Source organism: Prunus dulcis, chromosome 1 (assembly GCF_902201215.1).
Source record: "Prunus dulcis chromosome 1, ALMONDv2, whole genome shotgun sequence".
NCBI classification, from domain to species: Eukaryota; Viridiplantae; Streptophyta; class Magnoliopsida; order Rosales; family Rosaceae; genus Prunus; species Prunus dulcis.
The window spans coordinates 23,441,363-23,581,170 of record NC_047650.1 but is presented as its reverse complement, the minus strand read 5'-3'; the positions used below and the strand labels follow the sequence as shown (position 1 = coordinate 23,581,170).

Here is a 139,808-nt window from a genome sequence, read left to right as displayed (position 1 = left end):
TGCAGTTAATTCGGAGTTTTATAAAATCAAAACGACCGGGTCCAGAGCCTCAATTGGGAAGATCTCAGTCTATACGACGTTTGAGCCTCTAACATTGCTGGATAATTTTTGGGTTCTCAATCTTAAGGGGAAGCACCTCTTAAGGTCATTTCCCAACCCTTTTAACTTCACAAGACTCCAAATCATTTTCCTCTCCCACAACTAGTTATTCTGCGACTTTCCCTTCATCATAACAAAACTTTTCAATCTTCACTAACTTGATCTGCCCTACAACAAGTTCTCGGGCGAGATTCCGTGAAGGCTTAATCATTTGATCAATCTGCTCACTCTTCAGCTCTATGTTAACCGTTTATCTGGTTCCATTTCCTTCTTGAGGCTTTCTAATCTGAATGTGTTCAATGCCTCATTTAATCTATTGAGCGGTAAAGTACCCAGTTCTTTGTTGGGTTTCCTAGAATCGTGCTTCACTCAAAGCAACTGTCTGTCTGAAGAACTGCGATTCAATAATTGGTCATGCCCTCATCAATTAGGAAAGACAAGAGTCTACAATGTCCATTGTCTTCAATGTAATTGGGGTTGTTATCTTTTTTTGTTGTTGTTGCTAGTATTATACTATTACAGCTTCAAGAATATATGTACCAAATCTTTATGACTCAATAGACATATAAGTTTTTTGGTTCTTATGATTATTAGAACTTGTGCAGAGGAATAATTGTAAATCCTTATGAAAATTTTATGACTCAATAGACATATCAAGCATTTTGGTTCTTATGGTTATTAGAACTTATGTAGAGGAAAGTAATTATCTTATTAGTTTTCATGAAATGTTAAAATAAAATTAGCACTTATTAGCTCAAATCCAAAAACATATTTATAACAAAAGATAAAAGAAGAATTAGGAAAAAAAAAGGCCCGACCATGACCGGGCCCGACAAGCCCATATAGGTCCGGTAAATGACCTTTGATATTCATGAAGCATTTAATTTGATTAATGCCCACACCAATACCTCATTTACAAGTTTTAAAAGCTCAATGCCTCACTAACTCATCTCTGAGTGACCCTTCACTTCTCTCCCTCACTCTCTCTACACGGGTCATTCGAGGTCATAACCTCACTGGCTCATCTCTAAGTTCTCAGTCTATAGCGAAACCACCTCTCACTCCCTATTTATGACTTCTTCAACCTCACTGCTCTCCAACTCATCTTCCTTTCCTACAACAACTTCTCCCGCAACTTTCCCGTCTCCGTAACCACGATTGTTTGACTTTAACTACACACTAGGTCAAGTGATATATATATATATATATTCTCTCTGTGTACAAAATTTAATCAACCTCTTTTTATTTTTGTTCTCTCATCTTCATCACCATCACTCAACCTTCATTTCGTACTAGGCTCAGTCAAGCCATGACCACATTTGTGGCCACTTTTGCATTGAAGGTAAATCCTCCGGCTTATTACTTTGAGTGCTTTAAAGAGAAATGCAAACTCTGCAACTATATGATAGCGATTTAATGTGAGAGCTAATTATATCGGTAACGCTTATAACATGTCTGCTTGTTACTAAATTTCTCGTGAGCATGTATCAAGTGAGACAATTTATTTATCTCCTCCTTCTTTGTCTTATGATTGGATTTTAGTGTGTACTCAACACATTCCTTCTTTTATATGTCTCGGCTATAATTGTTAGTATATGTTGTATTATTGTCATTATTGCCTTCTTTATAAGGAAGAAGATAGACAGAGATAAAGAGAAAACTGGAGTGGTTGAAACAAACGGAGACGAACATAAAGTCACCACGTCCGATTGAGGCGCTAGAGTTAGGATTTTTTTTGGGCATGAAGAGATTACATATGACTTGTTGTAGAATAGCCACAACGACTGCGAAAACATCGAGAAATGGTGGCTAAGGTTGATGAGGGGGTATAGGGCGTCTGGGGTGGGTTGGGTTGGGAAGGGGGAGAGAGAATGAGGGAGTTTTTTTTTTAATTTTTTTATTAATGTTATTTTGTTTTATTTTATGGTTTTAAATACTTTTTTTTTAAAATAAAGATTTAAAAGTATGTTGTTAACTATGGTTTTACACATGGACATGTGTCAAGTTTTTAAAATGGTGGTGAGGGTACACCTTGAGTTAAATTGGTGAGCAAAAATGCTCCCCTCAACAAGAGGACAAAGCTATAATCTAATCGTGAATTTGATTTAAGTGTATATTGAAGAAGAAGAAAAAGGCATATAAGGCCCTTAGATGATGCCTTATATCTTAACCGTTGGATCAAATTAACCAATTTGAACTAACGGACCAATTTGATCCAACGGTTAAGAGATAAGACCTCATCTAAGGGCCTTAGATAGGCCCTATTATAGAATTCTTGTTAGTAAGTAGTGCATTTTCTTTAATGGGCTTTTGCAATTTGCAAACCGAAAGTCCATGGACTAACTTCGTAAGATTATAAATAAAAAAAAGAGGAAATCTTACAATCTCATCGACCAATTAGGAGTGGGCACAGTTTCACTTATAAGTGCTTAAAAATTTATTAAATATTCAATTTGAAGTACATACGAGTAAAACGTGACTTCTAAATTTCGCTACCGTAAAACAATCATGTATGCTTTTCCTTATGGTATGGCTTTCTGTGGTCAATGAATTTCATGCGATATGCAGCCTCTACTTATTCCATATAAAATTTATACAGGCCAAGTCGAGTATAAAAAATTGCATGTCTGCTTTTTAAACTTTTCAGGATTATTTTTCAGAGACTTCATTACATCATACATATATATATGCCTGCCTGCCTTGTAAAGCAACAAGAATCCCCATCAATCCACACAAATATATAATAAGCTCATTGATAGATATACGGCACTTGATAGGCCAACAGAATGGTACCCCATTACCCATGCTACCCCAACTGGTGTTGCTTGCTTGAGATGCTCTTAGATATTCAAATATCAAAATAAGGCCTGACGCTGAGATCAAAATCAGGCTTACCAGTCCTAAGTACTTATTTAAGTCTCAATTAAGTTCAAGGACTAACATCATTTTATCCTCGAAAATTTGGTCTCAATTAAATTTAAGACGTGGGTTTACACCTTAATTAGTGTATTATTTGCAAGCAATATAATGGATAGCCTGCGGACGAATATATATGCTAAAGAAGTCATCCTTGTACTACTCTTGAAGCAGATTTAAAATTACATATTTAATTTATGGAAAATATTGTACCCCTAAAGAAAATACATCTTTCGACCAAAACATCCACAGCTTGTTGCGAAGTTTCTTGTCTAATTATCATTTCTGACTTTACAGCTTCCAAGTAAAATCCAACACAACTTTACTAGGATTGTGCAATGAATATAGTTGAAAATTATTAAGGCATGTGTTTTATTGTTCGGGCTCCACTAAATATGTGCAGATAAGTTTAATTTCCCACACTGCCTCTTTCCTCGAAATTACTAAGCCGGCATCAAATTGGACTAAACATTGTTAATTACTTCCCATTCTTTTCACTTAATTATGGGGTGACAAACTTTCTAACCACTATTATCTCTTTAATCTTGTATGTTAATTGGTTAATTTTGTAGAGCAGGTAGCCACGCAGATTATTTTGTAGTAATTAATTCCGAAGGCCTTGGATTCAAAGTAAAAAAGAAAACCAACCATCTCAGCTATATGCATAAAAGGAACAGAAGCTACCATATGCATAATGCATGCATCTGTACTTTGCTATATATCATTATACAAAGACTCAGATAGTACATATGAATGTCCTTCTCTCATTTAACTTTTGTAGTTATAATCTTAAATTAAACTAGTGGTAATGATGGTTTGCTGCCTCAGTCAAATTTGGCTTTCTCTTGTGGATTGATAAAATATTGAGATTAGTTTGGAGATTAGTCCAGAAGGGAAGCAAAGATGGAGTGGATTGGAAATAGGGTTTTCTTTTTGGGAAGGTTGCTTGTGGTAGGGGCCACCATTTTATGATCCTATGTCAAGCTATCAACCCTTACAGGGGATAAATGAAATGGAATTAGATAAAATCAATCAATCAAACCAACCCACCATATGTATATATATATATAATCAAATCCAATTATATCTTCTTCCCTCCCTCATGGCCTCATTTTATTCCACATGTTAAGATATTGAAAATGGTTGATGACAGCATGCCTAGTTGGAATTCTTCTCCTAAAAGCAGGAAAAAGCAATTGGGAAATTTGGAATGAGAGAGAGAGAGTGGGAATTTGATGAGCATGAGAGAGATTTATTGGTGGAAGAAGTCCACCACCACATACAAAATCCAAGGAAAGACAATGGAATAACAACACAATCTAATAGTTTCTACAATGTGTAACCCAAAGCTACAAAATGTGGGGTCCAACCAGAACAACTGTCCATCCCAAATTGACAAATTTGGGTGCTTTTCTCTTGTTCATACAATAATATTAGATGATGACTTGATTCACCTGAAAACATATGCTTTTGGGTATATTAAAATATTAGGCTTTGCCCTGCTCTCAGAAGATATGCCCAGATCTCATTGAAGACCCTTATTAGTATATATGCTTACATCATTGCCCACTTCTCATATTCCTTTGTTTAGCAACTACTCTGCCTTACTATAACTGCATTTATATTTGTTCTTCTCACAACAAGCATATGGTCAAGCTAAACACATATTTAAATTGTGGTTTAATTGTGGGGGTTTAAGATAATCATCCTAATTAGTATTACCAAGAAGCTTCATTAGTTCAAGTGCTGATTAATCACAAACCTACGCATCTCATCTCAGAATTTAATATTAAAACATTATTGATTTTCTGTAGTGGTGGATGGGACTCGGCACCAACACCTGTAAATTGTATACTTAATTATTTCATATATTTTAAGGCTTTCTTGGTAGATGACAACACATGAATCCACTGAGTCACACAGTTTCGTTGTAACATAATCTAAAGTTATGCAGTGAAAGATTTGTTGCTATTTGCAAAGTTCATCCCTTGTTTCCTTCTCCCCTTTTAAAAAATTCCCATCTTTCTTTGACTTTTGTTTATTTGCAGTTAATTTATGTACGCAGCTGTAACTTTACTTTAGTTTTTCATCATCTCTTTAACTAAGCATGGAATATATAATGTTTTTTATATGGCTCAAGTGGCATTATAATTGCTTGTTTATCCCTATATTATTCTAAACAAAGTGCTTAAGTATATACAATTAATTTAACCTTAGATTAATGGTTTTGTTCCTTGACAATGGAAACGTACAGTCTGAATCCTTTATGATGATGCTCAAGTTTTCTTTCAACGTGTATCTAATCTAATCTACTACATCTTACTTAATATGAAAAGGGGGTTTTTTTTTAATTTTAAAAAAAATTAAAAAGAAAAAAAAAACTCCCAATAATATCGCATGAGACGGCTTCTCTGTTGATCTGACTTTTCTTTTCTGTCTTTTTTATTGGCGCTTGGTATGCTTATGCCATTCACCAATATAAAAATCCCAAAACAAATTGAGATGCAATGCATCGTTGGAAGCCATAGAGTTTACTATAAAAGGAAGAGAAGCCAAACAACTAATTTGTGTGCAAACCAGACCAATCTTTCAATTCCCTTTTACTCTTTCCCACATTACAAAAACTTAGAGATATGGAAAAGGGTCATGATCAGGATCTTGACCAAAACCATGCCCATTCTGCTGGATCTTGCGTTGAGAAGAAGCTCAGGCTTTTTGGGTTTGAGCTGAGCCCAAGCAAGAATGAGGACAGCTCCATCAAAGGCTTTGCAGAAGGAGATGAGAGTGTAAATTCATCGAACTCCATTTCGTATGGAAGGGAGGTTCATATGAACAAACCTGCCAGCAATGAGAAAAGCTCAACCAGTGAAGCAGATGAAAAGAAGTTTGAGTGCCAATATTGCTTCAAGGAATTTGCAAACTCACAGGCATTGGGAGGTCATCAGAATGCGCACAAGAAGGAGAGGATGAAGAAGAAGAGGCTTCAGCTTCAAGCCAGGAAGGCCAGCATCAACTATTACCTCCAGCCTTTCCAAACCAACAACCTTGGCAATGGCCTTGCTTTTCACCATGGCTCTTCACCATCTTCGTGGTTTTATGACCCTTCCTCATATGTTATAAACCCAGATCAGTTTACACTCCATGAAGAATCCCAGATCAGTTTCAACCCGTTTGATCAAAATGGATCAAGTGGGTCCCAGGTATCCAATTGGTATGCTCTGCCACCTCAGTTCTCTTCCCAAACAGATGAACAAGATGCATCTAATAACAAGTTCACTTTAACACAAACAGACAGATCAGGAGAAAGCAGGCCTGTCGTCTTTAAGCCTTCCCCTTTATCTGCTTCAACTCAAAGCTGTAAACCTTTGGATCTTCAGTTAGGCCTAGGCTTGCCATCAAAGATACGAAGATCCTCTAGAAGTGAAGTTTAACTGGATCCAGTAAACACTGCAAATTCTTCTCCAGTAGTTTAAGAATTTTTTTTTCCATATTCCAAAATCAAAAAGAAAAAAAAGAAAAAACAAGAAGAAACTGAATCACATTATATTGTGTTATAGGTAGAAACAGATTTATATGCTTTGTTATATATAGTAGCAGATCAGGCAGATAGTCAAACAGAAATGCTAGATCAAATACCTTTAAATGTGAGGAGCACTATTTTGGCTGCAAAGCCAGGGATTTGATGTCGTTTGCTGACAATTATTGTTTGTATTGTAGGCTAACTGAGGATTGCGCATTATTGCAACATAGATTTCAGGGTTTTTCTTATTATCTTTGTACATATGACATGCTCCTTTGAATGATAATTACAAAATTCCAAAGCCCAGCCAAAGCTTTTGGAAATCAGTGAGGGTGGGTGGGAAATAAGTTATGATTAGGCTAGATCAAGAGCTCGATTTCCCTTATTTCTGTAATTGAACAATTACAAGTTTCAAAATGAAGATAAATTGAATATTATGTTGCATAGGGGTTGAGTAAGGTTATCATATTCATGAACCTCATTTCTCTAATACAAATAGGTCACATGATTCAAATAGTATGTTCTACAAGTAGGTTTTTTTGGTTGTTGCCAAAATTAGGAGGGGGAGAAACTAACACATACGGATATGAGGATTTGAACTCACGACCACATCAAAAGTCTAGGCCAATCCAACTAACACCCTATTGATGTTTTGTTGATAATTGTTTAATGAACAGTTTTCGCACCACTTATAATGTTTCGAATGTAAATTTCTTTCTTCCTTTTAAAGTAGATTTATATTAGTTTTGACCTCTTCCAGCAGAATCATTAGTATTCTAGAACAGGATCTTAAATTTTGGTCATAGAACATGGATGTTAAAATATATAAAGAATACTATTAGTCGACTAATTAGTTAACAATAAATATGTATCAGTTGTTAACAGAGGTGTTTGTTTGTTTGAATAACCTGTAATTAATAATAGAATACTTGTTTGAATTATTCTTCTCACTCAAATCAGGGTGGTGGCTTTTTTTAGTGACAAACAAAAGGCTTTGATTCGATGGCTTTTCTATCATATATATATATATATATATATATATATGGAGTTGGATTGAAGATTACGATGAAGCTGGCAGCTTCATATGTTCATAAATTAATAATAAAATCAAAAAAATCATGCATTGTTAATATTAAAACTGGTAGTGGTAGTCGAACGGTCCAATAAGATCCTCTCACCTAATTGATTTTTAATTGCAAAGATGCTTAAAATATTAGTTAAAAGCATAAAATTATCTATAAATTGACTTATTTGCCTTGCAAAACTTAAGAAATGGATTAAGTTTGAGTTACGTACAATTAGAAACTAGCTAGTACGCGTTCATGCACATTGCATATAAAAACATCCACGTGACGTGAGGTGTGTGACTAGCCTTTTCTTTCTCTCTTTACTTCATCTTCCCTAGTCTATAGGAGCCCAAATTATTTTAAAAAAAAAACTCTATATGAAGTAGATTTTAGATTCACAACCAAAACTCATTTACAACATAACAAAAAGGCTTTTAACTTCTTTTAAATTACAAAACTGCCATTGATTTTTTAAAACAAACCCAACCCAAAAACCTCATAAAAAAAAGCCCAAAACACTCAATAGGACATCAAAATAATTTACTAATTAAAATTAAATTTAATATGGTCAGCTATTATTTTTTGAGTTTTTTTTGGGTTTTCTTATAAAAATTAAATAGTGTAGAGTTTATTTATAATTTTAGTACTAAGAATGGATACATAACTAAATATCTCTTACAATTTTATATATTCAGCATTTATAAGTTGTAAATTTAATAGGCATTTATGGATGGTTACGAAAGAATGGTTGCTGGTATTGACCCACGAATTTTGTAGTATAAAATTAGTTGAAGATAGCAAGATGATCACTAGGTCTACAATATTAGAAGTTAGTGTTTTTTATTTTCTTATTTTTAAACCTCATCATGATGGTAGATAGGGATTAGACAAGTTAGTCAAAACAGTGAGTCTGCTTCCTTGCACTCAAGTTTAATTCTCCTTTATTTTAAATTAGAGTAATTTAAATTATCATTTGCATTAAAATTAAAAAAAATATATCATAATGGAGTTGGGTTTTGACAAGTTAAACAACCCTCTAATTGGGCCCAAGTCTTAGTAAAAAGTTGGTAGAGCTCTCCATTTGTGGGCTTTCAAATTGAGCTTAGGCCCAGCTCAAAACAAATAATGGTTGCGGTCTAGCTAAGGATGAGAGGTTTTATTTGTTACACAAGACTGTCTTAGCATGGACTATGCTTAAGTACTGTCTTGACTTGACTTGGTCTTATTGGATAACACTTATCTTGCGTTTGATGTATGCTTGGACTAGGACTAGAATTTTTTTTTTTTTCAAATTATATATATATATATATATATATATAGGGTATACTAGTGATTTGCCCCCTGAACTTGTACTTAGCTTTCGATTAACCCCTTATCTTTTTTTATTAAATAGAAAATTAAGGATATGAACTCTTTTTTTTTTTTTTTGCCAATTTCAACCCTACCGTCTAAATTCTCAACATTTCATCCAATTTTTAGTTAAATCATTTTAAAAAATTATTTTTTTGGAAAAAATTGAAGAAAAATAGTAAACCTAATGCCAACCCCTTTCATCTCCTCCCTTCCTCCTCCCATTCCCCCATGACCACCATCCTTTATTCCAAACCAATCCCCCACCCCTACACCCTTTAACCCACAGACCCCTCCCTCCTCCTCTCCCTTTTTGTTCATTCACCACAAACTCATCACCACCATCCCCCAACAGACCTTCCTCCCTTTTTGCCGTCGCTGCCTCCCCTTTCTCCATTTCTTCATCTCTCTCTCCCATTTGCTCCCCTCCCCACACACTCCCTCAATTTCTTTTCTCCCCCCACCTCCTTTGTCAATTTCAATACCTCCACACTCGAAAAGCTCACAGTCGATCCAAGCCTTTTAAAAATAATTGAAAGGTAAAATTCTTGATCATAAGGCATAAGTGGCTCTCCTATAAGTGCCTTACAGCCTCCCATCTCAAACTTTTTCCAAATTCACACAAAACCCATCAACCAAAACATCAAAAAATTCAATCTTAAACACTTGAATTTGCAAAAAAGATCAAAATCAAATGAAATCTAATAGAATTTACCTCCATGCCATCGGATAGCATTTGGGGTGGGAGGTAGTGGGGAAGAAGAAAAAACAGAGGGAAGGGTTGGGGTGGGGTGGAGGGGCCATTGGAAGTCATATGGAGAGAGGGAGAGTAGAGGGGTGAGAGAAAAAATAGATGGAGAGGGTGGGTGTGAGGGAGAGAGTGATTGGTTGGATGGGCCCCTCTCTTATTAAAATATTTTTTCTTTCATATTATTTTATTTGTGTATTTAATTATTTTAACATATAAAATGACCATTTTGCCCTCATACTTAATGGCAAATTGGATGAAATGTTGCAGATTTAGACAACAAGAGGGAAATTAGCGGAAAAAAAAGAAGTTCATATCCTTAATTTTCTAAAAAAAAGGATAGGAGTCAATCAAAAGTTATGTACAAATTTAGGGGGCAAATCACTAGTATACCTATAGCTTCTATTAAGGGATCCCTCAAATTAGCTTATTTGAGGTACACTCTTATAAGGAGTGGTGGACATAGGATTGTGAGCTGACGGGGTCTTAGTGTAAAAGTGTTGAAATTTTTTGAAGAATATATGCTCTTCGGATCTCATCTCGATGAGTAGGACTACAATCTGTCATTTGAGTTCTTAGTCCACGGTCTACCTGAAGATTAGCCAATATTTCATCTAATTCAATAGGTCTTGCTCTTACACTTGAACTACCTGGATTAGACTCACTATCCATAGGCACTCTTCTCTTAAAGTATCGTTCAATGATTATTTTTTTCTACACAATCAATCAATTATAAAGACTACTCTAATCTAATCCAAATAATAATATCAATAAATATAAACTCTAATACAATTATCCAAATAACAAAATCATTCAATATCAAAATATCAAAAAATTCTAATTCATAAAGAAAATCAATCTATTAATATAAATTCTAATCCAAAAAAAAAAAAAATCAATATAACCATATACCAATAAATTATAATTCATGAAAGATATATTAATTTCATTAAAATTATCCAAAGCTCAAAATAATATATGTAAAATTATCACTCACTTGACTTTATGAGAAGCGATGGCAGCGCCTTGTATTGGTTGGTGGTGGTGTGGTGAAGGTTGGGGATTAGTTAGGGTTTTGAGAGGAGAGGGGATTTTGAAAAAAAAATTAGGTTTTGGCAATGAAGGAGCTGCTAGAATCGGGAGAAGAGATAAGCTAGTGTTGTTGGCGGTTTTTTTATAAAAAAAACTTGGCTTCAAAACGACGTCGTTTTGAGGCTAGGTTTAACAAAAAAATTTCACATGCCTGGAACGAAATTTCGTCATTTTGGCCATGCGGTTTATAAAAAAAAACAAAACACACAGCTCGTGTGTGCACCGCAAGGCATGTGCTGTGCGCAAGCTTCTTCCTTCTCTGCTGGGCATTTTGTCGAGCACTTGGTGTGCGCCTTGGGGTCACATCAGAGCTTTACCACTACTTTTCCCAGCTGCCATAGGGTCGCATAACCCCATTTGTCCCTCTATGCGTCTCAGGTCTAAGGGCTAATTTACATTATCACAACTTAGAATTACTTGTTTGACACTTGTGAGTAAAACTTTCACACAAGAATTCTTAGTTTGATCGCGTTCAGTGAACTCCATCTCTATTGAGCACCTACACACTTGTCTCAATGTCTTATACACAAATGACTTTAGACTAGTCATCCTCCCACTTGAGCAGATATAATGTGTACCAATCTTTGTAGATCACTGTTGTCCAATTGGTGATCCTATGACCCGGACCATTTTAGGATACAATGTACATATGATGGAAGGGTCTCATTTATATCATTATCCATGGACTTGTTACTTTGTAGTTTGCATATATTAGTTTCCTAAATTAACATTCATGCTCTATTAATTATAGTTATTTAATATTATATTCTTAGAATTTTCAATTTTATATTGGCTTTTAGGACATATATCTAACACTCCCACCCCGACCTAAATGGCAATTCACCTTCGCCACTGCTAGAAAGTTGCCGCTTCCGTCTCTGTTTTTATTCCTCCCTCTATCTCTCTCACATTCAAATTTTACCCTTTTCTTCCTTAACATTAGCATCGTTATCCAGATCTCAATCTTTCAATTTCTTCATATGGGTTGTTTTCATCTTCCTCAAAATTAAAAGAACAAAAAAATTGGAAAATTATGGGATATGGACCGCATGTCCAATTGAACTCTAATCAACTTATGGGTGATACCATTGTCAACTTATATTCTTTGTTTTCTATGGAGAGAAATAGATGGAGGGAAGAAGACAAACAAAGAGGAAGAGAAAAAGAGGGAGGGAGTGGTGGCAGTGGTGGATTCAGGAATTTTTCAGAAGAGAGGTAATAATGATTTTAGTACTGCCCAAAGACTGAATAAAAAACATATTTTGAAATGAACTAGACCTTTAGATAATTTTAAGGTTAACTAGCACGGTAAAATAAATACAAAAATAATAATAATAATAATAACATATTATCACAGTAAAAAAAGATTAGATCAACAAACAAGTTGTGTCAATCAAGTCCTAATTAAACAAAAACTGTAATATTCAAATTGTGATGTGAGAGCATCGTGCAAGGATTCTTCTTCTTTGTTGTTTATTTTTTTTTTGGACAGATGGGCTTCTTCAAATTGGGACCGTAAGGCCTTTGGTATCACATTATTATAATCAAATATTTATTATAACAACCAACTAATTGAAGCAAAATAATGAATCCTAAAACTGCTGTTATCTAGGTTGCACCAAAATCAAAGAGTTTAATTTTTAAACAACAACCTCATTGAAACACGCGTTTCATTAAACATAAACGAAGGACGACGTCGTTTATGAAAATTAAAAAAAGGGTTTTCTTCTTCATTCGTGAACCAGAGCCTCCAGAAGCGACACGCCTCTGCAACTCCTTCTACAACACAGACCGTGCCTCAATCATGTAACTTGCCAAAAGAATGGTGCCTTGATGCGATTTCAGGCGGCCTCAGATCGACGGACTCCATGAGGTGCGCCTTGATACACCTTTTAAAACGCTAGAGAGCAAAAGGGCAAATCCAGCACCTCCATGGTTTTTTCCGGCAACCGGACGTGCAATTGCACCTCCTTGAGCCTTTGTAGGTCTGCCACTGGGTGGTGGGAGGGGAGGCAATGCTGAGTTTGGGTGGGCGGTGGTTGACCTTTTTTTTTAATTTTTTTATGCTTTAAATGGGTAACATTATAATTTCAATTCGACTGTAAAAGAGATGGACATGTGGCAAATTTTGAATGAGAGTATTACTAGCTGATGTCATGGTACAATATTATTCTATAATTTCTCCTTTTAAAAAGGTGTTTTTGGTGAGTCCGATATTAGCAATTTAAGCCAAACCTGTATACCAAACAACCTCAAAAGGTGTTGCATTACATCTCTCTTTCTCTTTATGTGTCACATGAGACACACTTGGTTCTCCTTCAAGTCTCTTTGATGTTAAAAGACGAGTTGTTTGCCTTTGTTTTGGGTGACAGAATTGATTATTTAGTGCTTGATTAGGCAACAGGTCACCCTCTTGACAAAGAAGAAAACCTACCTTCATATATCAAAGCTCAATGCAGACTCATAAAAAGAAAAGAAGCAAAATTTGACAGTCGAATTTAAGAACAATTTTTTTTTTCCTCCCCAACCCATCTTCTTCTTTTCCTTGTTGCATAGTCTTCAATGGCACTGTTTTGACGAATTATCTCAAGTGCTCAACCTAATAGAGAATTGTAGCTAAACCAAACCCACTCATTATGATATTCCATTTAATTAGACCAGCGTAGAAATAAACAAAGATAGCATATTTAAAGAATTTAGAAGAAGTATAAAATTAAAATCATAAAATGTGGACATATGTAGGATTATGGCAGTTAGTCAGAACAATGAACCTACCCGACTCTTTCTTTCCTTATATTATATTAATTTAAAATAATCAAGATTATCGCTTTCTATATAAATAAAAGAAATCATAAAATGGGGTGCAAGCAAGTAGAAAGTATGAGGACTAAGAAGTAAGAAGCAAGAAGTTGCTGCAAAAGCAAGGGCAAAGGATATGTATATACGCAATATCATCAAGTTGGCTGATGGTGTGGGTGTGGCCATACATATAGATTTACTTAAACCTTATTCTGCGTCACCACACACATTATGGAATTGAGGTGCCATCAGAAATAAATTATTATTTTTACCCAGCTTTCAAGCTCAATTAATTTAAATTCGCAGAGAAAAGCATGTGGCATCTCAAATTTGGGAAGAATATCATATATCTGGACCTTGTCACATTGACACCTAAAACTTTGTTTTTATGTTATTGTCTTTATGTTTTTAGAAACAATTTAATCAAATAAACAACAAAGGTTACAGTCACACCATTCCTATAATATTTTCTTAATATTTGACTCAAAATTTGGTTGCAGCCAACATGCATCTAGCCTGTCATATTTATTTATAATAAATATTGTAGATTTCAATCAATATTTGGCATTTCTAATTAAGAAAATACTATATTTGAAAATAAAAATGCTAGTCATATCATATTTGTATACCATCTCATGTACCACCTTTTTATTAGAAATGTGATACATAAAATTGAAGGTGGGTATGCCTAACATTGCCCATTCGAAAAAATAGAGAGGAAAAGTGTTTTACACACTCTCAATTTGTTTGCCCAAAAAGTAATTAATTTTGTTCTTTTTCCAGATAGGAAGCAAGCGTATGATATGATGGCATGTCACACCATAATAAGCTGGACCATGATTTCATGCTTTTATTTTAAGGGTCCATAAATCATAGTATTAATCATTTTCCCATAAAATAAAAGCAAATAAATAAATAATACAACTCTCAACGCTAATTACAATAAATAAATAATACATAAAAAAATCCATCAAAGTTTTGAGGTCAAGTTTCTAACTCAATCCACCCCACTGATTGCGAGTTCAATACTTAGCTTTTTAGCATTGATTATGGCCAAATCATCCAACCCAGCCCCCTGCGAGCCATTTTCGAAAAAGCAAGAGCTACAGCTAACGTGCGCACATGTGCGCAGTGCACATACGTCTTTTGATTTTATGCGCCACACACGCACGTGCAAGTCGCGTGCAAGGCCCTACCCGGCTAGGTAAGGGCGTCAACTTTCCCGATGCGTATTGCGCACCCGGCGTACATTATCAGTAACCCACTCGTTTTCAAATTTCTCACAAGTTAATTATAATAACAATAACAACAACATGACACCTAATTTCCCCCTCCAATTTCTCGTCCTCTCTTGTCTCTTTCTCTCTGTCTCTCTGTCTCTCTCTCTCTCTTCCCGTCTGTCTCCCAGCTTGGATGTGCATGGAGTCTTTCTCCCTCCTGGTTCTCTAGGGTTTTCCCATGTTCCAGTGCTGTGTGACAGCTGATTTCCCGATAAATTTCTCCAAAATGAGGGAAAATTCCACTTCAGAATCGTGAATTTCGGTTTTTCAGAGGTATCTGTAGGCATTTCTAGGGTTTTGTGAACAAATCGGCCGTTAATTCGAAAATGCCGACTAACCGATCGAAATCGGAGAAGCATGAAGCTACGAAGCAGCTCCGGCGAGACCCTTACGAGGTCCTTGGTGTCACTAGGAATTCCACCGACCAGGAAATCAAAAGCGCTTACCGAAAAATGGCTCTCAAGTATGTTAATTTTCATTTGAATTCATTTTTTTCTCAGCTCCTGAGTTCCAAGGCACTGTTGGACTTGATTTTTTCTATGAGTTTGAGCTTATGTTTTCTGTGTGTTTGTAACTATTTCTATTTATTGTTTAAAATTTGAGTTGTAGCTGTTCTAATTGAGTATATCAGTGTGTGAAATTGGCTGCTTAGATTTTTTAAATATCAATTTGTTGTTTGGGGATACCTTATTGTTGCAATAAATGCTGATAATTTGCCTAATTCCAAGTTCAACTTCAAACGTGACTTAGATGAGCACAAAGACGAAGGCATAAATTACATAATAAACGTTAAGGTTTTTCTGGAATTATTACTAGCTGGAAGTGGAGGTTTCTTGGTGTACTGATGATTGGTTGCGGAGAGCATCTTAGGTTTCCTGATATTCTGGTGAAGGCTTAGGTCAAAATTAAAGGTTTTCTGATATTTGCATAGATGTGTTAATTACTATCTTCTAAGCTTTGCAAAGATTCTTTAAGGTAATAATTTGATAGTCTCAGATTTCTTAAGTGAAATCTGTTTGTAGGCGTGTGGGACAAATTCGCAGGGTTCATATTGCCTTCTCTATGTTAGATAAATAGTTCTGACAATGGAATTTCAGATGTTTTGGTGTTCAATTTAACAGTAGAAAAATAAAATTTTCTTAGATACCTTGTTCGTTCAGTTTAATGCTTTTTTTGGTCAAAATGTGATTTTAAATTGACTATTCTTTTTATCCAAAGGGATAAAGTACTGCATAAAAATTCCACATTCTTATATGTTTTGCCTTGATAATCTTTTTGCTATGTTCTTGTATAATGTCGAGGATTTTGAAAATGTGCTGGACCTTAGTCCAGGTGGTAGTTGGGTGTCTTGAGTGGGTTCAAATCTTGTAGCGTAAAAGAGAAAAGAATATTGATAATGCTAACAATGTATCATTCAGGTACCATCCCGATAAAAATGCAAATGACCCTAAAGCAGCTGATATGTTTAAGGAGGTCACCTTTTCTTATAATATCTTGTCTGATCCAGACAAACGGCGCCAGTATGACACAGCTGGCTTTCAGGTGAGATATTTTTGGGGTGCTTAATATTGTGAACTATTGAAGATTCAGTCACCTTTGTTTAATGTTCATCCCACACTTTAGGACTGTTGAGATTGCAGTTGTTCCCTCTCTGTTAGCATGCATTTCATTAGGATTACATAGATGCATTTTATCCTCAGGTAGTATTTGTTGCTGAACATGATTGCTTTGTTGGTTTCCTAGGCTGTTGAATCTGAAAGTCAAGACTTGGAGCTAGATCTTTCAAGTTTGGGTGCTGTAAATACCATGTTTGCTGCCCTTTTTAGGTTTGGTTTATTTATATTTTGCTTTTTTTCTTCTTGTCTGAACTTGTGAAAAAATTCCTGATGAGGTATATGGATTAATGTTTTACACATCAGTAAACTTGGGGTGCCAATAAAGACCACCGTATCAGCTACTGTCTTGGAGGAGGCACTAAATGGCGTAGTCACAATCCGTCCACTTCCATTGGGGCAGGCTATAACAAAAAAGGTAAGTTTTCCATTGTATTTTGCCTGGTTATTCAGTTAATTATAGTGTGCAATTCATTTATTTGTTTATTTTTCCGTATTTTAACAGGTTGAAAAGCAATGTGCTCACTTCTATGCTGTTACAATAACGGAAGCGGACGCTAGGGCTGGATTTGTGTGCCAAGTGCAGTCGTCTGACAAAAGCAAGTTCAAGGTTAAAACTTAGATCTCTTTGCACACTGTTTCCCTGGAAACTACCCTCTTAAGTAACTATTTCCTTTATGTTCTGTTCTTATAAATTATAATTGTCATTTTGCAGTTATTGTATTTTGATCAGGAAGAGACTGGTGGATTGAGCCTTTGCCTACAGGTACCAAGACTTTTTTTTCTTAAATTCTGTTGTGTTGTGGATCACTAATGTAGCAAGGAACCATAATGTGATCCTTCCTATGACTCTGAACGAAAGATATAGAGCTGACTGTCAGATAGGAATAAATTAAGATGGGACAAAGTTATTATCTTATAAGAGCATGGTATTGCTTTCAGTTACAGTCATGAAGTTAATCAAGGTTGCATGTTCATACCATCTTCTTCCATAATTTATTTTACTTTGGAGTTGGAGGTGTGGAAGGGAGAATAAAAATGGGGCTAGGGTTGATGGTTTTTTGTTATGGACTGCTATATGCGTAAGAATTACTTTTTTGTATCAGCTGCAATATAATGATTGGGATCTTTGGTGATGCTTCCTATGCATAAATTGTTCCTCTCATGCCCCAAATAACGCGAGATATGTAAAAAACAGGTCTCCTATTCCTAATGGCCGGGGCATATGCCTGTTTTGTCGTGTTTGTTTAAGTTGCTCATTCATATATACTTCTGGTGTAGGAGGACAGTGCAAAAACAGGGAAGGTTACATCTGCTGGGATGTATTTTCTCGGTTTCCCTGTATATCGGTTGGATCAAACATTGAACTCGGTGAGCTGTTTGAATTTCATTTTTCTAATCATTGTTGATATGGTTTCAGCTTTGTTTTTCTAATTGTTTCTACTATGGTTTCTGGAAATCTTTTGGCTATAGATGGCTGCTGCAAAGGATCCTGATGCTGCATTTTTCAAAAAGCTGGATGGGTTTCAGCCATGTGAATTGACTGAACTGAAAGCAGGCACTCATGTGTTTGCTGTTTATGGTTTGTGACTTCTGTTTACTGACTTGTATGTCGACTTTGGTATGTTATGATTCTCGGTTATGCTGTACTTGGTTACACCTTACTACCACCTCTGTATTGGCAAATTATTCTAGGTGACAATTTTTTCAAAAGTGCAAGCTACACAATAGAAGCTCTTTCCTGTGGACCTTTTACAGAAGAGAAGGAAAATTTGAGAGCCGTGGAAGCTCAAATACTAACAAAAAGAGTGGAGTTGTCGAAATTTGAAACCGAGTACAGAGAGGTCTGGACATGACATGAGCACTGCATATACCTTTATAAATTGTATATACCTTTATCTTAGTTTTCACATGGTTTGTTGACAGGTTCTGGCACAATTTACAGAGATGACCTCTAGATACACACAAGAAATGCAAGAGGTGACGTTCCTTAAAACTTTTTCCATGAACTACAGCATTTGAAAAATGATGTTCTTGTACACATTGATAGTTTTGAAGTACACTCAGTTTCTGCTTCTTTCCCCCCCTCTATATTGGGTTATTCTCAGATTGATGAGCTTCTCAGGCAGAGGAATGAAATTTATGCCTCATATACAATTGCTCCACCAATGAAGCGGAGTTCAAGTAGGAGTAGGAATAAGGGTCAGTCTAAGGAGGTCAACGAAGAAGGTCAAGTGAGAGATAAGAAATCTACATTTAGAGATCGTTCTAAGAGGAAAAAATGGTTCAACATTCACTTAAAGGTCGACAAAAGAAAACCTTGCTGACCAGGGTGAGAGTCATAACCTTTACTGTTAACATTGCCGTCTTCCATGTTGACGATATCTTGATTTTATTTTAAAGATAACCTCTATATGCTGCAGGGAACCAGACAGTCTCTTTCCAGTTTTTGGTTGTGGTTGTTTAGCATCCATCGAAGCGAAGTACAAGGCTAAGCTTTTGGTAGACCAGAGTGTGTTAAATAATAATGCAAGTGGAAATGTTTGGCTCCATTACTCTGGCATGGCAAGACGACAGCAACTCATCGTCATTGTAAAATTCTTTAATTTTTCTTGATTCCCTTGTTATTCTTTTACGCCGGCATTGTTATCAATCACACATGTAAATTGGCATAGTTTATTCGTCAACTCATTGCAGGGGTGGTTATTTTGGATTATGGAATTAAAAGCATGGCAGAGGATGTATTTGCTCCTGCACAAGTACCCAATTGTTTGGCTGGTTTCTTTTGTTCCATGAATGTAAGGGCCTAATTCGCCGTACTAAACAGGCATCATACTAGAAGCAGTTTCCTTTTTATAAATTCTCAAGGATCCATGTTTGTGATTGATTATGAATTTGCAAGTTTATACCTTTAATAAGCTGCACAATTGCTTGCAAAATTTGCAGCTATGTATCTTGAAGATACAACAGTTTCGTCTTTCTAAACTTTACAAAAGAAATCAAAAAATCAAAAATCAAAAATCAAAAAATGAGTTTTTAAGTCGACAAAATATTCTTCTTAATTTCTTGTTTTAAATCTTGAGATTGTTGAAGGCATCGCATCTGCGGCGCACCTCTCCGTGTTTCCCTGTCTTCACGTTCATAAGGCTAACCTTGATCATAGACTGAGCAAAATCCTCAAAAAACTTTTTCTCGTTCGACGCGTAGAGATCCACAAGCGGCTTCGTCCTCTCGTCCGCCATCAGAGCCTGGTCCGTGCTCAACAAGCCCAGCCCTCTCTGCAAGTTGCGGAAATACATGTTGTCGAATTTGCCCGGGGTCATGACGTCGTTGAAGGCCGACATGCCGGGGTTACTTGTGTAATTTGCGCAGAGGTTCTTCAACCCCTTCGCGAAATTGGCGTTGAGGGTCGGGTCGATGTCGGAGGTCTTGCTGAAATTGAAGATCCGGTTGCTGAACTCCTTGCAGTGGGAGAAGCCTATGGTGTGGGCCCCGGAGAGGACGACCATGTCCTGTACGGAGAGCTTCTTGGAGGCGAAGAGGTTGATGATCTCGGAGATGGTCATGTTGGTCTTGGCGTAGTGGCCGTCGACGCGGTCGGCTCGGGACACGAGGCCGTCCTTGCGGCCGAAGCTGACCCGGTAGTGGGGCCCGCCGACCATGTTGATGAGGTTACGGGTGGCCGCGGAGATGATGTCTGCGCAGGAGACGACGCCGGGGCACTGGAGCTCGAGGGAGGTCTTGATGCGGGAAATGGTGTCGAAGCCGTCGCCGGGGAGGTTGACGTTGGTGTCATGGTCGCGCTCCGCCTTGTTGAAGGAGTTGGAGGCGATGAGGAGGGAGGCGTCGCAGCCTTCCAGCACGCAGTCGTGGAAGAAGAGGCGGAGGACTGCGGCGGCCGTTGTCGGGGTCGCAATTTGCTTGTCGGTCACGACTTGCTGGACGATGTCGTTGAATTTGGGGCATGTTTTTTCGTAGTAGTTTTCGGTGAGATGGGGTTCTGCTGTGGAGGGGAAGAGTAGAGCTAGCCCTGCTGTGAGAAAAAAGAAGAAAAGGAAATGGGAATGGGAATGAAAAGCCATGGTTGTTTTCTGTGAGAGAAGGTAAGGAGGTTGCTAGGTGGTGATGGAGATGTGCATGATCAATGTAATGTGTCTTCTTCTTCTTCTTGTTTGTGGCCTGTGGGTGAATGGAGGGTAGGGAGAAAGATAGGAGAGAATGTTGCGGCATGTGTTCTGTGGAAGAGAGGATTTGCAGGAGGGAAGGGAAGGGGAGGGCTGTGCATGTGTTTGACTCTCTAATTTGCATGGCTTTGGGTTGGACTGGGGCAAGTCCCCACTGCAAGACTCTAACCAGGGGTCATAACGAGAGGTTATAATGAGAGAATTCTTAACAACCATAAGATCATTTGCAAATCTATCATCTGACGTCCAGATTAAACCCCTCAATACACTTCCTCACCATAACCCTCTTATTGAAGAAGCTCCTTGTCTAAGATACCATAATTTGGGCCTAAAGAATATGATTCGATAAAAAGAGTGATGTTTTTTTTAACCGCATTTACTGTCCCTCCAATAAAGGTAAAATTTAGGAGACTTAAAAGAACCACGTGTTATTATCTCTTCAATAAAAATAAGGTTTTTTGTGGTTTTGTCCCCAGAATTATTCGTATATTGTCAATTTAACCCTTTAATAATTTTTTCGGTATTAAATTAAAGATAAAAATCGCCAATTGAGGGCCTACCGCCAGATTCTTAAGACTCCCATCCACTTTGCCGTCAGTTTTTATACGTGAGAGGCACATGACACATTTTAAAGGATAAATTCGTCATTTCACGAACCAACTCTTACTTTCCTCCTAATTTCAGGTAAGGTGGAGTATTAAAAGCCCCATCTACTTAGAAAACAACCATGAGCTTGTCAGTTCCCTCCTTAGCTTCCCTCCTCCTGTTCTTATAAAAGAGAAAGATCAATTGGTGTAGAAATCTAAGGAAATGAGTTGGAAAATCGGTGAATCTAAGGAAATGAAGAAATTGTGCAAATGTCGAAAAGAGGCTTGAATAAGAACATTTTGAACCGATTCAAACCCTGGAAGGAGGTTTTATGTTTGTGCAATAGAATGGGTGAGTTTGATTATGTGAGTTTGATGAATTTTTTGTTGCTTTTTGTTGTTTATTTTCTGATATGAACAATGATGCAGAGAAGTGGTGGCTGTGATTTGTGGGAGTGGCGGACACATAAATGTGTGAACATTCGAAGCAAATCATTCATAGGCTCTTGCGAAACATGAGAGCATGGAAGAGGAACTGAAGTTGCAGAGAGCGGGAAAGAAAAAGCTTCAGTTATGGGTTGGAATCTGTTTAAGTGTAATGTTATTTGTGTTTGTTTATGGGTTTTGGAAACCAAAAAATAGGGTGGGAAAAAACCCAAATTGGAATTAATGTAATGAAAATGCTTCAATGTACTTGGCTTTTGAGTGTGTAAGGTCTGTTAGTGTATGTGAAGAACTATGTTCTTGGCTTTTGAATTTGTAAGGTTTGTTTGTGTATGTGAACAACTATGTTATTGGCTTTTGAGTCTATAAGGTCTGTTTGTGTCTGCTAGTTATGTACTTAGCTTTTAATTGAAATGTAGTTGAAGTTAAAGTATGTTTGTGTTTGCACATTGATATCCATTTTGCACACGTGAACAATTATGTCAAATGTGAAGCATAACGAAATTAGTGTGATAAAAAATTTGTAGGAATTGAGTGCAAAGTTTCACAATTCCCTTATCCAAACACAAAGGTAAACAAGAGTTGTAACAAAGTTTAGATAATTCATGCATAAAATTTGTACAAACTTGCACACCAAACAAGAGCTTTAACCAAATAGGTGCATAACCATTCCCCTGCATTACACAATACATAATCATTCTCAAATAAGTCTAATCCTAACCAACCAAATAGGTCCATAACCATTCCCACACATTATACAATACATAATAATTCCCAAAATAAGTCTAATCCTAACCAACCAAATATTTTATTACATCAAAGAAGCCATCCACAAACTCAAAAGTCATCCACCAAAATCAAAAGTTATCCATCAATTAAAAGGTAAAGACTTCCACACTTGCAAAAGTTCATGAGGACTGCATGTGATGAGTTTTTGCCTTTTTTGCTGGAGATTTATACTTTATAGATGTAGTTGTTATAACTTACTCATCCTATAAACCCCTAGCATAGAAAAACACAGTAGGAGTTCCTCTCCCTTGACCAGTTTGAGTAGTTCCTCCCTCCCCATAGCATTTTGAAGATTGCCTCTCCCTCCACCACCATTTGGAGGAGTTCCAAGCCCTCCCCCAACATTGAGAGCAGTTTCTCTCCCCATATTGTTAGTATCTAGATTGACTTATTCCTCTTTGAGCAGTTTGAGTAATGGTGAATTTGCCCCTAGATTGACTTTTGCCTTGGCTTCTGAATCCTCCTCTAATATCCGGCATTAAATAATCAATCATAGACAACCACAAATAATCAATTAGCATGAATTCAACACAAGTTCAAATAGATGCATTCACTACTACAATGGGTAATATATTCTTTATTCTCAGTTTTTTTGTTATTTTTTGGTTTTGCTTGTAAATTGAAGTAGATGATGATGAGTGATGAGGGTCACCCAATGGGTAATAAATTGAAGTAGATGGTGATGAGGGTCATCCAATTGAAAAGTTGTGGAGAAGTTTCAAGAGTAATGTGAAGAAAGCTTATTATAAACCTTTCACAGGAAATAAAAGACAGTGGCAATGTAGAGATTATCTATTTTTAGGGGGATTCAGACCCTACTGAGACTGACTTTTAGAATCAGATCAAGGTACTCATGGACTTGAATAGATGCAGTTAGTGTTGTGCATTTTTGATATAGCGGCTGACTGTATTTTGGACCCTAATGATGTATGCATATTTTTGTAGTGTACTTATTGAATATTTGGCATTGCATATTTTTGTATAGTAAGGGCAACTAAAGTTATTGAACTCTACTGATGTACATTGGTACTTTATATTTTATAAGGATGGTGATTGTATGGTTCAATCTTTGACTATTTATAATATTGTATTTATACTTCTTGTTCCATTTTAGTATCAATGAAATTTTTTAAGAAAATAAAAAAAATGTCCAAATTATATTACAAAACAAGACATTTGAAAGAAGTATATTTTAATAGGGCATGAGCTCACAAATAAATTGACAAATAATCCTGGCAAATTTTTTTTTTTTTGAAGTAAAAACAATCTTGACAAATCTTTGCCCTATAATTCTCAATCCTAAAATAACAATCCTGAGGAAAGCTTACTTAATACTGGCTATTTATTGTGCCAGTAATAATCTAGAGTCACTTAATCACTTGTGTCAGAGACAAATTTTAAGTGATGAAACAGTTGCAAAAGTTGGTCAGTAATAGTAGTATGACAGAATTTTTACTAACGACCCTTATTTTCGCAGCTACACTCACTAGGAAGCCATTAGTGACGAATTTTGGCCAGTATTGACCACAAAGGGTTGTCAGGACAAGAAAAAATTGTAGTATTGATTTCACATAGTTTGTTTTAAAATCACAATATTTACGTGTAGCTTTGCCCTTCTCAGTGGCCTATTTGTAGCATGAAAGCTTGGAGCTTAGCTTGTTTCACCTTGAGAGTTTGCATGTTGGCTATTTACAAGTTGTGACCTTCTTTTGCCACGTCTTACCCCTGTTGCATTCCTTGGTGTATTGTTACTAGTTCCTTCCCCATTAGCTTGGCAATTAGTAGCATTGTGACCTTGTTGGCCATATCTTCTGCAGTGTATGATTCTATCATACCTCCTCAATCTAGTTGCACCTCTTCGGATCTTGTCTGGCTCTCTCACTTTGCATTTCTTTGGCCTCCTAGCTTGTTTGTGGTACACGGGAGGTTTGATTGGCTTATGATGAGTTTTGATCCACAAATATTAACTTGGCATTGGGGAAATGAAATTCTCATAAACTCTCTCATATGCTTCTCTCTTGTATGAAGAGTTCACATATTGCATTGGACTCCTTTGTTAACTTGAAATGGTAGCAAGAGCATGGATACAAGGTAGTCCACATAAATCCCATTTATGGCAAAAACATGTTTGTCTGTTCAAATTCATTGCAAACTGTGCTCCATACATAGTGCAACTTGAAACTTTCCCCCACCGACATTTTGAGCAATGCATTGCCCACTGTCAACTAGATTTTTTTTCCCTTATGGTAAAAATTCTTGGTCCATCCTTCTATGTCCATTTCACTTCTCTTTGCCTAGCCATTCTCAACATCAAATAATATATGATTCTCTCTAACATTGTCAATATGGGTTTGTCCCTTGCCTTTAAAATTGCCGCATTGAAAGACTCACATAAATTATTAAGCAGAACATCACACTTTGAACCAATTTTGAAGTGTGACATGCTCTAATAGCTTGGAGGCCTTTCTTCCAACTATTTATATGTCTTACTAAACAATCCCATTGTCCTTTCCATTTCTACATCCCACCATGGAATGGTTGTGGCACTATATGCAGCCCATAACTTTTGTTCTAGACCCAAACTACTGTAACTAGCTAATTTGAAATTATTATGCATGTGCCTCACACAATGCCTGTGCTTTGAAGCTGACATTAAATTTGTTATTGCTTTTCCTAGCCCCTTTTGCTTGTTTATGATGAAAACCCAACCATTTCCATTCACAAACTGAAGAAGATCTCTAAAAACTAAGTCCATGTCTCTGTATTCTCAATCTTCACCACCCCATAGGCTATTGGGAATATGCCATTGTTAGCATCAATTTCTACAGCACTCAAAAGTTGACCTAGATGAGGTCCTTTAATAAAACAAACATCCTTCTAGAATCCAACTAGAAGCATCAAAACAAACAAACATCCTCTAGAAATCCTATGCCCTTCTAGAAATCCCTTCCTACAAGCATAAAAACAAACAAACATCCTCTCAAAAATTGGATCATCACCCCTCAATCTTGTCTTAATTAGGACTATGCTACCTGGATTTTGTCTCTTAAGATCCTCACTGTAGTCCCAAAGCTTTGCATATTGTTCCTCAATAGTTCCTTGTATCTTTTCAGCCGATATTTACTTGCATTTATACACATGATCTTTAGTCACATCAACACTATAATTCTTCCTCACCAATGTCATGAAATCTGCGACTGTCATCTTAGGATTAGTTCTAAGGTCTTCTTTAAATCTTGCAGATAGCCAACTTGATGTTGCAAATCTACTTGTTTCCACTATGCCACAAGTGTGATTAGGCACCAATGTCTTCACCCTAACAACTTGATGTTGCAAATCTACTTGTTTCCACTATGCCACAAGTGTGATTAGGCACCAATGTCTTCACCCTAACAGTAGGACCTCCACCAATATGTGAAGCATAAAACATCCAAGGACAAAAGCCATCTTCACTTTCACCTTCACATTTAACTCTTAACCTATGAAGTTCATTCTTTAGAAATCTTAAAGGCCTAGCACAACTAGTTGCATAATACCTCATAGATTCTCTGCACTCTTTCATGGTTGAAAATTCAAGCCCCAAAGTAAATTTAGGCTTTCTCAAGTCATAATTCCTATTATATTGCTTGAATTTTGGAGCTCTCCTTCTAGTCTTGCCTCTCACTTCATAACTCTCTTCTCCATGTACACTTCTAAGGTCATATGTATCATACTCATCAGTTAGCTCTTCCCTTAGTTCCTTATGCTGGTCTTCATTAAGATCTTTAGTTATAACAAATCCCTCAAACTTGTTGTCATCTTCTTCACTTTGCTTAAAGTCAATTTCTCTAAACTTTTCATCTTCCACATTATTACCACTGACTTCCTCAGCCATATCTTCATCATCCTCTAATTCATCTTTAGATTCATCACCACTAGAAACATATGCAGTGTTCTGAACTTCAACATCAAACTCTTTACCATTATCCCCTTCATAACCCTTATCAACTACATCAACATCCATAAACTTGTCAATATTGCTATCACCAGTCAAATCTACATGTACTTCTCCAAAATCCCCAAACATATCAGCATCTATATGCCCAAAATCTCCAAACAAGTTAGCATTTCTCTCACCTTCTTGTTCCTCAGTAGTTTCTACCTGCAAATGCTCATTTTCAGATGCTTCACTGCCTAAACCCTCTGGTTGTTGTGATATATCAATCAAGTAAATGACAACTACATGCTTTATCTGGTTGTTAACATACTCAAGATAATCTTTATCAACTACAATTGGAACCCAACTCTTTCTTTTCCTCTTATAAAAGAACTTAGTGGTCTTTTTTTGGTAGCCAAGTTTCACTGCCAAGTCATATAAGGCCAACATTGACACATAATCCCTGACAAAGTTGTCAATCCACTGAATCCCTGACAAAGTTATCAATCCACTGCACAATACCACCCTATGTATAACCTATCCATAAAATAACTTCCATAGTGAATTTCCAATGTAAATAGGTCAGGATCCACTAATATCATTAAATAATGAGAGTTACTTCCTATCTACCACATTTATCACATATACCAGTTAACTAAAGTACAAACACAACCACTCTATCAATGCAATATAAAACATAACATAAACAATTGCACTTCAAAATTGCATAGGGGGCCACAAAAGACGAAGTATAGGAATCTAAGTCAGACCAAAATCAACAGTTTAGGGACCACTGAAGATAACTTTTTCGTGTATTAATAGTACAATATTTGTCAAACCCAGCTCCAGTAAGGGAAAGTGAGACAAAGTCAGAGAAAGTAAAGGAAAAGTGACAGAAAGTGATAGAAAGTGAGAGAAAGTGGACACTTACAATAGATGAGATGCTCTCCACAATCTCTTAGCACAAAACCCATTTCGTCGATCAGTCACACCTTAATGTCAGAGAGATTCGCTCTCGATTCCCCCCAAATTTGCCAACACCCTTCACTCTGCCCAACCTAATTTGAATTACAGAAAACGATAACCTCCCAATTTGAAATGTAAAACACGATCTCTCCTAACTAAGGGAAGTAAGAGTTGGATCGTGAAATGACGAATTTATCCTTCAAAATGGGTCACATCCAAAAACTGATAGCAAAGTGGATGGGAGTCTTAAGAATCTGACGGTAGGCCCTCAATTGACGATTTTTACAAAGTTCGAGTCCTTAATTTACCCAATAAATTATTAAAGGGCTAAATTAACAATATGTGAATAGTTCAAGGAGCAAAACCATAGAAAACCCATAAAAATATGCAAGTCTCACTCAATGGCGGATCTAACAAGAAGCTCCCATGGTCTGTAGTCTGGGGCTAAGTTTTCAGTTTAAGTTTCAGTGTATAAGCAAATATACTATAATTCAATATTAGCCCATTAACATCACACAATACTTCTGTTTTTTCTTAGCCCACACAAAAGAATAACGTAAGACAAAAACACCTTTACAACAAGATTTTATAAAAAAGGAAAGGAATATAATAGCATATCATTAAAATAAGGACCACATGCTGCTCTGCCCTTGTTCGGTGGTTCTTGAATTAGGGCAACAATAATAATCATTAAAATATTAGCATAATAGCATATCATTGAAGCCTAAAAAAACCAGAGATTTGAAACAGTAAAAAAATCACCACAACAACAGACAGTAAACCCCAAAAAGAAGAGGGCTTCAAAACAAAGTAAAAGAGAAAAGTACATTGAAACATCTACTCTCTACTCTTCTTTTTCAAAATCATTCAGTGGATTCTTCAATATTGGTAGGTTTATCTCTTTCTTCCTATTTAATTCTAAATTTGAATTGTTATTGTTAGATTTTTAAGGTTTGAGCATTAAATTTTGGGGATTCTTAAGAATATATATATAATTGTTGGTGTATGATATTTTTTTGTTAGGATATAATGTCACATGATGATAATAGACCGACGAAGAGAGGAAAGACTATTCATTCGTTCTTTAGAAAGAAAAAAAGTGGTAATGATAATGAGAATACACCTTCTGCATCTAATGTTGATACTGAGAATACATCTTCTGCATCTAACGTTAATACTGAGAATACACCTTCTACAACTAACGTTAATACTGAAAATACACCTTCTGCATCTAATGTTAATACTTCAGTTTAGTTTCACACTAGTTCTTTATTACAAGATCTAGGGAAACGTATTCTAATTTGTGAACAACCCATTAATCAGTGTGATGAGATTTGAAGGGCTTATATCAAATTAGGGCCTTATCGACCTAAACATTTTGAGTATCCAAGGACTTTGTTCGGGCAACAAAGACGTTGATTTCAATATTCTTGGTTCTCACAATTTTCATGGTTAGAGTATTCTCCTACAACATATGAGGCATATTGTTTACCATGCTTTGTGTTTGAAAAGAATCCAGCAAATGGGTCTTCACTAATTACTAATAGATTCAATAATTGGAAAAGAGTGAATGATGGAAAGAAATGTGCATTTTTGCAACATGTTGGAGGTCAATCTTCACCACATAATACTTGTGTAAGATATGTTGATGATTTAATGAAATCATCTCAACATATTGAGAAAGTTATTCACAAATAACCAAAAGAGCAAATTTGGAAGAATCGGTTACGGCTAAAGGCAACAATTGAGAGTGTTCGGTGGCTTACATTTCAAGCATGTACTTTTAGAGGCCATGATGAATCCATAGACTCAATGCATCGAGGAAATTTCATTGAATTGATAAAATATACAGCACATTGGAATGATAAAGTTGTTGAAGTTGTTTTAGAGAATGCCCCGAGAAATGCTAAATATACCTCACTATTGATTCAAAATGAGATTTTGCATATTCTCGCTGACAAAGTGAGAGCTAAAATTCATGAGGAAGTTGGGGAATCGACTTATTGTATTCTTATTGATGAAGCAAAAGATGCATCTAATAGAGAGCAAATGGCCATTGTTTTAAGATTTGTTGATAAGGATGGTTTTGTACGAGAAAGTTTTTTATTTTATTTTTTATAATAGATTGTGAGGGTTGAAGACACTAGTTCTTCAACACTTAAAAAAGAGATATCTCGAGTCCTAATTAATTGTGATCTCCAAATTGATAAAATGCAAGGTCAAGGATAAGATTGTGCTAGCAATATGCGAGGTGCATGGAATGGAATACAAGCATTATTTCTTAGAGATTGCCCTTATGCATATTATGTACATTGTTTTGCTTACATACTACAATTAGCATTAGTTGCAGCAGCAAAAGATGTGGCTCATATTTGGCTATTCATTTCGACCTTGAATTCCGTTATCAATCTTATTACTGCTGCTCCTAAGCGCCATGGTGAGTTTACAATCTACTCAAGCAACTGATATTGCACATATGCTGGATATTGGTGAACGTGAGACAGGTAGATGGGCTAATCAAATTGGTACCTTGCATCGGCCTGGAGCTACTCGTTGGGGTTCTCATTATGATTCTATTTTGGACTTGATAGATATGTATAATGCATATTGTTCAGTGGTTGAGAACTTAATTAAGGATGGAGCCACTAACTTTATACGTGGGGAAGCTACTGGTACTTTCAAAGCGATGACATCTTTTGTGTTCATATTTGTCTTGCATTTGTTGGAAAACATGATGGGAGTTACTGATGGCATTTGCCAAGCATTACAAAATAAATCTCAAGATATCTTGATTGCTATGAATTTAGTTGGTAGTACAAAAGATGTTCTTAAGAAATTAAGATTTGATGGTTGGGATATTTTCTTTGAGGAAGTAGAATCATTTTGCAAAAAAACATGACATTTATAAGCCAGATATGAATGCTCTTTACAAAATTAGTACGTCGTTCTTGTCAACAACGTGATGATATTACAGTTGAGCATCACTACCAGGTTGATTTATTCAATGATACCATAGATTATCAATTGGAAGTTAAACACTAGATTCAGTGAAGGAACAATAGAACTTCTTACTCTTAGCTCTGCTTTGGACCCTGTTGAAGGAAATTGAGATCCTCCCAACATAATTTCACCACCACTAATTAATTAATGGGATTTTATTATTTTAGGTTTGACCCATTCGAGACGTAGTGTCTCTTAATTACAATCCATTGCTTCAAGGGAACACCCTTTTATTCCATCACAAAGAAACAGAACGTGTGTCTTTGGTTTTGCAGCTGCCCCTAAGTCGAACCGCAGGGTGCCTACGTATCCTCTGAGAGAATCAAGCCACTCGTAGTTCAAAGAATCGCAATGAATAAATGACTATTGCAAGGGAAATTTGATTTGAATTGTATTGAGAAGTGTTTGAGTGAATTTAGTTTTAAAAAAACTAGGGATTCGATATGGAATTGTGTTTTGGACGGTTGCATCTAGATTGAATCTCTAGATTGCCTACATACCCTTTCAAATGGATCAAACCAACGTAGTTCGGAATTGATTTGTGTGGAGATTTGATTGATGAGAATTTTGTTGCGGTTGCGTCTATTGGGATGCTAGACTGCCTACGTACCCTTGATGAGATCAAATCGGCGTAGTTCCAAAATTTGGAAATTAATGAGTAAGTGTGGCCTAAATTATGGCCCAATAATTTAGAATTGGTGTCTTTGAGACGATTTGAAGATTTTCATAGGTAGATGACCTATGAGAAAAATTACAAATTAATGGGTAATTGTAGCCCAATAATTTAGAATTTGTGTCTTTGAGACCATTTGGGGATTTTCGTAGGTAGATGACCTACGGAAAAAATTGGAAATTAGTAGGTAAGTGTGGCCTACTAATTGAGAATTTCTGTTTGAGAGATTTGAATTTAATCTCAATGAAATTTGCATGGGTAGATGACCCCTGAAAAATTGGATGGTTTTGTACCACTTTTCTTGTTGTCAATATCCAAGAAAAATAATGAGTAATTTTAATTATCCCATTAATTTTTCCTAAAAATTGACAATTGCACTGGGGAAAGTGTTTTGGCAAAATTTGGTTAAGATAAACCAAGGATTTAAATTTGGTTGTGATTGCGTCTATTAGGATGTTAGACTGTCTACGTACCCTTGACGGGATCAAACCGACGTAGTTCTAGAATTTGGGAATTAATAGGTAAGTGTGGCCCACTAATTGAGAATTTGTGTTTTTGGAACAATTTGGAGATTTTCATAAGTAGATGACTTATCGGAAAAATTAGAAATTAATGGGTGAGTATGGCCCACTAATTGAGAATTTGTGTTTAAGAGATTTGAAGTTAATCCTATTGGAATTTTCATGGGTAGATGACCCATGAGAAAAAAATTGAAAATTAATGGGTAAATGTGGCCCACTAATTGAGAATTTGTATTTGAGATATTGAAATTTGCTGTCTTGGGAATTAATGGGCGCTTTGGATTTGGGCTCGCTAATCCATGATTTGTGAGTTTAAGAACTCAGACCAATTGTTTGCCGATCGGATTTCTTAATGGACCACTCCATTGAGCTTGAGACTTGTAATGGAATAAGCCCATCGTATTTAACACTATCAAATCTTGAGATGCGGATTGAAGACATAAGGTCTTGAGATATTTGCTTTCACTTGACAGCCTAATATTTTAATAGGCATAACTTAGACTTTGTGTTTTGGGCTCTTAGACTTGTTGCATAACCTTTGTGACTTTGTACAACAAACCCATGAAGCCCACCTCAATTGATTTAGCAGTACCTGATTGACTCAGCTTTGAATTTGAGCGGAACTACCCTATCGCAAACGGACTTAAGATGGAGATCCTTACAGGAGTGAAGACCATGTTTGGTATGCCTCATTATGCCTCATTGGACTGAACTGTGCTATATAATACTTAAAACTCATGTTTGGTAAAGAAGGGGATTAAGTTAAATGGGATTGTATAGTCCATCAGTGTGAAAAACCTCGGACTCGCTTGTCTAACATAACGATGCCGAAATGTGGTTCGCAAAATACGAGAGCGCTATTTTGAACACGCGAGTCCGAACTGCTTGAATCAAATTCAAAACCCCACCACCACAGTTCCAATCGAAACTTGTTGATGAGTCTCAATTAGCTATAGTTGCCATTCCAAGTTGGCTTGGGCTAGTCAAAAGGCAGATTGATATATAGACATAAACTCAGGAAACCAAAAAGTTCAATATCCAATAATATGATTGAACCATTGGCCAAATTGAAAGGGAAGGAGGAAAAGTTTTCCTGGTGGAATTCAAGAGATAGAGAAAGAGCTCAAATCAATGAGTTGGCTCTGTCATCTAGCAAGCCTCTGCCAATAAAGACCTCCAACAATAGAAGGGGATGCGGAAGCAGATCTAGCTAGGCCAAAGGCCAATTGAAAGACCCGAAATCAAAACTAGGGAGGCCAAGGAAGCAAGCTTCCTTATTTTTTCTGCAGCAAGGAGATGAAGGTTTTGGGTTAGTTTGGAGAAATATGGTGGTTTCGAGAGATAAAGAAAGAAAAAGTGTTTTTGAATGGTTTGGGGGCTTTTTTGTTGGAAAAAGAGAGGTTTTTTTTGTTTTTTTTGGGGTGGTCACAGTGGAAAAAGAAAGGTAAGTAGAAAAAATATATATGAGAGAGAGAAGAAGAAGAAAAGGCTGGAAAAAAAAAACTAAAAACAGAAAAAGAGATAAATTATAATCCAACTCTTTAGTCCGACGCAGCACCAAACGTAATTCAATACTTAATCCAGCTTAGGTTAATTCGAACTAATTCAAGACAGTCCTAAAATTTAGTCCAGTCCATAACAATCCGCCGTACCAAATGACCCTTAGTGTTTTGCTTTTCCGAACCTGTCTTGAGTAAGTAGGCCTGTGAAGCTTTGAGCCGTGAAGCCGTGAACTTCTCTCGAACTTGTCTTGAGTAAATATGGAGCCGTAAAGTTCTAAGACTCCACCCTCTTGTTTATCTCTTGCATGCAAAATGAAAACAAAACAATATTGCTACTTTCTTGTTTTGGCCCTTCACGTGGTGGCATCTCCTCCACAACAATATTATTTCCTCCCTTTTGTTTTCTTTCTTTTTGCTTTGGTGCAGCTTTATTGTCACTGAATTTGCTGACCACTTTGTTGGTAGAGACCCAATTGTTGACCTCTTAAACATCAACGAGTCGGCACGTCTCATGTCTTGGAGCCCTTTAACAATTCATGAGCTGTTTTTTCTTCTTTTTGGCTGACACTCACGAAAAGAAAGGGTGATCTCTCTTGTTTGCTGGAGGGGCAATCCAAGATCAAAGCATGTGATTCACACAAACATTGCTCATTTTGGATTATGATGAAGATCCTTAGTTGGCTGTTTTTGACAGTGGGTTGAACAACCCAGCCTTGATTTATTATTTTTACTCTGCCAGCAAATAGATATTTTCTGTGGTTGCAATTAGAGCGTGCCAAAACGGTGCTTTGGTCTTGCGGCACTTTTTTTTTCCCTTATTGCATAGCATATCATGGCTCCACAATTTGTACAGAAGCTTTTATACCCAAACATGGGGGACTTCGGAGGAGCATGGAGATTCGCTCGGCAGAGCATTATTGACTTACGGGTTTTATACCCAAGCATGGATTGCCATCCGTTTGTTTGATTGTGGGTTGCCACCCATGATGGATTGATAATCCATATAATTTGGTTTATGGGTTTCATAAACAAGCTAAGAGACTTCCAGGGAGGAACTTTGTTGAAGATGCAAAAAATATAAAGGTGTTGAATCGAAGTTGCTCACATTCTTGAATTGAAACTGCCAGTTTCATTGATTTGGAGCATTTGGTTTGCTCTGTTTCAGCAGCCTCCCTCCTCAAGGCTATGCCCTCATCACTGCCTCCCTCCTCAAGGCTATGCCCACTGTGGTGCCTTCTCCATGTTTGTCCAAGCCTTATGGCTTTATTTATTTTTCTTGGTGTCTCTCCACAGCCTGCTGGCTGCCCCTTTTCTTCGTTGTCTTTGTTTGTTCTTGCTGTATGCAACAACACCAAGCCGCCAAAGAAAAGCGTGACTGTCTTCAGCTTCCTTTTTTTCAGTTCATCGCCTCTGTATGCACCAGACCCCATGGTTTTGTTTGTGGGTTTTGCACCCAGATTGGATCGGTCATCCAGAGAACTCAGTGAATGAGCTTTATGCCCCAAAATTCATATAGAATTTCTTTATCTCGTACTTTTCTGCTCTTGGTAGAAATCCGTCAGCAAATTCATTTGCTCTTGTATGCTCTCCTCCCCTTCCCAGTGGCTGTTCTCTTCTCTGCCTTTGTGGCCTTGCGAGCCCTCCTCTTTTATTTTTGTCTCTGCAACCTCACGGCTGCCTCCCCCAAATATTTTCACAGCCGATGCTTTTTGTAGGCTAGCTATCAGAGCTCACTTTTGTGTAGGACTCTTCATGCAGTAATCACCCCATCAAAACAGGAACCACCAAACTTTCTTGAGAGTTTTCATTGGTTGGTCAAATTTCTACTTTTTTTTAGAACTCCTTTAGGATATTTTCATGTGGTATTGAATTGCTTTATACTTTGGCTTTGAAACTTGTTCAGCCTATTGGATAATTGGCTTTATTTTTATTTTTTTGAAACCCTTATCATCTACATTAGATAAGCTTGCTGGACGTGGGCTTAGGCAAATGCAATCCAATTTTTTTTTGTGAATTTTTTTTGTGAATTTTTTTTGTGAATTTTTTTTGATTCAACGGACCCTAGCAATGATTTTAAAGTATTTAAGATTGATGATATTTGCAAGCTTGCAGAGGAAATTTATCCAAGAGATTTCACTTCTAAAGACTTATGTTTATTGAGGTATTAGCTAGAACTTTTTGAGTCGGAAGTACATATTGATATCTTTCAAAATATGTCTACTCTTTCTGAACTATGTCAACGATTAACCCAAACAAACAGAGTGCATACATATTATTTGATTGATAGGATGATTCGTTTAGTGTTAATTCTTCCAGTTTTTACGGCGACTACAGAACGAGCATTTTCAGCTATAAAACATATTAAAAATGTACTTTCGCAACAAGATGGAGGATGAGTATTTGACAGATTCCCTTATTGTCTACATTGAGAAAGAACTTTCTATGAATATTGATTCAGATTCAATAATCATAGATTTTGAGAAACTCAAGAGGCGTAGGGTTCTACTTCACTAGGATGTTTGGCAATATGTGTTTAATTTAATGTTTGACAATGTATTTAATTTGATGAGTGACCATGTATTTAATTTAATATTTTACATATATTATGTACTTCTTTGCATTATATTTGTTTGGTATGTGAATGAACTTGATTGTTTTAAAAAAAAAAAAAAAAAGTCATATAACATATATTTCATAAATTAATTAAATAAATAAAAATTTAGCCCACTCCTATAAAAATTCCTCATTCCACTATTGTTCTCACTCCAGTTAAAAAGATGCCACAATGATTCATTGGTTGTGGACAGTAGGAATATGAAGATGAAAAGACTTGGCTTGGTCAACAGATATTTTTCTTCCACAATCACAAGGATCATTTTCTTCACATTAATCACATGCAAATTTGAAAAAGGTCCAGATTTAAGACTTGAGACTTAAACAGTGACGGATGACAGTGGAAAATATGACCTTTCAATTGCAACTTAACTTATTTATGCACGTTTTTTGTGATTGAAAATAAAAAAGTGCAACTAGAAATGACAATTAGGCTAAATGTTTTTCCAGGTAACCAGGGTAAGGAGGGGTCGTTGCGATTTTCCAAATTCACACAACACACGTCTCTTGCTATTCCAAATTTCAACACGTGACTTTTTGTTATTTTTCCTTTTATTTCCATACATCTTGTTGCTGTTCCAATCTGCTCCACATAATTTGGTGGGGTCCAATCCAAGTCCGGCATCACTCAAATCCACATAGAAGTTGATCTACAATCAGAAAGAACTCTGATAATGACACGTGGTTCTTTAACTCTAATGAATTTTACGTTTATTTGGCAGCATGTACAGTGAATTTTATTGAAATGTTTTTAGACCACGTATTTTGACCAATTTTGATTCAAACAGTCAAAAAGCAAAATCCTAAATAGAATCATGCATACATAATCTCTCTCTTATTGACTACCATGCTTAGGTTTCAGATTTTCTTTGCTCCCCTACCTTGGAGAAATTTAATTTCCAAGTAGAAAAGTCTTTCCTATCATTATATATATATATATATATATATAATTTTCTTGTATATATAACTACACATTTCTAGCTACTTGTTAGAAATATTGAATCTACCATTTGGCAGCATGGACCTTCTGCAACTTTTGTTCCTAATCTCCATTGCCACAACCACAACCTTGTGCTTGTCTACCACATATCAGGATTATTCATTGAAAAAGCAGATAGTTGGGCTGGCCAATGAGTTTCACACAGTAAATTGGATGAAGAATGTGAGGAGAGAAATCCATGAAAACCCAGAACTTGCATATGAAGAATTCAAAACAAGCGCACTCATTAGGCGCGAGCTTGACAAGATTGGTGTTGCATATACATGGCCTGTGGCGCATACTGGTGTGGTGGCCACTATTGGCTCTGGCTCTCCTCCCTTTGTTGCTCTGAGAGCAGATATGGATGCTTTGCCCATTCAGGTTAGCTAAGTCAATTTAGTTTAAATTCGTTGACCTTAATTGTTGGGTTTGATCAGATTGATATACTCTGTTGCTTTGATCCTTATATTATATACTTGTGTCAAGGAAATCACATATAAATGTTTTACCCTTGGTTTTGCAAGGGCAATTCAATTGTTGGGTTTTAATCACATAGATGTATATATTTCTGCTCTGTATTCGTTTTCTTTAGCTTTTAATCAAAGTTCTTGTGACAAGTAATTGTGGTAAAACGACTAAGACATAAATGGTACAGCAGGCTACTTTTCCTTGATCCATAGAACCGTAGCCTTTCGAGCTTTTGTTGATGAGCATGTGAAGTGAAACAGAGAACCCTTTTATCTCCCCCGCAATGTCATACAGAACATGACAAAAGCTAAGCTTTATATAGCTCAAAATCATAATGTAGGAAAAGAGAGAAATAATCAAAATCATCAACTGTAGTGTTCAATTTGATGTTCTTAATCAAAAAGCACTTTGTATTGACAACATTGCATCTGCATATGAGTATAGGAATTGGTGGAATGGGAGCATAAGAGCAAAGTGGACGGAAAAATGCATGCTTGTGGCCACGACGCACATGTTGCCATGCTTCTTGGTGCTGCTAAAGTACTTCAACAATTGAAAGACACATTACAGGTGAAGTTATGATCATTCTTTGATATTATATATATATATAAGATTTTCATCTTTTTTCGGTCACCTTATAAATCTACTATCACATTGTTACAGGGAACTGTTGTTCTTATATTTCAACCAGCTGAGGAACGCGGCATAGGTGCGAAGGACATGATCAAAGAAGGGGTGCTTGATAATGTGGAGGCCATCTTTGGGTTGCACTTAGTGCATAGATATCCAAGTGGTGTTGTTGCATCAAGGCCTGGAGAATTTCTAGCTGGTTGTGGGAGCTTCAAAGCAAAGATTCATGGAAAAGGGGGTCATGCAGCAATTCCTCAACAATCCATTGATCCAATTGTGGCAGCATCAGCATCAGTGATTAGCTTGCAAAACATCGTCTCGAGAGAGGCAGACCCTTTAGATTCCCAGGTATATTGCTTATTTGTGTAATTTGGTCTGCAATTATTTAGAAAAATGCAGGATTTTGTAAGACAGTGCTGAGCAATGCATTGACCATTAATGCAGGTGGTTTCTGTAGCTATGATTCAAGCAGGGACTTCATTTAACATCATCCCAGAATCAGCTACAATTTCCGGTACTTTTAGAGCTTTTAGCAAGAAAAGCTTCAATGCAATCAGGGAAAGAATAGAAGAGGTAACAAATTTCCCATATAGATAAAAATATATTAGTTCCAAATTGGGTATTTAACATCAAAGACATTTCTTTTTTGAATGTTTATTCAAACCACTTTCTTCCTGTCAGGTTGTAAAAGGGCAGGTAGCTGTGCATAGGTGCTCTGCTGAGATTGAATTCTTAGGAAATGAACACCCTAGCATCCCCCCTACTATAAACGATGAGAGAATTTACGAACAAGCAAGACGCATCTCAACCGAAATAGTAGGAAAAGAAAACACAAAATTAGCTCCTACCTTCATGGGGAGTGAGGATTTTGCTTTCTACTTGGATAAGGTACCTGGGTCAATGCTATTTTTAGGCACAGGAAATGAAAAGAAAGGAGCCATATATGCGCCACATAGTCCTTACTTTTTCATTGATGAGGATGTGCTTCCTATTGGTGCTGCAATACATGCAGCTTTTGCCAATTCTTACCTATCAGATTCAACTGGGAAGTTGCACCTTCATATCTGAAAGTCCCTTCTTCTTAGTTACTCCAATTATTTCATTAAATGTCAAGTATACAACTTACTTGTTCTTCCATTGGTGCTTCTTCAAGCTGGATGGTGGGAGTTCTACAGAGACTTGCCGGTTTTGTATATATTTATGATTTAAATTCATATCACAAGTTCAGTCTGTTTCACAAATCCAGCTCACTTATACGTTCATCTCAATTGGTCTAGTTAACCAAATCCTTGATATCTCCACCAGATGGTAAATGAAGTTTTTCCTTAAATGAAGTTTTTCCTTCTTTCTTTTATGTTTGTGCCTTTGAGTATGTGTGTTTTGAGTGTGCATACGGATGTGTTTTCATATATTTGTAACAGCCATCCCCTTTCAGATTTTTTATTTAGAGACCTTTTATTCCATATTAAAGGATTCAATCAATGCTTGAATAAGCTTATAGCACAGATTATTACAAAATTTCAACCAACATCACAAAAACAAATTAAACAGAAACTATGACATGTGAAATTCCAAACATACCATGCTGACAATTACATAATCCAGATTACAAACGAAACCATAAGCTGAGACGAACTGTAAGATTAACAGAGGCAGCGATCAGAGCTTCTTCCTCCTCTAGGCAACAAAAGCAGCAACCAAAGCAAAGAAGGCAACAGCCATTGATGGACATGTGAAGCCACTGCCAGAGGGTGGCGCTGCAGGGGTAGCCGCCCCCATACCGGGCATGCCTGGCATGTCAGCTGCAGAACCAAGCATAACTAGTAAGGCAAAACACAAAGCAAACATTGCCAATGTGATCTGAGAAGCCATGACAAGCCCTTCACTTTTGATAGCAGAGAGATTTACCCTTTTTTTGCTTACAGCCATTAACCATACAGATTAGACTATATATACAAGATGATGGGGGTGCCTTGTTCGGTCGGTCCTATGACTTCGTTAATCGTTATGGAGAAATGTACAAGGCTACAAGCTGTCAGCTTCTGTACTATCTCCTCTCTGAGCTTTAAAACTTGTTCTGCCTACTTGGTTTGTCTATTTTATCTAGGAAAAAATGAATAGTTAATTGGCTTTTCATTCTTGCCTACAAATTAAAATTGGGAATTAAAAAAGACAAGTCAACAACAAGAAAAACAAACATAACCTTTGGTCTCAATGATGAGTATTTTAACATCGAAAGCTAAAAGCCCTTCCACATAAAGATATAACACCACATTTTAGAATTTCAGAGTTTTTGGTAAAAATGTCGTCGTGCTCCTAATAAAAAAGCTTATAGCAAAAGTAGTTATGAACATAAGGGTTTCTTTACATAAACACTCCCAAAATGGCGTTAATGTTTTGGTTGACGTTGACACCACGTGGAGCTTCTATAACGCTAGGGCTACGTTGAGAAGGTGTGTTGAGAGTTTCAATCCAGCTAGTCGTCCGATAATATGAAGAAATTATTGAACTTAATTATTTTCATTGATCGTCTCTATAAATAAAATGAAAAATAAAATAAAAAAGGAAACATTTTCATTGATCGGCGAATATTAAAGATTCCTTCATTATAACCCCTCATTGTAGTATCATTTGACAAGTGTCATCTATACATTGTTTTGGAAAATAACATAAAATGATAAAAATCAGCAAGGCCCAATTCGAGACTGTTGGTTTTGGGCTTCAAAGGCAAACAGTCCAACAAAATTCAGATAAGCCCTACAATGTATGTATCCAATAATAGCAAGGCCCAAGAGAGCTGTGAAGCGTCCACTGAACAGGGGAAGCAAATTTTGGACAGTGTCTCGGTAGTTGATAGACTGATCGCCTGCTGCTGGTTTGTTCGATAACAATCTCAGAGACCCCGCCGCTGCAGAATACTATTAACTCTGCAACACAAACCTCCATAGCCATATCCGTACATACGTCGCCAAGAACAACCCTCTCTATGCCCTTCTAACTTCTATCTCACTCACCCTATGGGCTCCGCTTCCGCCATCTCTCTCTGCTCTCATCCTAAGGTACTCTCTCTCTCTCTCTCTCTCTCTCTCTCTGTTATCCTCTTTTACTTGAATAATGAAATTACTGTTGGGTTCTCAGATTCTGCTGCGGTCCCTCACGAACAAGCAGAGGCTGCAATCTCAATGCCAATCCCAAGGTTCGGGGAGTGCTTGGCTGGGCTATCGTACGCAGGTTGTGTTTTTACCTCCTATCCTTCCGCGAAGGAGGAGATGCTTGGTGGTAAAGGCGGCTTCTGCGGCTGAGGGAGGTCCTAGAAGGCCCGCCAGTGCTCGGAGAGTGTATAGAGAATCACAGAGCGCGAGCTCATTGCCTGTTGCTCCAGTAAAGCAGCTCGCTTCCTTCGTCGTTCCCGCCGCCTCATTCTTTGCCGTCACTTTCGGTACTGAATTTGCTTTCAATTCCTCTTTTCTTTTTTTTGTTCTTTTTTTCTTTTGTGTGTGTGTGTGTGTGTGTGTTGCTTCTTGAAAAACTCTAACTTGGTTGAAATGTGGGTTAGAAATCAGGAAGTAGAAGCCTTTATAATTGATTATTAGCAAATTTCAACTGGCAAAAAGCATTGTTCTTTTTCTGTTTCTGTCTTAATCTGGTCCATATATAAATGCCGAATGTAGATGAGGATGACACTCCCCCTATCTGTCGATAAATACCCTTTATTGCGCTTGAGATAATCAAAGTCATTTTTTTGTTCCGCCATTATAATTTCATCTTTATGTTTACCATGCCTCCCAAATTGGTGCACTAATTTATGTCTTCAGCTGACAGTTTTGTGGAAATTGGTGGAGAAAATCCTTGTTCCAAAGCGGCAGAGGACTTCATCTGTTGAAAACAAAACGCCTGCCGAAGGAATGAAGTGGTCTTTTGCCGCCGGTTCAAATTTGCTTACAGGTTTTGGTGCAAAGATTGAGAGAGAGTCCAAGCTGAAGCTCAATGACTTCGCCAAGGAACTTAGGTCATTCAGAAGTGTCGACTTGTCAGGTAGTTCTAGATGCTTTAGTGCTCGTGCATGCAGCTTCTCTATTTTTACAGACTTTTAGGAAAAATACTGGCTAAAAATTATATTCTACTTTACGTTCTTATTTTCCATTATTCATATCAATTTCATTTAGATGCCAATTTCATTCGTGTTAATTTCAGTAACAATTCATATTTCAAGTTATATGTTTTCATAAGAGGTTTATTATTGTTTGTTAACTTTCTCACTTGATTGTATCTTTCTTTCTTCTTTTGAATACAAACTGGGTTTATTATTCAATTAATGTAATGATTGTACTATACTTCCAAACAAAATGTAAAAAACTAATGTATATTTTTGGCAACACTTTATTTTGACAGGGCGTAATTTTGGAGATGAAGGATTATTTTTTCTTTCTGAGAGTTTGGGTTACAATCAGGTTTGAGTTCTTTAGTCAAATATTTCCACTATCTGTTTTCATTATATATATAATAAAAAATTCATCTTATTAATTTATGAAATATTGTGACTTTGGGAAATTATTGTGTGCTTTTATTGTGTTTCAGACTGCTGAAGAAGTGAGTTTTGCTGCAAATGGAATAACTGGAACTGGAATAAAAGCCTTTGATGGTGTTCTTCAAGCTAACATTATGTTAAAGACTCTTAATCTTTCTGGAAACCCCATTGGAGATGAAGGCATTAAGGTCAGTCCAAATTCCATCTGTTTATGATAAAGTTATTTTGTTAGTTTGCTTGCAAGATTGAGTGTCGGAAATTTTTTCTTTTGAACATCAAATGCTCCCTGCTCCCTACGCAAAATAACATTTTTCAACCATGGGAGTGCAAAGAAAAAGTTTGCAGCTCAGTTGCATGTGTATATTATTGCTTATTCTTGAATCTGAGAGCTTAATGTTGTGTGATGTACTCTTCTTCACAGTGCCTATGTGACATATTGGTGAATAATAATGGTATTCAAAAGCTCCAGCTCAACAGTACTGACTTAGGGGATGAGGTTAGCTTACTTCTTTCTATCAAAGCTAGTGCCCTGATGAGTACAGACAGGTGCCTTCAAAATCTGCTAGAGGAAAGGATTGTCCATGAATGATATGCCTAACAAGCTGATGGCTTCACTGTGCAGGGTGCAAAGGCTATTGCAGAAATGTTGAAGAATAATTCAAGCTTGCGTGCTCTCGAACTTAACAACAATATGATCGACTACTCTGTAAGGAGTTGCCTCCAGATATTCTAAGATTGTAGGTTTTAATGACTTCAATCACAGTTGAATAACTGGTTCTATTTGTGATTTGCTCTTTGCAAAATGGAGGTAGGGATTTACAAGTCTTGCTGGAGCTCTTGTTGAGAACAACACAATACGGAATATACATCTGAAGTTAGTGCACCCTCCCCCTTTTTCTTATATAATACAATTTCTGGTTTATATATGTCACGTTTGTTTGTTTGTATTGCTTGGCTATGGCTATTCTTGAGCACACTAAGTTAAAAATTCTATTGTAGCGGTACTTAACTTTTATTCTTTTTAATAATTCTGATGTCATTTTATTATTTTTTATAGTGGCAATTATGGTGGTGCCCTGGGGGCCAATGCTTTAGCGAAAGGACTTGAGGGGAACAAGTCTTTAAGGGTACATGTTTTGTCACTTCCACTTTTTTTCTGTTTTGCATTGAGACATATTAATTTACCACTCTATGTTGATGATCCCTCAGAATTTTGTATAAATTTCGAAGGTATTTTACATCCTCTGTTAACTGGAAAATACAAGTAGTTAGATAGCTGAACTGACTATGTAATAAGAAGCCTTAAACAGACATTCGGTCACAATGGATTGACAAAATCTGCTCTTCATCAACACTTTTGGAGATTGACAAAACCCTATTTAGTGTTGCCAAGAAATGGTGATCATTATTCTTCTTTGATATGTCACAATATTGTTGCATATAAATAGATGAGTTCACAACAGAATGGATTAAGTTCTTCATTGTAAGGGATCTGAGGTTATAGCTATGTTATATATGCAGGAACTTCATTTGCATGGAAATTCTATTGGAGATGAAGGAGTGGCTGCTTTGATGTCAGGTTTATCATTACATAAAGGTTTGCATTTCACTATATCAATTGCCAACGTTAGTGATGCAGAATGCATATGAATAGTTTTCCTAGTTCTACATCAGTTATTGAGCTATTTTATTTTATTTTTTCAGCAATTGATCTGATATGCATATTTGCTCAGGTAAACTTACACTTCTAGATATTGGCAACAACTCTTTTAGTGCAAAAGGCGCCTTTCATGTTGGTGGATATGTCAAAAAGACCAAGAGCTTGTTATGGTTGAACGTTTACATGAATGATATAGGTGATGAGGTATAGTATTTTCAAGTTGTTAACCATTTTTGCCGCACACTTATGCGAACTCGTACTTTTATTTGGTTCCCTGTTCATTGGTTAAAATCACTTAACATAGAATATTTAGGATTTTTGTATGTGAAATTAGATTGATGGATCAAGTCCTCCATTAAGTGTCGTTTCAAGGTTGTCAGCTTGCTTTGAACTACTGCTACTGCGACAGCTATCACTGTTTGGATGTTTCTGGCATTTGACAAGCTTAAGACATAAAAGAGAATTGAAAACTAATTTTGATCTACTTACTTATTTTGGAACTTAGTTCATTGTTTGTGCTAAAACTTAGTTCATCCTTGCTGATGTGTAAATCCTGTTCATGTTTAGGGAGCTGAAAACATTGCAGATGCTTTGAAGCAAAACCGGACAATAACAACCATAGACCTGGTGAGAAGAGCATGCTTCTTTGTTAGCATAACTTTTTATGTACATGTTGTATTCTATTTTATTTAAAAACGAAAAAAGAGAGGTCCTGAACATACTAATTTAAAAAACATTGGGTCGCTCTCAAAGGGAGGAAATAACATCCATGCCAAGGGAGTCACTGCCATAGCTGAAGCGTTGAAAGATAATTCTGTCATTACATTTGTAAGTCTCTAATCTGTTCCTTTTTTTTCCTTTTTCATTTCTATTCATGAATGTAATGGCAGAAACTTCTCTCTTCTCTCAGTTGGAGCTTGGTTATAATCCCATGGGACCTGATGGGGTGAAGGCTTTATCCGAAGTTCTCAAGTTTCACGGAAACATAGAAACCCTTAAACTTGGCTGGTGCCAGGTGATCTATAGTTTTTCACATATGCTTATCTATTTCTAGATCTTCGATCTGGGTTTTCTGTATCCGTTTGAGAGGATCTTGTAACAATGTAATATAAAAATATTTTGCAGATTGGTGCAAAGGGTGCAGAGTTCCTCGCGGATATGTTAAAATATAATACTACAATACGCGTTCTGGACTTGCGGGCAAATGGACTTCGAAATGAAGTTAGTTCCTGTAGATAAGCAATGTCTTTATACTCCATTTGGGTCGTTTTGATCACTCCAATCTAATGTTATTTTCCTTTTTATGCATTGGAAAATGCAGGGTGCATCCTGCCTGGCTCGTAGCTTAAAAGTGGTTAATGAAGCTTTAAGTTCGTTAGATTTAGGGTTCAATGAAATCAGGGTATGTATTGACTTTGTGTTTTCCGTGTGCTTTTTTCACATTTTAGCAGTATTTTGCACAATTTGAAAATGGTTTTGTATTCAGGATGACGGGGCGTTTGCAATTGCTCAAGCACTGAAGGCCAATGAAGATGTGACAATCACATCTCTGAACCTTGCGAGTAATTTCCTCACCAAATTTGGGCAGGTAACCTTCTCATCCTCTTTAAGGGTTTTTTTACTCTCTCTTTCACTATTTTGGCATTTTATTTTGTGCTGCTTGTTTTCACATGCGTCTTAATGAACTTTTGCATGATGCAGAGTGCTCTGACAGATGCAAGAGACCATGTATATGAGATGAGTGAAAAAGAAATCAACATTTTTTTCTAGAAGGCTTACTTATTAGATTAGAAATGTGGGTGGTATGTGGGAAACAAATCAACATCTTTTGGTTTATTCTTTTTCCCAGGAAGCATGGGTAAGAACTCCAATATCCAAACCTGTGGTTGAAAATTTTGAGTTCTTATCGACTTCCACTTACTGAGGAACAAATTGGAAATTTTGACATTGAGAGATCATAGTTAGCCCTTCAGTGATAGATAGGTACTGTTCGTAAGGCTTTTCTTTTTCTTTTCATGGGTTGTGGGTGGGGGTGGTGTTATTCACTAAAGAGTTGAGTATAAGTCTACAAAGCTTTGTATCTTTCAATGTACTGATAAATTCAGAGAAGTTTTTGTAATGTATTTAGTACCAAGACCAACCAAGAAGTGAGTTTTGAGGGTGCCGATGCAATGCCATATAGCCTTGGATGGATGATTCTGTTGAACTGTTAAGCGGTGTAGCGTGTGCGTGGCTCACTTTGGAAACAGCATTCATGTCGTGGCTGGGACCATGGACTGTTGTGTCACCGCACCACCGCCTCATCGTCTAGTGAGCTAGCTGGTCCTCTTGGAAATTTAAGTGCAGGAAACACCCACCGTTTCAATTTCTGTGCCGAGGCCAATTTTTTTTATTTTTGTTATGCACTCGTGGTTAGTACAGTTGGCTAAAGCAGTGCGTTCATTTTCTGCATTCGAGTTTCATCACTTTCTTCGTACATTAGATGCATTCGAGTTTCATCACTTTCTTCGTACATTAGAGTAATTTAAAATGTCGCTTTGTTTGAAAAAAAAAAAAAAAACACAATAATTCAGATATGTTCGACATTATTTATTCGAAAAGAACACAATAATTAAGACATGTTCGGCATTATTGATTCAAAATCCGTCTGGTAACAAAAGATTGATTCAAAACTCATCCTGGAGCAAAATATGGATCATGACGTCTCATTCTCTTATATGATACATACATGCATTATGCATACAATACAACTAGAGCAGAGCTGTCTCCTGTATACATGCATACTTCCAATCCATGCATCCAGCCAGCTCGTAGCCTGCCTCCTGCATCCTGCTGCCCATCACCATATTTATTTCAAATTCATTTTTTATGATCTTATCTTGTCCTAAAATAGTTATGTTATGCATGCATACTATTACTGGTTCACATCCAAAAAGGAAAGAAGAGAGAGAGAGAGAGAGAGAGAGAGAGAGAGAGAGTATATCTACTTCTTGTAAGATATCATATGTTTGTATTACAAAACAAAGTCAGCTACTGCCAAAATGGGGTCTGTCATGGTTTCAGACCCCGATGGCGTCGTACTTAGTTGAAAACAAAATCACAAAATAAAACGGCACTGTTGTGTTCATCATCTAATTAAACGCAGAAGAGTAGAAGACAAGACATGCGCAATATGGGAGAAGATACATGGGCAATAAGGTAACTGTAATATTAAGAGGCAACTGCTATGCTATATATATCAAGAGCTCTGCCTTTCAGTTTCGGATATATACAACACCGCTTCTGCTTGTGTTTAAATTAAATGGCTTTACGCTTGCTTCTTGTTATGGCGGTTTTGCTCTTCTGCTTGGCGACGCAGGTGATAATAAAAGCCTTCAAGTTCCACTCCCTTCTCTTTATTACTCACTCTTTTCCTCTGGAGATCATGCCTTCACCAAAATATCTACATGTTTTTCAATACATACAGGTCTCATCTGATTCGAATATACAATACCATGAAACCCAGGTTTAGACTAATCACCACGACCTTTCTTTATCATTTCTATTTTGGGTTTGTTTTGTGTGCTGGATATTTAATTACTTCATTCTTACCGATTACTCTAGGTGGTGAAAGGAGCAAACAGAAGGCTTTTACCCTACCTGAGTATGCCTTTTCTCAATCCCTTGCCCTTGTTGATGATGCATGCATGTAGTTCATTTTAACATACAGCGGTGTGTGTTAATTAAATGTGTTTTGTTTTGTATTAATTTGATAATTAATAATAATGCAGATTGTGATGAGTTATGCAACTCGAGGTGCAGGTTGCACTCAAGGCCAAACGTGTGCACAAGGGCATGCGGTACCTGCTGCGTGAGGTGCAAGTGTGTTCCTCCGGGTACCTCCGGCAACCGGGAGGCCTGTGGAAGGTGCTACACTGATATGACCACCCATGGCAATCGCCTCAAGTGCCCTTAATTACTACTATATTTCCAATCAAGGCCAATTACTGAAAAAACCAAAAATAAATAAATCGCACTAGGAAATAAATTTCAGATATTTAATCAGTGAGTGTTGTATTTTCTTTCTTTATATCAATGTTGAGTTCAGTTAATGAGTCTTGTGTTATTTGTTGTAAGTTGTAGCGAACAATAATAAATATTGCAGACTTGTGTATCTGTATGATTGTATCTCCTCCTCTCACGTCCAATGCTCTTAAAACCCAACTCTTTTTGTTCTTTTTGAAATCATAAAACCCAACCTCTTTGGCCCATTTTATTACTGGACAGAACAACCGATACACCTAGGAAGTAGATTTATTTCGGGTTTTATCCACCGTGGGTCAAAAATATAAAATTATTCTAATTTCAACTTGTGGAGGAAAATAAAATATTTATAGCTCAATTGGTTAAAAAGTATTTATTTTTGTACTCGAAATCTTAGTATTCAATCCGATGCTCCTCTCCTCTACCCCGATAGTGCTTGTAACAATAAATAAATAAAAACTTGTGCAGGGAAATTCTTCATACCAATCGTATCCCTTCCTTTCAAGTTCATGAGAACGGCTTTACATCTTTGGTTAAAGGCCACTCAAAGTTGATCTGACGTATTCTTTCCAAAGGAGCAGAACCTGTCCATCAACGCCCCCCCATTGTTTTTGCTGCTGCACAATCTCTACCGCCCAATTTGCTCACGTTATACACATCCATATTTCCATGGCAGTCCTGTCATGTGAACCCAGGAGAAGAACAAATAATAGTTGATCTTAGTGCTGTGCAGGATTCAAATCAATTTGCTAAAATCAACCAATCCAATCCAATTCAATTCAATTTTCACTGATTTTGACTACATTGGCATATTTGATTAGATCAGAAAAATAAAAATCCAATTGAATCAGTTCGAATGAAGGATCAAAAGTTGAAAATCTAACCTAAATTGAACCAATCCAATATACACATTAATACACATTCATATTGTATAATATCTACACTTTCATTTTGTTTCTCACTAATATATTAATCTTATTTTTGAAAAAATTAAAACATTAATATATTAATGTCATATCTTTGATCATATTTTGTATTATATGATAATGAAAGATTATGAAATTTTTTTGTGATGATTATTTTTTCATACAAGCCAATCATTCAACTTAATCTCATTCAATATACATTAGATCAGATTAGATTGGATCCTGACATCCGACCATATTAAATTGAATTGTAAATTTTGTAATCCAATAAAAATTTAGATTGAATTGAATTGGTAAAAAAGCATTGGTGTCGGACCCATAGGGGTTGATCTCAACTACTCCTTTTAAGTTCCTTTCACCTTTCGTGTTTTACGTGTATCTTTATGAAACCGCAATAATATGGATGGCCTGCTGAGTGTTTTCATGCGTCAGCAGCTACTAGCTTCTTTAATAATTATATGGCACCTTTCTCCTGTCGATGACCCCATGGGCAATCATGGAGTTTTCATTTGAAAATACAGCCTTTATAATACATGCAATTGCAATAACATTTTATCGTTTTAGAGCATTTTCACTCCTCCTCTTTTGAAATTGCAAGAACACCACCCGCAAAAGAATAGTCCATGATAAAAAGTGAGCCACGAAATTGAATAAGCCCAAAGGTAAGGATAAATTATAGAATAGTACAGATGTACCACCTCAGCATATGATGCTCTCATTCAAATATTGTCATGTGTCCATTTTAAAATAGAAATTAAACTTTTTTTTCAGCTGGATTTATTTCTTAATTTTTATCTTATGAAATAAAATTAGAAAATTGAAAAACATAAGAAAAAGGAAAAAGAAAAAGAGAATTCCCAATAGCAACCCCTCCCGAACTCAACACCTCTAATCCCAAAAACATGCCATGACCGCCACCCATCTCCTCACTACCTGCCATGATTGCCACCCATATCCCTACCTCTCTTTAAAATAGAAATTTTTTTTTTTTTTTTTACAGCTGGATTTATTTCTTAATTTTTATCTTATGAAATAAAATTAGAAAATTGAAAAACTTAAGAAAAAGAGAATTCCAACAGCAACCCTTCTCGAACTTAACACCTCTAATCCTAAAAACATGCCATGACTACCACCCCTCTCCACACTACCTGCCATGACTGCCACCCATATACCTGCCATGCTAACATTAAATACATATTTTTATGACCATTTTATCCCCAATAACCATTTAGAATTACAATATATCATTAAATGTATTCTTTTTTTATTTGATTTAATATGGGTATAATTGAAAATTTATACAAACTTTGTTTTCCAATCCTACTCAAAACAAATATGGGAAAGGAAATAAAGTGATATTTCCCGGTTACTTTCTCAGTATTACCAAACGTGGGAAAGGAATTTTCAATTCCCATTCCTTGGGAAATGACATAGGAAATGATTTCCCCTCAAATTCATTTGAACCAAACGGGACCTAGGTAATGGAGTTTAAAGAGAGGTAGAGAAAACTAGTATTGATGATTATGATGATGATGAAATGGAATAGTGGAAGCGTTGGTGTTTGTGTTAATGGTTGGGAAATGTTAGAGTGAATACAAAACAGAGAGACCCTTTGAGAGAATTTTGTATTTATTATAAAAATAAAAAATAGAGTATGAAAAGTACCATTGAATATTGGGAGTAGAATTGTATTTACTCTTGTGATGTTTACACTAACAGAACATATGGAAACTCACTTTCTTTTGTTTCCTCTCACTCTTCATTTCTTCTCTTCCTTTCTTTCCTCTCTTCTCCTTTGGTGTGTTCTACAATTGAATGAGCAAGCCTATTTATAGGCAAATTGGATGGCTTCATTACCCAACATTATCATTAAGCTTCCAACATCATCATTAAGCTTTTGACTAAGCTTCCAACATCATCATTAAGCTTTTGACTAATACATCCTTCATGTGGGCTTCATCTCTCACTTTACAACACTCCCCTTTGGAAATCACATGTCTCTAGATTGGTTGCCTTATTAAAACCTTGCTTGAAAAAACCCAGTGGGAAAAAACCTAAGCGAAGGAAAAAGAGGACAACTTTATTTGGGACATAAGGATAATGTTAAATGCGCTCATGTTGCCTCGTTAAAACCTTGCTAGGAAAAACCCTAATCGAAGGAAAAAGAGTACATAACCATGTGTAACATAAAATTTTGTGTATTTTGACACGCGTGCGACACTGCCTCGTTAAAACCTTGCTAGGAATAACTCAGTGGGATAAAAACCTGGATGAAGGAAAAAGAGTACAGTGTGTGAAGGTCTTTATTGATAGCACGCTTCCCTTAATGCTTGGCAAAATATCCTTAAGCCATACTATTGATCATATGTTGACACTGCTTCTGTAAGTCAATCTTGTAATATTGTTGGATGCTTGCCCTGAAAAATCTCCCCTTGAAATCTTCATGACTAACTTTTTCCAGTAAGCAACCATAGAAATTTCCAGAGTCCGCGTATTTAACAAAATCTAGGCTGTTTGTAAGTTCACTTGAAAAGAATATGCCTATATATGGTGTTTTGCGGAGATAGCATCAAATATGCCTCACATCATTCCAAAGTGGTGGTGATGGAGCTGAGCCCAATATAGAAAATATAATATCCGGTCCAATATACTTCTGGAAAATTATTTAAGTGCCCAATGGATAATCCATATAAAAATACTTCAATATCTTCTTAGTATAAGCAAGAATCTCGTTGGCATAATGCTCGATCTTCAGGCTGAGACAAATATTTCTTGAACTCTTCAGGAGTTTTAATGTGTTGCAAACATATTATAATCAATGTACTCACTGAGGGAATTTATGCACATTAGTATTGAGTACAGATTTTGTGCTTCAAGCACATGTCCTTCAAGGACTTGCTTCATGCAATTGCAATCCTTTCAGGGATTTTGTTTAAGGGATTAAACTTTATGACACATTATATAGCTTTAACCCAGCTATTTATACATCTTTAGGGAATCGCTTCTGGTGATATGCTCCGTGCATTTAATAACCCTTAAAGATAACATGTTGGTCTCCGTAAATGTGCAATAAGGGGGCACAATTGAATCTGTAAATATGGAGAAAACCCAACATTCCTTGTTTCTGCCAGAAACATTGTGTCATACAAAGTAGGTATATTCCCTTTTTATTCCGAACACCCAAGTATAACTTTCAGTATTAACATCTTTTGGGGTTCGTACTGTGGGTTTGTTCTTTCACGTTCATTCTCATCTATAATGGAATTGCCTCTTTCCATTTTGGCCAATGATATTGTCGACATTTAATAATAGAACGTGGTTCCAATCAACACAGCCCATTGATGATTTGAGTAGCTACTCTAAAATCAAAAATTGTCATTCATCAATTCATGATCACATCATTCTCATGTGCATGCGCATGCATCAATTATAAGCATTTCTTTGCTTTTGGGTACCCAAGCCACTTCAGGGGGCTTTTATTGTCTCTTTCCAGACAGACATCTCTTATAAGATGAATTATGTGAGAATGTGGATCATAACCTCCAATGGAGCGTTATTTTACAGTAGGGTGTGGATAATCTCCATTTAGGGAGTTGGAACATTTAGAACCCATATATCTGTCATACTGCAGGCATGCCATAGATTAATATATACGAGATGTCTGTCTGTCAATTAATTTCTGGGACTTTAAACCATATAATTTGCTACGCATTAGGCGTGCTTCGTATCAATATTGACATGTTAAAGGATTGTCCTTCTGGGACTCCAATTCATATCATTTGCTAAGCAACAGGCGTGCATCATATTGATCACTGCTATACCATGTTTTGTTCTTATGAGACTTTAATCTATGCAGTGTATCGCTAATGTATTCGACTTGCAATCTATGAAATTTGCATTAATAATTCATGAATACATATCAGAATGATACAAGCCATTCTTTTGGAATGGTCATAATATAAGTCGTTCTTCTGGAACGATCTATAATGCAAGTCATTCTTCTGAAATGGTCCTTTGCATGGCGTTCTTCTGGAACGGCCTTATCACCTTCAAGGATGTTGTACAAAATATCAAAATAAGAGTACAAGTATAAAATAACATAAGTATCGCTTACATCCTTAGGTGGGAGAGACTTTGCTCAAATATCTTCCAAGCTCGTATCGATTCAACAAATACAATGTAATGCCTGATGATGTAGTTATATCCTACAAGAGCAAAAATCACAACTCTTTTGCCTCTGTCAAAACAAATAACCCTCAGAGTTAGGATCACTTCATGGATTCTTTCTTCGGATGTTCGTTCTAAAGAAATAAATCCCTTATGAACAGAAAGTTATAAAAAGAAAGAAAAGATACAAAAATTGTGATATTAATTGCAAGGTAAGGTAAGCAATCAGGGGAGAAAGCTTATGAAAGTAGACAACAAACTCTCATTTCTCCTAGTCTAGAAGAACTCCAGGAGATCAGAGCATGTGGTCGTCATTACAGTTCCCTAATGTAGCGGAAACGTGATCAGGGATAGTCTCGCTTCCTGAATTGATGATCAGAGATAGTCTCACTTCTCAAGCACATAGAGTGCTCACTGACAGGAAAAACAAGTGGATATCACATCACTAGGTATGGAGAAAACTAGATGTCTTCTGCAAAGAAAATTTCGTTAGTAACATATTTATACACAAATAAGAGGAATAGGTAAAACCGGTGAATAAATTAACCATAAAAGTTTGCGAGGTTCTCGGGGTGCTTTTGAAAAAGTAGCTCCGTGAAATCCGCAAAGCAAGATCGGCTTGGACCAAAATAATACTTGAAAACGCCGAAAGTGCCAACAAAACATTAATGGAGGTTGCGTGAAGTTTTGAAATCTAGGAAAGAAAAAGAGAATATGTGACAGGACCCGATCCCAATTCCACTTTGGAATTCGAACTAAGCCCTGTGTGTGTCCGACATCTGGCAACTGTCGGCACAAATGACCATTTTACCCCTCCTGCTACAGTTACTATGAAAACTTTCCCTGGACTCCTGCCGAAAATCCGGCAGAGTCTCCCCTGTATTTTGACCAAACCCAAAATATTTCTCCTGTTAAAACAAACAAATAATCTCATACCAACCGCCAGAATAAATTTAATCAACCATCACCAGTTTAGGTTTCCCACTAAAATTAGATATCAGAGCATTTCCTAAAAGTTCACAAGGTTTCAAGGACTTTCCACGAAACTCTATGTTACCTGGTGGCGCGGAAGCTAGGAATGGCCCGGTGGTGGATCCTGCGCACTACTACGGCCTGGGGGCGAAAAACAAGTTGAAAATGTGAGTGGACAAAGATAATGTTTTCAAACCAGTTTATAAACATAATAACCCCCGTAGTCAAAATGAATAAGCCTGTAAACCTAAAGTTCATCGGTATTCAAATATATAAAGCATTTAAATCGACAGGTATATGTATATGTATATATACAGATATGAAACGGGCACGAATGTTAAGAAAACTGGTATAAAATTTTCTGAAAACAATAATTTCATAAAACACTGAAATTCCTTTAAAATTACCACCTAGAAGTACCCCTGTAATCCGTCAATTCCCTCGGCAGGTCTCAGACGACACGCAGTCTATCTGAGCCGCAAACTGGCAGGATACAGGGGACTATGGTCAGCCTAATCCGCCGACAAGTCTCAATGACACCAAGTCGACTCGAGCCGCTCTGGCAAGATGCAGGGGACCGTAGTCAGCCTGATCCGCAATCCTGGCAGGTCTCGGAGACACAGAGTCAGCCGAACCGCAAATCCTGGTAGGTCTCGGGACACCAAATCTGCCGAGCAGCAAATCTGGCACTCACGGTCCGAGCGTCCCCAAAACTCGTGAGGCAAAGTCAAGTGCACTGACGAAACTGAAATCAGACTAGATGTCCGTAGACATCGGTCCAACTGTGGGTAATCACCAAATAATAATGGGTACGTGGTGGTTTTAAAATATCAATAACTTTAGGAAAATCTGATTAATAACTGTAATCTCTCCTTATGCTGCTATCTCATTTCATTCAAACCTCAAACTCTGTTTCTATAACTTTTTAGCATGTGACTGAGCAACATGAAATTATAGAAATATCATGGTACTAATCAAGCTCGGAAACTTTTAATAAAATTTATTCAAAACCAAATAATAAAATTCATGCATATAAATTTATTTATATAAAATCAATATAAAATCATTTATGTGTGCTCATTCATATAAATCCATTATAAATCATTTATGAAAGAAAGTCCACTCACTGATGGTCCGAGCTAGCTGGACCCTTTGAAGGTCCCTCCTATGGGTCGATCGGACCTCTAGTGCCTGATTAACCAAGAATAATAAATTAATAAACTGCTGAATAAAAGAATTAAATTAAACACCCTGCCCCCGGCTCCTAGAAATACGTGCACTCGTTATAACGTTACTCCTATGCCCACTTTAACTTTTCAGACAATTGAAAATGGTCGTGGAAGACCCGAAGCTTTACTAAGCGATAAGCTGCCAGATCGGCCGATCCGGGACCCGTGGGGTCCACGATCTCCGATGGCCAATCTGGAATTCTCTAAAGGTTCCTCACAGAGAAAGAACCATGTTCCGCGAATTTGGTCCGAAACGGACGGTCGGATTAGCCAAAATCGGGTTATCGCTTAAAATCCAAACCCTAGCCCCAGGGTTCGCGATTTCGGAGTAACCGAGACTCCAATTCGCAATCCGTTGAATCCTACACGATCCTGAAATCATGTAGAACGACATATCCAAAATTGAGTGCTATCCGACAGCTCGACGACACTGCACCCCGAGATCGCGTAATATGGAAAATCCGTTCGGGGCTCAAACGGACTCCGAATCGAGATCCGCGAAATCCTACGCGCTCGTGACGACACGAGGATCGCAAAACTACACAGAGTCAGTCCACCACCCTTGCCCACATGCCGCCACACGCGCGGGCAGATTTGGGTGTCCAAAGCGATTATGGGTTGCCGGAAAATCTTGGAACCAAGACTCCAAACTCCTATCCTAGGTAAAACACCCCATTTGGAATCACTTTTGTTCTTGGACATACCCCAAAAAATGGCCGAAAATGGCCGATCACTGCGGCCGAAGTTTCGGCCGATTTTCAAGTTGAAAAATCGAACGTTCTAGAGCCAAAATCGATCGAAACCCATACATCCATCAGTTAGAACACGAAAAATAGCTGAGAAATCATACCTTACTCGATCGATTTGGTGGAGAATTGAGGGAGAACGAGGAGCTCAAAGTTCGAACTGGAAAATCAACAAAAATGGTAGATTCCGGCGAGTTCCAGCCACGGCAAGGGCGGTGACGGCGCGGGGAAGGACGGCGGGTGAGTGGCGGTCAGTTTGGCACCGGTCTCGGAGATCGGCTCCACTTGTGGCGATCGGGGCGTCGTAGAAAGCGATCGGAGGTCGCTGGCTGGGGCGAATCGGGAGGAGAGAGAGAGAGAGGAGAGAGAAATGAGGAGAGAGAAGGAGAAAATGGATAAAAATCTGACTTTTTGTCCAAATTACCATTTTGCCCTTCGCGGTATTTTGGTCGTATTTTCTTCGTTACAACTCCAATTCGGGTCTACTCTGTGTCTACGGACTCGTTTCGCCGTACTCTACGCAACAGCGCAAGCGGAATTGCCAAATTCTTTCTCAATCAAAAAGTCAATTTTTTCCCTATTAAATAATACGAGGGCAAAATCGTCTTTTTGCTAGAAGATATTAATCCTACTTTTTAGATATTTTGTTACTTTTTAGATATTTTGTTTTGGGTTATTACAATATGGGGATCCGAGATAATATTGGGATCCTGGAAACCGTAGCCATATTTTCGCCTATAGATATTGCCTCTGCAAAACTTGAGTGGAGCAACTGCATTTCAACTCAACTTCCTTCATTTTCTGAAACTTCCATTTTTCTAAGACTTTCTTCGAAACCTTCTTAAAATGGCTTCCTCTTCTTCTTGCCCAAACCATCTTGATTTAAATGTTTCTCCTAACACAACTCGTGACGCCAAAGTCTAGCGTCCATTCTTTGTATCCCAAAATCGTCATCTCACGGTTAATGATTCTGTGATGATGAATGATGCGACTGCTGTCATAGTAGCTAGGAATTTCCTTATTCCAATAGATGAAATGCTGTTATCAGTGAGGTCAGATGAAGAGGCTATTGATGACTCAATGGCTTTTAGGATTCAGAGTGCTGCTTCTGTTTCTAACATGACTGATCGTTTGCGTGCCAGAGCAAATGAAGTTCAGGAGCTGGCCACTGAAAATTCGTCTCTCTAGAGAATGCTTCATGAATCTCAACAGGAGGTTAAGAAACTTAAAGAGGAAAATAATGTCTTGTTGAAACTGATGAGTTCATACTCCTTTCATACGCTGAGAATGCTAGACATGCTACAAGTTTCCAATGAAAAGATTCTGGGAGACCATGAGAGGCTCATGGCTAAACTTAAGAGGAGTCGTCATCTTCTTTCAGAGGCCTCCAGAACATAATGTAATTTTATAGATTTTGCAGAGCCTGCTTTTCCTTGCAGGTGGAAAAATCTATATGTTGTATGTCTTCTTTCCTATTATAATAATTGAGCAAATTATTAAACTTGCACCTGTGGTTGTTACGTCTTTTCAAAATGACAGTTTAGAACCTTGTGTCTTATAGGTTCAAATAACCACATCAAATCTCTCAAAATTATATATTTCAATGCACGTGAGTCCAGAACTTCTGGCTCGGTCTAAACACGACCTCATAATTTATTTGCCATTTTCAAATGGGCATGAAATATAAATTGAGTAAAAGCCATGATAATATTGCAATATAGTAGTTAAGAGAATTAACTACTATATACCCAAAACTTTAGGTTCGGGATCTCTCATATATTTGGATCCATTGGCTTCCAGCCTAGATCATATAATATAACAAAATATATGGGGAGCCTCAATTCATCATTTGAGGTTTATCCTGATATTATCCATTTCACGATGTATTCTTAATAGCCAGAATTCACAAAATATATTTCTTTTTTGAGGTGTTGATTGTAACAAAATCAAACTTTATTAAATTCATCATTTTCTTATACCAAAGAAATATGTGGTGTATAACAATTTGCAATAATACCTCAAGGGTTGTCCATTTAACTGTTGGAACTTTCATGTTCTCAATATTGTCAGATTTTGAACTTAGGGCCAAAATCACATATTCTCATGGCATGGACATTTTTATAATTTCTTGTATATATTTTGGAACTTCAAGCCTTTACATAATTGTCCATATTTTGAGGAACTTCTGGCATCTCATTTAATTGCTCATCCATGAATTTAAGGAATTGCATGTTCCCTTTTGTATATAGTGACGGTTTACCCAAAATGGTTAATATTTATGCATACGTCACTATTCATGTATACGGTACTATTCACCAAGTCATGAAATTTGTGTCTATTCATGCATATAGCACATTTTCCAGTACAGTTACTATTCATGTGTACGGCACTATTAACCAATACGGTACTTTTACATCATCAAAGAACTCCAAGTCCCTATTTACATGTCAAGGATCAAGGATCTTCAAGTCCGATCACCTGTTTACAAATATAGTATCAGAGAGACTGCTAGCTCTCATATCAATATCATCATCAAGGATCTTCAAGTCCTAATGTAGTTGTATGATGATGATCAATGAGCTTCTGGTCCTGATCTATATATTATAAAAACTCATCATACCGCACAATTAATCTATAAAATAAATTGCTGGTATAGACGATAAACCCGCACCATATTTTAAATAAATGTAAATGTGCGGTAAAATAAATTCATAAATTAAATTGCTGGTATGGACGATAAACCCGCACCATACTTTAAATAAATGTAAATGTGCGATAAAATAGATTCATAAATTAAATTACTTGTAAACAAATTGCTGGTATGGACGATAATCCCTCACCATACTTTAAATAAATGTAAATATGCCGTAAAGTAAATTCATAAAGTAAATTGCTTGCCATATGGAAGTTAATCCCGCACCATACTTTAAATGAAAGTAAATGTGCGATAAAGTAAATTCATATAGTATGAAGGTTAATTCCACGTCACACTTTAAGTAAAAGTAAATGTGCGATAAAGTAAATTCATAAGTTAAATTGCCTCATGTATGGACGTTAATTCTGCACCATACTTTAAATAATAAAGTAAATGTGCGATAAAGTAAATCTGATTGTATGGGCACTAATTCTACTCCATACTTTTAAATAAGAATAAAGGCAATAGTGTGGACGATAAACCCGCACCACACTTTTAAATAAATACTGTTGTATGAGTAATAAAACTACATCATACAGTAAATAAATTTTATGAGTAATAAACCTACACCATACAGTAAATAAATTGTATGGGTAATAAACCTACACCATACGGTAAATAAAGTAAATGTGGGGATAAAACCACTACTGAATAAAATAAGAAAAGTGCTAGTATTATTAACGGCCTTCCACTGATAATATGTTTAGTATTACCAAGGGTCCATTTTTATTAGTGGTTAGTAATACAAGAGCAAATAAATATAATATATGACAGAGAGGAGAAAAATAAATAACCACATAGTGTTGAGCTGAGAAAATTTAGAAGTAAAGGGGAGAGACTATCGTGCTGATAACGTGTTATAAAAATAAAATAATAGAGTATGAAAATACCACTGAATATTGGGAGTAGAATTGTATTTGCTCTTGTGATATTTACACTGACAGAATTTCCTCTCATATAGAAACTCACTCTCTTTTGTTTCCTCTCACTCTTCATTTCTTCTCTTCCTTTCTTTCCTCTCTTCTCCTTTGGTGTGTTCTACAATTGAATGAGCAAGCCTATTTATAGGCAAATTGGATGGCTTCATTACCCAACATTATCATTAAGCTTCCAACATCATCATTAAGCTTTTGACTAAGCTTCCAACATCATCATTAAGCTTTTGACTAATACATCATTCATGTGGGCTTCATCTCTCACTTTACAACAGTATTGTATTGATTGAAGTAATTGTTACCAAGGAGTTACAGTATTGCATCTGGGTTTGGAAATAGTATGATGATGGCAAAGATTGTCATGATCAATTTCAGAGAAAGGGGAATAACGGAAGATGAGGGTTTGGACGCCGGTTGCAATGGTGAAGAGGAAGAGAGACGGGGAGGAAGAGGAAGAGAGAGGGATGGCATCCTTGGAATGTAGTGGGGTTTTAGGGGAGGGGCAGCGGTTGCGAATAAATTTTTTTTCTTTTCTGTTTTTCAAATTTCAAATTTTATTTCATAATATAAGTCCAGCTGCAAACAAATATTTAATTTCTGTTTTAAAATGGATACATGGCAATATTTGTATACCTTGCCGAAGGGAAGACTTGTTTGGGCAAGTTGACGTCATGTTGACATTAGCGTGATGTCAATGGCCAATTTAAATACTAAAAACAAAATACCAAAAAATTCAGAATTTTTTTTCTATAAATGCCTAGCCACATTCTTCACTTCCCACACCAAAATCCATACAACTTCTTCTCATCATATCTCATGTAAATAGTGATTGCCCTTGGATTGTCATGGCAATTGTGGGTGGAAATGCATCAAAAAATTGCTAGATTAGTCACCATTCACATGAATAGTGTTTGCCCTTGCCTTTTATCATGACACAATGGGATGGTAGTTCTGGTAGCTTATAAATAAACAGCGCCAGTGTTAGAAGAAACCAAGCACAGAACAGAAGCAAAAGAAATGGAGAATCATCATAACGAATATAGAGGTCATGTTGTGGTGCTTCCATATCCAAGCCAAGGCCACATCAACCCTCTCCTTCAGTTTGCAAAACGCCTGGCCTCTAAAGGCGTCAAGGCCACATTGGCCACAACCAGTTACACTGTCAACTCCATTTGTGTCCCGAACGTGGGGATCGAGCCCATCTCCGATGGGTTCGACCAGGCCGGCTTTGCTCAAGCCACAGATGAGGACACTTTCCTTCAATCATTCAAAACCAATGGCTCAAGAACCCTATCTCAAGTCTTGGATAAATACCAAAACTCCGACTTTCCAGTCAATTGTGTAGTTTATGATTCTTTTTTGCCATGGGCTCTTGATGTGGCCAAGAAACGTCGCATATATGGAGCTTCGTTCTTTACCAATTCGGCCACGGTGTGCAGCATTTTTTGCCGCATTCATCATGGCTTGCTTTCACTTCCATGTAAGCTGGAAGATATGCCCTTGTCCGTTCCTGGCCTGCCTCCACTCAACTTTCCTGACCTGCCTACTTTTCTTAAGAAGCCAGATAGCTACCCAGCTTACTTGAAGATGAAACTGAACCAGTTTCCTGACTTGGACAGGGCTGATTGGGTCTTTGTAAACACATTCGAGGCACTAGAAGGCCAGGTACGAATGCTAATCTAGACAACTTGACATGTTATGTTGTTCGACTATCAATCTCTTTCCATGAATCAAGTACATATGCTAGGCATTTGGTGTCCATAAGCGAGCTTTCTTATCAGCATTGCATGCATTTGTGCTAGCTGCTCAATTAAATATCATGTTGCCAAATTCCAATTCTAATTTTAGTTCAATGAAAGGCTGCAAACGGATTATCAAAGCTGTTCTCTGGGAAGTTGATTGGCCCCATGGTCCCTTCAGCTTATTTGGATGGGCAGATTACGGGAGATAGAGGATATGGAGCAAGCCTATGGAAGCCTCTTGGCGAAGAATGCACCAAATGGTTAGAAGCAAAGCCACCCAAATCGGTTGTTTATGTCTCCTTCGGAAGTATGGTGTCTTTGACAGAAAAGCAGATGGAAGAGTTAGCAATGGGGTTGAAAGAAAGTGGGGTGCATTTCTTGTGGGTGGTGAGAGAATCTGAACGCAGCAAATTGCCCAAAGAAATCTGTGACTCAGCAAAGGAAAAGGGTCTGTTTGTGACATGGTGCAACCAACTAGAAGCACTTGCACACGAAGCTATTGGGTGCTTTGTGACTCATTGTGGCTGGAACTCAATACTTGAAGGGCTTAGCCTCGAAGTGCCTATGGTGGCAGTGCCGCAGTGGACCGACCAGCTCACTAATGCTAAGTTCGTGGAGGAGATATGGGAGGTTGGGGTCAGAGCCAAAGAAGATGAGCAGGGTGTTGTGAGGAAAGAAGAGTTTGTTGGGTGTTTGAAGAAAGTAATGGAGGGAGAGAGAAGGCAAGAGATTAGGAAGAATTCAAGTATGTGGAGGGAGTTGGCTAAGAAAGAATTTAGTGAAGTGGGGAGCTCTGACAAGAATATTACTGGATTTGTTGAGCATTTGAGGCTTGCTAACAAGAAGGGGAGGCAAAGCAATTCTTGAATGCCACATATTAAACTTTATTATGACTGGTATGTGTGAGAAAGTCAAGCATAAAGTGGTTGATTGTGTTCGTTGTCGTGTGTTTAGCTCCTATTTTTATATGTAAAAGACTTTTTCTTCAACTTAAATTTCTTACCTTGTTTTTATAAGAGAGAGTGACAGATTCATCTTGTGTCATTTCCGTATTAATAATCAAATGCAATTGAGAAGTTACTGAAGCACAAAATCATTGTTGAAAAAAGTAAAAAAAATCTATAAAGATCAACGGTGTATGCTTCTTTATACATAAATATCCTCACAACCTGCTTTTTTATGCTAGAACATCCTCATCAACATCTAATGAGCTTGATTTTCGTAAAACCTGCTAAAATATAAAAATGATAGTCAGTCCCGTATATCATAACCAACATGAAATCTATCATAACAAAATTATTCAAGATGCAAGTTTGTTCCACTAACCTAGCCATTCTATGCTAGAACACGCTCTTCATCAGCTCGTGAATCTGTGATCCTTTGCAAAGCTGCTGAAAGAACAAAAATGATAGAATCAGGCTCCCCCCTATATATCATAACCAATCTGTCCCTAATCATAACAAAACCATTGAAGATGCAAGTGAACCAAAACTCAAATTCTGCTTTACTACAGATTTTGCAGGGTGTACACTTGATTTATTATTAATTTTTTCATCTTGACTTCTGATTTTGAATTGAAGATCTGAACTTTACCTCTTTTCTTAAGCTTATTTCGAAAGCTTCTTTTCCTGCTAAATGCTGTCTCCTGTAATAAGAAAGCAAACTAGTTACCAAGGTGCAACTAAAAGATTCCATCGTCAACCAGAACACTAGAAACATAAACATATGCAATTCATTATCTAAAATCCAGGACTAGGAGGTTGCAAAACTGTTGAATCACAACCAGGCATATCTCGTTGGAAATAGCAAGTTTCAGTAGTTACCACAGGCTGACTAAGTTCCCCTGCTCGACGAACTGCAGCAACCAGATCTCGGTTGGATTCAGTATACATGCTAGTTACAAGTCCGTATTGACCAGCTCTGGCTGTTCGACCAACCCTGTGTATAAAATCCACAGCAGAAGTGGCAAAATCTGCCTGGATAAGTAAACAATGCCAAGTGTTAGCTCCTGTTCATACTACTAATAAATAGCATCACAGAGGCCAATGAATAAATAGATCACAACTAGAACAAATATATATATATATATATATATATATATCTTAAGAAAGCATGCTAGATAAAATAGTGTCAGGGAGCACATAATGAATGAGGAAAAAAAATCATCCAGAGTTCCATCTAGAGTCTCAAGCGGCCTGCAGCAAGTAATTGGGGAATTCATTTGTCCCTTCCCAACACCAACACCACCTTCCCCACCCACCAACCTCCCCACCCCAAAACCAAAACTAATGTTTTTTGTTGGTCTTCAAGCTAATTATTTAAAAACTAAGATGCACCTGGATAACATGTGATACGTTTGGAATGTCAATGCCACGTGCAGCAGCATCTGTGCACACAAGAATACCACCTTTCTCTTGGAAATCAGCCAATGTCTTTGCTCGGTCTTCCAAGGAGCAATCTTTATGGTAATGGTAGCATTCAATGCCACCTCTCATCATTATCTTTGCCACTGATTCCACAGCCTCCACAGTATTTGTAAATACCATTGTTCGGCACTGACCAGAAACTGATCTCGACTCAAATCCATGCTTCACAGCCTTTATAAGTTCATCCACTTGAGTATCAAAAGTAACTTCAATCCACCTTTGCTTTAATCTGAAATATAACAGAAGCAACCAAAAAATGTTGTGAAATGAACACAACACAACAGTTGACTAGTGAGGAGGTAAAGAAAATTACAAACAGTAACTGGTAGCTAAAACATGGTGTACCTGGGGTTGTGACAATGGAGGTAGTTTCCACTAACCCAATTGGCCTCGGGAAACATCTTTTTCAACACTGCCCCGGCAGTTCTCTTTACATTTACTGGAAGAGTGGCTGCAAACAAAAATGTATTGTTTACTGCGCTTATAAACTTTTCTCACTCTCCTCCAGTCTATACTTTTGACATGCCCTGCCTCAAGCTCCTCATCTAAGTCATCATTTTCCACAGCATCTCCCTCTTCTTCTGACAAATCTTCATCCTGCAGATTGTCTTCATCTTCTGAACTGAAATGTGATGAAGTTTCAGATTCTGGTAGATTTTGTTCATTTGACCGTGACAATAGCTTTTCGTCAAAGCGGAGCATGTGTATGAGACGGATAACCTTATTCTGGTAGCCCCCAGAGAGAAGCATATCCGCTTCATCAAACACCTGCAAATGCCATATTAGTCATAAATCATGTGATTTTTCTATTTATATGCATGAAATTTCACATATGCGATTTTGAAAACAAAAAAAAAATCATGCAGAGTATGAATGAAACTAAAACATACCACATATTTTACACTCCGTATAAAATCCGTACGACCGAAATTTTTTGGGTCAATATTATTCAGAAGAGCGGCTGGTGTTGAAACAATAATATCAGGTTCATTAACCGGCCATCCCTGCAGTCAAAGTTTCTTATTTGTGAGAACCTCATTACAAAAAATTAATACGCAAAGCCAAAGAGAAAAAGAATTGCATCCTTCAGTAATAGAAGTAACACCATATAAATACAGAATTCTATACCCAGAACAGAATAATAAGAACAATCAATACCTGTCTCCCACATAGGGATACAACACTTAGAAGTGGTTTGCCATTTTCGTCACAAAGACCGTCTGCCATCCGAACCACTTGCTCAGACAGTGTTACATTTGGACACAAAACAAGAGAAATCTTACGGGGTTGGGAGACTCCTTGATCAGAAGAAGCAATATTGGCAGAGTCGTTCTGTTCATTGCATAGCTTATCAATTAGAGGGACAAGGAAGCTATGCGTTTTGCCACTACCAGTTTCAGCTGCAACCACCACATCCTTTCCTGAAAGTATAGATGGTATGCTAGCAGCCTAAAATGCAAAAAACAAAAACAAAAGTTTCAATAAAAAGTTCAAACTTTTTAAATGATTTCAGAAATCGAACCAATACATCGAGAAATTAAAGAGTAGATTAGGGTTAGGACTGAACTTGGCACCTGAACCAGAGATGGTTGGCCGAGGCCGGCATTGTAGAGAGCTTGAGAAACCTTATCGGATACGCCAAGGGAAGTCCATGAAACGCTTTCTTCAGTGAAAAACGTATCTCCTCCTTCTTTCCGATACGCGGCGGTAGTGACGGTTCCGAAACGGGGGGTGGCTCAGCCAAAGCAAGCTAATCCGGAACGAAGATGAAGAATTGGAGAGAACAGAGTAGGAATATCTGAATTGAGAGAAGAGTTTAGGGGGAGATGACGATAGTTTGTAGAGTGGAAGCATTGTTGTTGCTGAGCGACGGAGTATCATTCGGGATTTTGTGTTAGGGTTTATGGGATATGGATAAACCCTTGCTGTAAAAGATTGGGTTTGGGGATGGGGGGAGAGGTTTATGAAGAAGATACAGCGACAGCGACAGTGAAAGCAGTTCCTGACTGACGCATTTGAGTCCGTTGGATAATTCGTGGATCAAGGGACGCTAATCTTGTAATTCCTTTCTTCTTCATCTTCTTTTTTTTTTTTTTTTTTTTCAATTTTTTGGAATTTACCTCCAAACTGTAAATTTAAGCAGAAAACAAATATGAATATTGGGAAAACGTTTTCCATCACAAATGGCTTTATACATACATGAGGATGATGGTATCGTGGTAGTATGATTTTTTTAATTTTTTAATTTTTTAGTAAAGATGGTGTGTAGTATGATTTTTTATTCAAGAAAAAAGGATATTCGAGTCTTCTTGTGTTATAAGTGAGAAGTATGTAACGAATGTACTACGTTAGTAGTGCGTAGATATGCAAGAGTGTGTGTGTCTAGGTGTAGGGGTCTTTTTATTCCGGCAGCTTGACGAATGGGCTTGGACTACCGAAAAGAAAAACATGTATGAAATTGCTCCTTGAGTCTGAGTTCAAGGATCAGACCCCGAGAGTGTTTCGAAAGGGTAGCTGAGCTTTAGGAAACACTTTGGTCTTCTCTACCAATGAAACCAACAGTCACTTACAGATAAATTCTTGGTTTGGCATGAGAAGCTTGTGGCATGGGAGTTGAGCACATGAGTTTAGCATGAGAGAGAAAGAGCTGCGATTTCCAGAAGAGAATATGGGAGGAGATGGAGGAATATGGCTCAAAATTGCAGGGGTTTCAAGGATGAGAGGTGATGATTGCTCTCTAGATGTGTGTTTATGGAAAGAGAGGAAGAAAATGGAAGCATGGGTGGCTCTAGCATATTTCCAGCAGCTTGACGAAAGCTTCGTCAAACTCCTGGGTGATTGGACAGAAGAGAAAATGGGAAGCAATGGAAGAACAAGACTTGAAATCAAAGGGTTCCAGAGATGAGAGATGATGCTTGCTCTCTCTAGATGTGGGTTTTGAAAGAGAGAAAGGAGGAAGATGGAAGAATAAAGCATGAAATTGAAGGGTCTCAGAGAGGATGCTTGCCTTCGATGAATTCTCACGGTTGCTGGGAGGCTAGCAACGACCAAGGTGAGTTGTTTTTGGTAGGTAGAAAGTGCTTCCTTTTATAGGCGCTGAAAACCTTAATTTGGTCAAGCCACCCTCTCCCATTTTACTTCACTTTCTTCCATTCCACCTTATTTGGTGAAACTTCTATAGCCTGAGCATGTAGGCATGAAGCTTTTTGGAGTTCCAAGGTCCTCAGGCCGCTGGACTTCTCTATGCGGGTGAAGAGCCACCCACTTTTGTTTCTTGTTTTCTCACTAAAGCTTAAGGAGGAAATGGGTAAGGGTGCTTAGTCAAAAAGGTGATCAGCACATGGGTTTGCTTGGTTTTGGTGGTTTGGTTGCGATCTGGTTTTAACAGAGATGCACAACGTTAGATATTTTATAAGGTGCTGAGCTGGTCTGTTTTGTTTCCAACAGCTTGTGAGTTCCCTTTGATTTCGTCAGACTACTGGAAGCTTTGGCTAATGTGGGATTTTTATGGGCTATTAGGTTTTCTTAAGGTGATGGGCTACTAGGTTTTCTCTCATGCTTATCCATATGTTTGGGCTCAAGGAATGAGCTTGAGTTTTGGTGCTCCCAAGTAGCCAAAAACTTCCACTCATTGGACCATTAATGGGCCTCGTGAATACTTGTAACCATCCATACCACAACCCGCTCATCAAGTCCCAGGCATTCCCTTGGCTTGGGCCCACTTAAGCTTGTAGCGTGGCATGTTGTTTAAGTAAGGATTTTCCGCTTGGTGTTGTACTGGGCCGAAAATATATTTGAGCTCAACCTTGGATTTTTTTTTTTTACCCTCAACACTAGGTTAGATCCTTAAGACAAAGACAATTTAAATCTCAACTTAAAAATGTGAAACTACAAATAAATTTGCATAGGGTTAATGACCTAAATAGTTTCCCCAACTTTTTCCCCATTATCATTTTGGTCCACCAATTAAAATTTTCATTTCAATGGTACTTCAACTTTTTATTTGGTACCAAAACGGTCCCACCGTTAAAAACTGTTAATATTACCGTTAAATTGAGGGGTAAAATTGTCCATATAAATTAAAATATTAATAAAAAATTAAAAATTAGAAACCTATTATAAAACTTAGAAAAAACTTAGAAAATTGAAAATTTTGAATCTCACCACCAACTGTAGTCCACTCACCAGACACAATTCTTCTTCTTCTTCTTCTTTTTATTTATTTATTTATTTTTATTATAAAAATGTTGAGATTGACTTAAAAATTAATATAAAAAATTCCCAATTATTTAAATTAATTTTAAAAATCAGATAAATACAAAAATAAAATAACAAAAAGCTAAAAAGAGAAAGAGAAACAACCCACCCTAGCCAAATCTAGTCTTCCCCGACCATCCCCAAAATACAACCCCTCCCCTTTCCTTACCCAGCACAGATCCTCAATGACTTGATGGCCTCACAAAGAGGTTGAATTCCAAAGATTTTGGTCCATTAGATCCCAACAAAAATCCTTCTCTTCCTCTGGACTTCCGTTGAGCAACTGGTGGGAACTCAAAGTTGCATCACCAGCAAACAAGGACCTTCAAGCCCATTTCCATGGCTGCCATGAGGTCCGCCACTACCTCCAGCCCCCTCTAATTCCTACAACGCCATATGCCCATATCCAAGCAATTTCCCCGAGCCGTCAGATCCAAGCAAAACCGGTCTCTCTGTTTCGGTGTTCCTGACTCGGCTCGCCGCTTTGATTGCTCCTTCTACGGCAAGCGTGAGGTTCACGACCAAGTGGTTGGCTACGATGGCTGTGAGCGCGACTTTCACCTTACCTGCCCCAGAATGCGCGGTCGCCAAGCTGTGAATTTGGAAGAATAGGTATGTGAGGAGTTCTGACCCAAAAAAATAAAGGTATGTGAGGAGTTCTGACCCAAAAAAATAAAGGTACGTGAGGAGTGTACAAGCAGTTGGGTTAGGAGCAAGCGTTGGCGGCTTAGGTTTTTTTTTTTAATTGGTCGAAAGGCAAGTCGATCGGAAAGTCGTTGTCTAGGCGGTGGAGCATAAAGGATTTTTGGGAGGGAATGCATTCCTACGTTGGCTTGGTCGTTTTACAGGAGGATACTCACCTAAAAATACAGTTTTGTCCCTCGATTTCACGGAAAAATACACAGATTTTGACGGATAGACCATCTTGGTACAAAATAAAAAGTTTAAGGACGTTTGAAATGAAAATTTTAATTGGTGGACTAAAATGATACTGGAGCAATAGTTGGGAGACCATTTAGGTCATTAACCCAATTTGCATATAACAGGCTCCGTATGTACTTGTAATAGACTCTTCAATATTCTTATACTTTTCAATATACTTATTCATGTATTATAGACGTATGCACTTATTAAGTATTCTTACTCACTTTTATTAAATATATTATAATAAATACATGTTGTTCTTGTACTATTGAAAAGAACTAAAAATATTTAAATTGTGATATAATTGCCAAATTTGTTATCGTATATTTTAAAAATATTTACAGAATCCAACAAAAAAAATAAATACACATCGCATATTTTATCTGTTACGTATTTGATTGTCACCCATCAAAAGGGAAAAAGGGTTTTTGATGTCTTCCTCGAAACACACGTGTCCTCCAATGATCAGGATTGAAAATTTGGCAGCATTGATAGCGGTTGCACGCAAAGCTCGCAGATGACGAGCTCACCCAATTCAAATGTAAAACTGTAAAAAGCCCTCGGCTTGTTGTAGAAGGCCCCCAACACACCCAGAATAAACGAAACCCAGTCAAAGTAATGGCGCCAAAGACAACCAGAAATCAAAGTCCACCGTCCGATCCTCAGGGAATGTTCGCTGGATTGGTCGTCTTCTTAGTCGAAAAACGAGTTCAGAGCCGTCGTTTACAGGTAAAACACTCATAGCTTCTCGACTCCATGGCCCATGCGTTTTTATTGTAGCTTCTTCTTCATATTTTGAGCATTGGTGCCTAAGTTTTCAGATTTGGAAGCAAAAATTGGTCTAAATGGGGGCTACAATCGAAGACAGCCTAACCAAAAGGGTCACTCACATACTTGCTATGGACCCAGAAGCCCTCTTACAACAACTGGGTAGTGAGCGCTTGGCGCACTTTAAAGGAGTGAGTTTTCATTCACCATTTCATTTTCTTTAATGCTTTGATAAATTGAATTCAATTCAGTTTTAGAATGGAGTATAATCTTCCAAGTTTCGAACTTGTGGTGGTTTGCAGACAGTTGTAGTTTATCAGTGGCTAGAGGATAGTTTGAGCTCAGGAGAGAAGGTATCTGAGGATATGTACCATCTAAAATTGGAAGCAGACAAGTCTTCCAATGATTACATTTCTAGCGATGATGAACCGCCAAAACCCAAAAAGCTAAGATCATCTTCTCCTGATGACTTGGCTCACACTTCAATACCCAAAACCCCTGAATCTCCAAATAAGGATCAGATCACTGCATTGCAGTCGGCTGTGCCCTACAACCCACCTGACTTGAATAAGAACATAACCCAGATATTCGGGAAACTTATCAATATTTATAGAGGTGGGATTTCTTTAACATCTGTTTGTTCACTTTGCATTTTTGGTTTCCAGAATTCTGATGTTTGGTGGTAATCTTGTGTGTTTCAATTAAAGCCTTGGGTGATGACCGAAGATCGTTTAGCTATTACAAGGCTGTACCAGTTATAGAGAAGTTGCCTTTCAAGATTCAAAGTGTGGACCAAGTTAAAGACCTACCCAACATTGGAAAGTCTATGCAAGATCATGTAAGACACATGCCTAAGTTTAAATTTTGTATTGGGAGGATTCTGTTCGGATATGGGTTTGTATATAGAGGAGGATTTGCTAGTTCTTTGAATATGTTTTGTGTCAAGTACATGTTACTAGGTGCACTTTGTGAAGTCACAAGTCTTATGATATTATTCTTACTATTTATCGGCGTTTTGAAATTTAGTATGGTCTATGCTTCCATCATGAAAAGATAGTCGAGTAGAAATTGTTTTCAGTTACTTAAACTATAATTAGATATCAGTCAGCTACATGAGAGATTATATTTCATTTGGAGCTTCCTATTCTGAAAGTATGCATATTCCTCTCTGTGAGGAATGGTGAATTCTTCCTACTTTGTCCATCTGATAACAGAAGCTTTTGATCTGTGATTGCAGATTCAGGAGATCGTGACTACTGGGAAGTTATCCAAGTTGGAGCACTTTGAAACAGATGAAAAGGTGTTGGAAAGGTTCTCAGTAAATCTATGGTTTCAGTATTCTGCTGCTAATTTGAAATTTGAATTCTTCTTTTTGTTAAACTCATGCTCAAGTAGATGTTTCCTTTTTTTAAAGTGTAAAGACACTGATTCACTTATGTTTTATGTTTGTGTGTGCAAGGGGAATGCACTCTTTTATCAAATTCTAAGGCTATAACTTCATTTCTTTATTGTTTGACGATTCTGGTTTCTTCATTTGGTTAATGAATTGCAGGTACGAACACTCGCCTTATTTGAGGAAATTTGGGGTGTTGGTCCAGCTACTGCACTGAAATTATATGAGAAAGGACACCGCACATTAGATGATTTGAAGAATGAAGATTCATTAACAAATTCGCAAAAGTTGGGGTTAAGATATTATGACGATATCAAACAGAGGATCCCACGCCATGAGGTCTAATTATAATATTTGTTTTCCCGATTTCTATGCTAACCTGATTCCTTTGCATCTACTTACCCAAAACAAACTGGTTTTTTTTTATTCAATAGGCTGAAGAGATGGAACATCTTCTACAGAAAGTCGGAGAGAATGTTTTGCCCGGGGTGAGCATATAATAATGTTTGAACTAACTGCCATGTGAGGCAAAAAAGAACTGGGTTTGCATGTTCACACTGGCATGGCACTGCTACTATATACTGGATTTAATTGAGCCAAATTGAACGTATGCTTTTTCTAATTCCTTGTTTAAGTATGACCTTTTAGAGGAATGAATGTGGATCAATGTAACATTCAGTGACCCATTCTTTAAAAGAATTAGTCTTGCTCTTCTCTTCTAGTGTGTGGCTTGATATTTGTATGTGGGCTATATCTACCTGTAGGTGGGTCATTGTATGTGGTGGATCATATAGACGCTGGAAAGCTTCTTGTGGGGATCTAGACATTGTAATTACACATCCTGATGGAACGAGGTATGAAGCCATTGTTTCTCATCCCTTTTTGAAAAAAACTAAAAAAATACATGTATTCTGGAATAATGATGTATACCAGCTAAAGGGAGCTCTCATTATACCCTGGGCTCAATTTGGTTAGATGCTACTTAATTTGCCTGTAATTTTCCTTGTGGATAGCTTGCATTTTTCTTTTTAATCCATGTTTTTCATCATTGTTTCAGATCCCATTCTTTGATACTACTACTATAGTTGTGTTCTTGCTATTTACCAGTAAAATTTCTCCTTGGTTTTAGTTTTGAAAGGATTACATACTTTGGTCTGTGTTTTCAGTCACAAAGGTTTTCTACCAAAATATGTAAAGCAGTTAAAGGATATGAAGTTCCTACGAGAGGATTTGATTTTCAGTACGCATAGTGAGGAGGTAACATGATTTCTTTTTTCAATAACATGAGCAGGGTACTGATTCTGGCGTTGACACATATTTCGGACTTTGCACATATCCAGGAAGAGAGTTGCGACATCGCATAGATCTTAAGGTTTTTGGTGATCTCTCTATCATTTTTTATTATATCACACAAAGTTAGCCGAAAGTCTTTATTTTTTGATTTTTCATTTCATACTTGTACAATTATACTTGTGTAGTATGTCCCTCCTCCCAGGCAGGGACACTATGGCCTGCTTTTTGTGATTGTTTATGGGAGAGTCACATTATTATATATGATCAATTTTCTGATATATTCTAATGTCTTTGGTTTGTTTTTATAGGTTTACCCATTGGAGATATATGCATTTGGACTAATAGCTTGGACAGGGAATGATGTATTGAATAGGAGGTTCGTTTTCTTTATTGACTTCTATACTATGTTAGGCATAGTATCATATTTTTTAAGCATCCTCTCAATTTAGAGGGAAAAAGCAAGGCTCTTAATTTCTCTGTCTTGCAGATTCTATAAACATCACGACTCGATGATCCGTGTTACTTGAACATTCTCCGTATCTACTTTTTCCCTCATACCAATTAGAATCTGTACATAGTTATCATTCACTTCTTTACTTTCTGATCTGCTATTGGGGGGTAAAGTGTTATTCACCCAAATGCTAAGTCGAAAAGTTTGTAAAATTTTATCTATTTTGTTCCTTCTGCTGGTGAGAAATTCAATACACCATCTTTAAGTTTGTCACAATCTAATGCAGGTTGAGATTACTAGCTGAATCTAAAGGATTCCGGCTTGATGATACAGGGTTGTTTCCAGCTACTCATGGCTCTTCCGGCAGTAAACGGGTAATGGCTTGTTGGTTTTTGTATCTTTTCCCCCACTTTGTATCTCTTCCTGGTTCACTGAATGCATGCTTGTATCTTTTATGTTACAGGGGGTGAGAGCTAGCGCAAGCTTGAAATTTGACACAGAAAAGGAGGTGTTTGATTTCCTTGGGTTTCCTTGGCTTGAACCACATGAGAGAAATCTGTGACATGTGAATGTTTTGTATGAGCAATGTGTACATGTAAAGTAACAAACTCGGCCTTGTAAGGGAAACACACTTCAGTTCCAATTTTGCAGACAACGAGAGAGCGGGAAAGTCTTGTTCACATACAAACCCTTGAAAATTTTTGAGTCTGTCGAATGATATTGTTATGATTATCTTCAATTAATCCGAAGACCTATTTAAATACAGTCTAACGATCAGGATGATGAGCTTCTCATTTTTCAGAGACACAAATCACAACTGCTAGATGAAAGAAAAAAAAATGAAAATGGGACATAAAAATGAAAATTACTGTTAAAAATCAATAAAATGCAAAAGTAAAAAAATAAAAAAAAGTTCAGAGTTACTGGATTCTACAATTTTTGCTGTCGTTCGCATTGGCACGATATAGATAATACATTCTCTGGTGAGTTTTTCTCAAAATAGTCAAAATTTACTCTTTACTTACATAAATGTCAATGTTTATAAAAACTTTTAAAAATAGCAAAAAATTCACTTTAAAATGCTCAAATGCCCTCAAAACTAAAATCCATGTCAATCTAAAAAGCAAAGCCTGCATCTCTGTTTTCAAGTTTATTTCAAAAATAAAAACAAAGTTTCAGTCAATGTTATATCATTGGAGGACTGAACCATGAATATGATTTCCAACCTGTAAACTCCCCTATGTTTCGATCAATGTTATATCATTCGAACAGGAAGGTACCACCGAAGCAATTAGAAGCGCATCATCAAACACAGGACTTTGAGCAAACATATGGTGATCATGATTCAAATGACTTACGCATGTACCAGCAGTTGTACTACTATGCAACTCAGTGAAAGATATATAGGCTTGGGGGCACTGTAGGGAAGCTTCATGGTTCAAGTCCTCCAATGATATAACATCGATCGAAACATAGTGGAGAATATAGGTTGGAAATCAAATGAAAACAAAGATTGCACGTTTTATTTTTTTAGGTTCACGTGGGTTTTAGTTTTGAGGGCATTTGAGTCTATTTAGGTGAGTGTTTTTCAATTTTTGAAATTTTTTTAAAAATTGACATTTATGAAAATAAAAGGTAAATTTTGACTATTTTTGATAAAAACTCTTCTCTTGTCCTAAATTGTGAAAATGGCAGCTCNTCTACTCCCTGGGGCAGGGGTGAAATTGTAATATAAGAATAGCGAGGCTGTCAGCCTTATAATAAAATCCCATAATTCCAAGAGCAGACATTGCTAAGATTTAGAGGAGGTTTTAGATAAGAGAAGGGAAAGAGATGAGCTGGAGTAGTGTAGCTCCGCTTCTATCTGTAACTCCTTCAAAACTTGACTCATCCTCTTCCTTCCTGCCTTCTTCTTCCTCTTCGGTTTCAAGTGTTAGGGTTTCGTTAAGCTTGTCATGGAGATTTAGACCAACTAGTGTCAGATACCTTTCTTCATCTTCGTCATCTTTGTCGTTAAGAAAGCAAATATGCAGAGCAGCAGAATACAAATTTCCCGACCCAATTCCTGAATTTGCTGATGAAGTGAGTCTCTTACAACTCACCATCTTTTCCTTCTCTAAAAATAATTGATTTTTATTCGATTTATGGTTTTTTTGGGGTCCAGGAGACAGAAAAGTTTAGGACCCATCTCCTGAATAAGCTTTCCAAGAAAGATTTGTATGAAGACTCTGTTGAAGAGGTCGTTGGGATCTGCACTGAGGTACTGAGTTAACTTCCCTTGTATGCCTCATTTTGTAATTGTAAGAGAGAGACTGGAGATAAAAACGACTTTGCCTGCTTAACACCAAATATTTTGCTTAGCTGTTTAAAGTTTATCAGTTTATGTTTTGGAATTTACTCAGGGCAAGCGACTAAGTAGCTTGGAGAACAAAAATCCTTGCTTGAATTAAGTTTGGCATTGTATATCCATAAACCTGATATTTCTTTTGTAATGACAAATTTGCGTTGGGAGTTCTCAATCGTTGCCAGATATGTTGGTAATCATAATGTGTTATATGAGTTCCTTGGGAAATAGAAAGAGAGAAAGTTCTTCACATTGCATCATTGTCTAGCACGTTCTTTGCCGTTATATTCGTCCTACAATAGTGTACAATTTTATCAATGATTCCTTATTTTCCTATTTGAAGCTGTTCATAGAAATGCTTCTGCACTGAAATATTGTCATTTCAGAGCTTCTACTTTCAAAGCCACTTCTTTTGTGTATGGATTTGGATACTTTGTGTTATATATCGTCTCATTAGGGATAAGATTCTTGTTGATTTGAATGGAAGTATATAGGCACTAAACTGTTTTCCCTAATGATTCTTTGCCACAGATATTTAGTACTTTCTTGCACACCGAGTATGGTGGTCCTGGGACACTCTTGGTAGTTCCTTTCATTGATATGGCTGATACTCTGAATGAGTGTGGATTACCTGGTGGACAGCAAGCTGCGCGTGCAGCAATCAAATGGGCACAAAATCATGTTGACAAGGACTGGAATGAATGGACTGGTGACAAAAATTAACAGAAAGCTCATGTTCTGCAAGATTGTTTCTCTGTAGTTTGCTAGTGTAAGCATAGGTTATATATAGAGTTAGCCAAGCAGTTTTGATTCCTGTTATGCTTGTAAAACTGATGACGAGGGAAAAATTCGAAAGTCAATTAGTTGCCTTCTGTTGTAATGTTATGCTGTGAAAATGTACTCCTGGGGGATGGGAGTGTCTACTTGAAGGGTTTTGGTCCAACCATCAATGAAAAGCTGCTCTTTCTACCTTATGATCTCATCTTTTGCTTCTTGTCTTTGTGATTTATCTTTGTCCAATATTCAAAGTACTCAGTGTTGGAAATTTGCAATAGGCGACTAAGCTTTCTCATTGTTGGTCTTCTATGCAAATATCATACTGACCACCCTGGGATCCAGTCATGAGGGAATCATTCAAATTCTGCGTTCTTGTTTTGAATCAATTTTCTTAACAAAGGCTTAATCCGATTTCATGGAAATCGTCCAATTTTGGAATCTGACCCTAACCTTGGCGTGCAAGGGGATGGAATGCTACTGCTCAGTAAAACACATTCGTGGTGAGGCTGGATAGCTTCATAATAAAAATATAATGATTAAAGACAGGCCATGAGACCTCCAAAGGACAAAAAGGAATGGAAAGAAGGATATTGAAAGATGGTTTTAAAGTCTTACAGAATAGACCCAATTTGATATAGATTTGTTTTTTAAATAAACAAGTTAAATTTTGAACCACCCAATCAATGTATCAAACATCCCATGAGGTTTTCGAATGCAATCTATAGAAACTCGTATAGTTCAAGACAAATGATAAGGTGTTGAAAGTTAATTGCAACGAAAGTCCCACATCGACTAGGGGAGTTGCACAACCTACCACAGAGCTACTACATTGTGCTTCTTCCGCTGACGGTGAAAGGGCACGGAGCCGTGTGGTGAGCACAAAGCGAACTATTCTTTCGCCTTTTACTAAAGAATACCGTGTGTTCGCCGCTAATATTGGCATACGACTATTTTTTTCAAGGGTGCATCATTCTTGTGGTGCGGTGCCCTACAATTACAGTCTAATCTTGTATCTGAAATGTTGTAACTTTAATGCGATCAAAATTGCTTCGAGCCCTTTTTATTTTCTTATGTCAATGTTAACCAAAAATAGCTGTGTGCTTGTATTTTAAGTGAAAATCTAATTTCTAGTTGTAGAAGGGCTTTATCAATCAACACGAAATTAAGTTCATCTCGGAGTGAAGAAGCTAATAGACATTGTAAGTCAAATAATTGATTTTATATGAGAAGTAGCGAGCAACATTTTAACTGATATTCATGCCTTCTTGAAATCAACTTTTAAGTGCTATCTATAGACGTCTCTAAAAAAATCCTAGTCGTACTCTGGTCCCCCTTTTCTTTGTCGACAACCAACCGCAAGGAAGCTAAGGGGGGAGTTGGCCACTGCCCCTCCTTCCCTTTGCCCATCTTCCCATTCCTCTCCTCATCTCCGCTTCCTTTTCTCCCATCTTTTCCTTTTCTCTTCCCCTCTCTAGATAGTCTAGATCTATTTGGATCTAGGTCTGTTTGTCTATTTGTTTTGTTTGATTATTTTGTAGTGTTCTAGGTGGCTAGTGTTGTCTTTGTCTCGACGGCGACAGTAGTGACGTTGGATTGTGTCTCTTCTCGGGAGAGTTGTGATATCTGCTGGCTGATGTTTTGTCTCTATTTCAACAGCGGCGGCAGCAAAGACGCTGGTGGTAGTTGTTTGGGTGTGGTGCTCTTCTCTACTCTGCACTGACAAAAGAACTATGTTTGGTCATAGGAGGTTTTCTTTGTTCGATAATGAGTTGAAGTGGAGTGCTTCTCAGGGGTCTTTTAATTATTGTTTATGTGGTGATGCTGGATTGTGCCTCTCCTCGGGAGAGTTGTGATATATGGTGGCTGATGTTTTGTCTCTGTTTCAACGACAACGGCAGTAGCAACGCTGGTGGTAGTTGTTGAGATGTGGTGCTCTTCTCTACTCTGCACCGACCAAAGAACTATGCTTGGTCATAGGAGGTTATTTGTTCGGTTCTGAGTTGAAGTTGAGTGCTTCTCAGATGTCCTTTAACTGTTGTTTATGTGTTTCTCCTATGTATTCTCTCCTAGTTTCTGCTTTGGTATGGCTTGTAGTTTGTGTGGGTGTCAAAGGACTATGATTTTGCTCATAGAAGGCTTCTTTTGATAGTTGAGATGTTTTACAGTCCTCTTATGTGAGTCTATTGTGTTGGTCTATAGTTGTGGTTCTCGTCGGAGGTCTATGTGTTAGTTTTCTTTTTTGATTTGTTCTTTTATTGTAATGGTTCAAAGTAACCTAAATCTAACTCTCTTGTTAGTTCACGACATGTGTGGTACTCTTTCCTCCCCTGGGGTTTGTCCCATAAGGTTGTCCTAAAAATGTTTTTTTAATGAGGCCACTGTATCATGACATTCTTTATACGTCTTTAGTTATATAAATGAATTCTCTTTCTCCGAAAAAAAAAAAAAAACAAAAAAACTATCGTCATAGACGTGGAGAAAGTTTCAACACACCACCTGATTCACCCGTATATATATTATAATTTATGTAGTTTGTCTTCGATTATCTGTGAGAAAAGTGATGGTCGTTACCAAATACAGAGGAAAGGTTCCCAAATGAAAATGCTCTTAAAGTCCGATTAGGTAAGAAGTGAAGATAGGGATGGTTTAACAAAGTCCCACATCAGAAAGAACGACAAGCCAATGACTGAGAAGCTATATATTAAGCAGCTTGAGCTTCAAGTAAAAATCACGGAGCCGTGCAATGAGCACAAAGCGAACTATTCTTTCGCCTTTTACTAAAGAATACCGTGTGCGCACTGCGATTAGCGGCATACGCCCATTTTTGGAGGACTTGGCCGTTATTGGCTGAGCCCTATAATTCAAGTTCTAAAATTTTAGTTTGAACGAGCAACAACAATTTACGTCATTCTCTGTCCATGCACTGTATAATGTGTGATTCTGTCAAATTCGTATAGTATCTCTCTACCAATGATATTTTATACTATCTTAACGAGAGAAAAATAGGATATAGTGAGGCTGGGGAAAAAAAATTAAAAAATTAGACCAACTGACACAATTGTCTTTCAGTTTTTTTTTTTTTTTTTTTATAATATACATACCGGATTCTAATCAGCAAGAACTTGAATAAATGGACAAATGTAGAATTGTTAAGATAAATTTCTAAGGAATGAAATATCTACTTGGTTTGGTTCATTTTGAATCAGTGTACTGCGAACTTGTAGTGTTCTATGAAAATGGCTTCGAGCCCGTTGCATCTTCTTCTGTGAAAACCAGAAATGGCTCTGTGCCAAGTCTACCAATTTGTGGAAGGGAAAGAACGTGAAGTTTGTTTTTGAAGTGAAAATCATGTAATCTTTCAAACCATTTGTAGTGGTGGTAGAACTTAGAAGGGCTTTATCAATCAACATGGAATTAAGAGCAAGTTATCATTTGAGCGCTCTTGAAACTGTTCATGGTTCCACAAGTTTCTCCTCGATTATCTAAGAGAAAGGTAATGGCCATTAATAGGCATGGAAGTGAAGATAAGAATGATGTACAAAAATCCCACATCAAAAAGAAGGACAAACCAACAACTGAGAAGCTAATATATTAAGCAGCTTGAGCTTCACTTGGAAATCACGGAGCCGTGCAGTGAGCACAGAGCGAACTATTCTTTCGCCTTTTACTAAAGAATACCGTGTGCTTGCTGCAATTAGCGGCATACGCCCATTTTGGAGGACTTAGTCATCTTTGGCTGAGCCCTATAATTCAAGTTCCAAGGTTGATAATGTGAACGAGCAAGACTCAAGTCTCTTTGCCTTGCTTTCTGTGTAAGTGACTTAATGGGTGATTCAGTTTTAATTCGATAGCTTCTTCTATGATATTCGAGGTTCGTTCATGAAATTCATACATACTTGGCTCAACGAGAGAGAAATATGACATAGTGAGTGAGGCTGGAAAAGGTAAAAGGTTTCCTACAGGTATTTTTATTACGGATTTTAATCAGCAAAAACTTGAATGAATGGACAAATGGAGACAGTTGTTGAGAGAAGTTTCAAAGGAGAAATATGAACCTGGTCTGGTTCATTTTGAAGCAGTGTTTAACTCACCTTTCAATAGTTTCTATGACCTGAATGGACTAACGAAGACAGTTGTTGGGCATAAAATGTATTTTTTATTCCTTTCAAGGCGAAAAAGTTGAGAACTATGCTTCTCAAGTCCAGCTGGCAGAATGATGGAAACCTTAAATCCCACATCGCCGGAGAAAGACAAAACTAGCATCGAAGAGCAAGTATATATGCGTATTGAGCCCTCACTTGTAAACCACGGAGCCCTGCGGTGAGCACAAAGCGAACTATTCTTTCGCCTTTTACTAAAGAATACCGTGTGCGCGCCGCATATTGGGGCATACGCCTATTTTTGGAGGGCTCTTCGTTCTTTGTTGAGCCCTATAACACTAGTATAAGCGTTTTGTTTGCATATGCTTTTTATGCTTCCCCCGGACCCCCCCTTCTTAGTTACACCTGTTAAAACGTTTGAGGCTTTTTTATGGACTCTGCTCAAACCAAGATTTTTATCTAGCTTATAAAAGAACAGAATGCGTTGTATCACATTGTGGTAATCAAAATAGCCACATTGTATACAGAATGATATATTTTATTTCATTTCGTTACATCAACCATAACCAAAACGTAGGTGATAGCTAGCTTTATGGGAGCTAATTAAAAATCTGGTCGAGCTCGATACATTATCTCTTCCCTATCAATGAAACGCTCCAGCAACTCTTTCTCTTGCAAGACTAAGCAATCTTCAGACTTGCCGAAGATGTCATAGCGCCGTTTGGCAACATAATCATAGACAATCTCCCTCAGAGGAGTTGGGATTACCCTGAATGCGCTTAAAGCAGAGTAAGGGAGAGGCAAGTATGACAATACTTTCAGTGCAGCTGCAGAAACATATGAACTAAGAAATTTAGACCACATTTTCAAAAGCTTACAAGCGAAAAATATGAGATGCAGGCTAAAAGGAAAAGCACTTGCAACTGACATGATTTGCATTCATACATTCATATGCATAAAAATCTGCCCAAATTCTATTACTTTATCATGATTAGAGTCTTGTTCACTCAAAGCCAAGAGCAGAAAGTTTTTCTCAAACAACAAAGTTTAGAACTAGAACTATGCATAGAATAATGAGTCAAGTTTGAAACTAAGTTTCATGCTATGATTTTTATCAGAAAAAGAAAGAAGAATCCCTAGAATCTTAGACATCCATCCTGGGGAACCTAACGGTATCAACCTTCAGAAATGGTGTGGATGTGAGGTTCAAAAGTGTTCCTCTGCATTTTCAATTATTCTGGCCGAAGAAAGTCTACTAAAGGGAAACTAAATCCAAGTTCCCTTGATTTGGAAAGATGGGCTATGGAAAGGTTGCAGTAAGACTATTACTTATACAAGGATCAAGCATGTCTACCTAACCCCAAACCCAAATATCTGGGAAGTTACATAGTTCATTCCTGTTTTAATCATAGCTGTGCAACAAAAATTCAACATGTTTATTATAAAGCCCATGCAAAGAGCCATGATTAGGCAGTTAAAGAAAATCAGATCTAAATTAAAAGTGTATAAATTGTGTCCTTCGATTTGGAAAGATGGACTTCTAATCTTGTGTCTCTCTCTCATATACAATTTGCATTTTCCCTCAAAGTTTTCATAATTGGTTTTATTTACCGAACAGCATTGACAGAATTATGGATGCAAATAAAAGAGGGTTAGTTTACAAAAGCAATATATCAAAATCCCCATGTACAATCCAGAATCAAACACTGAAAGAATGTGGAATGTCTAGTATGGGTTATAGTCTTTACTCAGATTTTGCAATGTCATTCGATATTATTCCTGGTCACAATACTAAGAAAACCAACCCTTCTGTGCTTCCTATCTAGAAGATGTCTAAAACAGAAGAGTTATAGATACCAAGTCCCACATTATTATTAGTACCCATTTTTAGTTTTGTTACTTTACTAAGACTGGTAACTGAGCAATGAATTAATTTTTCAAACAAGGGCAAGCCCATGAATAAAGATGTGAACTTGAGGTGAGTGTCATGAGAATACGTAGAAACCCAAAACCAACCTCAATGCAAAGTACTAGTAACAGGCAAATCCAGCATCTAAAGCATACCAATTACAAAGTTGAAGAATGGTGAGAGGTACTGACCAGTAGAGCCTTGGTGGTATAGCCCCGGGCCTTCAACAAACAAAAAGCGACGAAGAACATCCTCTCGATCAAGACCACACAATCTCAAATAAGGCTCAGCAGTCACCGATTGAAGGCAACAGAATTTGATCTTCCTGTACTTGTCTGCTTTAATCACCCACTTCACCCCTGTTTATCAGTTTTTCGGGGAGAGAAGGAAAGAAAGAAAACCACTTTAGACAGAACAGAACCCATCTGACAAATTGGACCGAAATGAAAACCTAGAAATTCAGAGCCCAAAATACACAAGAAAAAGGAGAAGCGGAAAAGGGATTTCTGAAACCTCCATGGCAGAGATGGCAGACCCCATCGTAGACCACAACGCGTGGCTGAAGAAGAGTGGGTATCACGGGCTTAACCGCCGAAGCAGCAGTTGGGTTAGAGTAGATGGGTTCATCATCTTCTTCTTCTTCATCACCAAGATCAACAGCATCAGCAGCAGTGCTCGAAACGACGTCGGACGAAGACGGTGATGATGATGATGTGGAAGAAAATAAACATTTTAATGGAAAAGATGAAGAAGAAAGTGAAGGTCTCGTCGTTGTTAGTTTTGGCAGCAATCTCATTAACCTTGTCACCGTCATCTTTAGCAGTAGCGCCGACTAGCGACCGCCGTATTTCAAGGGTTATATTTCCAACTCAACTTAAGAAGAAAGTTAAATGGGATCGCATCATTTAACCAATTGCCTTTTGCTTGGTTTCCAAGTATTCGCCTTTTAAAACTTCAAATGAATTTTAATTTGATTGTTCCAAGTAAAAAGTTTTAATTTCATTGTTTTTTTCTCCACTTGTTTATATAATTCTATTGATAAAATTTATCACCATTGAACCTAACCTAATGTGTGGCATTGAGATAGTATCAAGTTCAATCGAATTCGAGAGAAACAATTCAGACATCAAATTATGCCAATTAGATGGTAGGAAAGTCACATTGTACATGCTTTATGGCTTCACTTTTATCATTGTATACACAGTAAGTATGTTACAACATTAAGATTTCTCCCAACTGTTCGTAAAGGTGCATAAAAACTATAAGAATATTGAAACAATTATTATCTAATGCTATAATAACACATTTCTCCTATGCATTTTTCCTTTTCTGTATGCTGAGGCTTGCAAATCCCAATGCTTGCCGTATCAGAGTTTGTGAAACTGAGTCTCCTTTCTATCATGAATTATTTCACCCTGGTGCCCCTCAAAAGTTTGATTTACAGAGACGCTACGAATCAGACAGTTTCGCAACTGAAATCATGGCTGTGCTGCTAATTCATGCCCAACGAACCACATAACAGCAAATCACCAAGCCACAGTGCTCATAGTACACTCGGCTGGAGGCCCAAATATCCTGAACTTATCAGGGTCTAACCCTCAAAAACTCAGGTCACCTGCATTAGCATTCAACTTTAGGCCAAAGAATAAGAAAACTTTGTGATTATTGTCTTAACTTTCTGTTTCATACCAACCCAAAACATACCCAGCAGTAGACTATCATTTAACCTACTTCCCAAACTCCTCCTCCTGGACTTGACCATCTGCATAGTGAACAGGCCCCATATACATTGATAAATTAGATTGACCATATACAGAATCCAGAAACTGCATAAACGCAAACTCAGATTTGACAGCCTCACCCGTAAGACGGACTGCCAAGTTTGCTTGAGCATCTGCCTCAGAATTGAGTTCCTTTTGGGTATACAAGAAAATCTCAGAATGTTATAAGCAGCCCAAATGAGGTGGCGAATTAATGGGATGGACGAGCATTTAACAAGAATTGTAATACAAACCCACAAAAGCATTGTAAAGCACATAATATAAACAGAATCGACTTTACCCACCCTGAGAACATGACTGATCTCAAAGGAGAGAAATTTATCCTTCAGTTCCTTCACCTCTTCACACAAATCAGACATGTTCTGGTTTCTGACCTTCCATAACCCCTGCACCTGTTCCAGTAACATCTCAGTTATACAGTTGCAGAAAAAAAAAAAAAATACAAAAGGAAATAACAAATACAGAACGCCTGAAGCATCAAACACCATAAACACTGGATGTAAGGAAGGGCCCTTTGAGAAATTACAACACTGTACACAGTGTTTTAAGCTTAAAGACCCTAACAGAGCATATGTCAAATCAAATTTTCTTTTTCAAAATCAATAAGGACAACTTAAAGATGGTTGCATTGGCATCTAAAAACATTAACCAGTAAATGCAAACTAAAGACTGAAAGTGCAGCAGAGGTCCCTGGAGTTTGATTAAAACCATTTTAAACATAAAAAGAATTACAAAATATAACAATGCATGACAGAAACAGATAAAAGATAAATCACCCTTAGCAGAAGATAACAAAAATAATAACATACCTGCATACAGACGAGTTTGGAGTCACCTTTGACACGAATCTTAGTAAAACCTTTCTTAAGAGCATATTTTAGCCCTAGAATCAGAGCTCGGTACTCAGCAACATTATTGGTTCTAACACCCAGACCTTCATGAAGTTTACAGATCTACAGAAGAAGCATGGTCAAAGAGAAGACTCTTCTTGTGTTTTAAAGTATGCAAACTCCAAAGCTAAAATGCATACCAAACTTCCATCATCAGCTCGCAGCACAGCTCCAGCACCAGCTAGTCCAGGATTTCCTTTTGATGCACCATCAAACTCAAGAGTACAGAAGCCCTAAAAATATAAGATGACCACCAAATCATTTTCCCCCCTTTTTTTTTTTTTTTTTTTGGTTATACAACACAAGTGCAAAGAAATGATAATAATGTACAGAACTCCAGACTGTGAAAGATCACTAGAGAGACACCAAAAAGTGGGCAAAGGGGTTTATATTTATAGTATCTTTTAAAAAATAAAAAATAAAAGCTTTTTTCCAATCATCAGACATCATTGGCATTACCACCACGAATTCAACTTACAGAATCTAAGGGTAATGATTGAGTGGAATGATCTATCTTGACATGCTTTCTCAATGGATCATCTGAAAAAGGAAGATGAACCAATTACTTCCTGCAAAGCATTAAAACAAGTAGAAACCAAGGCAGCAAAATCAAAATGCATCTGACGCACAAGGCACACAATATAATCAACCTCCAACGTCTTTAAGTTGTAGTTATATCATATTATACGCAAACCCAAACAATTAACAATACAGAATAAGCTGAACATTTGAATAGGGAGAAACAAGAAACAAAATAGAAAATGCCCAGAAACACACGAGTATAAAGAAATAGAAACGCTCAAGAATACAACAAATTTTACTGGTAGATAGTCGGGAATAAGAAAGTAATAGCATTTCCAAGACAATTGTTCTTCCTTTTCTCCAATGAGGGTACTTCAGAGATAGCCATGATTATGAACTCACCAAAATTATCTGATGCTGGCACTTCATGGGATCTCTTTTTGAGTGCATCCATGACAGATGCTTCACCTTGCAAAGATCCTGGATCCTGAAGTGAAAAAGAAGTAAATTATACCCCCAATCTATAGATAATTAGTACGAGATGCATGAAGAAGCAGCTCAAATTAATTCAAAAAACACCCGTCCAAAAAAGCTTGAGCTCAGACTAATTATTACATTCTTCAACCTCAAAGTTAAAAGTGTCTCTGTTGCGCATAGTACATTGTTTATCTTACTCCAGAACATGCAAAGGAGCTGACAATTATAAAAAATAATCTACAATACAAGATACAAGCACAATCAACTGCTATGCCATAAATGATAAATCTCACTGGTATATTGGAAGCACAATTAGGAGTTCAATTTCAAATGGGGACTTTTGAAATTGAAATTGGAAGGGGGACTTTTGAAGTTGAAATTGGAAGCCTAAATCTCACTGGTCCATTGGAAGTCTAATTAGGAGTTTAATTCCAAATGGCACACAGTGAAAAGTTTGCCTTTTTGAAATCGAAATCGGAAAATGAATTGCAGAAGGTAGCAAGTGAACTCTTACTTGAAAAGGGCAATGCATAAGCTTGCCGAAAATATCGTCCTTCAAATCTGCAGCAGCGATTGTGTAAATGGCATTCGTAAGTCCACATGAATATTCTTCCGTGTCCTCAGGCAAAGAGTACCCTTTGTACACACTAACAGGAGGATCAAATATCTACCACAATTCCAAACAAAAAAGAAAGAGTGAAGTGAAGTGAAGTGAAGTTCAAGCACATTAAACCCATTTAACCCAGAAATAGAAAAATGTAAAATTACCGAAGAACTAAGCTGAGCCTGACAATTGCCGAAACTCTTATAAACACCAACAATATCTCCTTTGCGCACTACATAGAAGGCATCTTTTGCCAGCTCCACAACCGGTTCAGCTTCTGACTTCCTCCGTGAACGAGACTATGTCGTCTTCCTGCTGATGCTGCTGCTGGCTTTGCTTCGAGATCAGCAGAGCTGAACATGGAATCTCGTTGATTCTAAGTTGATGCACTTAACCCCACACGAAAGGTCCAATTTTCTTTTCCACGAACAAGGTCTGTACAGAAAACTCGTCGCCATGAAACGACCATTCCTTTTGAAAATGGCGGTTGTGTATGACGAAACGTGCGACAAGCAGTTCATCACACACGCAGCGTCAGGATGGATTGTCCAGGTTTCTGAAACAGAGCCAGAGGGCCAGAGGACCAGAGGACCAGAGATAGAAAAGGATTTGGGTTTGACTGGGCCGGCTGACTATCAGTTGTGGGCCACGGCCCATATGTCAACACGACATCATTTAACGTTTTTCTTTCTTTTTCTTTTTTTATACAATAAATATTAGGATGAGAGAATCGAACATAAAGGAATCTCCTCTATAATTTTTGTCCGCTATGCTTAGTAAAGAATTAGGTGAATTTAGCGTTATATTAAGACTAATAATATTTGAATTAACTGCTATGCAGGGAGGATGTTTTGCCTATAATATAATGTTTGAACTAACTGCTATGTCTGGCAAAAAAGAAGGATGGTTTCCATGTTCACAGTGGCACGGCACAACTACTGTAAGTCTGTATACTGGATCTAATTGAGCCAAATTTAATTTAATTATGCTTTTGTAATTCCTTGTTTAAGTATGACTATTAGAGCAAAATTGAATTTATAAAATAAAAACTTAAACACCATGACAATGCTGAAAAGAGAACATCCCGAATGAAATAAGGAAGATTGCCACAAAAGGTTAATAAGTTTCGGGAAGCACTTTGTAGTGTTGAAACACTCGCCGCCATTGCCATCAACAGATGTTCCAAAAGTAGTCAAAGGAACCAACAACTTGCAGAGGATGCCAATCTTATTACTTCTGCCCTTGAATGACATGCCGTATCTAGGCTTCACCCGAAGAGCAAGCTGCAAGTCAATAAGGCCCATATGACAATACAACATCATTTATTTATGTTCTCAACGTCAACGTTTAAAGAACATCTCCCCGCCATTAGCGTTATGTTCTGATTCGAACCGACTGAATGACGTGTTTGGTTCTTGTGACTCGTGAGACAATTTGACATGTTATATTATAAGACTGTAAACGGAAGTGTAACCTAAGGTTTCTAGAGAAGATAATCAACTATAACATCGATGGGGGAAGAAGGCCATATTTCATTCATCAATTTGCACTTTCCAGTTTACAGTTACACATCATACTCATAGTTATGGTTTCCTTTTCTCGATCAAAAAGATTTACAATAGCCTGGTTACTGGTTGGTTAGCTATCTTCCTTCGTAGCCAAAGTAGCTTTTGCCCCATATTTTGAGAACACATCGTTAAGCACAGCCTTCTCCTTGACCTTTAACCTGCAACATGGTCAACAAACTTAATGTAATTTTTCCATTAAAAGAATAAATAAAAACAAATGAAAACTTCTGCAAAAAGTAGTTGATTACCTCTTGGCAGATCCCCCCACAGTCAATTTTGGAACCTTCACTGTTTTTTCTTTCACAGTTAGTTTCTTCTTAGGAGACCTTTCTGCTTTCCCTTTCACAACTGGCTTTCGGTGAGGAAGCTTCTCTTCTTTACTCTTGGAAAGTAGCTGCTTTGAGGAAGATGAATGTGCTAATAAGGACTCAGATTCTGTCCTTAATTCCATGCTATCTCTATCTCCACCATTTAGGTCTGACCTACTGGTAGAGTCCAGATTCTCTATGGCATCTTCCAGTTCTGATCCCAGAACCTCAACATCAGAGCCTTCATATTCATCAAGTATGGTCTCCTCCCATGTGTCCAGGGAAGAATCATCAAAGTCACAATCAGCTCTCTGCATATTATCTATGGCATCATCCAGTTCTGGTCCAACAAGCTCCACATCAGAGCCGTCATATTCATCAGGTATGGTCTCCTCCCATGTATCCAGGGAAGAAACATCCAATTCAGCAACAGCTTTCTGACCTCCTCCCGGTCCAGAAACAGCTAGTCGAGGAGCAGTATGGTTAGCTGTTGATTTTTCCTGATCATAATTCAGGGCTTGCGAATCTACAAACTCGCATTTTATCTGTTTCTGAATTTTACCAAATTGAACACTCTGAGAAGAGAACATTTCAACAAACCTGCCATGAGAGGAATGCCAATCATTTCAGATAATAGAATGCCAGCAAAACAATAAGATTTATCCCACTATGCCTAAGATCAAAAGGCAAATGTTAATATGCATGCTTGATAGTGTTCTCAAATGTCAATATGCATACTTGAAAGTGTGCCCTGTAACCTGTTCTACATTAATATACCACACCTATCCACATTCATAGCCCAAAACTTTTTGCACTTTCTCATCAATCACTACCTTTTTCATATTCTTATAATTGTTACCAGCAAAAGTTTTAAAATTTGAATTCCATTTCATAACTTTAAACATAAAACATACCTAGTTGCATCCTGCTCAGACTTAAAATGAACAAAAGCAAAACCCTTGCAAATGGGGTCCTTAGTTTTCTTGTTTCCAGAAACCGCAGGGTTTATGCTAAGCAAACCAGGGACTAATTTGAAAGCTGCGCTCAAATCCCTATGTATGTTCTTCTTCTTCGGAAGGTTCAGCACACGAACTCTAACTCCAGCTGGAACCACTTCTTCAGCTGCAAATGCAGTAAAATTGAGTAAAACATTCAATCGTAAATTAGAGAGTGAGTGGCTGAGTGTGATTTAGAGCCAATGAAGACAGACGCAGACCTTTGTTCTTGTTCTTGCTTTGGTCTTGCTTGGAATTAAGGTTTTCAGGGTCGTCTGACAGCTTAGTGAGATTCTCAGCCTGCGCTTGTCTACTCTTCTCCATTTCTTCGAGCAGCTTCTCTTCAATTGAAATGTCGTACTCTTTGCCTTCGCCAAACCCACGGGGCTTCTTCTCCAGCCACTTCTTCATCTTCCCAAACGGCACAAACGTATCTTCTTCGTCGTCACCGTCGCCACCCAACTCATCATCCGAGCCGTCCAAGTCCAACTCCTCATCATCAGAGTCGTCCATTTCTAAGAGCTCAACGCCGCCTTTTCGCTGCTTTTTTCGGGCAGAGACTCCGGAACCTCTAATTCTCTGGCCATGGACGCCGCGAAAGCCGAGAATTGTGCGTTGGGTTTGTTGAATGGGAGAGAGGAACAAGCTGGTTTTGAAAATAGTGGTGAGGAGCGAAGAGGTTGAAGATGCGTGTGGGAAGAAGGCCAAGCCCAAGTGGGTTTTGTATGGTGAGAATGAGAGGCCGGTGGTGGAAAGAGACTTGTAATTGCAGGAAGGTGAAAACCTACCGGTGCTTATCATCTTTGTCGCCCAGCCTCTTCCTGTTCCCCTGTGCTTTCTGTGCTACTGAGCAAAATGAGTCAGTTCCTGCCCCTTGATATTAGTCAGCTGTATATTTAGTATTAAATGCCGAACATTGAGACGACATAACAAGAAGGTTTCGTGGTGTAGTTGGTTATCACGTCAGTCTAACACACTGAAGGTCCCCAGTTCGAGCCTGGGCGAAGCCATATGTTTTTATTTTTTATTTTTTGAGATTTTCACTTTAGTGTTAGAGCATCTCAGAAGAGCCTTCAAATTCTAATTAAAATAGTTAAAAAGTTATTATAGCAAACCACTTAAGAGTGTTTCCTCTAGCAATGCTCTCTATTTTAGTTAATCTAAAATATTTTTATTATTATTTTCTCTCTTTTTATCTTTCTCTTCAATTTCACGAGCCTCCCTTTCTCTCTCCTTTTTGCTAGATGTTGAGAGCTAAAAGTTGGTTCTCCAAAATAGAGAGCCAAGTAGGGAGTCTGCTAAAATGAGGATTTTCCTTCTTTTTAATCAAAGTAGTTAGAGATGAGAGGATAGAGAGTCTGCTGGAGATTCTTTTAGGAACATACGTGCATCCTTCCCTTAGAGCATCTCCACCTACAAGGGCTAAGTCTAGGGCAAGGGTTGTCACTATTCACGTGAATAGTGTCAGCCTTGCCATTTGTGGTTCCACCCATGAGATCTAAGGCAAATACTATTCATTGTACTTTATTTCCTATTTTTTTATACTTTAAACCATTAATTTTGATAATCTTTTGTAATTAAATTTTCGGATTAGATTTTTGGTTGTCACGTGTCCGTTATTTTTCAGAAAAGATTTTCGGATGAGAATCTTGGTTGCCACGTGTCTTATTCCAGATAAAATTTTTGGATATTCATTAAAAAAAATTATAATCTCATATTTCAGATAAGATTTTCACCCTCTAAAATTGTGCCACGTATCCCATGTCAGATAAGATTTTTAGATATTTTTAAAAAAAAATTTATAATTTCAGATTTCAGATAAAATTTTCACCCTCTAATATTGTGCCACGTGTCCCATGTTAGATAAGATTTTCATATATTTTTTAAAAATTATAATTTCAGATTTCATATAAGATTTGCACCCTCTAAAATTGTGCCACATGTCATCTCTATCTTCTGAATCCCTCTATAAAACTACACCATTCATTAACTCATACCTCTCACACCATCTTTTATCTATTCCTTCATTTATCAGATTTTACAAAACACATTCTACTTTCAATGACAAACTTGAGGAAGGTATTTGAGAGGCAACAGAAAGAAAGGGAAGAAATCCGGCATAGGCGTGCTGAAGAAGATCGGGACGCCGATGAAGAAGATGAACAAATGCTTGCAGCAGCGGTGTGTATGCTTAATCAATCAAGGCAACACCGTCGTCATCGTGCCTCGAATGTGGACAGATATAGGGAGTCTCGAGGTAAGAATTTCTTGGAGGATTACTTTATCCCAAATTCGTTATATCATGTTTCTAAGTTTCGAGAGAGATATAGAATGCAGCCACATTTGTTTCAAAAAATCATGCATGATATTTATAATTAAGACACATACTTCATTCAAAAGCATGATGCTGTTGGAGTTTTGAGTCTTATCCCGGAGCAAAAACTTACAGTTGCTTTGCGGATGCTTGCTTATGGGGCATCTGCAGAGCTGGTGGATGAGACTGCAAGGACGGGAAAGTCTACTATCCTAGAGTGCTTGGTGAGAATCTGTGATGCAGTGAAAAATTGTACACGATGGAATACCTTCGTAAACCCACGCCGAGAGACCTGCAAAGGCTTCTACAAAAAGCCGAGGCTCGAGGTTTCCCAAGAATGATTGGAAGCATCGATTGCATGCACTGGCAGTGGAAGAATTGTCCTACAACTTGGCAAGGAGAGTACGGGAATCGGAAGGGCCAAAAAAGTATAATTTTGGAGGCTGTAGCTTCATTCGACTGTTGGGTTTGGCATGCCTTCTTCGGGGTTACCGAATCTCAGAATGACTTCAATGTCCTTGGTCAATCCCCGGTGTTCAACGAGGTATTGCGAGGTCATTCCCCCCAGGTCACGTACCAAATTAACAATACCGTATACTCTGGTGCGTACTACCTTGCCGACAGAATTTATCCTAGGTGGACGACATTCGTGAAAACAATTCCGAATCCCCAATTCGAGAAGGAAAGAAGCTTTGCTTCCTTCAAGAAGGTTATAAGAAAGATGTGGAAAGATGTTTCGGTATCTTGCAAGCTCGTTGGGCAATTATTAGGAGTGTTGCTCGGATGCTAGATGAGGAGGTGTTGTGGAGTATTATGATGACTTGCATCATCCTCCACAACATGATTGTGGAGGATGAGTATGACTACGATGCTCCAGAGGTGTTTGAACCCGATCACATGAACACGGCATTGACAAGAATATATGAAAGGCTGATGGGACCAAATGGACTACCAATGGAGCCCGAACCGTTAGTCCGAGATGGTCGATTCAACAGCTCCATGATTGATCGTTATCAAGAAATGCAATCTTCATATGTTCACGAGAGACGTCAAGTTGACTTGATCGAGCACTTGTGGGAGATGAAAGGCAATCACAATGGATGAAGTCAAGATTAGTGCTTTGTTTGGAATTATGCTTTGTTTTTAATTATGCTTTATTTTGTGTGTGGTGTTTTTTGGAATTATGTTTTTATTTATTTATTATGCTTTTATGTATGGTTTGTTTTGTGCGTTGTTTGCAATAAATTAAGGTTTGTTTTTAATTAATCTTTGTTTTGATGCTCAAATGTTTTTAATAAATAGTCATATTATTTAATGCTTCTTTTATTGAATAAAAAGAAACAATACAACAAATTAAAGGATAATACAACAATACAACAATACAACATATGGCAAAGGTGTTTCAATACAACCTAATGGTTTTCATCATTTAACCAATCCGTATTGCTAGGTCCGTCATCGTGGAAAAGTTTTCTTTTCATCACATCCCTTCGTCTATGCTTCCAATAGGCCTTTGTTTTAGGAGACATATGGCTCGTATCCATGGCCATGATTTTCATCTCTCTATCATCCACGTCTTTTTCTTGTGCTTGCTGCTGTTGAATTGCAAATGCTTCCTCTCGTGCCTTGTTCGCTTCATCTCTTTTCAAGTCTCTCACAATTCTTAGTGAGGTGTTCTTAGCTATTTGCTCCAATAATTGTACGCATTCATTGTTCGAAGTGTCCCCTCTCTTGGCCTTCGCCGCCTTTCTCCCAACAGGTTTCAGCGGACGTGGGAGTGGTGACTCCGTTTCCATTGGGGAGTCTAATGGCGAATCGGTTGATGGCGAATCGTGGAGAGGCGTCTCATTCAACACAACTGGCGGACCGGTGGGAATAATTTTGAATCTCGAACAATCCTTCACAACTTCCCAACATTAGAAATGCACGAAACTTTTTTTGCCTTGCCCCGTGGCACCAAACCACATTTGTGCTTGTATGATCTATTAAAAATAAATAATTGAAAGTGCAAGAAAAAAATTGATTATGCAAGAAAATATAGACAAATTGGAAATGCAAAAAGGAAAAAAAAGATTATGCAAGAAAAAGAAATATAATATGCAATAAATAAATAAAAAGTTACATTAAATTGATTAAAATGGCAATTATAAATATTTTACCTCATCGAATAGATTTTGACCGCTTCGAATGTTCTCCCTTGCTTTTGTCAAGACATTTCTCCATTTCCCTAACTCTTTGTTCAGAAGTTTCCATCTACTAGACAAGGTCATTTCGGTTCGAATGGAACCCGATCTTTGACAAAATTCTCCATTAATTTTGCTTCACATATGACTGAACTTCATCTCATTGCCCGTTATAGGGTCATGACTAACGTTCACCCAAGACTAACATAACGCAATATCTTCCTGAGTTGACCACGAGCCTCCGGTTTCGATAGAAGATGCCATTTGTTTTTTTTTTTTTTTTTATACAAATGGAAAGTAGTAGAAAAATATTGGAAAGAGAAGAGTTTGTATGGAGAATTGGTGTGGAAAGTGAAAAATGTGAGTAGAAAGTAAAAAATATTGGAAGGAGAATAGTTTGTATGGAGAATTGGTGTGGAAAGTGAATAATATGAGTGGAGAGTAAAAAATATTGGATGGAGAAGATTTGGTGTGGAAAGTAAATAAAATGGTTAGGTATTTATAGGGACAAAATACATAATTTTTTGGTATTTTTTAAAAAAAATTTCAGAATTTTTTCGATTTGTTTTGCAATTTTTTTAGCCAAAAAAAAAAAAAGAAGGACCGTCGGATTTCTAGAAAAAAACGATCGGAGCGTCCTTGTTGCGACACATGGCACATGCCCATTGGATTCTGTCAGGGCTGACGTCAGCGCGCAGAAGTCAAATCTTTTTACCGTTGAGGCGTGTAATTCACGTGTCAACGGTAAAAAAAAATTTGAATTACCGTGTTGTGACGTCAGCGCTGACGTCACAGCCCTCGGGTTGAAGTCCAGTCGAAAGTTGCCCTTGGGCCTGCCCGGGCTGGTGGGACCCAGCTCTTGCCCGGGCTTCTTCTCTCGCGCTGGAGGGCGCTTGGGCTCACCAGGAGGGCCTTTCCCCCGGTTTGGGTTGGGCGCTGGAGATGCTCTTATAACTAGAAACTCCTGTATTTTTGCCAATAATAGTTTCATGTGTGTATAAGTTTTTCTTTTTATATTTTATATGAATTATTTTTGTATGTGTCTAAATTTTGATTTGTAAATATGAATTTCCACATTTTTGTAGACAACAATTTGATTTGTATAAAAAAAAATTATTTTTAACGAATTATTTTTGCACATATGTCAAACCATCATTTATATGAACGAGGAATATCACCTTCCATCAAAGGAGGTGAGCAATATTTGGTGTTATGAATTTCTTTAGTTGAATTGTTGCTATGTAAGTCGAACTATTAACATCAAGGTTTCGTGGTGTAGATGGTTATCACGTCAGTCTAACACACTGAAGGTCCCCAGTTCGAACCTGGGCGAAGCCATTTTTGTAGGACAAACTGTTTTTGAAATTTCACTTTGGTTTTATGGATTCTCTTCAATTGAGTTAGGCTTTAAAATCAAAATATTGCGTGAACCTAGCAACACGGTTTCGTGGTGTAGTTGGTTATCACGTCAGTCTAACACACTGAAGGTCCCCAGTTCGAACCTGGGCGAAGCCATTTTGAAGGACCAACCGTTTTTGAGATTTCACTTTTGTTTTATGGATTCTCTTCAGCTTAGTTCATCTTTAAAAGCAACATATTGCGGAAACTTAACAACATGGTTTCGTGGTGTAGTTGGTTATCACGTCAGTCTAACACACTGAAGGTCCCCAGTTCGAGCCTGGGCGAAGCCATTTGTTGAATTTTTGTTTTTGGAGTTTAAAAAGTACAGCGGAGGCAATGATTTTTCACTGGGCTTGGTTTGGTTGGTCTTTCCTTCCTAACCAACCAATTGAAATTCAAGCCCCATTCACTTTTGCTGTTTTGAAAGGTCTATCTTTTTTCATACATAAATCCCATCAAAGTGCTTCTTCTTGTTCTATAATTTTGGTCAGATTTTTCCACAACCATTCACTAAAGGCCCAGCTCCTTTTCTAGGTTTGTCATTTCTCAATCCATCCGAGCCCAGATTCATCCTTGTTTGACAGGTTATTGAAGATCATATCTTAAAAAAATGTGCCGACGGAATCTAGCTCATTAAAAAAAGAATGCTGTTACATGAATTTTAAAATTAACTGAGTATATTTTATAATTTAAGTTAATCTTAATATTTTAATTAAAATATAAAATTAACTAAGTACACTCTATTTAACAATCAAAAATAGCCCTAATACAACACCATAATACTAATCCTAAACTAGATTTCTCTTTTTACATGAATCTGTGCCCTCTTTTCAGATTTTAGGTTTCATCAAAATCTTTAATTTTGTAATATCAATCCTAAACTAGTACTTGCTGCGTTATTCGTGAGCACCAAGCAATACGAAGACTTTTCTATGTCTGACAAGGGTTGAATATAATGAGTAAGGTGTACTTATTTGTTTCACAATTCAATATATCCTTTTGGGTCATTTTATATTAGGATAAATTAGTAATTCAATAAACAGTTTGGTAGTAAGGTGTACTCAGTTAATTTTAAGATTCGTTTAGCAGCACTCTTAAAAAAATGTCTTCACTTGCAAAACTTTTATATGTGCGCTCTTATAATTTAAATTAACGCTTGTATAAAAAAAAATAATACTAATAATGCATTATTTTAAACAGCACAAAAGTCAGCATCAGCTCATGGACCTGGGAATAGAAAAATAGAGCAACAGGCTCCAGAACAGAGGGGGCAAGCAATCAGTGCATGGTTTCCAATTCCAAGCATGTTTGTTGGCATTAGGCATTAGGTGAGTGCGAGCCATCCATCAAGTCTATAATCTTTAGTTATCATTTGATTGGCATTTCAGTTCAACATATAATTATGAAAACCACATATATATTTTTATATACATTTGAATATGATTGACACTCCAAAATACCAAATACTAACTACTCATTTGGCTTCAGTCCCAGATTCCTGTTCTTCTGTTTTGATTTTCTTTTCTTCTTCTTGTACAGATCTCGGTTCGGTCTTCCTTATCCTATATATATCCACCGAACAAGTTAGCAACTGGTTTTAATAATAATAATTATTTATTGTCTAATTGTCTGCTATCAAACATGAGAAGAACTCAAACCAGAGACAAGCCGGTTTTGTCAGTTGCATAACAAAAATATGCAAATTCTGAAAATCCATTATTTTGTCATTTTTCTTTTTGGGTTGTAAATTTGGAATTATATAAGTTAAACTTAATTAAACACTGCTTAATTAACTTGACAGGATGGGAATGAGCAATTAATTAATTTTGAGAGTCATTATAAAATGATTTACGGATTGAAAATGCGTATTCCCCAAAATCATGATCAGCTGCACAACCTAATATTCAAAAGCTCAATCTGAATCTCAATCTACGCATTGACCAAAATGCAAAAGGGGAGGCTATGTTATGGGTCCTATTATTTATACATAGAGTTTTTGAGAGTCTAATAATACTAAAAGCATATGGATAGGAACTGATACCAGAATTCATTTCAGCATCAAAGGGAAGGGAGTCAATTATTCATGAAAAACTCTATCTTCTTCTTCACTCTCTCTGACAAAAAGAAAGAAAATTCAAAGCAACTCTCTCCAATTGTCTTGTCTCAGAGTGGCAGATAATACAAAGAGAGCACATTATCAAAAGCTAAAAAAACAGTGCTGATCCCACATCATCTTTTACGAAAACTAGCAATTAAATTATCTTGATTCATGTCATGGGGCAGAGCTGGAGCTAGCCCATCTCCTCCACACATTGTTTTTTTTTTTTTATAAATAAAAATTTTATAAAATTTCTTCTTAATTAACACGTAGACAAATTTATATAGCAAGTCATAGTTTTACTTTCAGAGTGAAGTCTTCTGACATGTTGGATCATATAATATACAAGTATAATTTTTTAAGCAAATGCTGAATTGGGTTGAGTGGGCTTCACCTTTATTAAAAAAGCGATATATAATATGGTATAAAAATATAATAAGTCTGGCATCATCCTTTCACGAACCGCGCCTATTTAGTTTAGGGATGAAAATTCTACCTGTCATTCAAAAGCATGTAGTATACTGAGACTGACCACCTAACAGTCCACGTACTAAATTTCATCTCTTCTATCCAAAAATAAAAGTGGAAAATGATTGCTTTGAATTTGGATGCGATGTTCAATTAAAATATGAATAAATTAAATCCAAAGTATGTTGGGATTTTATTGAATTTAATGTCCCTTGAATTTTCTTCTGAATAATGGAACAACCAACAAAATTCCCTCCACACAACATCAAAATTCAAATCCCAACTTTAAGCGCCAATGTCTCCCCAAATCTGAACGTGGAAATACAGGACATGAGGAACACAAACTAGTACTGTATATATGTATGTCATATGAATCAAGTAAATGTTCCGAGCTACCACCCTATGTTGGATGTGCAGGGAGTCAAATCACTCATAATGTGCTGTTGAGGAACACATTTTTATGTCCTCTTATGCTATAGTCATTTTCCACCAAATATTTGCAGCATTAATGACAAGGGTTCACATGACGAGTTATCTTTCTTAGGTTATGTTCATATACATCAATAATTAACAACTTTTCGTTTGCATAAAAGTAAACAGTTCCTAATCAAATCGTTGATGTATTGTGAATTAAATATACATCAACAATTCAGGACCTTCCCTATACTGAAGGTCAAGGACATTTTATTTCAAACATTTCACATTCATGTGCCAACCCGCAGGCTAACGTTTCAGTCCCTTTTATTTTCTTGTTCTTGTTGTTGGTTTGCAACTGGCAAGTAGGGTCGATGATCATACATTATATTTTTTTGACTGTCAGTACTTCCCACCAATTGATCCATTGACCAGTCAATAACCACAGAACTGGGCTGACAACAGATACCCGACCCAGCAATTTAATTCGATTGGATTTTACCAGAAAGCAGCCTCCGCTTTATTTATTTATTTATTTTTACTGGAAAAAGTAGCCTCTGTTATTCACATACACGGATTTGAATGGGACAGCTTTGTCATCATCAAGATGAAAAGGTTGTTTAATAATTTCACCTCTAATTGGAAAATTATAGCCCTTTTTTTTTTTTTGGTGTCATGGCAGTACGAGATTGGCTACTTTAATTATTCACATTCTATTAACTTTTAAGAGTTCAAAATGTTAAATCATCATGTCACATAGAAAGAGAGAGCTTACTTTCCACCTTTTTTTTTCTTTTCTCTGTACCAATAAAACGAAAAATCCCACCATCTTTTCGTATGTTAAATCGTCAAGCTCCACAAAAGTTAACAATTAGATCACTACACTTTCCCTTCTAAAGCAAAACAAAAATTTGTTTGTGCTACTTTATATATTTATTTGAATTTACGTACTTATATTCTTTTTATAGAACAAATAGCTTAAACTATTTTAAAAGAATGAGAATTCGAATTTAAGTGTAAGAGGACGAATTCACTATTTCGACGAACAAACTTATCCGGACAGGTCTACAATCTATGGATTATTTAAGAATCCAATGTACTGATCCAAAGTCTACTTGGTGTGGTCTTCTCCTTTTACTTTTGGTAGTGCCACCCGACTCATTTTGCCTTTCATTGACGCAGTTTGCCTCTTTTTTCTTTGTATCCAAAATTCTTATAATTATTTGATTAGATTAAGCAGGAAATGGGAGTGCCCCATATTCATAATCAATGATGTCATGCCCCAAACAAAAGTAAAGCCCCAAAATCAAACGATAAAGCCATTCATATATATGTTGGTGCATGCCGTGGCTGTGTGAAATGGTATTAAGTTAACTGTGACATCCAAACAAGGTCCCCCAATGTAATTATATGTCATGTCATGCATCCATACAAGACTACACGTTGTAGGTCTACGCATTGTTCAAACCTCAAATTAAATTAATGGAGGGGGATAAATAAATAAATAAATAAATAAATAAATATTTATATTCAAAAGTATATTGCCCTAAGGTCGATAATGAGGGCAGATGCATATACAAATCTACTGGTTGGGGACTTTTCTAATGTCTCCATTTGTTTCCCTCCAAACCAATTTTGTAAACAAACAAACAAACAAAATGTTTTCATGGAATTTATTTACTAATTTTACTCGTAAAAACAAATAATTAACACCAATCAATGAGTATCTGGATGATTTAAAAAGGTGGACAACATTGTTAAGAGCCAGAATTAGCAAAATGTTGACCTCTAAAATATAAAATCTGTTTAGAAAAACCATTGACAACAACTAGAGAAAAGAACCATGTTAGGCACGCACATCAACAGTTTTGTTTTTAAGTGCGAAAAGAATTGCCATACTTTATTATATTTTGATCAAATAAATTTAATTATGACATGACATGACATTATTTATTAAGAAACTACCAAATGATGATTTTGAAATGGAATAAAACAAAATAAGAGGATACCAACAACTAAATTTACTTTTGTTTTAAGTACATTTTCTATTAAATAAAATAAGAAGCGATAATATATTAAATTCACATATACAAATATTAGGACTGAAATTCATCACCTTTTATAAAAGAGCAATTACTCCAACTATTTTTTGCGCACAATTAACTATTAGTTTTTTTCAAAAATTATACAATTCCCAAGTTTGAATGACTCGTTATCTTGAATTTGAAAAGAAAAAAATAGACATCTTACCACAAAATTGAAAAAGATAATATCAGTAAATCCTATGGGCCACGTGGCATCACCATGCTATTGCGTAAGTTGACGTGATGGAACTCCAGTAGCCATCACGCATTGTTTACGTAATATTTCCCCCCTAAAAACGGAACATTATATTTTCCCGGGAAAATCAAATTTCCTTTTCCAGTCTCGAAATTTCACCTCCAACCAAAATAAAAAAAAAAAAAAACCCATAAAATAAATTAAATACAGCACCTCATATTTATTTATATCCAACGAAACAGATAGAATCGCCAAATCAAAATCTCAAAGTCTAAAGACTGTCTACTCATCTCCCACACACGCACACACACGCACACACACACTCTCCCCCCCTCTCTCTAAAAACACACAGAGACAAGCATTCCGGCGACTACTCCGATCAAATCCGACGGTCACCAGGCGATGGCGAGAGAATGAAGGAGATTATCGATCGGAGACGGCAGCGATCATCATCATCATCACCACCATCATGTCATCGGTTTGGAGCTCCGACTGCTTCTCAGACCTACTGTGCTGCGAGGACTACTCCGGAATTCTGTCCGGAGAGTCGCCGGAATGCTCGTCGGACATGGAATCTCCGGCGTGTAGCGAAGAATCCATCGCCGGATTCATAGAGGACGAGCGCAACTACGTCCCCGGCTTCGACTACTTGTCTCGCTTCAACTCCGATCATTCCCTCGACATCTCCGCCCGAGCCGACTCCGTTGCATGGATTCTGAAGGTAATTAACCAATCAAATTCCAGATTTTCATAATCGGACACTAACTTCGCACTTATTACATGATGGCCATGGCATGCGCTTGCGCTCGTTAGATCTATTGACCGTATTGTCTCCGGCTTTTCTAATGTGCGCCGGGGTTGCGTACTGTTTGGCTGAAGTGAAGATTTTCTTTATCAGCCGCCGGATCTAACTACAAAGCTCGCTGGCGGTTCACATTAGACCGTTTCACTTATGATTATTAGTTTAATTAATATTACGTCATGTACGGATGGTTTTGCAGGTCCAGAGTTACTACGGGTTTCACCCGCTGACGGCGTATCTCTCCGTTAACTACTTGGATCGGTTCTTGTACTCCCGCCGGTTGCCGGTAAACTCAGTCTCCGTTAACGCTTGGATGATTATGTGATGAAGCTGGATAATGTTGAAGATTAATTATCTTAATTATTGGTGAAAACCTTTAATTATATATTAGTAATTATATTTGACTTTTCAAACGTATGTGGAAATCTGTACAGTAGGTGATTGGGCGTACGTACTGTTTCATTATAAAGTTCATGGGATGACGAGGCAATTACGATCCTCTAAGCTCCCAACATAGTCATTATGTTTAATTGGACTTTATAATAACTACAGTATAAAAGTACAATTATACTAATTATTACAGGCCTTTTATTTATCATAATTTGCTTTTTTCTTGTCACGTGCATTGCACGTGAAAAATACTTGTAGCATAAAATCTCGAGTAACAAACTCCATCACAGAGCAATAATCTAATGTGTTTAATTATTGTATATGTGATGACGATAAAAGCTTTTGCTAATAGTATTCGTTTTGTTTGTTTGTTTGTTTGTTTCAGCAAGCAAATGGGTGGCCAATGCAACTTTTAAGTGTTGCTTGCTTGTCCTTAGCTGCTAAGATGGAAGAACCTCTTGTTCCTTCTCTGTTGGATTTACAGGTACATATATAATACACAACCAACGCTAATTTCTTCTTAATCTAATATTTTATCAATTTGTTTAAAGGTTTAGGACATAATAATATGTGTCGCAGGTGGAAGGTACGCAATTTATCTTCGAACCGAGAACAATCCGTAGGATGGAGCTCCTTGTGCTGGGTGTTTTGGATTGGAGGCTACGATCCATAACACCCTTCAGCTTCGTCGCTTTCTTTGCATGCAAGCTCGACCCAGCGGCAACTTTCATCGGATTTCTGGTTTCACGGGCCACAGAAATCATATTATCAAATATCAAAGGTACGTGTACATGTACGTAACGAAATACATATACATGCAGTACGTCTACGTAGAAAAGGCTGCTTTACATTACACTAGAGTACATATTATTATAATATATAGCTAGTGGTTCTTGACTTGTTCTTGTTGATTGATTATGCCAGCAGAAGCTAGCTTTCTTGAATATTGGCCATCATGCATTGCTGCGGCAGCCATACTTTCCGCAGCCAATGAAATCCCTAATTTGTCGCTTGAAAATCCGGAACATGCTGAATCATGGTGTGGTGGACTGAGCAAAGTAAGCACATGGGACTCTGATGATTTCAATTGGGATTTTAAAATAATTATTATATATGTATTCATTTTCAATGAATTTGCAGGAGAAAATCATCGGATGCTATCGATTAATGCAAGAAGTGGTGGTTGAAAATAGTGGGATAAAAAAGTCATCACCCGATGTTTTGCCACAGCTTCGAGTTACGGTTCGGGGCAGAGTGAGGTCCAGTTCTGAGTCATCGTCCTCGTCAGTCTCCTTATCATCATCATCACCAATGTCATATAAAAGGAGGAAATTGAATAACTGCTTATGGGTAGATGATGACAAGGGAAACTCCGAGTAAGAGGAGAGAGAGAGAGAGAGAGATATGGGGGAAAAGGAAACTATAAATAAAAGAAAGGAAAATGGTGGTCCAAAAAGTTGTCTAGAAACCTCAATATTTTTTTAGGAGGGTTTTGGGATTAAAATTGACCTGATCATGGGTTTTGTGTAGATTATAGTGTCTATATATATAAGTGTGTGTATGTACGAGAGAGAGTTTGGTGAGTCTGGAGATTTTATTATTTGTTTTGTTGGTGGGCAATGCCATTATTTCATTATTAATAATGGCTTTGCAGATTCCCAAGGCAGAAGGGGATTTGTTTGGTAATGTTTTGGTGTGTGATGAGAAAGCGAAGGGGAAAAAGAGATATATATATGTTTTTAAATGTAGTGGAGTCATGGAAGCGTGAGAGAAGTGGGGAATTGAATTCAAAGGCCGCATTGATTGTTGAATGAAGAAAACGATGAAGCCGGTGGGGCATCAAAAGAAAAAAAAAAGAAAAGAAGAGAAAAGAGAGATTAGGGTTGGCAAAATTAGGGGAGTGAGCTTTGAAGTTTGAGCTTCACGGGGATCAATTTACAAGTCAAGACTTCTCTGCCTCTTTTGAGTTTGACGGGAAAAACCAGCGCGGTGAATGCGATCGGTGGCTCCACCCCCATTTTAGACTTTTTGAGTGGTTTGTGTGCTCTCTTAGCACTGCTTGGTGGCACACATCTGTGTATGCGAGTGCATTTTTGGCGGGAATTGCCTCTTTTATTGGCCATGAGGTGGGCCTAACCATACTGTAACTCTTTTTTATTTGGGTGTTTCGCTCGGGTGTGCACGGCCACACGTGTGCTTACACTGTTTTTTGGTTGATTTTTTTATTGTTAAAGGGGAGAAGGGAGAAAAAAAAAAAAAAAAAAAAAAACTCAAGATGATGAGGAGGAGAAACCTCCTATCATATGGCGTGAAAAAAAAAAAAAGAAGAAAAAAAAAGAAAGGTCTTTGGGGCCTTTCAAGCGTGTTTGTTGTATTTGATTCATCATCAATAAAATAATATAAAGACAGGTTTCTTTCATCTCTCTCTCTGTGCATGGAGAAAAAGCTTCACTCCCGGTTGCATTGCCCTCTTCTTCTTTATCTGTCATCATGTCACTTTATAAAATTCTTCTGATTTCTTATCATGTCACTTACAAAAAAGAAGAAATATAGAAAGTAAAGGACAATACAAGGGAGATGAAATAGCACATGATTGACATTACAAACTTTGTAGCTTGGTGCTTTGTTTTATTATATTACTGTGTGGAAGTTTGTGAGTGATAATAATTATCTCTCTGGGGGCCTCTCGTGACCAACCCCATGGCTGTTGTATCAGCTCCCCCAGATATCAGACAGCTCTGCCGGACATAGCGATATATCACCTTAATTATTGTGTTGTATTGATCAGCCAAACGAGCAGGGATTTAGTCTTTTTCTCATGAAAATTTAACAACTGGCACAGTGAGTGTGAGATACGGTGGGAAAAAGCCAATGCCTGGAAAAAGTTGCTTTTAGTACAAGTACTTACCAGCTTATTACACTATAAATAGAAAAACGCCAACTACGAGCCTGTCATTTAGCCACCGATCCCCGACATGGGGTATATTATTTTTGCATGTAGCTTAGTGCTAAAGGCAACCATGCATTTAAAACACCACCTGCATTTCATTGCATGCACAACAACAGGTCATGCAAATCTTATCAACTCCTCCTTCATTTCACAGGTGGCATTACAGAAACCTGTCCAGCATCCAGCATCCAGCATCCATCAATTTTACTTTTACTCACACGTCTGATTTAATATCAAATGGACCACCCTACAGCGACAATTGTTGGAAAGAAAGTACCCTTTTTCTCTAATTTCTCTCTTGGATGGGCTCTGCCTTTTACAGTAGAACTCATGCCATGCCCTCCACCAACGACATTCACAAAAAAACACCAGCTAACTTCTACAAATTAATTACTTTTCCGCACATGTGAATTAGGTTACTTCATCAATTCTCTTTGTATTGAGATCGAATCCCTCTATCCGTACATTAGAGTAATTAAAATATTATTTTGTTTATAATTTAAATATAAAAAAACTAATTAACTAGTTTCTGCTTTATGAAGGATTTCCAACAATGTGGATCCCATGATCGATGCTGTCGGAATCCACTTGGTAATTAATTAAATTAAATGAAACTCTGATTTAATTATGATCTCAGCTTGCTAATCACTTAATGCAACCTGGAATTGCCTGATTAGGCCAGCTATGGCCTTGGTGGGAGCCATGAAAGTTTAACCTGGACCACATCGATATCGATCCATCCATCACCAAATGGCAATCGGATCCACCCCCACTAAAAAGGTGAACCCATTAGACAAAATGCAGGTCCGCAGGTTTGGTGATCATCAACTGATGAATTTAATTTAATCACCATAGCCCACCTCCTAGCCCTATGGATCATATGTGACAAAAGATTAGGTTAAATAAAAAAAATAAAAGGGACAGGAAATAGGACAAAATGTGGAGCGCAATGACATTGCCATCAGCACAATTCGATCATCTTTTTACTTTATCCAAAGATCATATTTTTTCCATAGCAGCCATACATGGTGCTGTTTACACAAAGATTTATTATATGCTTATTTATTTATTTATTTATTGGCCCTTGTCACATGAGAAAAGAGTTCAGGGTCCCTTGAGTATAATTTGATGGCAGTATATCGAGCCCGCAAATTGGGGCAGGATGGTGACGTGACGCCATCCCATTGGATATTAAAAGGTGGATCGTTTTGTTTTTATCTTTATACTTTCTTTTTTTGAATAGAAATAGGAAGGTGGTACCTATGCGAATTTGGATTTTGTAGGCAATTTCCTCCCCCCATTATTAATCCCCCTCCACCCACGAAGGCCAAGCAGTAAAGTGTGAGAGCGAGGGTTGTTGAGGATTAAAATGTTGCTATCATTCCCCTGTTTATGTATGTTCAAAGATTGAATGGTAATTGACAATTATGCATAAAATGAGTAAGTGTTGAGAAGTTTTTTGGTCAATAAGTGTTGAGAAGTTGAGATATATAATTAACTTCAATAATTACAAGATCCAATTTTCAATAATTACTTCTTCTTTATGCACAAATATTTTAAGGCGGAACATGATGAGTTGAGTTTGATTCATTTTAAGTTCGAGAGTATATGAAAGTAATTAGTGCTTTACCATTGAAGTTATAAATTGATCATATCTAATATTTGCTGAGCTAGATCAAACATTCATTTAAAATGTGAGTATACGAGCAGAAGTACTCTACCAACCTTCATAGAATTGCGAGGGCCCAACCCTCTTATTTTTCAGTGATAAAAACTTGTTCACACACTCGCACACACACTTCCTTTTTATATAAACAAATGTTGGTTTTAAAGTGAGGAATCCTAAGTATAAACCCAAAAGCCAAAATTTCTTTTTGCCCTCATAGTGAAGAAAAGTAGGGGTTTGGGAGTGTAGGGAACAGAATCTAGCTCTTTACCTACTCCTTTTCCTGCGGAAATTTCAACTTTTAGAGGCCAATGACAAAGATAGAGGACCCTAATATTCAGCTTTTAAAGATGATTTTTCGTTGTAAAACCATATGCTCGTGGGGTTGCTGCGAAAGTCCATAGGCCCCTTGGACTAAAGGGTTCAAAAGCTAGAATGATGCTGAATATTTCAGACACCAGATATGGGTTTTGATTTTATGCTGAATGCAAGACAGCACCACTCTCAAGTCCTTCAACTACTCATTGTCCCCATCTCCTGTATAAAATTTACATTAAATCAGCAGAAAAATAAAATTTGATCATAATCATAAATTCATATGAGGAGGCCTACCTAGCTTAAGCCTAGGTATAGCTATAGGTAGTGCATGTGTTGGCTTTAATTTTACAACTCAAATTGAGTGTCTTTGGATGCCATGAAAAGAAGATGAATTGAAAGTGCAGATGGCATGAGGAGGGTCGGTTGGCTATTCTCGAGGGAGCGTCGTGATCTTCTTTATTTGCTTTTTTGATAGTGCCTGGATCTGGACCTCCATTTCCAAGAGTGGAGACAAAAGAGTCGTCTGTTTAATCATCAATATTCAACAGCCACCATCTCTTCATTTAGATCATATCATACATTGCATGTCAATGTTAACTATATTTGTTTGTTTTCTTGTCATAATAATTTCTTCAAATGCAGACAAAATGTCTTTTGCTAGCAAGAATCACCTAAATGTGTTATCCGATTATTGTCATATTTCCAATCAAACATGTTTCAATAACAATTTGACAATATAACATACGAAATTAAATTCTACGATCATAATAAATAAATGAGGCCGACAAGTAGCTTGCACCAACAATTGATGAATGGGACTTGATTTTACTAAGTCGTATGACTTAGCCGAAAAGGAAGTTTTACTCAGCCGAAAGCTCCAACTCAGACTGCATTAAAAGAATAATCAGGACAAAGAAAATGATTAGAAAAATACCCTTAATATGTGGTGAGCATACACCCCTATATCTGGGGTGCAAATCCCCTTTTTTGGCCTCAAAACATTTCCTAACCCAATAAATGGTGTTGATTTAGGACAATTATATCTTGCACTCATTCAAGTGCAATTCCTTTATTCAAAGAGAAATCCATCCATGAATAGTATGTATGTATGTATGAGTTTGTTTTTGTGATGAACATGTCCAGTTCCTAAGTGGTATAGCAGTTCTCCCCTGTGTGTGTGTCTGTCTTTGCATGTGAGAACTGCTGTGCCAAAAAGAAAAAGGAAACAATTGATGCCATCTAAGTGCATTCCACATCAATAACCCACAATTGAGAGAAACAATAAAAATAACATCTTCAAACCGTCAATTGAACATATGTAACAGAAGATTTTAACAGAAAAGTAGGGGCTAGGCTGATGCCTGATAATGCTTTTGTTAGCAAAAAGCTTCGTCCTTAATCTTGATTTATTAAACATTGGTTGAGGAAGAATAATGTTTAATTAATTAGGATAGGAGACACACTTTTCACTTAACTTTAGAAATTAGTACAAATTTAGCACTTTTCTTTCTCTATTTAATTTGGGTGAAGATTTAGCACTTTTCTTTCGTTTTGCCTTTTTCCAATTAACTTTTCCCCTCCCTCCCCTTCCCCTTCCCCTTGTGGCAGTAAAGTAAAATAGTAATTTAATTATGATATAGGCAAAGTACAAAAACATGTAGGATCCTTGGGGTTATCCAAAATATTATCTATGCATGCTCAAAAGATCAAATCTCACTTCCACTTTTTAGTTTTATTTATGTTTAAGATTTTGGAGTTTGTATTTGCCATCCATACTTTTTCTCACTTTACCCAAAATTCACATATATCTTAATTTTCGTCACAACAGTATAATTTCACCCAATAGCATAAATATTTGCGAAATTCTATAATGAAAGTGTCATATATGGACCCCTTATGTGAACCTTTATATTTATCATAGGATCATTTCATTAAACTTAAGTGAACTATTCAGATGAATCCTATGGCACCGCTCATAAACACTTTCATTGATGTCATGGCATAGTTACCTTAACGTTTTCTTCTAAACAAGACCGGACACCCAACCAACAAGGATCAATCTGGTATAGTATCCAAGGCCCAATCTCATTTCGAGCCCAGCAGCCCGATCCTTCAACTGGATATTGTTTACAGCCCAATCTCTCTACTTTTCCTTCTTCCAGCCTGATCCATCATGTATGTCTTCGTTGACATACCCCCAAATTTATTATCAAAAAGGAAAAAAACCCAAATTTCGATTTCTTGTTTTAATGTTTAGTCCCATTTAAAATAGGTCTGTTTTATAGTTTAAAGAAGTGGGTTATCTATATATGTATATAAAGCAAAAGGTAGAAAATGATGAAATATTCAAAATACCATAAAATGCCCTGATTAATCCAAATATTAAGAATTGAAATTATTAATTAAATGAGAATAATATGGTAAATTCACAATTTTTTCATATTAAAAATATTAAAATTTAAAACAAAATTAGATAATAGGTCAAATTTTTCTCATGTGGAGAGGCTAGTCTCAAATTATGGGGAAGAATTTTGTTCCAATTATTTCCAATTCGAGTATTATTCTACGTATTATAATTAGTTCACTAATTTTAAGAAATTAAAACTTGCCCCTTGCCACCGCTCACAAAGTTAACTCATAGCTCTTTGAATTAGGGTTTATTCTCATCTTCGTGTGTAGCCCATGGCCGCAGCGAGCTTTCTAGGAACCCATTTAACAATTATTGCCATAGCAACCAAGCTGCACTCTCCTACTCACCGTTGTTTTCTAACTAGAACCCCAAAACCCTCACGCTTGCTGCCAATGGTAAATAACGGAAGAGCCAAGGGCAAGATGGGAGCGTCATCGACATTATTCAAGTGCAACAATAGAGATCAGCCACATGGAGATCTATGATTCTGCGGAGGAGGAGGAGGAGCACGAGCAGTTCGTGCGGTGGTTTCGAGAGGCTTGGCCCTACTTGTGGGCCCACCGCGGCTGCACTTTCGTCATCATCATATCCGGTGAAGTTGAGTCAAACCCTTATTACTTAAACCTTCTTCTCAAGGACATTGCCTTTCTCCATCACTTGGGGATCACGTTTGTTCTTATTCCAGCCACCAACATAGAGATCCATAAACCTCTGGCAGACAGAGGAAAGAAAACACGGTTCGTCGGTCCTTACATAGTCACCGACTCGGAAACCCTAGACGCGTCAAAAGAGGAGGCCGGGTGGATTTGTTCTAACATAGAGGCAGTTCTTTCCGCAAGGCCCTCCATATCCAACATCCGACGACGGCATGGCAGAGACAACAGCCGTCTTCATGACGTCGACGTGAGCGCTGCGAGCGGCAACTTTGTTGCTGCCAAAAGAAGAGGAGTTGTTACCGGTGTTGATTATGGGGAAACCGGCGAGGTTAAGAAAGTGGACGTCCGTCGGATTCGCGAGAGGCTCGACTGTGGCGATTGCATTGTGTTGTTGCACAACATAGGCTATTCCAGTTCTGGCGAGGCTTTGAATTACAACACTTATGAGGTTGGAACGACTTTCTCCCTTGCTATTGAAGCAGACAAGCTCATCTACATAATGGACGGCCCGATTCTCAACGACAAGTGTCTCATTCAGTTCCTCACTGTTGAAGAGGCGGAGGCAGAGGCAGACATGTTGATTTAGAAGCGAAAGCAAGAGCAACACCAAGGTTTAAGTTTTGCTGTTGGGGGTTATGAGAGGCAGCAACAAAGCCATCGGTTAAATGGCTACATTCCAGAACTAGCCGCTGTAGCCTTTGTTTGCAGGGGAAGGGTTGAGAGAGTTCATCTCTTAGATGGAATTAAAGGCGGGGTTTTGTTGTTGGAGTTATTTAAAAGAGATGAGGTGGGGACGATGGTTGTAAGCGACGTTTACCAAGGAACCCGAATGGCCACAGAGTCAGATTTCTCTCGAGTGAGAGAACTTATACAAGCTTCTGGAGAACTGGTCAGGAGAAGTGATGAGGAGCTGCTTGAGATGACATTGCTGGATTGCTTCGTTGTTGAAAGAGAAAGTCAAATTGTTGCATGTGCTGCTCTAGTTTCTTTCTCGGAAGAAAAATGTGGGGAGGTTGCTTCTTTTGCAGTTTCTAGTGACTGTCGTCGATAGGGGCAGAGACATAAGCTTCTCTATTACATTGAGAAGAAGGTATCTTGTCTCGGATTGGACAAGCTCTTCTTGCTTACAACTAGAGCTGTGGATTGGTTCAAGAGACGTGGGTATTTTGAATGTTCAATTGAATCAATACCCGAGAAGAGGAGGGGAAAGATTAATCTGTCTCGTGGATCCAAGTATTATATGAAGTAGCTATGGTTTATGAAATGCTTCTGACACGTGAACCGGAGTGAAATCACGTCCACATGATATTATTATATTAAGTTTTCGATGTGGTATTTTACATTGATCAACATTAATAATATTAACAATTATTATTATGCTAGAATCAACCAGTGGCAGACACATTAAGGGACAGGATGCGTCGCACGACCCCATGGGAGGTTTGAAATTTGGTTGTGGAGGTCTGATATGACCTTATGGACAGCAACAGCGAAACCCCATGAATGCACAGAAGGTGGTCGATGATTGGTCCAAAGGCCTTGCACGCAGCTGCTGTGCAGCGCGAGGTTCATTTGTTTCTTTAAAGCACCTGGCAAAAATTTAACCCCCAAATTCATAAATGTCAATTTTTATAAATTTTTTTAAATATAGTCAAAAACCCACTTAAATAGACGAAAACGCTCTCAAAATTTAAATAACCTAAAAACATAGTTCATCTCTATGAGGACCATCTGTTCACACCATATCAGTTTTTATTCGATGTATCTGCTTCACAAGCTTATATTGCCATCTTGCTTAGAAACTAATTCATGTTGAGATTCATGATGGGAAGAGTGACAAAGAGATTTATAAGAAACTTGAAGAGGAGTTGGGAAGACATTACTTTGTTCCCTAAAGTTTGATCTGCAGACTGTACTTGCAGTATCACCGCTTCTGGTTGCTGCTTGTGCTGGTGTTAGAGGTGTTCCATTGACCCCAAATGAGAAGCAAACCATGTTAGACCTCCTCACACCACCGCCTTCACGAGGTAATAGTCTCTCGTGATGGATAGAACAATGATGTGCCTTCTTCCACAGACTTACTTTTCATTTTATACTTTGAACTTAGGGTTGAAACTAAGAAACTATGGAACAATAGTGTGCCTTTTTCCAGATGAGACATTCTTTGTATCAATTCAAGGAAGACCAAAATTATTTGTTTTATTTATATTTGTGTTTGATGACCAGCGATACAAGCTATAGATGCAGTTTTTTTTTTCTTTCCTTTTTTATGTAGATTTATTTGATTTTTAATTTTAAGGGCATTTGAGTATATTTAAGTGGGGTTTTGGCTATATTTGAAAGTTTTTATAAAAACTGACATTTATGAATTTAGGAGTTAAATTTTGGCTATTTATGATAAAAACTCCAAAATGACGTTGTGTTGGTCCAGGCGCATTCAAATTACTTTTAATGACTTGGCATCGTTTTGAGCCAGGCTTTGAAGCAAAATAATAGAAACCCACCCCCGTGTTTACCAGACTCCAGCAGCACCACCCCACCCCAAAACCTCAATTTCCATATTATCTCACTAAGATCTACACTGGAATCTATAGGCTTGTTCCTTGCAAGAGCTTTTAAGATGAAACCACGATAATCTTTACTACGCAGGGGAACATAAAATATGCTTACCAACGATTATAATCATCATCATGAAAACTAAAGAAGAATGAACAATGACTTTTACACCTATTTGTGTTTTGATTAGTTGATTTAGGAATAAAAGTACTATCGTTTAAATTTAAAAAAAAAATAGGTATTAGACATAATTGACTTTACTAATTAGTATTTGAAACATTGGGCATTTTTATTTGGGTTTTAATACCTAGGAATGAATGTTATTTTGGATTAGGCCAAAGAGGAGGCCCAGATTCGTTGAGTTTGTCTAAATTATAAAGGTAAAATACAATTTTACCCTTTTGTTTAAAATTAGATCTCAGCCTCTCTCTCTCCCCTCTTCCTTATTCACTCCATCAACGACGATGCCCTCTCTCTCATCTTCCCCTTCTCTCCATCGACGATACAACGCCCTTTCTTTCTCCCCTTCCTTCTTCGCTCAATCAACGACGACGACACTCGCTCTCTCTCCTCTTCCTTATTTGCTCCATTGACAGCGACACCCTTTTTCTCATCTTCCTTATTCTCACGCGAAGCTCTATTTTTCATCTGGTGAGGTATGTGTTTTCTAGATCGGATTCTTATTTCAATTTTGTAGATTCGTTAGGCCAACCTATATGGATCTAGCAATAGATCCATTATTTTAATTTTCTAGATCAGATTCTTCCCAAGCGAAGTTTAGTTTCTATATCTATTGATTTATTAAGGCTATATGGATCTAACAATAGATCCGTTAGGCCAGCCTTGTCATTAGTGTGGGGTGAAATGCTATGTTATAAGAGTTAAAAGAAGCCACCACATTATTTGTGTAATAAGCTAATTTTTGCACAGAATAGGTTGAAAGAGGCTTGTTTTACATCTCTATAACCTCTAGTGCAGCTTAATAAATTAGTTTTCTTTTTGTTACTGTATATTTCTTTTTGTTAATAAATTAGGTTTTTTGTGTTTGTTTGTAGTTATTTGGATATGATCTTGTGATTGCAGCTGCAAATTCATTACACCTTGAGTTCTATATATGGAAAAAGTATGGGGTATTGCCAGATAGGTATTTTGCTTTTCAAAATCCTTTTTTTTCATTAGTCTATACTCTTATAGTATGTGGGTAACTATTGACTTATTTCTTTGTTTATGAAGCTGCTTCCTGTTGCTGTAGCATTTCTTTTCATAAGGGAAGAATAGAAAATTGTCTAATATGAATTGTAATCATAGATAATTTTGTTGGACCATCGAATTCATGTATGTTGTAACATCCTATCCCGAAATTTAATTTAATTTAATTTTTAAAATTCTAAAGTGAAAAGATGACTTTAATCTTAGGGTTCCTTGGTATGTGAGAGTTTGTGATCAAATATATGTATGCATGTATGTCAGGCAATGATCTAATGTAGCTGCAACTTCTTATTATAAAGCTCACTTACTATGCATTTGTCTTGATTTGGAAATGGTTGATGCCATCACTATCATATGATATTTTGCAATGCCATTTAAGCTTTAGTTTATTGAAATTTTATACAGGCTTTGCATTGCAGTTTTGGTAATTACAATTGGATTTTTGCTTTTTGCTTGGCCTTCAACCTGACAAATTTGAAGAGTAGAGGCTACCCAGATGAGGAATTGGGTGGGCAAGAGAAGAGTAGAACTACCCAAGAGCAAGGGAACTCAAAATTGGACTTTCGGAAACTGCATTACACTTTTCATTTAATTACAATTGGATTTTTTCTCTCTCCTTGGCCTTCAACCTCACCAATTTGAAGAGTAGTGGCTACCCATATGAGGAATTGGGTGGGCAAGAGAAGAGTAGAACTACCCAAGAGCAAGGGAACTCAAAATTGGACTTTTGGAAACTGCATTGTCAGAAACAGAGTATTTTACCAACATGTCTTGAATAAATAAAAAATATATAGTTTTGTTTTGTTTAACTCTAGAAATGAGCATTTTTGCCCAAACTCAGCATTGCAAGTTCCATTTTTGTATTGCAGTTTCCGTTTATGCATTGCAGTTTCCGTTTATGCATCGCAGTTTCCATTTTAGTACTTTCATCTTGGTTCCTCCATTTTGCTTCTATAAAATTAAATTTTGTTTTTGTAGCTGTTTTTGTTTTCTTTTTAACATAATTGATATCTACATTGTATTTTTGTTGTAGTTTCTGTTTTTATTTGCAGTTCTTGTGTGAATATGTGTTGAAATGAATTTTTTTTATTTTAAAAAAACCGTTGATTGTTTATATAAATATTGCATAACTGAATAAATATTACAAAACCAAGTTTGGTGTAGTGGTTTGTGAGTGAGCCATTCTCCTTTGAGGGTCAAGGTTTGAGTCCATTCAATGACACTATTTTTTCCTTTTTTTAAAGGTGAATAAAGGGCAACAGAGTTGGTCTCCTGCAGACAGCTGCAGGCCAGTGATTGGCGGCGATAGTTGGCTGGATATGGAAATGTGACATAGTATACTTGCCTTAGAAGGAGTGTCATTATGTGTAATTTTGATATTTTTTAATGGTATTTTTGTAAAATTAGGTACTACATTTTGGTCTTTAGCCTTATGCTAATTAAATGAAATTGTATTCATATCTTGCAAATTAGTAAATTATATTGTGTTTTAAAACTAAAACTTCCTTTATTTTTCAATGTTATTTTCTTTTTAAAAAAATTTCAGAACTTTTACACTATGAGCTCCCCCCAAAACAAAAGAAAGGCAAATTACAGAGGATTGGCTTGAGGCCCAATCAAATAGTTGGCTCACTCGACGGCCCTTAGATACTGAACTCGCCCAATTGAAACGATATTACGGCTGTCGTTTAATTTCGTTAGGATTCTGATTTTCCACAGAGAGCGTACGCAATCTTATCCTAGACCCTCGATGGCGCTCTACAGGTCCTGTGGCGCTCTCATTTCGAGCCCAGCACTCGCTCCCTCCAAAACACCAATCTCAACCATTCATCTTCAACATTTCCCAACAATTTCCTCAAAACCCATATTCAAAAACACCACCGCAAAGCCATTAAGAGCCACGAAGACAACCCAGAAGTACGTGTACCCTGACCCAATCCCCCAATTTGCAGAATCTGTAAGTACCTTTCAAAATTAGTGCACTTAAAAAAAAGAAAAAAAAAAGTCTGAAATTGAGTGCATGTTTGTGTAATTAGCTTGACTTGTTTGTTGTGGCCTTGTGGTTGCAGGAGGCCCAGAAGTTCAGGGCTGAGCTTTCCAGGAAGCTGTTGAAGGACAAGGAGACTTTTGGGGATGACCTCCATAGCGTCATAGATGTTTGTTCACAGGTATGTTTCTCTCCTTTCTTCCTATAAATGGGGAAGACAAAATTAGAAAATGATGCTCTGTGTTTTCACAAGTTCAGAGATATAAGAATTATGAAGAATGAACAGATTACAAGCTGCCCCATCAAAAGTAATGGGCTTGGGCTTGTAGACATTTTTGTTTATTTTCCAACTTCCCAAGCTGATGTTTTGTTAAGGTAATGAGAACATTCAAGTTCTGCATAAGAAGAAGGTACCATAATAATTATTATTCTGGACTTGTGGTGACTCAGAATTAGTTGCCAATGTGACGTGCGGTCCTAGCGTTCACGGTATCTCTGTGTGTTGGATTTTATTTCTGACTCATTTATTTGCCAACCCTGGAAAAATCAGGTTTAAAAATACTATGTGAAAGGACAATTTGCTTAAGCACTAAACCCCCAGGTGTCAATCTGTGATTTCTTTTGGAAAGGTGATTGATTCTATTGGCACCCAAATTGTTGATCTAGAAACCTTCCTCACTTTTTAATTCCAAGTTCAAGACATGGCCGGCTGGAGGGGAAAAATGAAAGATTTCCTTTTCAATTTTTTAACTAAACTACGGGGTTGGTGGACATTGGGGAGCACATCGGCTCTAACTAACTTGGCTAAATCCATGTTTGCTTCTCTTTTCAAAGTTTTAATTTCTTTTTTCCATTTATATTATAAAGATGAAGATTGAGGTTATAAAGTCTTTGAAAGAATTAATAATTGGGGTCTTAGGGTGCAACTTTTTTGGTGCGAGCCACCCTTAATTGAATCAGTAAAGATTTGTTTCCTTTCTTTTCTGTGGTGAGGTTTGAGTTTGCCCTGACCTGTAAACCGTACAATAATTGAGCCTCTAGACAAATATCTGACCCGACTCCATTGTACTATTTTCCAGACAGCTTCCATCAAATTGTTCTAACTTTCTGTGCACGTTTACCTTCACGCTGGCAATGTTTTGACTTATTACGACCTATATGCGGTGCATGAAGCTAAAGTTAGATCTGCATAACTATTTGAACTATTCAGAATCAACTCATTTAACATGTTGGTTTAATCAAACCAGATATTCAGTGAGTTCTTGCTCAAGGAGTATGGAGGACCTGGGACATTATTGGTGGAGCCTTTCACTGATATGCTGGTTGCTCTCAAGGAGAAGGAATTACCAGGAGCACCTTTGGCTGCAAGGGCATCTCTGTTATGGGCTCAAAGCTATTTAGATCAAGACTGGGAAATTTGGAACTCAAAATCACCAAACTAATGTTGTTTCTTCATTTACAAACCACACAAGTCTGAATTTTTCATTTCGTGTTGTATTTCTCCAGATCATTTATATATATATAAAACAAAACGTTGTAAAGACCCAAAACTGACACTTCTAATACAATGTCAGATTCAGTGGTTTTTGTGTTGCTATACATCATGATGATGTCTTATTGCTTTGAACATGGGTTGAATTGGGGCTCTGTAGTTGTGGTTGACATTGGATTAGAAAACTTGGCGCCCAAACTCCATGAATTTTTTTTTGTTGAATCACACTTTCATTGAAAGGGAAAAGGGACAAACCAAACCAACAAACAGCCAATCAAACAGCCCAAACTAAAAACAGCAACACAGCCAAAACACATCAGAGCAAAAACTACAAACTCCCGAGCAACTCTTCAAAGTACGAAGAGAAAACCACCCAAACTAGACCAACCCAATGATAACACAACAAAAACTCCAGCTAGGACAATAACCACTAGGACGCCACCCCAGAAGGCGAGCGTCAGATCCTAACTAGAAAAAAACCTTACACCTGTGGAGGACATGGGAGGCCATCACTTTGGAGCACGAACGCCAGGGAGGATGGGGGTCGGCTGATCCAGACCTCATCACACATCTTCCTCTTCGCTTCAATAGCTGCAACATCTGCTGCTTTGTTTGCTTTCCTTGGGATCCACTTCCAGGAGCAAGAGCCAAAAATTCTGCACTTCTCCTTTAAAGCAGCAAGAATTGGGTAGATTGTCCATCTACCTTTCTGAATATTCCCTTTTACGCTTTGTATCAGCTCCTTTGAATCAGACTCACACTCTAGATGAACATTACCCAAATCTGAGGCTACCACCAGATCATATAAAGCTGCATGGGCTTCAACTTCAATAGGAGAAGAGGCCAGCCTAACCTTTCCAGCTCCCCTCATGAAATTACCATGCTCATCACGAATGACAGCCCCTAAACCAGCAATTAAAGTCTTCTTGTCTCAGGTCGCATCCACATTTAGCTTAAGAGTAGCTTTTGGGGGGAAGGGAAGGAGCCATCTCTGTATTGTATCAACCACCTGCAATGTAGGCTCCTCCGCACCATGACCATTAAGATCAGCAACCTCCATTAACTCTAAAGCTAGAAGTTTACCCCAATCAATCGTTTGTTTTGGGCAAACATTTTTTCCTTCAAAAACAAAAGCATATCTGCTTCTCCATATACTCCAGCATATAAAACTGACATGGACCAACACTCAATTACAATTTGTCTTGTCCAAATTACTAAGCAAGCTGGTGATGCTTTGCATATAAACTTGATAACAAAGCAAGCTTCCAAACCAGACACTGGAAGTCCAAATACAGTATAGCAATCAGTGCTAAAAAGTTTCCGGCTCTTTTTCGCAGACCGGGCGCAAAGAGGAGGATCCCAAATGCCTACGGAAGAGAAGAGCCTTTGTGGGGAGGCAACCTTTAACCGCACGCCACATAAAGTTTTTTATTTTTGGAGTTAGCGGGGAACACCAAATTAGCTTCCATGCCTTCTAAGAAACACAGTGAGACCCCGAGGCACGCATGTGCCTATGATTTGGATGGTTGCAAGGATGAATCAAGTTATACCCAGTTTTAACAGAGTAGCAACCAGACACACTGAAGGGCCAAACCAACCGATTAGATCTGCAATCTCCTCCCACAGGCATGGCTTTTATCCTTCGAGCATCTTGATCCGAGATTCTATCATTGAGATTTGATAAATCCCAACTCTTTGTGATGAGGTTAATAATTTTAGACACAAAAGCATTCTCGTCCACTAACTCATCATTAATAGGATCGAGAAGACCGTCTGGCGACACGGGAAACCATTTATCAATCCATAGCCTAACTCTGGTTCCATTTAAAATTTGCCATTGAGAACCCCTAATGATCACTTCTCTGCCCTCTAGCATGCTTGCCTATGCCCAAGAAGCACGAGCCCCTTTGCTAGCTTTAAGGAAATTATAAGAAGGGAAGTATCTGCTCTTCATAATCAAAGCCCAGAAAGAATTTTGCTCTATAAGCAATCTCCAGCTTTATTTAGCAAGTAATGCAAGGTTGAAATCATGAAGGTTCCGGAAACCCATGCCACCCTCCAGTTTGGGCATTCCTAGCTCCGCCCAACTAATCCAGTGGATTTTATCTTTTTCTTCATTCCCTCCCCACCATAATTTAGCTAGGATCCCATCCAACTCTCTACAATAACCTCCTAGGAAAAGGAGCACAGGCATGGGGTAGGTGGGAATCGCTTGGGCCACAGCTTTAATAAGGATTTCAAGGCCTGCCTGAGTGAGCAGTTTCTACTTCCAACCCTCCACTTTGCTCATCATTCTTTCTTTCACAAAATTCATCGCCTCACGCTTTGATCTGCCCTACATCGTTGGAAGTCCCAAATACTTCCCTGGGTTTTCAGTTATATTGACATGCATTATGTGCCATACAATCTCCCTGAACTGCTGAGGAGTATTAGGGCAAATAAACACTTGATTTTTCAAAATTTACCACCTGCCCCGAGGCATGACAATAAGAATTCAATATACTTGCAACAACATTGCAATTTCGTTCAGTAGCCTTTAGGAACATAATAGAGTCATCTGCAAAGAATAAATGGGATAATGTAGGACTGTCACGACTGAATATGATCCATTGCACAATACCCCTCTTCACTGCTTTGTTCAGCATAACTGATAGAACATCACTGACCAGGATGAAAATATATGGGGAAATAGGGTCTCCATGTCTAATACCCCTGGATGGCTTGAAAAGGTTCTCGGACTTGCCATTTAAGAGCACTATGAAGCTGACCGATGTGATACACCTCATAACCAGGCGCAGCCACGTTTGATCAAACCCCATTTTTAGCAACACTTCTTTTAAAAAATCCCATTCAATTCTGTCATAGGCCTTATTCATGTCTAACTTGAGTCTCATCTCATAAACTTTGGTCTTTTTCCGGAGCTTCAAAGCATGAAAAGCCTCATGAGCTAACAGAATATTGTCTTTTATCTGTCTTCCTGGGATAAAGGCACTCTGCTGAGGGGATATGATCTCTGCAAGCATTGGCTTCAAGCGATTAGCAAGAATCTTTGAGATGATCTTATATGTGAAGTTACATAAGGCTACAGGCCGCAATTGCGTGACAGCTTCTGGGTTTGGGACCTTAGGAATTAAAGCAATCTCTGTCATGTTTAAGCAATGCACCGAAAATTCGGGCTGGAAAAAAGCTTTAACCATCTTGCATAAATCCTCTCTGATAATTTCCCAATAATTATGGTAGAATATTCCGGAAAAACCATTAGGACTTGGCGCCTTGCTTGCTCCCAACTGGAAAGCAGCCTCCTTAATCTCCTTATCTAACACTGGACTGCACAAGCTATTATTCATCTGTTCAATAATCACCGGTGTTATAAAAGCAAGAATGTCCCCCAAATCTCTTCTTCCCCTAGTGGAAAAGAGGTATTTGAAATAGTCTTCAAAAGCCTTTCGGACTTGACTGTCATTTTCCCCCTATACCCCATCCACACCTTTAATCCTACTCAGTCTGTTTCTCCTTCTTCGTTAAAGAGTACTATGGTGGAAGAACGCAGTATTGGAATCTCCTTCCTTCAACCATTGGATCCTCGATCTCTGTTTCTAAAAACTCTCTTCTTGCCCCTGTGTCTCATTTAGCTCAATTTTTATCTGCTCAATTCTTCTCTCATTTTCTTCCCAGTCACGTTGTAACAACTCGAGCTCAGCAGTTAACTTTTCAGTTTTCAACATGGCATTTGAATACTTTCCTCTGCTCCACTTTCTTAACTCGTATCTGCACCTTCTTTGCTTTTTACTCCAGCATGTCACTATACCCCTCCAATTATTCATGTTCCAGCTCCTGTGAATCACTTTTCCACATTCTGGGTCAGCAACCCAGTAAGCTTCGAATTTGAACAGACGAGAAACCTTTTCCTGTCTTCCTTCAGTTAGAATGAGAATGGGACAATGGTCAGAACCCACATATGGGAGATGAATTGCAACAGAGCATGGCCAAACCTCCTGCCAGCTAGAGTTTATCAGCCCTCTATCAAGGCGCTCTTGGATCAACACCCCTTCAGCTCTATGCCCTTTCCAAGTATACGCATTCCCTTGGAACCCCATGTCTATTAACTGCTTTTGATTCATAAAATCCTGGAGATATCTTCTACATTTGTGATTAAAGGCCCTGCCCTTTTTTTTTTTTTTTTTTTTTTTTCAAATTCCCAGATAATTTCATTAAAATCCCCAATGCACATCCACAGGATCACTCTAGGGTGAAGACAATTACCAATCCAACTCTAGAAATCAGTTTTCCGTTCTCTATAGGGAGTACCTTAAATCCAGGAAATAAGCCAACTTCTTTCCCCACCTTTCGCCTTTATCTTAATGTCAATTCAGTTTTTTGAAAATTCCATAATAAACATCTAGCCTGTCCATGCAGTTTAACGCAAAAGCTTTTAGAAAAACCCATGTCTTGACCGCACTTCTTTAGCCTATTGTGTTTCACTTTTGTTTCCATAAGAAACACAATAGCAAGTCGGTTTTTTTTTATGATCTCCCTTAGAGATCAAATTGTCAGGTCCGACCCAAGCCCCTGACAATTCCAAGACAAATAACTCATGGCAATCTTGCCGCTATTTCTGGCCAGCCACCACCGCCAATCCTCGACACAATAACTTCATTCTCCCGTTGCAGAGACCTTCCCTCTCCAATTTTATCAGCCACCCCAACATGGATGGCAGGTAAGCCTTCCTCAGAGAAATCATCAATAAAGAGCCTCCGTGGTTCCATTGCACTCTTTGGTTTTTTTGGACTTGAGAGATTCCTACGTAGTCTGTGTTTCCCTTCTTGAATTTTTCCTGACACTTGCCTCACACTGTGGAGAAATTATACTGTGATACGGTACTACCACGTGGCAGTGCCATGTGGTAGTACGGACTAATAAAATTATGACATCTGGCATTACTGTTATTAGAGAGAGAGAGAGAGGAGTTTCATTAGAACGACTGTTAACGCCGTTTACTCTCTTCCTCTTTTTTTAATTTTTTTTTTCTGTTTCTTTCAAAGCAAAGTAACCCTAACACGTGAATTGTCATTGGAGTCTGCACCAACATTCATAAAATACTTCTGAGAAAAAGAATCCCTTTTTCAGCCAGAAAACTATGGATCTCTTTTTCTTAGGATCTCTGCTGATTTTGTTTCCCCATTTTTGCAGATCTTTTCTTCTTTTTTTCCAATTTTTTGCACTCTGTTTCCTTTTTTTTTTTCGTCGTTAGTTCCTCGATTTTGTTTTGGACGAAGAATTATGCGAGATCTCATCCCAGGCTCCAACTCCTCTTCTCCAAGTTTGAAAGTAAGGCTACCTTCCATTTCATAAGATTTTCTCACCAGATTTCCAACTAGACTCTCTGTATTCATTTATTTCTTGTAGTCTTTTGGTTTAAGTTTCTTCAAATTTTTTTCGAATTAGAATCTTACTGCAATTTTTTGTTTTATATGTTTGGCATGGTTTGCTTCACTTTTGGGGTTTTGGTTTTGTTTCAATTTTTATTTGGAATGTCTTGATTTGTGAGATGGAAGGAGTTTAATTTAGATTTGTTTTTCATAGCATAACCTGCAGATTGAAAAATGATCTGGCACTATTGGGGTTTTATTTTTCTTGCATTTCCTTATTGCAACTGATACATGATTTTATTTCTCAGTTTCCAAGGTGATGAGTGAGTTAATTTGGTTTGGGTATGTTGTTAATGGAACGATTTGGTTAATTCTATATGTCCTAACAGATTTTTTTTTTTCTTTCATATGATTTGAGTAATTGCTCTGTTTATTCAAACACAAACAATTTGGGTAGCAAGAGCAACCCTTTCTCTGTTCTGTTGCTATTTTGTTGTACCTTACAAACAATTCGAGCATATTACTGCTTAATTGAGCTTGTTTCTCTAATGTTTTTAGGGTGCAAACTGTTGGATATCCCTCGTTAGTGGAGTGAAAAGGTGTAGCCGGTGTTGATTGGTAGCAATAATTCTTCTCTAGTTGCTGTTGTGATTGACAATATCAATTAGCTTTATGGATGGCTTGTGCTTTTAGCTGCCTTGTGTTTTCGATGTGCACTGTGTGCATGTTGTGTGCTTGTGTCGCACCAAAGAGAGAGAGAGAGAGCACGGCAGAGAGAAGAGAAATGTGAGGGAGTGGACTGCTTGTGAGACGCAAGCAAGCAGTCCCACGAACTTGAGGAGGATGTTTCAGCTGGAAGTTAGCTGGGTTCATCAAAGGTTCAAGGGAGGGTATATCTCTTGGGTGAGAGTGTTTTTCACGTGTATGAGATTAGAAGACGAACTTAATTGGGACTTCTTGTCATCTGTTTGTACCTTGTACTGACGAAAATTATGTTACTGAAAATTATGTAAACACTTCACTAAATTTGTAATTGATTGCCCATCTATTTTCTTTTTTCAGTGTTATACCATTTCATCTCATTGGTGAAAGTGGCCCAACATATCATTACCACATTCTTTTGGCATACCAAAGCTTGATGGGTATTTTTTTGGGTACGCTTTTCAATTTATATGGTTTAGACCCATACTCTACTAAAATCTAAATGAGAAATTTTGTAAAGACTAGTAAAAATAAGAAAAAAAAAATTCTGCTTCCAGTGATTGTAGAACAAAAATATGATCATAATAGTTCATTGCAAGTTGTACAATAGAAAAAACACCAATAGAGTATATTCGAGTTTAAATCAAAATGAGTCTAGATTTCCAAGCATAAACAGCTCTTGCACCTGCACCCAAAATTATACACAAAGTTGAGTCAACGAATTAGATAACTTAAAATATAAGGAGGCATTACTTATATTGAGTAAATAATAATTATAACTATTTGTTCTTACGCAATACCTTATAAAATATGAGGAGGCATTACTTATGTAGATTATGTTGCTGCTCATAACCATAAGAATGTGAATCCTGCATTACAGATAGCTTCATCAACCAAATACTCCTAAGTAGGCATAAGGCATAAGCTATAGATGTATAATCACGATTGAATCATTACCTTATTCAGCTGTGTCATCAAATCACTACTTTGTAGCATACTTGTGAAAGAAAAATTGGATGGATATAATGTCCCTGTAGAATTGTAATCCTAAAAGAAAAAATATATATATTTCACCATTAAATTTTCTAGGTTCATAAATGAAAACACAAAACTTGATGTTTAAACTAACAAATTGGATTACTTGGTTAGATGGAGGCAAATATGCATGACCGTTGGTAGTTAACAAGCTTATAGCTGGATAGACCTATATAACAGTGGTAACATAACATATATATGATTAGTCGAATTTACTGTAAATAATAAGATAATTTCAAGAATCTTAAAACATACATGATTGTTAATATTTGTACTCATGGGTACACCATCTGGATGAAGAAAATTTGAACTGAGTGGTGCATGGGATGAATTTTGCCAATAAGTCATCCCAAGTAGACTGAAATTCCAATTCTGTCTCACAATATCCTTGAAGACACTTGTTGAACATATGGTTAAACTCAGGATTCCCATAATAACTTCCCAAATTTCTTGCAGCATTTTGAGATATATGCCACGAGCATAAACGATGACATACCCAGGAAAAACTTTTTCAATGCCATTTGCCATTGCCTGACATTGATCAGTAAAAATAGTCTTCGGTTTTCGACCTCCCATTGATTCTAAAAATGTCTCAAATAACCAAATAAATGAATCAGTTTTCTCATCCAATAAAAAAGCACAACCGAATAGTACGTTTTTCCAATGGTGGTTGACGCCAACAAAAGGAGCGCATATCATGTTATACCTATTAGTTCGATATGTAGTATCAAATACTACCACATCCCCAAAACAATCATAGTCAATTCGTGACCTTCCATCTCTCCAAAAGAAGTTTGTCATTCGGTTTTCTTGATCCACTTGCACTGTGTAAAAGAACATAGGATCTTCAGCTTGTTTGCGCTTGAAAAGGTTTATCAAGCTTTGAGCATCACCTGCTTCAATCATGACCATTTTCTCCTTATTGACAACATTGTAGCAATCTCTTTTTGTAAAACCAACATTTTGAGACCCACCAACTTCTTCTGATAAATAAGAGTATGTATTTGTGGTCCTTATTCCTGCATCCATCATGGTTTTAATCACACCCAAATGCGCTTATGACACTTTTCTATTTGATCTCAAAAATTGCCTCTCTTCTGGCATAGCAAGTTCATGGTTATGTTCATAAACAAAATGAGAAACTTTCCACATACCATTGTCATTCTGGAAGGCAAATCGAATTCTAGCTTCGCAACCTGTTCTCGTCTCTAATTTGTTTGCCATGCTCACTTCTGAAGGGTCACTATCTAGTCGAAAACCTTCTTTTGAACAAAAATAACTAAATTGCCTCAAAACTTTTTTTGTATTATATCTCTTTTGTCCCCTTCGAACACTAAATCCAGTTCTCGTAGCATAACTGTTGTAGAGATTATAAGCTTCCTCTTCAGTGGACACAACTTTTCCAAGCAAATCTTCTTCAAAATTTTCCGTACGATTGACAATCATTGGATTTTCTTCTTCACTTTCAATATCAATAACTGCTTGCACACGCCACAACATCATTTTAAAAACAAAACAAACAAAAATTAAGAGTATAATTGTTGATAAAATACTTATTAACAAGTACATCTCCGTGCTACTTTTTTTGTTAAAAAAAAAAATCATGCAAACAGCCAAGTTAACGAAATAGCTATGCAAAAAGTAATTAAACTATATATGTGCAACTAACTATGTGTGAATCTAGTTTCACTTTATCGGAATACTAAAAAGAACAATCTACATATATAAATCGAGAAAAAAAATTATAGCCTGCAATCGGAAACAACATGCAGAAATAAGGGGGAAAAAAAAAGCTGTATAAAGTAAAGGATTGTTTGATTGATTTACCATTATCCATTTTGGCAGAGGCTAGTCCTTTATTTTTTTGGGGCGGCTGCTTTTCTTGGCTGCAGAAGTATTTTATGAATGTTGGTGCAGACTCCAATGACAATTCACGTGTTAGGGTTATTTGCTTTGAAAGAAACAGAAAAAATAAAATAAAAAAGAGAGGAAGAGAGTAAACGGCGTTAACAGTCGTTCTAATGAAACTCCTCTCTTTCTCTCTAATAACAGTAATGCCAGATGTCATAATTTTATTAGTCCGTACTACCACATGGCACTGCCACGTGGTAGTACCGTATCACAGTATAATTTCTCCACACTGTGAGGCTTTGCCCCTTTAACCTCATTTTTATTCTTCTTCCATCATGGGTCAGCATCTCTTTTAAGACCCATCCTTACAAGTTACAAAGGCCTCATCAACTTCTCTGTGGTGGGTCTGATACGCAGAGGCAAGAATAGTGTCAAACGGGCTATTAAAAACTGGCTCAATGGATATCTCATTTGTGAGACCCATATTCTCCTCGTTCTGCCTTCTCTCTAAAGGTCCAGTTGTGGTCCAATTACTGACATAATGCTTTCCAAAGGCAATATGAGTCTTGGCCCATTTTAGGTGTTCCTCAAAAGAAATAGGTCCCATCCTCCCCGTGGGCCATAGCCAATCGCTTAGGCAGTTCTCCTCCAATAAAATAACCCGATCATGTCCTGCCCTTACCTCTGTCCTGACACCCTCTGAGTTCCAATTGAAAATTTTGCAATTCAGTATTTCAATTTGAGGAATAAGCAGCTTCTTTACCTTTTGCTTCTGACATACGTCTTCTGTGACTTGAGTTGGCTATGGAAGGATCCGTTGTGTCAGCAGTATGGCAAGGATGCAGCTCCTCCTGTTGCGTCAGCTCATTTTCCAAGCTTCTTGATTTGTACTGGTTGGTAGTTGTGTGACATGGGGCATACCACTGCTTCCATCTCCGGATTGGTGTACACGCGCCACCAGAACCCCAGGGTTAACCCCTCCTATTTGTCCTGCTCTCCTCCGAACTCCTCTCAGAGCTTGTGTGTTGATTAGAGCTCTACTATCACAAATTGCTCTGGTTTTCATCCATTCACAATAGGCTGTAGGTTCAGAGTTGTCCGATTGGCTATTACTGGAGCTGCAATTCCTCTGAAGATGACCAAGCTTACCACAGTTGAAACAGAAATCTGATAGTCGCTCAAATTTGAATTCCACCCATGTACCATGTTATTAAGCACGAGGCAGCCGAATATTTGAGGGAGGGGATTGTTGGAATCAATCATAACTCTCATGAGCAAGAAGCTTCTTGAACCTTTCTCCCAAGGGTCTTAAACTTCTTTTACCTCTCCCAGCTTTCACCAATCTCTAGAGCGTTCCCTGCAGTGAGTAAATTCAAAGGGATCCCATGGGCTTGGATCCAGTAAGCCACCTTGTGGAGTGGCAGTTCCTCTATGGCCATGTTGCTTGGCCAGCGTTGAACATTGAAACAGAAACCCGTTACAGACCAGGGACCTTCGTTTATAATCTGATCAGCCATATCTTCATCTTGAACCACCACAGTGAAAACATTATCCTTAATATAAGAAATTTTTGCTTCTCCGAAGAGAGCCCACGCATTCTGAAGGATTGTTTTTATTGCTCATCTGTTTGGGATTTTCCCTGTTATGAATGAATGCTCCTGCCAGTTTTGGCCCACTCTCTAAATTTGATATGTCCAGCGATTCCTCCAACCTTATTACCAGATCTTCCGTACGAACTTATCTTGTACCACCAGCCTTCAACGCATAAAACAGAGGATAGGGATTTCTTTTGTGGTGTTTGTTTGTGGGCTGATAGATTTTTGTTTCTAGGAAGGCAAAAATCTAAAAATAGCTTGGTTTGTGAGGGGCTCCAGGGACAAAGAAAGTGTTTGTTGTCTTGATGGGAGAAATGGCCCGAGCGATGATAATAGATGACTAGAAAAACTCCCCATATAGTCAACTTTAGAGAGCCAAGCCTCCCCATTACTCCTCTTGAAACCATTGGTTGGACTGAATTTACTCCTCCCACCGACTCTTCCACCCCAGATCTACAAATGTCAGAGATCTGCCTTCCAAGTTTGGATTTCTTCCTATACAAGTTGATCTCCTTTATAACTCTAGCCTTTTTATTTTTTGACAATCTTGCTCGGATTCCCCAAACTAGATTTTGATTAAAAGTTGTTAGTGTTTTCTAAGATTTGGAGAAGGCAGAGTGATGAAGAAGAAAAGAAGAATTTAGAGCAAAGATATCTGTGCTATACGTGCAGCAGCAGAATGTTCTATTCCATTCAGTCACTCTCTTTTCCTTACAACCTCACGCACATAATGTGAGGGAATATATGACCGTTAGGCTTAATAGCTGGATCCTTTGCACATCAAAGAGATCTTAGCCATTCCTTTAGTCATCCAATAGAAAGCTTACATTTGGCTTACAAAACAGAGTTAAAACGAAAATTGTAGTGTATCTTTGATGAAATGGTACCTTCTATCAATATGCTTTGTCTTTTGATGAAATACATGATTCTTAATAATGGCAATTGCAGATGTATTGTCACACTGCAATGGAGTTGCTTATGTATGAAGTTCTCCAAAATCTTTCAGCACAAATCTGAGCCAAATAGCCTGTGCAGTAGGCTCAGATGCACTTATATATTCTACTTTTGCTGTGGACAACGCCACACAATTCTGTTTGACTGAAGCCCAAGAGAAAACACCACTGTCGAAGGAGAATGCATATCCAGAAGTGCTTTTGCTATCATCACACTACAAGAAAAAAGTCATTTAACAACGCACAATGTGCGTTGTGTTGACAACACACGGTGCACATTGTTGAAGCCGATGTCGTTAAAAGCTCCATGACTTTCAATGACACGCGTAAACACCAGTAATGGCAACGTGCGCATGTTGTGAAAGTATAGAACAACAATATGTTCTGCGTGTTGTTGTATGTCTGATTGACAACGTTCATGCGCGTGTTGTTGTTTTACATTTCAACAACACTCTTTGCATGTTGTGATATTAAATATTATTACTTTTAATATTATTTTTAGAATTACTTTAATACAATACAATCTATCCACGTATAACTATTTTCTTTCTTTTCAACCATAAGATAGCCCGGAATAGAGAGTTTTCATTAAGAAAAAAAAAAAATAGCTCCATAGATCAACAAATCCATTGTCAAGTTACATTTGTCCAAATGGAAATTGTACTACCAGAGTAATTAAACTTCAACAATTTGTTAAGCATGGTCTAGCAAACTGATTAGTTACATTTCAAAGTCTTGAAGCACCTGAAGAGATCAAAGAACCGAGCATCCAAGCAAGAATGGTGCACCTATGGAAACTCACTTGATTGTGATTTTACTCCCGTGTCATTATTTGGTAAAAAATTCCAGAAGGCTATGAGCAAATAAAAAAAATAGACATAACCAAAATAATAAAATAAATAATAACAAATTATTCCAATTGCTAAGAAGTCTATTGTCAAAAGAAATACTTGCATAACCTATAATGTATCTCCATGAAAAGCTATGAATATATATATATATATATATATAATTCTTTTTGGAGATTTTATTGCACATAACTATTCTAGTACAAACTAGCTATTAGCATGCAACTATTGGCAACATTTTGCCAAGTCAAGGTGAGATTATGCCAAAAATTGTAAGACATTCACTATACCACAAAGGAACACTATATACAAATACCGCACCATGCATCATATTAAAGATCTTGTCATCCACTGCCTATAAGATGCCTCACCTGATAAACAGACCAACCCCCATTACACTACCATAATTCTTCTTCACAATCTAATTTCAAAATACATCTTTCCCACTACCTATTATCACCTCCATTTCCCCATATACTGCAAGATTCAGCAACATTTAAAACAAATTGTAACCCAACCAACCAAGTGGTATCCACAATCGCCTTGACCATTCCATTCAAAGAAATGGTGGATTTTGTAAAACAGTTTTTAAGCTACAAGTGAAGGGCCAGTAAATGAAGACATTAATAGAACATTTTAACATACAAATTTCAGGACATTGTAATAGACAGATGTAATCAGGGTAAGTAGGCAACTAAATCTCAGAGAGTGACTCAACAAACAGATCATATATAACAACCTCAATAGAAGTGCAAGGAATCCAACAATGATAATGAAAAAATTAATCACACCAAAATGCACAGCATGCTCATCTGCTTCAGTCACTAAATTCAAATTTCCTCAAGATTTTCCCCACAATAAATGGATGAACAGAAACATTAAGGAATGAACATTGCACCAGAGTTAGCAGCTGCAAACATAAACTATAATCCAGAGTGCTTAAGCAGAAAAATCACAGACTGAATTGATTGAAAGTCTTGTGTTTACAATATTGTTGACCTTATTCTTGTGGAGGGCTTTGATGGGTCTACATAGAGCTGAATAGCAGACAAATAAGGAACATAGTACATAACAGAGTCACTCCCATTTTGTGACCCATGCACCGTACGCACTCCAGTCCTTGAAAGACTCCCATAAATCTCCATGTACAAAGTAGGTATGTAACTCTGGCTCATGAGTCCTCCATCTCCTCACGCTTGTCTATCCATCACCAAAATGGGACCTCATGAGAAAAGCATGTATAATTACAGTAACAATATACCAGGTAGAAAACTTGAAAACCCAATACGTATAATTCTTCAAGTAGAAAAGTTTAACTAAAGTTAGACAGACAAGTTGTATTGAGCTCAGTTTGGAGTGTTTAGAAGTGATAAAGATAACCCAATACTCATAGTACTTTCTCATCTTCCTCTGATTCTAAAAATAAATAGTATACATGTACACATACATGTCTCTTCTTCAGTTAGACTATCATAGTACTTTATAAATCTCTCATCTAAAGGTGAAATAACACACAAGGTTCAACAAAATGGCAAGACAAAAAAAAAACATAGAAAATACAAAGAACAGAAAATAAATAAATAAATAAACCCAGGAGATTTGTACCATTCCAAAACCCTTTATCTATTAATGCCTCTGTAAAAATTTACAATTTACGTTATACACAAGAATTCATATAAAGCTGTTTGGGCCTAATTTGGCACACCTAGCCCAAAAGCCCAAAAACAACAAAGGCAAACCACAGGGCCCAAGCAGTCTGGACTCTACAAATAAACTTGGGCCTCCAAAAAGAAAAAAAAAAAGCAAGCAGCCCATGGCTCCAGAAAAATCAAAAGGGCTTGAGCATGATTAAAAGAGAAGGAGCCCAAAAGAAAACAGACCCACGTGAATCTTTTTCTCTGATTTAGGAAAGTCAACAATTTCAACTGGGTTCATAAAGAGTTGACAGAGGCAGGCAAAAGAAGGGACGTCTCTAAAATCTCTGCCCCAGAAGATCAAAATCCTTTTATATATTTAGAGATATTGTTTATACTCCAAAGAAAGCACCATCTTTCAAGGGATACGCAGGCTAAGTTCTCAAAAAGAGATGAGCAGGAAAACAGGGAGTTGTTCAAACTGGAAAAGCAAATTGAACATCACGGTTTGAGCTCTCACAAAGGGGCAGTTGGAATTAAAGAGGGGTTAGGTTCTCTTCCAAAAAAACAGAGAAGTGATTGGTCTTAAAAGAACTGACTATTGAGAGCCTATCTGCCAGAATTGATAAAATCCCATTCTTCTTTGTATTTAAAAATGAAACATCTTTTGAGAATTTTGTCGCCCATTATTAAAAGAAAGAAGCCCTACTCCAAAATATTTCTTATAAATATAAAGAGAAGGTGAACAGAGCAAAGGACACAAAAAAATTAAACAATCAATCAAACAATCAAACAATCAACCAAAGGCAAAAAACTCAAAATGATCACTTGATCACTGAGAACCTTCAAACAAACTGGAACAACCAAAAGTTCATTTGAGCTACAAAAGAAGCCAGCTATAGATCAGAACTTCCAAAGTTTAGACTTAGAGAAATAAGTCATTCAAAGCGAGACTTCTCTCGTTACAAATTTGGTTCAGCAAAAGCCAAGACAAGCAGAGTTTGAGTTTTCACAAATATGAAAACCTCAACAAATTTTACAGTGCCATTCCAGCTTATTAAGTCCTCAAGTCTAGCCACTTCTGCCCCTTCAGACTGAAGAAGCCACAGTTCTACCAGCTCAAAAGCCTCCCAAGGTTTGAAGTAGATTAAAGCTCTGCCAAAATTGAACTTTGGTATCGATTTACAGCTGAAGCTAAGCAGTTGAAGTTGTTAACAGCTCAGTCCAGCACAGGCATACTCAGTCCAACCCGGATCAGAAGTTTCTACCCAGACAGAAATGGGATTCCAGCCATCTTTTTGTCTTTCTAGAGTTGATTTCTCCATTTTTAATTTTGTAAAAGGGTGTTTTACCTAAAACAAGCCACTTTATTATCATCTATTCTGGCCAGAACTACCAATTCTATACTGTGATAAATTATGAAGTCTCACCAGTCTGAGGCAGGAAAAGAACTTACTTGGGAGATATTCCTCACCCAAATTCACAATCGCTTGTTTAGAAATCAGTAACTTGGGGCACAAGTTATATGTTTCAAAGAAGTCTGTTAGGATTTTTTTATTGCTAGCACGAACACCAAAGAAAGTTGGCTTCTTGACCAATCAATAGTTTTCAAGGCAATGGGGAGTTTTGCCCTTCCATCACAGGAGTAAAAAATAAAACAGGTGAACAAAAGCAAATCGAAGATATAAATAAGCTACAAATCAAACATAACCCAAATGAAAATTAATCCCTAATCTTCAGTAACAAGGACAAAAAGGAAACTCAATTACCCGATTGCAGATATCAAAGATGAGCAACTCCAAATCAGAGTGAGACATGGTCTGCGTCTATGCAGTGGAGTGTGACATCGAGTAGGCGGCGAGGGCGGTCCTCAGATGCCCAGCCCTAAAAGTTACTGATGTAAGAGAGAGAGAGAGAGAGCCCGATTGCAGATATCAAAGATGAGCAACTCCAAATCAGAGTGAGACATGGTCTGTGTCTATGCAGTGGCGTGTGACATCGAGTAGGCGGCGAGGGCGGTCCTCAGATGCCCAGCCCTAAAAGTTACTGATGTGTGTGTGTGTGTGTGTGAGAGAGAGAGAGAGAGAGAGAGAGAGAGAGAGAGAGAGAGAGAGAGAGAGCTTCAAGCTTCTGCCATGGAGGCTTGAGGGATGGTTAGAGTTTAGATTTCGTGGGTCTTTGATGGAATTTTGGGTTGTGACGATGGAGAGAGTTTTTAGAAGATGTAGAGAGCTTGTCAAAATATTTAGAACATTTCGGATTTTGAGAGAGAGGGAGTTTCTTTTTTTTGGTCTAATGAGAGGGAGTTTTTCTCGCAAAAAATTTGGATTTTTTGCCCTTTTTTTTTAATATTTATTATAGGAAAGTGATATAGTTTTGACAACATGCGAAGCGTGTTATTGAACTAAATATACAACAACACGCCAAGGTGCGTTGTTAAAAATATCTCTAAATTTCGTTTCAACAACGTGCCATAAATTCACGTGGTTAAACTCAATGTACTACAACACACTATTGCAGCACGTTGTGAAAGCCCACCCTCCACAACGCACAACCTATGCACGTTGCTAATAACATGTTATTGTAGAACATTTTTCTTGTAGTGTCAACTGATCCACCCCAGTCACTATCATAGAAGCCAATCAACATTGAATTCTTGCCTTTTACATACTCTAGACCATAATCTAGAGTCTCCATAATATACCTTAGCACTCGTTTGGTAGTTCCATAGTGCTTACTTGTAGGGCAGTGCATGAATCTAGCAAGCAGACTAGAAGCATACATAATATCAGGTCTAGTAACAGTTAGGTACAAGAGACTACCTACAATACTTCTATATTGTTCTTCACTTGCTGCTCCACTTCTATCATCCTTAACCAGCTTTTCAATTGCTACAAGTGGTGTAGTTACAATCTTGCACTCATTGAGACCAAATTTATTCAATAGAGAACCTACATACTTCTTTTGGTGAATGAATATGCTTGAGTTTGTTTGAACCACTCCCATGCCAAGAAAATGATGTAGAAGGCCAAATTAGTCATTTTATATTTCATCATCATCTCTTCCTTGAATTCATCCAACAATTCCTTGTAGCTCTTTGTATACACAATGTCATCAGCATAAATAGAGACAATTAGTATATCTCTATCTCCCCTTGTCTTGGTATACAAGGTAGCTTCACTTAGGCTTTTCTCAAAACCACATTGCATGAAATATGTGCCTATCTCTCCATACCAAGCTCTAGGTGCCTGTTTTAAACCATAGAGAGCTTTGTGCAGCCTATACACTTTGTCTTCCTTGCCTTTGATCACATAACCCTTTGGTTGGTCTATATAGACCTCTTCTTGCAATACACCATTTAGGAAGGCTGATTTTACGTCAAGCTGATACAGCTTCCATTCTTTCTAAGCAGCTAGGGCTATGAGAGTTCTAATGGTGTCCAATCTAGCCACAGGGGCATAGGTGTCATTGTAGTCCAATCCAGATTTCTGAACATACCCTTTGGCGACTAACCTTGCTTTATTCTTTTGAACTGAACCATTTAAGTTCAGCTTGGTTTTGTAAACCCACTTGACTCCAATAACTGGTTTCTCAGTTGGTCTGTCCACTGGTTCCCATGTACTATTTTTCTCAATCATTTGTAGTTCGTCTTCCATAGCTTTTAGCCATGATTTGTCTTGAGCTGCTTCTGCATATTTCTCTGGTTCAATGATGCACAGATTGCACTGTGCAAGCACATCATCTAGTCTTCTCCATTTCAATGGTGAGTGATCATAAGCTTGAGTATTCCTCTCTTCACTGCTTATGTCACTTGACCTGTTCTGAGAATAAATTTGAGATAACATTGGACTCCTTTCTTGTTGATTTTGAGTATGAGGAGACAGAGTAGCATTTTCACCTTCATCTTCCACATCACAACTAGGCTCATTTTGAATTCCATTTATAAATGATGCCACTGCTTTATTTGAGTGCTCGGACCAGTTCCAGGATTTCTCTTCATCAAAGATAATATCCCTTGATAGAGTAAGCTTCTTGGAGATTGGATCATAGATCCTATAGCCTTTCTCACAAGTTGCATATCCTACAAACATCCTTTCACACTCTTAGGCTTGAGTTTATGCCTTAGTTCATTAGGCACATGAACATAACATAAGGAGCCAAAGACTTTTAGATGAGCAATGCTAGGCTTTCTTCCACTATAGGCCTCAAAGGGTGTGACATTGTTCAAAGCCTTGGTAGGACATCTGTTTAGAATGTACATAGCTGTGTGAACAGCTTCTGCCCAAAGAAAATAGGGTATTTCCTTCTCATGTAGCATAGCCTTGGCCATTTCAACCACTGTTCTGTTATTCCTTTCTACCACTCCACTTTGCTGAAGAGTGTAGGCCATTGTGAGTTGCCTTTAAATGCCATGATCTTCACAAAACTATACAAACTCTGAAGATAGAAATTCTCCACCTCTGTCACTCCTCAAGCATTTCACCTTGTGTCCAGATTGCAACTCAGTCATGGATTTAAATTTCTTGAAACAATAAGCTTTAGATTTGTTTCTTAAGAAATAGACCCATATCATCCTTGTGAAATCATCAGTGATCAACATAAAATATTTGTTGCCTGCAACAGATTCAGTTCTCATAGGTCCACAAAGGTCAATGTGAACTAACTCAAGTGGAATGCTTGCTTTTTGAGCTTGATTCTTTGGAAAGACATTTCTGTGTTGTTTTCCAAGTTGGCAGCCTTCACACACACCATTTTGCTATTCTAATTGAGGTAAGCCATGCACTATATCCTTGTCTCTCAACTATTTCAGTCCTCTAAAATGTAGATGTCCTAGTCTTTTATGCCAAATCCATGTGCAATGAGTGATACTAGCCTTCATAAGCAGTTGATTCTCAGCTAGAAAAGACAAAGGATAACACATATTCTTTTTCATTGGAACCTTTATGATGACACAGTTCATTGAGGAACTATCAAACACCTTGCACACTCCATCTCCAAACACCAGAAAGTATCCATGCTCATCCATTTGCCCAACACTTAGTAAATTCTATCTTAAGCCTGAAAGATACATAACTTCTCTGATGTATTTTCTCCCCTTGGTTGTTTCAATGATCAATGATCCTATGCCAGCTACCTTCACAAGTGCACCAGTTGGCATTTATACTTGTCCTGCCACATTTGTTCTGACATCAAGAAGTAAATCAACATTGCCAGTCATGTGGTTGCTACAGCCACTGTCAATGTACCAATCCCTATTTGGTTTTGACTCATTGGTAGCATAGTTTGCATAGAACAGATTTCCAGTCACCTCCATTTGACTTGCATAGTTTACGTTTTGTACAGACTTTCCTGCAGTACATTCTCTAGCCAAATGACCAAATCTGTCACAGTTGTAGCACTTTGGTTTGCCTTTATACATGCATTCTCCAAAGTGATAATTGGAGCACACCTTACACTAAGGTTTTACAGCTTCTTGGCCTGTTGGTTGAGATGAACTGTGAGTCTGTGCAGAATTGTTCCATTGAAGCTTGCCTTTTGATTCCCAAGGTTTGCCCTTAGGATTCCAATTTTTCTGAGACTTGGATGGACCAGATTGAGCTACATTCTTATTCTGACCTTTTGGACTCACAGTGAATGAGGCAAAAGCCTTCTCAGTTTTGTCTGCATTGTGCAACTCAAATCGTTGCTCTTGACTTTTCAAAATGGCAATTACTTTTTGCAATTCCACAGTCTCTAAACTTTTAGTTTTTCAATCACCAAACAACTAGGGTCATATATCTTGCTTAGACTAATCAAGATCTTTTGAACAAGCCTCTCATTCGAGAGCACTTCACCATACGTTTTCATTTGGTTAATCAGGTCGTTTAGTCTAGTAAGATAGGCAGACAATGACTCATTATCATGCATTTTAGTATATTCAAATTCACGTATGAGATTTTGAAGTTTTACCGATCTAACGTGATCTCCACCATGAAATTCTCCATACAACAGCTCCTAAGCTGCTTTGGCAGAGTCTGCATTTGCAATTTGTGGGAAAATCTGATCTAAGACTGCATTTTGGATAATACACAGAGCTTTTGCATCCTTCATGAGGATTGCAATTGCTTTCTCATCATCTTTTTCTTCTGAGATTTCCTCAGATGCCTTCTTTTTATTCTTAGAATCAGAGATCGGAATTCCCTTATCTACCAGATTCCAGAGCCCATATGATTTGAATATGGTCACCATCTTAATCTTCCAAAACTCATAATTTTTGCCAAAGAAAATCGGAGTTCTCACCTCTGAGCTTCTAGATCTAGCCATGGTTGATCTCAGATGCTTCCAAAAACGAGTTGTTTTCAAATTGAGGAGAAAACGAGCTCAAGCAGCTTCGTGGGCTTTGAACGAGCCCCCAAATTTCCCGATAATTTTTCTTTCACAGGTTGAACGCCCAGCTTCAGATGATTGAACCTGGCTCTGAGGCCATGTTAGTGTTTTCTAAGATTTGGAAAAGGCAGAGTGATGAAGAAGAAAAGAAGAATTTAGAGCAAAGATATCTATGCTAGACGTGTAGCAGCAGAATGTTCTATTCCATTCAGTCACTCTCTTTTCCTTACAACCTCACGCACATAGTGTGAGGGAATATATGACCATTAGGCTTAATAGCTGGATCCTTTGCACATCAAAGAGATCTCAACTATTCCTTTAGTCATCCTATAGAAAGCTTACATTTGGCTTACAAAACAGAGTTAAAAAGAAAATGTATTTAACTACCTAATAAATACAAACTAAGATGACGATTGCTTGATGAAATGAAATGACATACAAGGTTGATATTCTCCTTCTCAGACTTCCCTTCTTCTGCCTCATCACAACCTGAACTCTATTTCTCTTGCCCTGCTTGCAACTTCTCAAGTGTTTCCAGCTACTGCTTCTTTGTTTTTGCATACTTCTTTGCCCTCAGCACCTTCACAACCTCTACAACCACAAACAAAAACCAAACATCAATTAAAGACTCTTCAAACCCAACAGCCTCATACTCCAAAATATATTTACACACAAAACAGAAGTATACCTTGAGTTGTGACCAGCCGATAGGCATGGCCAAGAGCAAGAGTTTCGTTGGATCTAAGAAGCTTAAGACGAGTGAAACGCACAGTCATGTTGTGCTCCTGGCTCTCTACCTCTTCCTGATGTTGATCAGAAACCCAAATTATTATCAAAAAGCAAAAAAATCCCAAATTTCGATTTCTGGTGTTAACGTTCCGTCCCATAGGTATGTTTATGGTTTAAAGAAGTGGGTTATCTTAAATTATGGGGAAGAATTTTGTTCCAATTATTTCCAATTCGAGTATTATTCTACGTATTATCAGTTCACTAATTTTAAGAAATTAAAACTTGCCCCTTGCCACCGCTCACAAAGTTAAGTCGTAGCTCTTTGAATTAGGGTTTATTCTCATCTCCGTGTGTAGCCCATGGCCGCAGCGAGCTTTCTTGGAACCCACCTAACAATTACTGCCATAGCAACCAAGCTGCACTCTCCTACTCGCCATTGTTCTCTAACTAGAACCCCAAAACCCTCACGCCTGCTGGTGATGGTAAATAACGAAAGAGCCAAGGGCAAGATGGGAGGGTCTTCCACATTATTCAAGTGCAACAATATATCACAGCCACATGGAGATCTATGATTCTGCGGAGGAGGAGGAGCATGAGCAGTTCGTGTGGTGGTTTCGCGAGGCTTGGCCCTACTTGTGGGCCCACCGCGGTAGCACTTTCGTCATCATCATATCCGGCGAAGTTGTGTCAAACCCTAATTACTTAAACCCTCTTCTCAAGGACATTGCCTTTCTCCATCATTTGGGGATCAGGTTCGTTCTTGTTCCAGCCACCGACGTAGAGATCCATAAACTTTTGGCAGGCAGAGGAAAGAAGCCAGAGTTCGTCGGTCCTTACATAGTCACCGACCCGAAAACAATAGACGCCGCAAAGGAGGCGGCCGGGCTGATTTGTTCGAACATTGAGGCAGTTCTTTCCGCACGACCCTCCATATCCAACATCCGACGACGGCATGGCAGCGAAAGCAGCCGTCTTCATGAAGTTGGCGTGAGCGTTGCGAGCGGTAACTTTGTTGCGGCTAAAAGAAGATGAGTTGTTACTGGTGTTGATTATGGGGAAACCGGCGAGGTTAAGAAAGTGGACGTCCGTCGGATCCGCGAAAGGCTCGACGGTGGCTATTGCATTGTGTTGTTGCGCAACATAGGCTATTCCAGTTCCGGCGAGTCATTGAATTGCAACACTTATGAGGTTGGAACGGCTTGCTCCCTTGCTATTGAAGCCGACAAGCTCATCTGCATAATGGACGGCCCGATTCTCGACGACAAGCGTCTCGTTCGGTTCCTCACTCTTGAAGAGGCGGAGGCAGAGGTAGACATGTTGATTCGAAAGCGAAAGCAAGAGCACCACCAAAGTTTAGGTTTTGCTGTTGGGGGTTATGAGAGGCAGCAACAAAGCCATCGATTAAATGGCTACATTTCAGAACTGGCTGCTGCAGCCTTTGTTTGCAGGGGAGGAGTTGAGAGAGTTCATCTATTAGATGGAACTAAGGGCGGGGTTTTGTTGTTGGAGTTGTTTAAAAGAGATGGGGTGGGGACGATGGTTGCAAGCGACCTTTACCAAGGAACCCGAATGGCCACAGAGTCAGATTTCTCTCGAGTGAGAGAACTTATACAAGCTTCAGTAGCTTCTGGAGAACTGGTTAGGAGAAGCGATGAGGAGCTGCTTGAGATGATATTGCTGGATTGCTTCGCTGTTGTTGAAAGAGAAGGTCAAATCATTGCGTGTGCTGCTCTAGTTTCTTTCTCGGAAGAAAAATGTGGGGAGGTTGCTTCTATTGCAGTATCTAGTGACTGCCGTCTACAGGGGCAGGGACATAAGCTACTTGATTTCATAGAGAAGAAGGCATCTTGTCTCGGATTGGACAAGGTCTTCTTGCTTACAGCTAGAGCTCTGGATTGGTTCAAGAGACATGGGTATTTTGAATGTTCAATTGAATCAATACCCGAAAAGAGGAGGGGAAAGATTA

The 139,808-nt window shown here is 37.6% G+C and overlaps 15 protein-coding genes, 1 long non-coding RNA gene, 7 other non-coding genes and 3 pseudogenes across 27 annotated transcripts; 19 read left to right on the top strand and 7 right to left on the bottom strand.

Annotated features, from left to right (window-relative positions):
• The first annotated feature begins 5,604 nt into the window (after positions 1-5,604).
• On the top strand, positions 5,605-6,721 carry LOC117615627 (zinc finger protein 5). Its single transcript, XM_034344737.1, has one exon. It carries the CDS (start codon positions 5,649-5,651, stop codon positions 6,444-6,446), a length of 798 nt encoding a protein of 265 aa, XP_034200628.1. The 5' UTR covers positions 5,605-5,648; the 3' UTR covers positions 6,447-6,721.
• Positions 6,722-14,932: 8,211 nt separating this feature from the next.
• On the top strand, positions 14,933-19,369 carry LOC117634992 (chaperone protein dnaJ 16). Its single transcript, XM_034369309.1, has 12 exons — positions 14,933-15,334; positions 16,290-16,413; positions 16,615-16,697; positions 16,791-16,902; positions 16,990-17,094; positions 17,200-17,250; positions 17,766-17,855; positions 17,958-18,066; positions 18,180-18,328; positions 18,411-18,464; positions 18,593-18,816; positions 18,908-19,369. The coding sequence occupies exons 1-11, from the start codon at positions 15,198-15,200 to the stop codon at positions 18,809-18,811; spliced, it is 1,233 nt and encodes a 410-aa protein (XP_034225200.1). The 5' UTR covers positions 14,933-15,197; the 3' UTR covers positions 18,812-18,816; positions 18,908-19,369.
• A 2-nt stretch (positions 19,370-19,371) lies between these two features.
• LOC117635002 (peroxidase 41-like) lies at positions 19,372-20,669 on the bottom strand. Of its 2 annotated transcripts, XM_034369329.1 has the most exons (2): positions 19,972-20,669; positions 19,372-19,941 (listed from the first exon to the last, which is right to left on the bottom strand). In XM_034369329.1, exons 1-2 carry the CDS (start codon positions 20,564-20,566, stop codon positions 19,556-19,558), a joined length of 981 nt encoding a protein of 326 aa, XP_034225220.1. In that variant the 5' UTR covers positions 20,567-20,669; the 3' UTR covers positions 19,372-19,555. The 2 variants fall into 2 exon arrangements, with proteins under 2 accessions (XP_034225220.1, XP_034225212.1); XM_034369321.1 differs by having other exon boundaries at positions 19,372-20,668.
• Positions 20,670-36,490: 15,821 nt separating this feature from the next.
• Positions 36,491-39,199, top strand: LOC117616229 (IAA-amino acid hydrolase ILR1-like 1). Its single transcript, XM_034345476.1, has 5 exons — positions 36,491-37,039; positions 37,571-37,696; positions 37,790-38,104; positions 38,201-38,329; positions 38,438-39,199. The coding sequence occupies exons 1-5, from the start codon at positions 36,698-36,700 to the stop codon at positions 38,822-38,824; spliced, it is 1,299 nt and encodes a 432-aa protein (XP_034201367.1). The 5' UTR covers positions 36,491-36,697; the 3' UTR covers positions 38,825-39,199.
• A 1,415-nt stretch (positions 39,200-40,614) lies between these two features.
• On the top strand, positions 40,615-47,889 carry LOC117616354 (protein NLRC3). 4 transcript variants are annotated; one of them, XM_034345647.1, is made up of 18 exons: positions 40,615-40,815; positions 40,895-41,195; positions 41,579-41,791; positions 42,149-42,207; positions 42,335-42,472; positions 42,706-42,780; positions 42,907-42,990; positions 43,097-43,158; positions 43,342-43,411; positions 43,806-43,881; positions 44,018-44,148; positions 44,512-44,571; positions 44,698-44,772; positions 44,855-44,959; positions 45,070-45,165; positions 45,266-45,346; positions 45,431-45,532; positions 47,715-47,889. In XM_034345647.1, the coding sequence occupies exons 1-18, from the start codon at positions 40,774-40,776 to the stop codon at positions 47,796-47,798; spliced, it is 1,854 nt and encodes a 617-aa protein (XP_034201538.1). In that variant the 5' UTR covers positions 40,615-40,773; the 3' UTR covers positions 47,799-47,889. The 4 variants fall into 4 exon arrangements, with proteins under 4 accessions (XP_034201538.1, XP_034201540.1, XP_034201539.1 ...); XM_034345649.1 differs by lacking the exon at positions 47,715-47,889 and adding an exon at positions 46,055-46,353; XM_034345648.1 differs by lacking the exon at positions 47,715-47,889 and adding an exon at positions 45,646-46,074.
• Positions 47,890-60,654: 12,765 nt separating this feature from the next.
• LOC117616863 (UDP-glycosyltransferase 74B1) lies at positions 60,655-62,260 on the top strand. Its single transcript, XM_034346269.1, is given in 3 exon segments — positions 60,655-61,302; positions 61,497-62,220; positions 62,223-62,260. Coding segments are annotated over 3 exon segments (1,410 nt in total).
• A 142-nt stretch (positions 62,261-62,402) lies between these two features.
• Positions 62,403-65,850, bottom strand: LOC117616749 (DEAD-box ATP-dependent RNA helicase 22). The gene is given in 11 exon segments (XM_034346155.1): positions 62,403-62,607; positions 62,706-62,770; positions 62,973-63,024; positions 63,203-63,355; positions 63,716-64,034; positions 64,151-64,260; positions 64,262-64,573; positions 64,696-64,809; positions 64,964-65,254; positions 65,380-65,538; positions 65,540-65,850. Coding segments are annotated over 10 exon segments (1,713 nt in total). The 5' UTR covers positions 65,687-65,850; the 3' UTR covers positions 62,403-62,607; positions 62,706-62,714.
• Positions 65,851-69,581: 3,731 nt separating this feature from the next.
• On the top strand, positions 69,582-73,656 carry LOC117613875 (DNA polymerase lambda). Its single transcript, XM_034342484.1, has 13 exons — positions 69,582-69,715; positions 69,808-69,945; positions 70,057-70,369; positions 70,462-70,592; positions 70,992-71,054; positions 71,307-71,486; positions 71,582-71,637; positions 71,915-72,001; positions 72,314-72,404; positions 72,439-72,519; positions 72,749-72,816; positions 73,178-73,265; positions 73,355-73,656. The coding sequence occupies exons 2-13, from the start codon at positions 69,832-69,834 to the stop codon at positions 73,451-73,453; spliced, it is 1,371 nt and encodes a 456-aa protein (XP_034198375.1). The 5' UTR covers positions 69,582-69,715; positions 69,808-69,831; the 3' UTR covers positions 73,454-73,656.
• A 414-nt stretch (positions 73,657-74,070) lies between these two features.
• Positions 74,071-76,217, top strand: LOC117614367 (protein PLASTID REDOX INSENSITIVE 2, chloroplastic-like). The gene is made up of 3 exons (XM_034343159.1): positions 74,071-74,973; positions 75,056-75,151; positions 75,767-76,217. The coding sequence occupies exons 1-3, from the start codon at positions 74,725-74,727 to the stop codon at positions 75,956-75,958; spliced, it is 537 nt and encodes a 178-aa protein (XP_034199050.1). The 5' UTR covers positions 74,071-74,724; the 3' UTR covers positions 75,959-76,217.
• Positions 76,218-76,874: 657 nt separating this feature from the next.
• On the top strand, positions 76,875-76,995 carry LOC117616860. Its single transcript, XR_004584208.1, has one exon. It is a non-coding gene; the product is annotated as a U5 spliceosomal RNA (small nuclear RNA).
• Positions 76,996-78,746: 1,751 nt separating this feature from the next.
• Positions 78,747-78,865, top strand: LOC117616862. The gene has a single exon (XR_004584209.1). It is a non-coding gene; the product is annotated as a U5 spliceosomal RNA (small nuclear RNA).
• Positions 78,866-79,636: 771 nt separating this feature from the next.
• On the top strand, positions 79,637-79,749 carry LOC117616861 (annotated as a pseudogene).
• A 574-nt stretch (positions 79,750-80,323) lies between these two features.
• On the top strand, positions 80,324-80,443 carry LOC117616859. Its single transcript, XR_004584207.1, has one exon. It is a non-coding gene; the product is annotated as a U5 spliceosomal RNA (small nuclear RNA).
• Positions 80,444-80,634: 191 nt separating this feature from the next.
• LOC117616436 (uncharacterized protein YuxK) lies at positions 80,635-83,050 on the bottom strand. Its single transcript, XM_034345762.1, has 3 exons — positions 82,535-83,050; positions 82,213-82,380; positions 80,635-80,939 (listed from the first exon to the last, which is right to left on the bottom strand). The coding sequence occupies exons 1-3, from the start codon at positions 82,833-82,835 to the stop codon at positions 80,716-80,718; spliced, it is 693 nt and encodes a 230-aa protein (XP_034201653.1). The 5' UTR covers positions 82,836-83,050; the 3' UTR covers positions 80,635-80,715.
• An 89-nt stretch (positions 83,051-83,139) lies between these two features.
• Positions 83,140-87,599, bottom strand: LOC117616847. Its single transcript, XM_034346268.1, has 11 exons — positions 87,354-87,599; positions 86,460-86,594; positions 86,206-86,358; positions 85,617-85,701; positions 85,171-85,232; positions 84,833-84,925; positions 84,612-84,755; positions 84,087-84,194; positions 83,883-83,934; positions 83,726-83,783; positions 83,140-83,636 (listed from the first exon to the last, which is right to left on the bottom strand). The coding sequence occupies exons 1-10, from the start codon at positions 87,597-87,599 to the stop codon at positions 83,749-83,751; spliced, it is 1,113 nt and encodes a 370-aa protein (XP_034202159.1). The 3' UTR covers positions 83,140-83,636; positions 83,726-83,748.
• Positions 87,600-87,803: 204 nt separating this feature from the next.
• Positions 87,804-90,038, bottom strand: LOC117621893. Its single transcript, XM_034352453.1, has 4 exons — positions 89,388-90,038; positions 89,086-89,293; positions 88,112-88,771; positions 87,804-88,021 (listed from the first exon to the last, which is right to left on the bottom strand). Exons 1-4 carry the CDS (start codon positions 89,965-89,967, stop codon positions 87,934-87,936), a joined length of 1,536 nt encoding a protein of 511 aa, XP_034208344.1. The 5' UTR covers positions 89,968-90,038; the 3' UTR covers positions 87,804-87,933.
• Positions 90,039-90,102: 64 nt separating this feature from the next.
• Positions 90,103-90,176, top strand: TRNAV-AAC. The gene has a single exon. It is a non-coding gene; the product is annotated as a tRNA-Val (tRNA).
• A 4,751-nt stretch (positions 90,177-94,927) lies between these two features.
• On the top strand, positions 94,928-95,001 carry TRNAV-AAC. Its single transcript has one exon. It is a non-coding gene; the product is annotated as a tRNA-Val (tRNA).
• Positions 95,002-95,104: 103 nt separating this feature from the next.
• Positions 95,105-95,178, top strand: TRNAV-AAC. The gene has a single exon. It is a non-coding gene; the product is annotated as a tRNA-Val (tRNA).
• A 102-nt stretch (positions 95,179-95,280) lies between these two features.
• Positions 95,281-95,354, top strand: TRNAV-AAC. The gene has a single exon. It is a non-coding gene; the product is annotated as a tRNA-Val (tRNA).
• Positions 95,355-100,570: 5,216 nt separating this feature from the next.
• On the top strand, positions 100,571-103,937 carry LOC117615827 (cyclin-D1-1). Its single transcript, XM_034344987.1, has 6 exons — positions 100,571-101,045; positions 101,326-101,412; positions 101,902-102,000; positions 102,096-102,297; positions 102,444-102,574; positions 102,657-103,937. Exons 1-6 carry the CDS (start codon positions 100,794-100,796, stop codon positions 102,894-102,896), a joined length of 1,011 nt encoding a protein of 336 aa, XP_034200878.1. The 5' UTR covers positions 100,571-100,793; the 3' UTR covers positions 102,897-103,937.
• Positions 103,938-109,331: 5,394 nt separating this feature from the next.
• Positions 109,332-110,765, top strand: LOC117616835 (annotated as a pseudogene).
• Positions 110,766-114,843: 4,078 nt separating this feature from the next.
• LOC117615079 (protein PLASTID REDOX INSENSITIVE 2, chloroplastic-like) lies at positions 114,844-116,865 on the top strand. The gene is made up of 3 exons (XM_034344073.1): positions 114,844-115,238; positions 115,351-115,449; positions 116,516-116,865. The coding sequence occupies exons 1-3, from the start codon at positions 115,032-115,034 to the stop codon at positions 116,708-116,710; spliced, it is 501 nt and encodes a 166-aa protein (XP_034199964.1). The 5' UTR covers positions 114,844-115,031; the 3' UTR covers positions 116,711-116,865.
• Positions 116,866-120,356: 3,491 nt separating this feature from the next.
• Positions 120,357-120,857, bottom strand: LOC117616825. The gene has a single exon (XM_034346256.1). The coding sequence runs from the start codon at positions 120,855-120,857 to the stop codon at positions 120,357-120,359; it is 501 nt and encodes a 166-aa protein (XP_034202147.1).
• Positions 120,858-129,976: 9,119 nt separating this feature from the next.
• LOC117615838 lies at positions 129,977-130,603 on the bottom strand. Its single transcript, XR_004584068.1, has 2 exons — positions 130,561-130,603; positions 129,977-130,313 (listed from the first exon to the last, which is right to left on the bottom strand). It is a non-coding gene; the product is annotated as an uncharacterized LOC117615838 (long non-coding RNA).
• Positions 130,604-138,400: 7,797 nt separating this feature from the next.
• Positions 138,401-139,808, top strand: part of LOC117616809 — a 1,449-nt pseudogene continuing 41 nt past the window's right edge.

Excerpts from the sequence above, each read along its gene's own strand:
- LOC117615627 (XM_034344737.1), top strand. The coding sequence starts at position 5,649 with ATGGAAAAGGGTCATGATCAGGATCTTGACCAAAACCATGCCCATTCT.
- LOC117634992 (XM_034369309.1), top strand. The coding sequence starts at position 15,198 with ATGCCGACTAACCGATCGAAATCGGAGAAGCATGAAGCTACGAAGCAG. Across the intron at positions 15,335-16,289 it reads TACCGAAAAATGGCTCTCAA|GTACCATCCCGATAAAAATG; the intron begins GTATGTTAATTT and ends TGTATCATTCAG. Across the intron at positions 18,465-18,592 it reads ACACACAAGAAATGCAAGAG|ATTGATGAGCTTCTCAGGCA; the intron begins GTGACGTTCCTT and ends GGTTATTCTCAG.
- LOC117635002 (XM_034369321.1), bottom strand. The coding sequence starts at position 20,566 with ATGGCTTTTCATTCCCATTCCCATTTCCTTTTCTTCTTTTTTCTCACA.
- LOC117616229 (XM_034345476.1), top strand. The coding sequence starts at position 36,698 with ATGGACCTTCTGCAACTTTTGTTCCTAATCTCCATTGCCACAACCACA. Across the intron at positions 37,040-37,570 it reads TGGATGCTTTGCCCATTCAG|GAATTGGTGGAATGGGAGCA; the intron begins GTTAGCTAAGTC and ends ATATGAGTATAG. Across the intron at positions 37,697-37,789 it reads AATTGAAAGACACATTACAG|GGAACTGTTGTTCTTATATT; the intron begins GTGAAGTTATGA and ends ACATTGTTACAG.
- LOC117616354 (XM_034345647.1), top strand. The coding sequence starts at position 40,774 with ATGGGCTCCGCTTCCGCCATCTCTCTCTGCTCTCATCCTAAG. Across the intron at positions 42,208-42,334 it reads AGAGTTTGGGTTACAATCAG|ACTGCTGAAGAAGTGAGTTT; the intron begins GTTTGAGTTCTT and ends ATTGTGTTTCAG. Across the intron at positions 44,960-45,069 it reads TTAAACTTGGCTGGTGCCAG|ATTGGTGCAAAGGGTGCAGA; the intron begins GTGATCTATAGT and ends AATATTTTGCAG.
- LOC117613875 (XM_034342484.1), top strand. The coding sequence starts at position 69,832 with ATGGGGGCTACAATCGAAGACAGCCTAACCAAAAGGGTCACTCACATA. Across the intron at positions 69,946-70,056 it reads GCTTGGCGCACTTTAAAGGA|ACAGTTGTAGTTTATCAGTG; the intron begins GTGAGTTTTCAT and ends GGTGGTTTGCAG. Across the intron at positions 72,817-73,177 it reads AATGATGTATTGAATAGGAG|GTTGAGATTACTAGCTGAAT; the intron begins GTTCGTTTTCTT and ends AATCTAATGCAG.
- LOC117614367 (XM_034343159.1), top strand. The coding sequence starts at position 74,725 with ATGAGCTGGAGTAGTGTAGCTCCGCTTCTATCTGTAACTCCTTCAAAA. Across the intron at positions 74,974-75,055 it reads TTCCTGAATTTGCTGATGAA|GAGACAGAAAAGTTTAGGAC; the intron begins GTGAGTCTCTTA and ends TTTGGGGTCCAG. Across the intron at positions 75,152-75,766 it reads TCGTTGGGATCTGCACTGAG|ATATTTAGTACTTTCTTGCA; the intron begins GTACTGAGTTAA and ends TCTTTGCCACAG.
- LOC117616436 (XM_034345762.1), bottom strand. The coding sequence starts at position 82,835 with ATGACGGTGACAAGGTTAATGAGATTGCTGCCAAAACTAACAACGACG. Across the intron at positions 82,381-82,534 it reads CTGCCATCTCTGCCATGGAG|GGGTGAAGTGGGTGATTAAA; the intron begins GTTTCAGAAATC and ends ACTGATAAACAG. Across the intron at positions 80,940-82,212 it reads ATACCACCAAGGCTCTACTG|CTGCACTGAAAGTATTGTCA; the intron begins GTCAGTACCTCT and ends ATGTTTCTGCAG.
- LOC117616847 (XM_034346268.1), bottom strand. The coding sequence starts at position 87,599 with ATGGGCCTTATTGACTTGCAGCTTGCTCTTCGGGTGAAGCCTAGATAC. Across the intron at positions 84,195-84,611 it reads CCAAACTCGTCTGTATGCAG|GTGCAGGGGTTATGGAAGGT; the intron begins GTATGTTATTAT and ends TTACTGGAACAG. Across the intron at positions 83,935-84,086 it reads AGATCAGTCATGTTCTCAGG|GAACTCAATTCTGAGGCAGA; the intron begins GTGGGTAAAGTC and ends TATACCCAAAAG.
- LOC117621893 (XM_034352453.1), bottom strand. The coding sequence starts at position 89,967 with ATGATAAGCACCGGTAGGTTTTCACCTTCCTGCAATTACAAGTCTCTT. Across the intron at positions 88,772-89,085 it reads TCTGAGCAGGATGCAACTAG|GTTTGTTGAAATGTTCTCTT; the intron begins GTATGTTTTATG and ends CTCTCATGGCAG. Across the intron at positions 88,022-88,111 it reads GTGGGGGGATCTGCCAAGAG|GTTAAAGGTCAAGGAGAAGG; the intron begins GTAATCAACTAC and ends ACCATGTTGCAG.
- LOC117615827 (XM_034344987.1), top strand. The coding sequence starts at position 100,794 with ATGTCATCGGTTTGGAGCTCCGACTGCTTCTCAGACCTACTGTGCTGC. Across the intron at positions 101,046-101,325 it reads CCGTTGCATGGATTCTGAAG|GTCCAGAGTTACTACGGGTT; the intron begins GTAATTAACCAA and ends ATGGTTTTGCAG. Across the intron at positions 102,575-102,656 it reads GGTGTGGTGGACTGAGCAAA|GAGAAAATCATCGGATGCTA; the intron begins GTAAGCACATGG and ends ATGAATTTGCAG.
- LOC117615079 (XM_034344073.1), top strand. The coding sequence starts at position 115,032 with ATGGCGCTCTACAGGTCCTGTGGCGCTCTCATTTCGAGCCCAGCACTC. Across the intron at positions 115,239-115,350 it reads TCCCCCAATTTGCAGAATCT|GAGGCCCAGAAGTTCAGGGC; the intron begins GTAAGTACCTTT and ends TTGTGGTTGCAG. Across the intron at positions 115,450-116,515 it reads TCATAGATGTTTGTTCACAG|ATATTCAGTGAGTTCTTGCT; the intron begins GTATGTTTCTCT and ends TAATCAAACCAG.
- LOC117616825 (XM_034346256.1), bottom strand. The coding sequence starts at position 120,857 with ATGGGGTTCCAAGGGAATGCGTATACTTGGAAAGGGCATAGAGCTGAA.